Source organism: Scleropages formosus, chromosome 22 (assembly GCF_900964775.1).
Source record: "Scleropages formosus chromosome 22, fSclFor1.1, whole genome shotgun sequence".
NCBI classification, from domain to species: Eukaryota; Metazoa; Chordata; class Actinopteri; order Osteoglossiformes; family Osteoglossidae; genus Scleropages; species Scleropages formosus.
The window spans coordinates 23,600,213-23,744,391 of record NC_041827.1 but is presented as its reverse complement, the minus strand read 5'-3'; the positions used below and the strand labels follow the sequence as shown (position 1 = coordinate 23,744,391).

The 144,179-nt window shown below is 45.3% G+C and overlaps 1 protein-coding gene across 3 annotated transcripts; it reads right to left on the bottom strand.

The window, feature by feature from the left end:
- Nucleotides 1-63,415: 63,415 nt before the first annotated feature.
- On the bottom strand, nucleotides 63,416-111,969 carry camkvb (CaM kinase-like vesicle-associated b). 3 transcript variants are annotated; one of them, XM_029247688.1, is made up of 11 exons: nucleotides 111,679-111,969; nucleotides 75,647-75,754; nucleotides 74,322-74,453; nucleotides 72,926-73,000; nucleotides 70,086-70,224; nucleotides 69,551-69,671; nucleotides 68,895-68,970; nucleotides 68,627-68,763; nucleotides 68,442-68,520; nucleotides 68,089-68,176; nucleotides 63,416-67,032 (listed from the first exon to the last, which is right to left on the bottom strand). In XM_029247688.1, the coding sequence occupies exons 2-11, from the start codon at nucleotides 75,739-75,741 to the stop codon at nucleotides 66,670-66,672; spliced, it is 1,305 nt and encodes a 434-aa protein (XP_029103521.1). In that variant the 5' UTR covers nucleotides 75,742-75,754; nucleotides 111,679-111,969; the 3' UTR covers nucleotides 63,416-66,669. The 3 variants fall into 3 exon arrangements, with proteins under 3 accessions (XP_029103521.1, XP_029103519.1, XP_029103520.1); XM_029247686.1 differs by having other exon boundaries at nucleotides 75,647-75,749; nucleotides 111,679-111,742; XM_029247687.1 differs by lacking the exon at nucleotides 111,679-111,969 and adding an exon at nucleotides 96,507-96,783.
- Nucleotides 111,970-144,179: the final 32,210 nt, after the last annotated feature.

The following is a 144,179-nucleotide window of genomic DNA, read 5'->3' as shown; positions in this document are numbered from 1 at the left end:
AAAAGTAAGATTTTATAATCGACTCGAAACTGAACTGGAAGCCAATGCAGTGATTTAAATAGCAGTGTTATATAAAATTTCATGAAAGCAATTTGTATATTGTCTTGGATTTGGAACTAAAGTGCTGTGAATAAATAAATTCTTACTGTTATAGTTATGGCTAAGACCTCCGGTCAGGAATCTGGTGGATCAACTGTGTATCTTAACAAATGTCCAGGCAAGGCTCATGGAAAAATGTGTAGAACAAATATAAATTACGTACTGCAATCAAATAGTCATTTGGTGGGTGTGAAGGGATTGCGAAACTAACAAATAAATGAAATAATGTTTCAGACAAGAATCCGGTGTCTGACATTGCTTTGAAGGCATGCATGCCAATGTATTTCATAGCCCAGAGTAGTGTAACGATGCCGCCCACAAGAACGTACCAGCGTCGGATAGACCCTAACGATGTGTGCACCCTCTTCTGGCTCACATATTGCCCCCTTGCCCTGGGCTGCACTAATTGGTGACGTGATAGAGATCTCCGACTGGATAGGCCCTCAGCTAATTGCTCATTGTCAACTACTCCAGGTCTGACTCAAAAACAAACCACATCAGACCAGAAGAGTGTGGGTGGAGAGGGGGGTATGCTGTGCAATCTCTGCCCCCTTATCTCCCAGGCGTGAGCCGGAGGCAAAACAACACCGTGCTGCAGCCGACCGAGGCACGAATATTTTGAATGCTAAGCATGCAAAGCCCAAAGGCAGAGATGCAGAGAAAGTGGCTTCAGTTGAGGTTACAGTTGTGCATAAATGTGGTGTGACTGTTGGGTACTGATATCTCTGCCTCTGAACTCAGTGATTTTTGCTCATGTTGACAAACACAAACCAAATAAACTTGGCTACAATCATTATTTTTAACGTTACTGTGGAGGGCTTGAGGTGGTTAAAACTTCTGTAGCGAAGACGTAAAGAATGTGCTATTAAATGCATGGTTTGCCAGGCGCTCTTTGAGAACAACAGTCCTAACGCTCCGGCACCTCGGGCTTCTGTAGCTCATCTCATGCAATTTCTTTCCCTGCAAAGTCTTCATGCTCTTAGTTCAGCTGGCCGACATTAAACGGTCTGATCGAGACCCTTTCTGCGGGCAGCGGCTTTTAATAATCAGCTGTTTGGAATTATATCAGCCAGACTGGCCACAAGTTAAGCCATATTAGAGACCCATGTTTTTAATCCCTCCTCCCTTTCCTGCCCCAGCCACTACAGATAGAGATAGGATGATGACCATAAGTTGAAAGCCCTTAGAACAGATGATGAAATTCACATTCTGATTCCCCTCATAGAGCTCTGGTGACTGACATGACCTCAAGCTTTTGCTAACCACCAACAGTTGGCAGGTTAATACTTTTGTTATGTGAAGCCTAGTGAAATTCTGACATTCTTATTGTGTGGAGGCAGAGTTTATTTGATGAGTGGTGCTCACCACAAAACGTTAAAACAGCACTAAAATTAGTGGTGATTGAGCCGGGAAGTTTTGTCCCGGTCAGAGTCAAAGGGAAGGAGCACTGAGCCAGTGAGCACTGAGTGTTAACACTGACGTTCTGACATTCTCCCACTCCCTCGTGACACATTTCAGTGTCTGCTTGTGCTATTCACATGTGAAAAGTTGCTTTTTCTTTTGCTTGAAATAAATGGCAAATTTTTTTGGCTCTGCTTTCCGAAATCAGACATATGTGTAACCTAAGTATGTGTCATTGTAAATATACTGCACATATTCTAAAACGGAAAAGTGAGAAGACAGACACACACAGTTTCCTTACTGACTTTGAGGAAAATTTATGTGTAATATCCAACAAAGATGGACCAAAATAAATCAACTAATATAAATGCTGAGGCATTGTCTCTGAAAGATGGGATTGTGTGTGGGTTTGGAAACACAGTCATGCAAACACAGACATGCACACTATAGCCATGCACACAGAACTGAATACACACACATCAAACTACCCAGAGAAAGACGATGCAAGAACGCAGAAACACACATTACTATACCCGTGTGCACATACAGTGCATTCAGAAATTATTCACTTTTATGTTGCAGCCCTATGCTAAAATCTTTAAATTCACTTTTCCTTCATCAATGTACAATTAACAGACCATAATGACGGAGTAAAAACAAGATTTAAAATGTTTTTGCAAATTTCTTAAAAATAAAAAACTGAAATATTACATTGTCATAAGTATTCAGACCCTTTGCTATGATACTTGAAATTTAGCTCAGGTGCATCCCATTTTGAGATATTTCTAGACCTTCCTTGGAGTGCACCTGTAGTAAATTCAATAAATTGGACATGCTTTGGAAAGGCATACACCAGTGTATATCAGGTCCCACAGCTGACAATGTGTATCAGGGCAAAAGCCAAGTCAAGAGCTCAAAGGAACTGTCTGCAGATAATTACCTACAGAAGCAGGATTGTGTTGAGGTACAGATCTGGGGAAGGTTCCAAAAAAAAAAATACTCTTCAGCGTTGAACGTTCCCAAGAGCACAATCGCCTCCATAATTCTTCAATGGAATGAAGTGTGCAACAACTACAACTCTTCCTTGAGCTGGTCACCCAGCGCTAAACTGAGCATTATGGGAGAAGAGCCTTAGTAAGAGAGGTGACCAAGAACCTGGAGGTCACTCTGGTTGAGCTCCAGAGACCCTGTGAGGAGATGGGTGAAACTTCCAGAAGGATGATCATCGCTGCAACACTCCACCATTCTGGGTTTTATGGCAGAGTGGCCAGACAGAAGCCTCTCCTCAGCAAAAATCACAAAAAGGCACCTAAAGGACTGTGAGAAATGAGATTCTTTGGTCTGATGAAACCAAAATTGAACTGTTTGGCCTCAATTCTAACTGTCTGTCATGCTTGGAAGAAACCAGGCACCGCTCATCATCTTATCAACAGTGAAACATGGTGGTGGCAGCATTGTACTGTGGGGTTGTTTTTCACCGGTAGGGACTGCAAGATTAGTCAGGGTTGAGGGAAAGCTGAATGGAACAAAGTACAGAGATATCCTTAATGAAAATCTGTTCCAGGGCACTTTGGACCTCAGTCTGGGCCTAGAGTTCACCTTCCAACAGCACAATGACCCTAAGCACAAAGCAAAGACAAGACAGCAGTGGCTTAGGGACAACTCTGTGAATGTCCTTGAGTGGCCCAGCCAGAGCCTGGACTCGAATCCAATGGAACATCTCCGGAGAGACCTGAATATAGCTGTACACTAACGGTCCCGTCCAACCTGACAGAGCTTGAGAGGATCTGCAGAGAAGAATGGCAGAAAATCCCCAAATCCAGGTGTGCAAAGCTTGTCACGTCATACCCAAGAAGACTCGAGGCTGTGATCGCTGCCAAATGTGCTTCAACTAAGTTATAAGTAAGTGGTCTGAATACTTATGTCAATGTGATATTTTAGTTTATTTTTAATGAATGTGCAAGAATTTTTTTAATCCTATTTCGCTCTGATTGATGAGGGGAAAATTAATTTAAACAACTTTAGCATAAAGCTGCCACGCTGAAAAAGGTGGGGGTCTGAATTCTTTCTGAATGTAGTATACATACACATGAACCCCAGAGTCAAGTGCGTGAGGGACATCCATGCTGTCAGTCTTCCTCTTTCTTTGGATCTTTCATCCTTTCTCCCTGACAATATTATAGGACTTTGTCCTGAAAGCATTCATTACGTCCTCTTTGTGTAAGAGCTGTTGTAAACAAGCTTTATAAACCAAAGAGTGAATTAGCAGAACATATTTCGTCTGTCTACGCAATTGTCTGTCAGCCCTAAAGCAGCCAAGTACTTTTAGACATTGCTCTAACAGCCTTAGAATGAGCAATCCACAGCAGTTCAGTCAGCAGTCACAGTTACAGCACCGAGACATAATTCTCACTGCAAAATTCATCTCACAGTCTCAAGTTTGGGATGATGTCCAAAAACCTTCTGCCAGGATGACAGCCATAATGAGATGGCTGACAAGAACATTGAAAACCCCAAAGCTATCCACCGGACCCCATTGTCTTTACAAAGAACAGTTGCTGTCCCAAGAGGGATTAAGAAGGGCAAGGAGATTCCGGCCTGAAGAACGAGCTCCGGAACACGCAATGTGATAACTTATCCTACATGGGCAAATAAGCATCTGCCCATTGTTTGACTTCTACAATGAGTTCATTATGAAACAGTAAATTATTCATTAGAATTTATTCATTAATTTCTGCAGGGTGAGTGACGGTGTTAGGTTTGTAAGCTGTTTACAATGATTTACCCATTTAAACAGCTCAGTAACTTTTACTGGAGCAATTCCGGGAAAAATTGCTTGTTAAAGGGACAGCAGCATAAGGGGTGTTCAAACCTGTCTCTTCAGATGGCCATTTTAATTAGAAGGAGATGGATCTAACAGCTACCCTACCTGCTGCCATCCATCCATCCATCCATCCATCCATCCATCCATCCATCCATCCATTTACAAAACCGTTTTGACGTGAGCAGGGTTGTGGCGACCCAGAGCCTATCCCAGAAGCACTGGGCACAAGGCTGAATGGGGGAATATTCCAGATGGGGCGGGAGACCATTGAAATGCAGCCACACACAAACACAGTCACTCACCCATTCACAGACTATGGACAATTTAGAGTCACCAATTCACACGAACTGCATGTCTTTGGACTGTGGGAGGAAACCAGGGGAACCCCACGTAGACATGGGGAGAACATATATCCCCCACAAGCTGAGCAGGGAGAAATAATTATTGAAGGAAAAAACACCATAAACCTGCCCAGATCTGTCCAAGGTCCTGAAATACCAGAAACTGTAAATGATCTTTAATTGAGATTTGTTCTTCTGGGTATTCGTCATTTCCCACATCACTTGGCTACAATTAGCTCTGTCCTTCAGAGACAATTCCCACATGACCTTTGTGTGTCGTGGGCTCAGTGCAGCCACTGTTTTCACAGTTTTACACAGCTGGTTCGTTACTCAAGATACCTCTTTTCTTAACTGACCACTCGGCCTTTGCGTGTCTTAAAGTAAATCCAGTTTTAATCTATTACTCTGATATTACTGAGGAGGTCTTTTCTAAAGAAGGTTCCTGCACCGTTGCAAAGAAGGTTTCACATTCTCATTTTAGCATAACTGATATCACGCGCCATCACTTTTTATATGGTAAACTGCTTTTGTGACATAATGACATCATAACTCGTCCGGGATTTCTGAATATCACAAAAGCACAGATTAAGATTTTGCTTAACACCAGTATCCAATGAGGTTTATCTGTTTTATAGCTCTGATAAAGCCATCATAAACGCCTTTATGATATCATCCCAGATTGTGTCCAACCCTCCACGCTCCTTGCTCATACCCTTAAGGTCTGCTTGATGAAGACAAGGAGGACGGGGAGGTCGTAGGCAAGACACCGCTGCTCATTCCAGACATGTGTCCTTCAGGCCTGCCCTGTTTACACGCAGCCTGACCCCTAATTACCTCCATGTCTGAGAGGGACTCCCAGTGGGCTTGCTGGGGCCCCACACTAAACTGCATTAGAAAGCGATAGCTGGGAAACGAGTTTATCTCAATCTCACTGCTCATTTCGTCCCGCCATCTCCTTTGAGCTCTCACCCATCCCTCTTCTTCTTTGTACATCTTACAATAATATCTTGCACTTCAAAACAAAAGGCAGACGTCTCGGAAACAATTTGGAGCGTTAGGCAGCCCATTGCTGTGGGTCGACTATCAGCCGCTCCTTGTGAGCTCACTCGCTCGCCGACTGGCTCACTCTCTCCGCACGCCACGTCGACTCCCTGCCAGGAGCCCTTTGTTCTCATACTGAGGGGATAGGGGTATTTGAGTTAGATCCCCATGATTGCCTTTTGGACCATGTGTACATATCTCAAGCTATTTCATCCCAGGGTCTTTCATGCTGACGATGGTGTTTATGCAGGAACTGCAGGAAGGCAAGGATGACTTCATAATGAAGGTGATCACACTATCTTGGATTACATATGAAAAAACATTCATATTCATATTATTTGTTTATTGGTCCAGTTCAAAACTAAAGATAAATTAAGCCAGCTAAAGTGAGAAAAAAGAATTGAGGACTGGCTTGAAAAGATAATACACCTGTAAAATGTCCAATATCAAAATGAAAAATACCCAAAAAATATAGAGGACTCACTTTGTAAAACTGGGATATTTGACATGGAGGAAGAGGTGATACACTGGTGCATCTTGAAAAACATACCCAAATACAAGAACTGGTACTAGAGCTCATGCTCACGTGACTACATTGATTGAAGGGTCCGGGTGGATGACTGATTGGACAAGCAGGGCAATATAAATATAAAAAGTAGATAATTAAGCAATTCTTAACCTCCACACATCTCAGCCTGTCTACGTCCACAAAGTTTGCGCCGGACAGACATGCTCCTATTAGTTCTTGTGTTTGTTGAACAAAGTGTGCATTAATAAATTAAAATTTACACAAGAGTCACTTCTCACATACAGTATATTCAACTTAAAGTGATCCCAATAAACAATTTTTATTTTCTTGTGGAAAAAATGACCAAAAATGACATGTTTTTATTATACCTTTCGTTGGAGGAAAAGATGAAAAATTAGATGAAAAAATGTACATGTCATATCCTACCTTACAAGGACTTTCTGCACTACATCAATTTCCCAATAAATTGCGACTCCACTGTAATACTGTATACTGGGAGACTAATTCCTGACTCTGGCTCAATAGCACTTCATATGTGATGTTTGCTTTTTAAATGAACCAGACATTTCCAGCTCATGAAATGGATATCAGTTCCTTTGCTTCTCCTGCGCTGCTCACGCATTGGTACCCTTGCGGTACAGGTAGAGCCCGACGTTTTCCCCGAGACATGCAATGCTCATGTCTGATGTGGAATCCCACAGGTTTTGGATTCTAGAGCCTTGGTTCGGGCCACAGTATTGATCCGTTTTTCCCCCCTGTAGCTACCTTGATTCCGAAGGACAGACTCATCAGCCCTTCCTCCCCATCGCTGCTTTGGTGTTTCACTGGAAGTGGGAGAGTCTGAGCGTCAGTGAATTCTGGCACAAGGACTCCAGGCAGACAGCACACAGATTAATCTGTGTCTCTGCTTATCTGTGCAGCGCAAAGAAGCCAAGAAGCAGCAGCAGAGATGACATCTGCCTTTTGTTATGATTACTTTACAGCTTTATCTCAGCTGAAGCTTGGGCTATTGCTCCTCCCAGCCTCTGCGTGATACTGCGGCTCTACAGATGGCATGCAGAGGGTCTCCTTGTCTAAAAAGCTGCAGCAGGGTCAGCAGCAACCGCAACAGACCCCCGCCGCTGCCGGGGCCCATGGGATCATCTATGGGTAACACTCAACACTGTCTCCCGTAGGTGCGTCTCTGAATAAAGGATGTAGTGTTACCATTTTTAAGTCGACTTCGATCCTTCATACCAAAGTTGAACATATGTACCTTGGGCAGTTTGTCCAAAAGAATAAAAGAGACTCTTCATGCATGTATTGCTTAAAATGGAGCGGATCTGATTAAGCGGCGAAGGAAGAGAAAGCTACAGTTATTGTACTGTACTATATACACGCTGTATATAGACAACAGAGAACATGCAGATGAAATCACAGTTTTGCAATTATAGAAATGGCTGTATTTAATATTTATTGTAAATACATGCAGTACATGTTTTATTCCGCATGAGATCAGTGTATACTTCTGTAACTAACTGTAAAATGATGAAGAAAAGTGAGTAAATAACCAGTTTGTGATGACAAACAATGAGAAACAATTAGAAATGGCACTGTCACAGCGACCTGGGATAGAAGAGGCAGCGCTGTCTCACAGGGTTGCTGAACCTCTTCGAGTCCATCGCTCCTGTTTGCTCCTGTTCTTCTGATTCCTCTTCGCCCTTTTCCCTTGGTTCCCTGATTCCTGTCCTCTCGATTGCGGACCTCCCGATTCGTCTCCTCGACCTCAATTCCCGTCTCGCCCCACAGACAACGTCTGCACCTCCGACGACTCCTGCCTGCCCCTTGTTCAAGTGCTGAGAAATAAACCATCCGCGACTGGGTCCTCACCCTCTCCTTGGTCCTCACCCTCTCCTTGGTCTCCCGTCCTTGTCACCAACAGGCACAGAGACATCTGCAAATGATATAATAGTTAGATCTGTTGCTTTGTGGCTCCATGGTTCAGGGTTTTAATTCTTGTCCCTGCTTTAGTGACCCTGAGAATGGTTCGTACCCTGAACAGCTCCAGTAAAAACCAGCTGCAAATATGGGTAAATATTTTGCAGTGGCTTCGTATGCAAAGCCAGCGTTGTAAGTAGCTTTTTGGACAAAGGCATTTTATAAATAAATAAAATAATAACAAACGAGAAAGTTACACTACAGAGACGCGAAGTTCTATTATAACCAGAAGTGTCACTTGAAACAAGCACAGTTCTTGGACCTGACTTCAAGTCACGAGGTCATTTTCCTAAAACACAAGATATGCTGAGTGTCTTCACTGCACATTTCAAATAAACTGTAAGAAATGATCACCAGAAAACCACAGATTCCTCCAGTATAAAGCTACCCATGTGCGCACGCTATATACGGTGTCACTGAAACAACTCTCCAAAGACAGATAAAGAAACTATCAATCAAAGGTAAACATAGAAGAAGGCAAACAATTTACACTATTTTTCTGTAAAGCTGACATTACAAGTGATGTCAAGATGTATTATTCTGTCTGTCTGTCTGTCAGACCAATTATGAAAAGCACATTTTTCACATATGAAAATGACTAAGAATAAACAAGGTCTTATGTGTCTTTATCTCCAGTACCTCTTTCTTCATTTAAATTGGTTCGTTTAGCAGATGCTTTTCTGCAAAGCAGCGTACCACTCAAGGCAAACAGCCGTGCATATTTCACATGAGATGAAAAACTTCAGGTAGAGACACGAGAGTTTCCTTGGGCTTCAGATGCGTATGATGAAACAGAGGCAAAGAAGAGCAAAACTGAATTTCCACACGGAAAGAAATACAGGCTCACTGCCGTCTTCGTACCTCGGGCGCCTGCATCACATGGTTCTGGATTCGTTTTGTGCCGATAACGGTATTATTATAATAATAAATTGTTCACTGTTGTGTCTTACATGATTTATTTAGCAGGTGCTTCTCTCCAAAGCGATTTCAAATGAACTCCATGTAGTGTTACTATCAGCCCACGCACCTTATTCACCGCGGTGACTTACACTGCTAGATACGCTACTTACAAGGGGTCGCTCATCCATACGTCGTCTTTCATGTGAACATCCCGGCATTTTTCCTGCAATCTTGCATTTCCATTTGAAGGTGACAAGGAGCACTGAAAAGGTCAGGTGCCACGGACATGTGTAAACACTGTACTCGTTTACTGTATCTCAGCCTCAATTCGAGGACAGTCATTCCTCATTCGGACTCTCGCAATAGCACATGCGCCACGGTGACACCCCAGCCAGCAGATAAAAGGTGCCTCTTGAAATGCAGGAGACTCAGACGGTGCAGTGGGCCCCAGAGGAGCGCTTACATGGAAGTGCTCAGCTCCACTTGAGTGACCTTTAACCCCTGTTAGGCAACACTAATGAACGGGGACCGATAAGCCTGCGGTGCCTCCATTGCCCGTCATGAAATGTGAATCGGTTTGAAGGAGGCTGTGGCAAGGCTGCTAGAAACCAGACATGTGGGCTGCACTTTGTCCAGCTCACAGTTACAGATGACCTTCACAGAGGCCTCGCTGCTGTTTGCATCAAGACATTACCTTAACAAGTAAGCCTACGTGTAATCTTATAATGCTGGAGGCATACTTTGACCTTCAGTTCCCTGATGACCAGCAAGATGAATAAGCCCTGAAGCCCGGGTGTCACTTTTTCTCTCGTCTCTTTCCTGTGGCGGCTGATTTTGCGAGGAAGGAATAAGCAAAGGGGTCAGAACGGTGTTAAAATCTTGCCCAAGGAATTTAACTCGCCCTTTTGCTTGGCTCGGTGAAGGCAGGCCACTTGTAGGTTCGGGACTGAACAGAAAGCGTTTCTGTACCCACGAAAGGCCGCGTAACATGGTTTGCACCAGTGAGTTGAGTCATTCAGTTAAAGGAAAATGTAGGCGGACACAAAACGTGAAGGATGCACTGGATATTTGCAATTTCTTACGTTCCAAATACCTGTGTGTATTAATGTACCGTTTAAAGCTGCACTAAGTCCTTTTCCACTGAAAGTAAATAAGAAATATAATACCACGCTATAGGTAAATATAGTAACCTGTGAATATTCACTTGCAGCTCGCCGTACATGAATCCTGGTTCTGAAATCTTCTCGCGAGATATGTGATCTTTGCCGAAGATTACAAGTCAGTCGTTGGTCTAGCGCTTCACTCCCATGTCCAATCAAGAGAGGAGATTACCTGTCCTGCAAAATCAATAAACACTTTCTTTCATCTTAATGAAGTAGACAGTTTGTTTGTTGTTCAGCTCAAGTAATGGGGAGGAATGTAAACAGCAGTATCACAAAATGACACTAGTGCTGGGGAAAGAACAGAAGGCGGCACCAGTGCTCGCTGGCCTTCTCTACTTCTGGGCACGCAATCCTATGATGCAGACTGATGTTTGCCTAACAATTTCTCTTCTTGCTCCAGATCTCCTGTCCCATCAGCCATCGATCGTCCTTACAGATACAGAGAGTCCACAAAATCTGACCCCGACAAGCTTGGATCTCAGTAGGGAGCACGTGGGCATAAAGGAGAGGTCGGCAGAGGTCTATTAGGGGCGCGCCGCTTCATTCCTTACAGAAATGACCGGGAGCCTCGGACAGCCTTCATCAGATCTCGCTTGAATGCTGGAGTGACAGACGGTCGCTCAGCCGTCTGTAACAGGATTGGGTTTCCACACAGCTTGTTGCCTGATGCTAAATAAACTGTGGCATGCAGTGGTGAAACTAAACACCACCAACAGTACTGCCACCCTGGATGAATGGGTCAGTCAGCCAGTGTTACTCTCTGCAACTGCCCCCCCCCCACCCCACGCCGCCCCCCAAGAGCCCTCCGGTCCTCCCTGCAGTCATCATGTCTACCTGGGATTCTTGCAGCCCTCCCTCCCCCAGATCCTAAAACTCTGCAGCACAAGGAAGATATGCAGGAGTTCATTAATACTGTGACGACAGGGGGTGGGGAGCCACATGCCCCAGTTGCTCATTTGGTCTAACGTATCATCCATTTCGTCAGACATCCCATTATTTACACACATATTTGTGAATATTTTCCTTGCTTCCTTTCTAGCCCCTTTATCTTTCTGAGTGTGAACAGAAAAACACAGATTTTTGTTGTTGTTCTTAGAGTTAAACACAATTTGTCGGTTGTATATTCTTAGATTTATATAAAATAGATACATGATAAAGACGTCAAAAGTGGAGGTTCCTTGAGGGAAGCCAGAATTTTAGCAGCTCTCTTTGATGCAGGAAACATGGTCTATTTAAGAAGCAGTAGTCGAGTACAGGACAAAACTACAGACACCAGAGCAGGCGCTGCTTATAATCACAGCAAATGTCTTCCAATGGCAGCTGTCATTTTTCTTTTATTAGTTTTCCATCATTCTCCGGTTTTAAGAGCTGGATCTTCTGCGTTGTCCATTACGTCCAAAAGCACCAACAACTCGCGCTGCATTTTGAGATGACTGTAATTGTTAACTGAATTGATGGGGGAAAAATACACTCTGCCACTGCACTATTCTCATGAGATGCTGCATTTGTCAGTGAAAGCAGCTTGTCCAAGGGGATACTGTGCCCCAGAGGCCTTCTGTGACCTAGAGTCTCTGATAAGCAGCCAAAGCAGATGATTCCACAGCTACCTCGTTCTGGCCGTGACCTGAGAGGTTGAAAGAGAGCATGTCTGATTATAAAGTGCCTTAAAGGTACTGATATGCGGCCTCTGTATTATTATTCACAGGGCCTTCAAGCCGACTGAAGACATTCTGCAGCAGAACAGCATGCCAGCAGGGCAGGCATTGGAGACTGCCCACGGTTACCTATGAATATATCATCATAGGGAAGCCAAGCGATCAATAGCATGTGCACCGTATGATAAAGCCCAGTATCACACTGTTTCGGGACCGTTGGATACAAACATGGGCAGACAAGCCTCTGTGGGGAAGAGGAAAGACGGGAGGATGTTGTGGCCAATCAGACTGATCTGAATCGCAGCAAATTTGAAAGGGTATTGACGAATGGAAGTGTGACTGTGAAACGACACACGTGCACATCTATGTGTTTCGCAGTGAACAAAACCAAGACTGGAGAGGAAATGGGACATTTATGCGCATTTGTACATTGCAGAAGAGCATGGACTCTATTGGAAATGTGATGCCATTTCTCAAAAGTACCAATTTAGTCACTACAAGATCCTTAAATGCTGTTTATGAAGATCAAAGTGCTTTGTTATTTTAATAATGATAAAATAGTACAACAGACAAATTAAATATATGTTGAATACTAGCATGTGGAACAACAGCTGATCTATTTGAAGGAGCAAGGATGATAGTAGGGTAAGACAAAATCACGTTGAACGTTCCGCTGTGGCTCCTGCTGTCTTCTCAGTGGAAACCAGGAATCTTGCTGGACAAGTGAGGCCGAGACTCGGAAACCAGTCCATGAATAAAAAGTCTGTGGAACACAGAGTTTCGTCAACAGGAAGCAATCGCTCGCTCGCTCACTCGCTCGTTCACTCGCTCACTCACCCGCTCGCCCGCATGAGTTGGACAATCTCCACTGGGACAATAACTTCTCAGAACTAGTTCAGTGCGTCGAAGGCTTTTTCCAGTGTGGTGTCTACTAATATTAACGGAGCTTGAACTGACATTCGCTTGTTTAGTTGACCCCTCATTCCCTCCATGCGGCGTTAAGGTACATGTACAAGTTCAGACTATTAACACCGGTCGTGGTCGGGCTGACGGCGTGTTTCAGCAATCATTTTAAATCCTAATCACACTCAAATGTCTTTACTCAGGATGCATTAAGGAGATTAAGAAGGATGTCCCTGTAAATAGCCCTCTCTGCAGGTTTTCCGTGCCGCTGCCAATCACCGCTGACTGATGAGCCCCAGTAATTTGCCTTCATTCAGGCTCATTTTATCCTGCAGCTACTCAGTATTTTTCAAAGCTGTAAACACTGCTGACCACCCTAGAAACTCTGACCTTCCTCAAAGAATAAATCACTCAACAAGAGGCCGCAAATTGGACAACTGTGACAACAGACATGTGAGTGCAATGAATCTTCCTCTGTGACTAAAGGGAAAGAGCAGCGTGAAGAGTCACTGAACCTCAGAGCAACAATCCAGCGTTCATTGGCTCCGAGTGCTGATCGCATCATCATGCTTTTCAGTGGTGCAATAGAGACAAAAACATTCATATTTACTTTTTTTTGGTTTATTATGTTACACGTGAGAGGGGGAGCGCGGTGGCGCAGTGGGTTGGACCGGGTCCTGCTCTCCGGTGGGTCTGGGGTTCGAGTCCTGTTTGGGGTGCCTTGCGACAGACTGGCGTCCCGTCCTGGGTGTGTCCCCTCCCCCTCCGGCCTTACGCCCTGTGTTGCCGAGTTAGGCTCCGGTTCCCTGTGACCCTGTATGGGACATGCGGTTCTGAATTTCTATTGCAAGGCACCCCGGTCCCGGTCAAACCTGCTGTGCGGTGGGTCTGGGGTGCCTTGCAATGGACTGGCGTCCTGTCCTGGGTGTGTCCCCTCCCCCTCTGGCCTTACGCCCTGTGTTGCCGGGTTAGGCTCCGGTTCCCCATGACCCCGTATGGGACAAGCGGTTCTGAAATGTGTGTTACACGTGAAATAACTTTCCAGTTGCTGAAATGTAAGTATGTAAGGGTACATCATAATAAATAAATTGCAAAATAAATTAACACAGGCTGCATAAATCAGACATTTCTGATACATTCCCTGATATCACTTATTTTTTTTCTGGAAAATTTTCTTAAAAATATCAGCTCATCCTGAATGCCTGAATGCTGCTCTCTGCTGCAAAGAGAAAGCTGCGTTCCCTCCTTTTCCCACTGTCCTATTCCGTCTCTTGGCCATCTCTCCCACAGCTCCATGAGAACAAACATTTAGAAAAGTGGTCAGTTCCAAGGAAAGAAATCAAGTGCGGAAGTAAGAGTTGGGGACTTGGGCTGTTGGGGGATGAAGCTCATAAAGCACCTGCTGAATGGGATCCAACTTCTGGGCAACTGACACAGCGGCTCCACAAACAAAAACACGAAGCTCACCCTCCTGCTGGCAGTCTTTCTGTGCTCTGAGGCCACTTGGGCAGCCAGAGAGGAACGTCGATGCAAGATTCGCACCGTGTCACGCGGGGCTCGGGGATTCACTGGCTCAAGTGCCTCTCCTTTGTTTCACATGAGAGTGGAAGAAGAAACACTGAAATCAAAGTTTTCGCGATGGATGCCAGGGCGAGGAGGAGAGCTTCGTACGACAAGATTAGGCCGCTGCGTGTGTTCGTCTTGCTGTTTTTGTTTCATGACTTTCCTCATGAGAGTCATTGCTGAGCGCTCCCTTGCGTTCACGATTCATGACCGAAACACACGAATACTTCTGTACTCACTCATGGCCATTTTCAACAAAAAATTATTATTATTATTATTATTATTTTTTAATTGTGATTGATTTGAATTACTTGTATTCCATGGATCTTGTCCAGTTTTCCTCAATAAATAGGCCATTCTAAAATGTACAGTCTTGAATCCCTTAGAACTGGGCTGTCTAAGTCAGACCTAAATAAATGCAATCATTTTCTGGCTATTCTGAAAAAATAAGCACTGTATGCATAATGCAGTGGTTTCCTATAACGCTCACCAAAACATGATCACTTCTTTATGCATTATATTAATAACTGCTCAGTGCTTTGAGTCTCAGCTGAAAAATGTAACATATGAAAACTGTCTAGGTCCTCCTTAGCTTTGTTTCATACAGTATAACAAGGTCATAATGCAAAATAGATACATTAGGCCCAATATTTAACTAAAATATCAAATTGCCCTGATTTCAACATGGATAGAAATTCAACAAACTGTTGCTGAAAGAAACCAGAATTATGTGACATGAAAAAGGGCAGATGACACATTACGGCCACTGCCGCACATGTCTCTGTGACAGAGTATTCAGAATGGATTTGGGCTCCGCCTGCAGGGACACGGAAAGTGCTGTTCGATGCTTTCGAGCAGCGTGTTGCACCGACACTCCAGGCCACGACTTCGTCCGACTCGCAGCGACTGACATTGTTATGGGAACTGGGAAGATGAGCAGACACCTGTGAGTTTATGACACCATTCATATGAGCAAATTTGCTCTTTTCATGCTTTAATGGGGCTAAATGTGCCTACTGTGTTGCAGGAAACCCCTCCCCCCCAACACCCACACACAGTGGGAGCCCTTAAAATGTGAATGTTTTTTCGTGGCTCCAACAAGGAAGTTCTATCCATGTGTGTATCCAGCTGTCAGCCAGTGGCCAACACGTGTGACCCCCTACCCTCACTCGTGCAGCTGTTTCCCCCTTTCTGCAGCCTGGGAGAAGCATTGGCATCCGGAGCTGGACGCTGTAGTACCGCATCCCAGAGGTGGGTACCGGTGAGGTTCTCTGCTACTTGTACTTACATACATTTCTGGAGAAATTGTACTTTTTACAGCAGCTTTTGACTTTGAATGGAGCACCATTTATCAAAAAAGTGCTTTGCTACATTTCCGTCACGTGCTCTCATTATTTTTTGCATTTAATGTTTCAACTTCATTTCTTCAAAACTCATCGAGTAACTATTACTGTGAATCATGCCATATTCTGTTTTGTTGGCTATTTTCAGCTGTCAGTTATTCTTGTGGCGAACCATTAAAAACATCTCTTTGCTATCATCTGATTTCTTTTCTGGGGGGCACGGTGGGGCGGTGGCACAGTGGGTTGGACCAGGTCCTGCTCTTTGGTGGGTCTGGGGTTCGGGTCCCGCTTGGGGTGCCTTGCGGCGGACTGGCGTCCCGTCCTGGGTCTGTCCCCTCCCCTTCCAGCCTCACGCCCTGTGTTGCCGGGTAGGCTCCGGCTCCGCACGACCCCATATGGGACAAGGGGTTCAGTGAGTGAAATTTCTTTTCTCATTTCCGCTGGTCAGAACTGAGTATCAGTCACAGTTTTCCCTTGCAGTGACACCCATCAGAATGTAGTGCTGTGACAGTTAAGTTGTACAAGAATTGGTGACACTAAGTTGCAAGTAATGAATGAATGAGTGCATATGATAGTTCTGCAACGAACTACGATCATTAAGGTGAGACATTTGATAGAAATGCAACACAGTGTCACTAATGGGATGCTGCATGCGTCGCAGATTGAAACACATAGGCAGTGAATGTGTAAACTTCAATTCCTTATATCAGTCTCATAAATGTCCGTGTTGCAAATTATGAGAATGTCTCGTTCCTTCTTGGGTAGAAGTTGAACCTCCCTGTACCTACGTTGCACTAGTGGCTACTGGTAAAGAATGAATAAAGGAAAATACGGTGATACAAGACATATACTTATGATTTTATTTCAAATATTACGTGTGTGAACTCCCCTGCCCTCAGTCTGGAAGGATCCAATGAAGCCATGACACCAAAGTCCATGTTCACATCCACACCCACCGCACACCCACCCCCACCAACTCTACCATTACAGCGCAGCCTACCTCGGGTGGAGGGTGGAGGGTGGGGGGGCTTTCAGGAGCTGGCACAGATAAGATGAGCTGCTCTGGGAGTGACGGTGGAGGTGCAGTTAAGCCAGAGACATGTAAAGTGAAAAACAGTGCTGTCCTTTTTCCTATTTTTGTCACAGAATTTAGGGAATTTAAAACAACACATTTATTCTAAAATAATGAATTTGCTGCTGAAATGGGAAAAGGAGATTAATCTCTTTCCCAAAATAGAGATTTAATCACACATTTCAGCCAATCGGGAAAGAAAAAGGTATGAGACTAACTGACTGTAAGATAATAACATTTTGACACAATTTCATTTGACTGTAGACCACCTAGATGCCTTCAACATCTGGGATTGGAAACAAAAAATGCCACTGAGAAGAAAGGAAGGAAACGTTTATCACATTTTCTCAGGGCACGAACCTGTTCACATATTTTTTCATTAAAAACCGTCCACCGTACACAAGCAGAGCAATTCCAGCAAAGCATCAATAACTTCATATATGTGTGTGTATATATATATATATATATACACACACACACATATAGACACTATAACCTAGTGTTGGAGTCACAAATAAAATTTGTGAAAAGAAATTTCTTGTTCTCTTGTTTTACATTCCTTATTATTTATGTGCAAGACATCCAAGTGTGTATGAAACTGCTTCAGCAGAATGGTCTGTCGTGTGCAAGGATTGCTTTTTGGTCAAAGATGAGATTTTTCCCAAACTCCACAGTATTGATGCACTCTTGAACATTGCACCGTCACAATTTGGCAACAACCTGAAGTTCTGCTCCCCTTTCACACGGGGAGGATCTGGTCATCTGCCCTAGGTGAGACCTTTCCAGCTGCTGGGCGGGACAGGGCACCTTGCTGCACCTCTCCACATAAATAATCCAGGGGGCATAACCAGGCAGGCCTCCTGCAGCTGCTGCAAACCATTTTTATGGGAGGTGGACCGACACCGTGAACTAACTACTCATGCTGAAATGAGTTCACCCTGGCTCCAAGGCTAATAGACCAGGTAAGGGTGAGAACCCTTATTCTTTATGGACCAGCAGTAAACTATTAAGTTACTGTGCCATTAAACTGATAGATGACCATATGAATACAAACCCAAGGAACTTTTGCAGTACTCAAGCAATTTAGTAAATGAATGTGAAAAAAGTCTGATGGTCGTTCTGGCTTATTTTCTGATCATTCCCACAATGCAATTGACCAAGACTTCTCTATCCTTAGTCCAACACTTTCCTGTAAAATTATATAATACAACTCTGTGACAAACTACATTATTATCTATATTGTTTCAGTAATGTTGAAATGGGATTCCTAAGTACCTTACGGTGAACAAGTATATAAAAGTAACATGTCCATCAACATAACATTAATTTCAGAAGCGAGACAGCAAAGAACATAACCCAGTCCGACAAGTTCATGAGACCTGTTGCAAGCAATAACCGCTGGTGTCTCATTTTCAGGCTGAATGGTTCATTAACTGATGCCCTGCTCCAGGGATGTCTTGGGCATTGGCTGCGGACCTTTGGTAACAAGCACTGAACTCATGGCCACTTTGAACCTCTTCACTTTAAAGCTGTAAAACATTTGTGTCTCAATGGACGTGTGAGGTCTGCAGGCCCATCAGACCAGGTTAGGTTGGTCGATCATATTTAAGTGTGGGGAACTGGATCGCTTCAGCTGGTGGCCCTGATGGTACAAGAGGATGTTTTGAAAATAACCAGGAAGACTCCACAAAGCCGGAAGTATCTTACAGAGACAAGATTGCTAAAATCAGACGTTTCACATTTGCTTTATGCTCGTTTGAAAACAACATTTCCCGTAACAATAAATATCGCCACGTTTCAGAAAAACATCGGTGAAACTTGCTTGGCCCTGACAGCAATTTACTGTTTAAAGAGTAAAAATCTATGAAAGTGATCGCTAGCGGGCACTGGAAAGTACACCATGAGCCTTTCCTCGAGTTAAACGGTGGAGCATTTGTGTAGTGTTCCTGGCCAATACAAACTTTGGGGTCGCCACAAGGTGGGCTCTACCCTCAGGTTCCATAAAAAAGCCACAGAGCCAACGGCAACGTCTTCGTCTGGCCGGATCAGGTTACGTTACACTGTGAAATCGGTCTACCCTCAAGGCCGCCAAATCCATGTGTTTACAGTGGACGAGCGCGGACAGCAATGAAACGTTTAAACACACCTAATTAGATGTGATCGACAAAGCATGTTCTTATTATGGGGAGAGGAGGGGAAATGAGCTGAAACACAATACTGTGCTCTGACAGTTATACGGTTTCCATTTTTATAGACAGATAAGTCCCCCAAATTTATATCTCGGGCAAATTTCACATAATTTCAATAGTGCAAAAACAACAACCAACATCTGTTACTAAAGCACACAATGAGTTTAGTTTGAAAACAGAAAACAATGTCACACCTTGCAAGAGTTACGGAACTTTGTGTGCCGTTGAGTCCGCTAAAATGTAATATACTACATATAAATATTAACATTGCAATTGGTGTTTCAATAATTAATTATTCTTGGTATGAGACACTGAACTGGCTGTGTGGTACAACCAGAAAGTGCAGTGAAATTCTTGAAAAAATATTTACAAGCCTTTTAAGGACGTGGACTAGGAGATTATCTGTTTACATGAGGCAGGACACTTGATATTGTAAGCTTGACAGAGGGAAGTAACCCGAGTGAACATTTAAAGCTCTACTGCTTTAGCAGTAGCAGAAACTGGGGCTCGGAGCAGCAAATCTTCAGGTTACTGGTCCACGTTTTTAACTGTTCAGCTACAGCAACAGAGAAAAAAGTTGCCGAGTCGTAATTAACAGACATCATGTTGTCACGTCCACGCCCACAACTCAATCGACAGCACCTGACTCCAGTTCAGCACCTACCCTTTAAAAGACACTCCGCAACTCCCACACCTTTGCGGAATCTCGTCAGGGACAACCGCCCTTTCTCGTTACTCTTCGTTCACAAGCATCGCTAGCTCTTCGTTCACGTCCTCCGGTTTCTGACTCTTCGCTTCGTTTCCCGACCACGTCCACGGATCCTCGTTCCTGTCCTGTTCGCCGTTCGACCGACCCCTCACTAAGTCCCCTGACCTCGTCCGTGGATCTTCACTCTGACCCTGACCGCCGATCGACCGACCCTTCGCCCGTCCTCGACACCGAGAACTCGCCTCATCCCTCGTCTCCGGACGAACGACGCTGCGCTTGGGTCCATCCATCCCAGGCCCCTGTGTTTCGCGTGACACGTGCCTTTTATACATTTCGTGTGTTCGTTTGGTTAGATCAACCCGATGCTATCTGAAGCCCATGTTACTATATAGTCAAAAGTGCCTGGAATACAGCTATTAGAGGTAACTGCATGACAGGTCTAGTAAAACATAAGAATTTTCAAATGCTCTTTTTGGAGATTCTGTTTGAAAGCACTAGGTGCTCCACTGTTTGACACCTAAAAATCACTTTAAAAAAGATGTGGGATTTGTCAACAGAAGACTGTGAACATGACAGAGCAACGAGGTCTGGAGCGAGTCACCGGGATTTATAGTCTCCTGTGTCAAATTCAAACAGGAAAAATTCTATGGGATGGACAACAGGCGGTTTAATCATCTTCGATGGTGATAAAGGATATTGCTGGAACCCATTTCTTCCGCTCACTCTGTCATGATTTATTTAGGCCTCGGCTGTTTTTAATGCAAGCCAATCCTGAACCCAGGCATGCTTTTTTCAAGGGGTGCGTGATGTTAGCTCGCATTAGTAATCATAAAGAGCAAAGGCCTTTCTGTTAATACTGAAAGTGGGAGGATGGGAGGATTGTCAGGGTTCATGCGCCTCGGTGTTTTACCTTTTGGTGCATTTCTTTGCTTGCTGCTGCACTCCGTTCCTCCACGCCTCTTCATCTCAGCTTGCAAGTGGCCTGATGGGTGCCAGATGTAACCAAAGACTTGGGCACACATCCCAGACATGGCTACAGGTCCTGCGCTGCTCCACTGGAATGACTCCTGCTCTGCTTTTCTGCCTTTGATGTGAATTTTGATCTCACCTCAGCTATCATTCTACATATGGAACCTGAAGGACAGGGGTTCAAAACAAGAAGCAGTCGGTTATTTTACAGGATCTCCTTAACATTCTCCACAGCTGTCATGTCATAATGTTCATCCAAAGTAGTGTAAAGTGAGAATTGCCACAACATTTATCGTACCATTTTATTGCGGTGCGTTACATTATATATCTTCTCGAAGATGCTCTCATTTGAGGTACAGTCTTTGACCCTAATTTATGGCCAAATTTGAAGGAAAAAGGTTGTACAAAAATTTATATTGCACTCATTGCTTGAATGAATGTGTTTTCCACTTTCTTTATTCTGCGGGTACATATAACTTTCCAGACAAAAACATAAAAAAGAGAGCGATGCAGGAGGTTTAACAAAAGGATGACATCATGTGTCCGGCTGTGCACTTGGCAGTTTCTAAAGCCAAAGCGCCTCTTCCAACTGACTCTGCCGTAGCCTCTGTGCACGCAAATGTAAACCAGACTGCAAAGCCACAATTGCCAATGTGTAGCTGCTTGACGAGGAACTGCGCCCTGTTGTTAAGGGCTAGAGCAGGATAACCATGGAAGTGGTAGCAGGCCTGCAGACGTGGTTACCTGGACGTAGGACGGTGTTGGCCAATGGAAACAGCCACATTAAAGTCACGCCAGGTAAGTACTTGGGTCCAAGATCTCTGTTCTCTTCCCCTCCGTCTCACTGGTGCCTTTCCCAAAAAATACAGGGTCACCTGCTGTGGAATCCTCCTCTCCTGCTGAACTTCGCTTCCTCTAATGAGTGCTCTTTCTAACAATTTCTGTCATTTCAATGCAGGGACTATTTTTTCGCCCTTTTAGATAATGACTCTTTCTCTCTCTCCGGTAGAAGCCAAAAAGGAAAAAAGTTGAGGCAGTCAGACTTGGATGAATAAAAGCATTTGTGTTTCAAGTGTTCAGTGAGACAGAGGCAGTCATTGTACCGGAATAAGTGTGACCTGGCCAGGATGGTGAGAGAAGAAAAGGTGTTTGTGACAAAGTGGCTCCTACATTTGAGCAACAGGGAAGTATCAGGTGCAACGTTTTACTTTGGGTTTGATTTCTCCAGCGTAACAATATATTGAGCTCTCAAGCACTCTGAAGTGTTTTCATAGGAATTTCAAGTTAGAGTTACAGTCAAAACCATCAAGAAATTCACCTAATCTATCACTCCAAACTAGATGGTGCGTGCTGCAAGCTTCATACCCTTCGGGAGAGCTGAGCACACCGATGAAGCAGTCAAGCCGAAGATTGATTTGAGAGTACGAGAGAGAGCGAAAGTGTGTGTGCCTGTGTGTGCGCATGTGTGTGTGTGTGTGTGCGCGTGTGCGTGTGCGTGTGCGTGCTTGGATTTAGAGGATGCAGTTGCTCAGGAGGGGTTCCTGCCCGGACACTGATTGTGATGCAGTCTGGCAAGCCATGACTCACAGCTCATTCAGATCTGCTCCCAGACCCAATGGAGCTGAAAATAAGTAGATTGATAGACTAGAAGCTTCTTGGGGAAGGGCACGTCACTGTAAGTTAGAGAAAGTCCATCCATCTCAAATATAGTTTGATTATTACATCATTCTCTTTCGATAATATGGAAAGAGTGCAGAATAAGTACACTGTCACACCTCGGCATCCACTGTGCATTATATCCTCTGCCTGTGCAGGTGAAGCCGTCCTGCTAATAAGAACAGTCTGACACTGCATCTTTCAGATCCCTTTCACTCTTTCTTGGAGTGAAGAAGAAGAAAAATGCTTTACAGCACATTTTTGTATACTTTAATGCAATAGTTTGCATGTTTTATTAAATATTATATGGCTTCTATTTTTACGGTGCTAATTTATATATTTAGACATTTTATTACAGCAATTAAGGTGAAGAGAGTCATAAAACGTTAAATTCTTTTTTGAATTAGGAATTCTTAATCTGGTCACTTAGGTCTTTAGTAATAAAACACCTTATGACAATGTGACATCCGTTTATGGGGAACACGGGGTTCGAAGGATGTCACGTGACTTTCTGCCTCCCTTTACTATCACTTCCTGTTCTGAAGGGCTTTTTCACTCTCCTCAAGGCAGTTGTGGGAAGACTCTGAGCAGTCACCTTCTCTTCCTCACGAAGTAAAGTTTCTGATCAGAAAGCAGTCTTTGACATTCCCACTAGAGATGTCTTATTATGGATTATTAATGATAGGTTCCATAGAGAAGCACTATTGATTTTTCTGGTTCCTTTGAAGGGCAAGAATATTGCTTGTTTATAGAGACCTATCAGAGAGAGAGAAGATGAAAAACTAACTCTCTTAGGAGTTCTCCTTAGATGAGAGATGTGTAAACTCACTGGCTCCATGGCAACAATCCTTCAGTTAGACTGGTGTATCCATTAGTCCCAAAACGCAATCACACAGAGAAGACTTCTGAGGTTCTTAAAAGGAGAGAAGCACCACCTAAAGTAATTTATCCATATTCCTCCTGTCAGGTCCAGCTGTCCACCTGGAAGGCAAAAGACCAAGCAAAACAGTTTGTGTTCCTCAATAAGCACTGTACATTTTCTCATACAGAGCATAAGAACAACTAAAACCCCACAGAGGCTGAACATCAGACACACTGTTGGTGATGTATTCGGGAAATCTGGTTATGTGTTTCAAAAACAGTGCAGAGCTGGAAAAACAAAGGCCAAACATTGCCATCAAATTCTGATCCTGCGCAAACCATTTGTTTTCAGAGCAAATTGACCTTCTGTAGGAGCATCACACGTCAGTTGTACAGTCACAATGAAATGAATAGTGTTTCAGACCACATGCAAGAACCACAAAGCACCGCCTACTTTTCCAGTTCTATGACTTGTATTTCAGAGTAAATAGGAGATTTAAATGGATTGTGTGGTGAAATATGGATAAGGAGCTTCTGTTATCTACCAAAACTTCGAACCCCCACAGCTAGGTAGAGGAACAGCTTTTACTCCACTGCTGTAAGACTATACAACACTCACCAATGTGCCACCTTCAGTAACTAGAGTTGGACTGAGAGTTGTTCTGCTCCACCCAAGCATATTGGTAAATTACACTGCCACTTTAAGCATTCGCATTCTCATTCTCTCGTTCTGAGTTTTCTGGCTGTCAACTGGCATTATTGTTATTACTGTTACCGTTATTTATTGTCATTGCTATTAGCATTACTTGCTGTCATTGTTTTGTTTGTACAGTATTTCTATTGTCTCTGTCTTGTCCATAGTCTGTGGAGAAGCATTCAAGAAGAATTTCATGATACTTGTACACGGTACTTGTACCTATGACAATAAAAACTTGAAACTTTCCACATAAACCCTTCGGCAGTGCTACCGTTAAGAACGGCACTGTGTCCTCACTTCCTTCTCCATAGTAGCTTTTGAGTCTGCGTGAAAGACTTGAATTGCTGGGGATAAGGATTCTTCTTTTAGATTTGGAAAACATTATATATAGAAAATCACTAAATACACTTCTGGAGACGGGAGGTGTCTGTATCGGGCCTAGAAGGCTTACAGAAACAGAAACCCAGCAATACCTTCCCCTCTTAGGTGAGCATTCAGGGGACATTTTTTTATCCAGTCAGCGGTCCATCGTTGCAACATGTCTTTAAACATTTTGCGTGAAGGAGACAAATATGCTTTAAATTTGGCCACAGCACCACCTTTGAAATCAAAAGGGTGGATGGACTCCAAAGGGTCCACCTAATGGGTGCCGCTCTCATATCGGTACTCTCATTTATAACTGACTCACCTGGCAGACTAATTACAGCTTAGCCATGTGGCTCAAGTCGTGGCACTTCATCACATGGCTGTTTTCAGGAAAGATTCATTACAAGGCATTCTCATCCTGCCAGTGCTCATGTCTGCAGAATTAAATACTTTGTCTTCTTGTCCTCTTTAGAGCAGGAAAATCACACAGCTTCATGGTGCAAGGTGACTCTGGCACAGCTTCACTTTTGTGATGATGAGTTAATAGAGTTCCCATCCTCAACTCGCTACTGCTGAAAACAGGCAGGGTGGCTTCTCGATTTTTAAACTTTTGGAAGCGAGTAAACTCACAAATATCCAGAACTGCAAAGTGCGTACGTGGATTTCGTGTGTGTGGCACGGCCGAGTCGGGTCAAGAGTACATCGAGCTGTGGCATCCTCCACGCACTTTCCTACATCCCCACTTATTCAGCTGTGGCAAAGTCGTCTATCGGGATTGTCTCCATGACTATTGCCCTGTTTCACAAATGTTTATATGATGTGAGGCTTTACCATGATTTTTCTGTGGAAAACCACTCTTGGAAATGTATAGACAGCAGTAATGAAACAAGCAGCAAGTACTGTCCACAGCAGTTAAAACAAAGAAGAATGAGCAGAGCCTTTGTGCCTCTTAGCCAAACACAGCCAGTGGGGAGATTATTAATTTATCATAGACGGCTCCTCCAAATCAATTATTTACCTTAGAAAGGTCAGCCTAGAGGATCATAAAATACCGAAAAACAGTCTTGAAATCTAGACACGTTCAGGACTACAGGGGATCTGCTCTCTGCTCAGTGTAACAGAAAAGTTTCAGAGCTTCATCACATAGAGTTATATTCCCATTTGTGGAGAAGGGTTTCATGAGCTCACACGCTATCATTTCACTTGACTTATACAGTATTTTCTGCTTTGCCGTGATTATGTTCGTAAAACTGAAGAAGAAAATAATGCTTAACCTGTTAATCGCTCTCATGAATTTGGAAGGAACTGCTGGTGCCTTTAAATTAACCTAGATCCGGAGTTCCGAGCATTTTCCCGGTAACTCACCAGCCCCTATCTCAGCGTTTCCATAGATCATCCTGTGCATGATCTCAACAAACGTCTTCCTACTTCCGCCACGGTTTCCACTCGTTGACATGAGTGCCACGCAAACTGCAGAGTGAAGACGGTGCTGCAGAGAACAGGCTAAAGGTAACGGTAGGAAGGTCCAGCATTTCAGAGACGTCCACAGCATGAAACACACTAACATTTTTCACACAACACTGGCACTGTATGGTTGTCACTAAGGCACCATGATGTTGCTTGACACATGACACAGCCTGTGAGACACAACAATGACCGTCTGCCTCACAGCAAAATCACACTCCGTGTTCAAAGCTGCTTTTCTGGTCTACATGAACGGTACTAATACTGACACATTTGAGGAATGAAGGGTGTTTCAAGTGTTGCCCAGGGCTGATCACTCAAAAATAGCTTCCCCAGGGGTTTCCCTGTCCATCCGCAGCCCCGGATCTCTTGCAAGCTGTGATGGAAGTTTGACTGTCGGAATGTACAGCTGAATGCGAACGTCATAATTCTGTCTAACATGATTGCTATTAATGAGCAAATGCAACACATCAACACTGCTTCAGCAGGCAAAGTTAAAAGAACGACTAACAATTACATATTTTACTATACATCACATACTGTACAACTGTCTTCCAAACTGTCTGTCAATATCAACACATACTTGTACAAATCAGTCAATTATATATGCAAAACAATGTAAAATAAAATAATAATAATAAGAATAATAATAATAATAGTAATACGATGAACCTCAGTGCAGCAAGTGGTAGGGAACAAATTAGGTTTGCTTGAGACTTTCATGTCTGCAGCTATGTCTCCTTCTCTGAATGTAATGCATAAATTGTACTTTTGCTGAGATGTACGTCGCTTTGGACAAAAGCATCTGCTAAATGAATACATGTAAATGTAAATGTAATAAGGTTCAGCAGCACTGCTTGTTAGCACAGTCATTCCCTCACAAATAAAAAAAATCAGAAATTTATCTGCATTAAAACTGACGTTTTCATGAGGAGCAGCTAGACGTTGTACTGTCTTTCCACGTTTGTGCATAACAGGGTAGGATCTCCAGTGACTGAAGGGGACCTAGATCTAATACCCTGATGAAACAGCACTCTAAGTGGCATCTCTAATGAATCCAGGCAGGCTGCCCAGAGGCTTGTCTGTCAGTGAAGGCTCTAGTGGGGCTCCATCCCTCACACCTGGGATTAATGGGGCTTTAAAAGAGAAAACAATTTCAATGCTGAAAAGCAGTCAGGGTCCCAGCAGATCATTGCCAAGCTGTTCACGGAGACACATTTCTTTCTGGAATGGAAGAGAACATTAATCTAGGCTTTAGAGTGGCCCCTTCATTGGTGAGCTCTGATCTGTGGGGAATCCACAGACTTACAGTGACACACACTCACTGTAAGGACGAGATTACACTCGGTACCTGGATTTTTCTTTTAGCTCTGAGTTAAGGTGAGCTGCCAGTCAGTGGATAGTTGGGCAGAAAGACAAGGAGTCATACAGCACGAATGTAAATTGAAACCCTGCCATCAACATGGCCTCAGAGCCACAAAAAGTTGGCGACACTGAACTCTGCATCGTCCCCCTGCTGCCTTTCACCAGCTCTTCGCTTCCAATGCTGCCATGTTTGACATCACTGAAGGCCGCGGCAGGCTATCCCTGCACTCGTTCCACTTCGATGCAGAAGCCTCTCTCAGATACGATGCCAAATATGGGCCAACCCCACTGGTGACAGGCCAAAGAATCCAGATGAACTGCTCAGTGGAGAAAAAGCTCCTGCCAGACAGACAGAAAAAGGATAATATTGTTGCATTTCTGGAGCAGACAGGACTGGTGACAAACAGACGAGAGGGATGGAAGGAGGGGTGATGCTCCTGCTGAGGACTAGGAGAATACGGAAGATGTTTCCTTTGGAAAGCTCCCTGTTACGAAGTCATCCTTGACACCTTGCGGACAATACTGACATTTTAGCTCATGCAAAAGGCATGGATTATGTTCCTCGGGAGCATAAGTGGCTTGTCAAAGCATTAGAAATCCACTGACTATTAGTCTTGTTAATTGTATCAACGTCTGTGGAGGATACCACAGTATACCACTAATGTGTCATAAGGCATGTGAACGGTGGATATGTTTGTGCCTGTACAACTGCAATTACACTGATTCATTTTAAAATAGTTCTGCTAGTAAAACAGGAGAATGATGGCCCTGCCGTCTTGTTACTTGCAGTTATTGGCAGCTGGACGCTGTACCCTTGGGCAAGGTGCTTATTCTAAATTGCTCCTGTAAAAAAATAAGGAGGGAAGGAAAATTTTTTTAAGGTGCTGAACAATGTAAGGTCATTTTGAGAAAACCATTATCTTAATGAATCAAAATAAATAAGTAATAGTTTGCTTCGCAATGATGGTCTTATAAGTGTGTATAAATGACTGTCGGTAACTCTGTCAGTGGATGCAAAGACACACACACACACACACATACACACATTGACTGGAACCGCTTGCCACAAACGGGGTCGCGGCTACCCGGAGCCTAACCCAGCAACGCAGAGCTCGAGGCTGGGGGGGGGGAGGGGACACACCCAGGGTGGGACGCCGGGCTGTCCCAAGGCAGCTCAAGCAGGACTTGAACCCCAGACCCACCAGAGAGCAGGATCCGGCCAAACCCACTGCACCACCACACCCCCCAATGTAAAAACAGTGGATTCATTTTAGGGTTAAAAAGATGAAAAAAGTCACAAGACTGAGACTGATCCATCATGGCTGTACCATGTTCTTGAGCAGCCCATAGATGTGTGTAATCCTGACACATAACAGCAGTAGCACAGACTATCAGAAGAAAGACTCGTGAAGGCGAGAAAAGCAGTGGAGAAACTAACTCTCCAACTGTTTTTTTCTTTCTACCTTACAAAGTGTGCAGAGACTGTGTGCTTGTATCCAACAGAATACGCCAATGTGCATGTATTTGGGCCCGACTTCAATGTGACAGTGTGTGTTCCATTTCGCATAGTTTCTCACACACTCTATATTTTGGAATACAGCTTGTGTGTGTGTGTGTGTGTGTGTGCGTGTGTGTGTGAGCAAAGACAAACCCAGTGGAGTCTCTTTTTATGGGCCCAAGTGAGCGTTTGTTGGCACAAAATCCTGAAAAGGGAAGAAACCCAATACTATGAAACTAAAGTCTCTCCTGTAATAAAGGAAAATTACAGTTTTCCTGAAGGAACAGTCTTCTTGGAAACTGAGCTCATGTTTTGCTCAGCTGTGCGGTGCACAGTACGAGGACAGGAAAGAGTGGATATGTCACGAACTGATGGCGACTAATAGACTCATATGCTTCCACCATTCAGGGGTATTTAAATGCTAAACTCAATAAAAAGCAACGTTCGTCAAAAATGTTATTGTGAGAATCCTGAGAATAATAAAAAGCTGTGCTAGAATACGGAGCCAAAGCACAGATCACAAGTGATGCACAAATTGCTACGAAGAATTGCGTCAATTCGGATTTCAGTTGTCACATGGTTTGAGTGCCAACATGCGAGCGCCATGAATCCAGGTTTCGAACAGAACAGTCTCCACATCACTACGTGTTGACAACACACACATATATATAAATATACAATTTACTTAAAATTTTGAATTGTATATGTGGTTTCTAGGGGGCACGGTGGTGCAGTGGGTTGGACCTGGGGTTCGAGTCCCGCTTGGGGTGCCTTGCGGCGGACTGGCATCCCGTCCTGGGTGTGTCCCCTCCCCCTCTGGCCTTATGCCCTGTGTTGCCGGGTAGGCTCCGGTTCCCCGCAACCCTGTCTGGGACAAGCGGTTCAGATAGTGTGTGTGTGTGTGTGTGTGTGTGTGTGTGTGTGTGTGTGTGTGTGTGTGTGTGTGTGTGTGTGTGTGTGGTTTCTTTCATAGGGACACTCCCACCAACCAGTTGCTGAGTCACAAGGTGAACCTTTCAGTTCAGAAACTAATTCCTTCAACAGAACCCCCTGCAAGATTTTTTTTTTTTAGGTAAGGTGACGCTCCTGTTCCAAAATTATCTTTTTTTAAATTTCAGCAAATTATTTAATTATGTTCCTGCTTTTTTTTTTCCAGTGGAGACCCTGTGGTTCTTAAATTTTTTACCCCCCAATTTAAATTTTTCAAAGCTGGTATGTTTGCAATTTAATAATAAATAATACAATTTTATTACATTAATTAATTTATTTCAGGAAGAGTAATATTCTTTCAGGAGGGCAACATTTGTAGCTACAGCCCTCCATACAGGCTCTGGTTAAATCCACATGGAGCCATGGATGAGCAGCTGGCATTACAGGTATGGTACCACATTCACAAGTTCAACTATCTTTTGAATAAAAAGATGTTCTATTGTTTGAAGTAATTAAATTATAATGCCCTAAGGTTTTCAGGTTATTGTGCGTCCATGCCATAGTGGTGCACTGGTCAGTCTACAAGTGACCACACAGTTTTGTCATCAAGACATGAGCCATCTGCTTCTATTCAGTGCTCGATGGGAGGGGCATTAGAAATTCACAGAAAAAAGTAGAAAATGTATGTATGGGGGACAGCAGGGACTGTAGTGATTTGAGCTGCTGCCTTTGGCCCTAAAGATTGCAGGTTCAATTCCCACCTCCAGCTGTAGTGCTCTTATTCAAGGTACTTACCCTGAATAGGTATACTTATAGCTCTATAATAAGTTCTTCATTATGGTAGCCTTTAGCTGACTGTCTTCTTTGTTTCTATCAATTTTTCTTGCTGCACGCCTGTGTTAAAGCGCTCCGTGTCACTGCGTGAGAAGAGCGCTCTATAAAAATAAAAATATATAAAGAAATAAATAAATTGATCAGCTGTACAAATGGGTAAATAACTGTAAGTTGCTTTGGAGAAATGTTGGATACATTTACATGAGAATCCTGCCTTTACTCTTGCTAATGGGCAACATACAGTATGTTACCTCTGTCAATATGAACTAGAAAATATTGGAATTTTGTTCAATTAATGGGAAAGGCCTTTATCATGGAATGAAAAAGATTTCAGATTTAAAGATTTAAAGATGAGTAGGAAAAAGGGAATACTTTACCAAAGAAGTTGTGGTTTTATCATCGTACAAGAATCACTTTTAGGTGCTCAGGCCACCATTATGGCTACAAACGTCTATGTAACATTATCTATTATAATGTGCCTCTGGAGGTGTGCAGGGTGACTTGGGGCTGTTATTTTTCACATTCATTTCCCTTATTCATTGTGATGTCCATCTGTTGATAATAATATTGTACATCCTTCTGACAGAAGAAACTATATTTTAATGCTTATTGGACTTGCCTGCCCTTAGGCTTTGGTCAAAACATAAATGCAAAATTGAATCATAGCTCTTTAAGTGATCGAGGTTGATTTGGAGGAAAGAATCGTATAAACCACAAAGTCATTTCAAGTATTGACAACGTCACCAACATATTATGCAGTGCAATATTATATAAGTAGTGTATCTAGCAGTTTATGTTGCCTTGGTGAACGAGATGTGTGAGCTGATAACGCTACACGGTATCCATTGGAAGTTGCTTTGGAGAAAAGTGTCTAATGATCAATAAATAAATGCAAATGCAAATGTAATGCAGTAGTTAGACAGGAAACAAATCAGTGTGTGAATCTTTCTCTTTGTGCCAGACTTTCTGGCCTTGCTTCACTGTGAGCAGTATGAACTCTATGACCAGTAAACCAGTTTAGCTAATCCTCTTCCTAAGCTTCCTAAAGCAGTTCAGCAGACTATTAAGCCTCAAAGAACATTTGCAACTGTGTGTTTCGGTGTCCTTTTGTGATGCCACCCACTCTCCTGCTAACCCATCGCAGCAGAGAATGAGGGGCTGAGGGCAGGGTCCAGCAACACTCTACATGACAAATCCCCCCCAGGGTCCACTTACACTCACTGTTATTCCACAAAGGCCGGATTGGATTTTGCCTCCCCCACTCAGGCCTGACCAAAAGTTTGGTTGCTGCCATACCTGCTGTCCCACGGACATGACTCTAGGGCCCTTTTCTGAAACATCACCTGACCGACAGATCCCTTTCACTGGCCGGACAAACCCAGCTGGCAGGCCGGAGGTGGGCTCAGGTGGAAAAACTTGTTGACCTCCAGAGGACCTTTCTGCGGCGTATTGTTGGTTGCACATGTCATAGCATCAGCAGAAAAAACTCCGTGGCGTAACGTGTCATTCATGCGTTGGGTATAATGCGGCCCGAAACATAATGCTGTTATGGACACCGGTTGAGTCGAGAAACTAAAAGCAGTGACACTGGAATTTAACTGGGATGCCTCTGATAACAGAAGCGCAGGGGAAAAGTGTGGGAATCGCGTCAAGAAAGAAGAAAAACAACCATCTTGTGCTTTGAAAGCTGTGAAAAGGCATTGACGTCCATGCGGGGGCTGACTGACGAGCTGCAACTCCGGCCCCCGTGAAAGAGGTTCACAGCATGGGACATTCCTCCCCAGCCTCCCTGTCCCGGACACCGATCGTAGACCTTGCACGTCTGAGCAGCTGAGGCTGCCCTCCAAATTTCCTCTGCTGCCCTCTGCTGCCGCACACTTTTCCAAGTGCTTTTACACTGTTGATCCAGACGATCGACATTGACTCCGTGCGTCAGTCTCCGTCACACACCCCCGCATCCTGGAGGCATTTAGAGACAATTCGCTGCAGGAATGCATTAGGAATTCCATTTTGCCATTAGAAGCAGAAAAACATTTTGATAAAGACTTGTAGCGAGTACCGTAACACCGGAGCGTAGCGATCGTGTAGGATAGTGCAGAAGAAGTCGGCGGAGCTCAGCTGCCCAAGTTCTGCCATCGTACACAGCCTGCGAACCACAAAGTCTTTCCTCATTCACAAACCAAGAGACTTACTGAAGGCATTTAGCCTAGAAACAGCTGCTGAACATGTACGTAGCTCTGCTACCATCTTGATTTCACGATCACTGATCCTCCCGCTGAGTGGCCACAAACACAGACGGAACCGATATTTCCATAACCCTGCCACTGTGAGGTAAGCTGCTATTACAGGTTATAGCACCCAGATAACTCACTCAACAAATGCTTCCAGCCTGATGTCATCCACCAGCTACCTGATCCCAGCAAGTAGATGCCACCTAAAACGGGCTAGTATACTTCCATGGGCCAACGATCTTGTCACGTCTCTGTTGCAGGCCCTGACATGTGACCTTCTGGATCGTTTCTTTCAACATTGATGGAGGCAGACCTGAGCCTCCAGCTCCACCCACTGATGGAAGTCTGGAGGCCCTCCAGCAATTCCTCACCTTGGCCCTCACAGGCCATCGCAAGCTGGACACTGACCTCTTCAGACCTCTTCCATGTCCTGACATGACAGACGTTTACTGCAACAAACACAGTTATTTACGTGATTTTCCATTGTAAACGTTGACACTGACACTCTGGCATCAATCAGCTCTTACAGAAACTATTAACTCTGCTCATGTTATGTCAATTATACATGCTATGCAGAAGTCTAATGACGTGATCGTTTACACTGACATATAGAGACTATGATTGGTAGTTCACAAGTAATGGAGTACACGTAACTCATTGCAACATAACCTCTGCACTACATCAAGCTAATAAGAAGAGCTTAAGTATGACGTGAAAGTAGTGAAGTTCTGTCCAGTAAATAAAATCACTCCTTTTGGGAAGTGTAGTTTAAAATATATATGAAATTATGAATGTGATGACGAATTGTAGATATTTGAAAAAAGTTATATGCAACTACTCATGTGATGAACATTATGATGAACATTGGTTCATATGGTGGAAAGAAACAAACTGCACTTAAGAATCACACGTCTGCATCCAAGTGTCTCTTTCTGCTAATGTAATGAACACATTGTATTTTCTATGAGATGTTCGTCGCTTTGGAGAAAAGCGTCTGCTAAATGAATACATGTACATGTGAATATGAGAAAAGCACTCGTTATTTTGCTAAATTTAAATTCCTGCGTGCTTTTGTGCATGTTGGCAGCTCAAAAATGACATAGGACTTCACTGGGTTCACTCTACATTGTAGTGCAAAGGCTTCATGCTTTACTAAGCCCTATGACAGGAATGAAGGGCTCATCATCGCAGGATCTTGCACTTTTCATTATGTTCCTCTCTTTTAGCAGGTGCACTTGTGAAAGCCCTTCACTGAGATACTGTTATGGGTTTTTTCAGGCACATCTGAGCCAAAGGTCCTGCCAGAAGCAGTGTGTAGAATGGCAGACCGTGGCTAGAGACTATGCACAAAGCGAACAGGTGCTGGGTACACGCCTGCTGTTTGGAGGTCCTTGTGAGCACAGCCCCTCTGAAGTTCTCCAAGAGCTGGTGGTGACAGGTTGCCACAGCCATAGGGGGAAGGGATGTGGGAATGTGAGACAACTTGGGCATGAGACACAAACACATGCCACCATTTAGCACACGAGTGGAGAGAGCCAAGATCTGGGATTTAATGGCTGGACCTTTTCTATTGATCGTTTATAGTCCATTTACATTCATTCATTTAGCTGAAGCTTGTGACTTATCGCATGGAATATTCCAGTCTTGCTCAGGTGAGCCCAGATTACCGGACAAGCACCGCTAGGTCAGTACTGTCCTCATTGGGCCTCCTTGGCTAAACCGAGATGATGGGATCCCTCTTACACTACGTATGGTCTCCTCTGCAGCTTGTTCTCAATTATCACATATATGAGTCACAGGTATTTCATAATACTTTCAATCTTGAAGAGTCTGGAGATACAATTAGCACCTACATGGTGATGTGTTAAATGCAATCCAGAGAAAGCCCAAGTAAACATTTAAGAAAATGCATCGAGACAGTTGTGAGAGTGCATTGCCAGATTTCACAGCCTTTTCAGTCTATTGCCCAAGAAATATATCTACACTTTTTCATGATACAATATAAGTGCAGAAGTGAAACAGGTGTAATTATTTACTGTTAAAAAACGTTCAGTGTGAATTTTGTGCTTTACTTGTGCAGAGTTTCAAAGAAAACCAACTGCTTTGAATGAACTTCCAGCTGAAGACAAAGAGGGTAGGATTCAAAACTGTATCTTCGTCCATTCCCTGTCGGTTACCATAGAAACCCATTCCCTACAGCAAAAACATCCAGAATGTTGTGAATGGATCCAAGGAATTTCAGCAGTCTGCAGTGGGCAGTTACATGTGTAATAACATTTTGGTAGATGCCAACATTATTCTTTATCAACAGCCAATTATTCAGTCCTGTATTCAGTTCTTGACATTTTTTGTTGCTAATGATATCTCCAGATTGTTAATGCATACACTATGTTTCTTTATGTCAATGCTTGGATTTTGAACAACATATTGGTTTTCAAGCAAAAATATATAACAAAAACTGTTTTTCAGTTTCAGCAAACTAGCACATTCAGGAGAACCAGCAAATATTAGAAGGGAAAAGAAATTCAGTGTAAAGTCTCTACTGATATTGAACAGCCAAGATGCACTGATCAGTACAGACAGGGATTCTGGGAGACAAATTCTGAAGACTATTTTCAGTCAGTCATTGTCACTAACAGCTTGTCTAAGTCAGAGTTGCATTGGTCTGGAACATATCTGGGAGGGCAATCTACTGAAGACTGCATTCAGTTTCCATAAAAATTACCGCGTACTCTTGGTTTTTCAAGTCCATGCCATTAAATATGTTTTATTATCTGAACCGTGAAACGAAGGCTTAACATTATGTCAAATTCATTATTCTTATGGGCCCAGTTTACCGATCATAATCACTGGTGGATAAGCAATAGTGAAGTAAAAGCAGTGTTATTTAAACAAAGAAATAACAATAAAACACAAGTATTATTTTTTTAAATAAACTACTGTACAGTAAGTACACATAAACATACAAAACACATACAAAACATTTAAATTTAGTCATTTAGCAGAAGCTTTTCTCCAAAGTGGCACACATCTCTGAGAACAACACAAAAAGTGCATTACATCAACAGAAGGAGAGATTTGGGCTAAGTACGCTCTTCAGGCACAAAAGTGCTACAGCTGGAGATCAGATTCAAACCTACAACCTTTGGGTCAAAAGGGAGCAGCTCTAATCACTATGCTACCGGCTGCTCAGGCTGTAATGTTTCATGAGCTCAGATCTATTGAATGCAAGTTGCTCAGAAACATTTTGATTCTAATGAAACTACATGGCAGAAACCCATGGCAATCATAAACAAAAATAAATACTGCCTTAATACTTCAAGATAAACTAGGATGTGTGAAGTCATGATAAAAACCAAACAGAGTTACATCACACCTGATTCAGTTCAGCCAAATAATATCAACACAAACTGCTTTCAGTCCTCTAATGCACATGTTAAAGAACGATGTCTACCTACAACTGACGTAGAGGTGTGATGTAAACCACAGTTTTTCCTCTTATTCTCTTGCCAGCTTCTTTCCTCCTTGACGCTGCCAAGTGGCCTCTGAAAGACAAAGCTATCGGTGTGATTTATTGCTACGTCTTGTCAACATAAGGGGCCTCAAGCAACTGAAGAAGAATGAAAGATGTGAATGACGCACAAAGAGCCAGTGTATCACAAATCACAACAATATTGTAAAAAAGTCCTTTTTGGGGGAGTGAGGTCTCTTTGTGGTTGGTGTGGAGGTCATATTTCTCCAGGCTAATGACAGAGGGACACAGATTAACATATTTCATGTACCACAATGAAACATGTTGGGTTATGTGTTTACAGTACGCTCAAGAAGACACACATTCTGCCCTTGCTCTTCCAGCCATAAAAAATATATCTTGGTGAAAAGGTTACAGGCACATTATTTTGACGTAATTATTCACTCTGATTTATTCATTTATTAAATCTGCATATTCTCCATGGTGATAAAAAGTCTTTAACAAAATCTAAGGATTTATTTCATGGTCCTCTCTCAAACATTTGCGCTAAAATACAGATTTTCGTAGCCAGGGAAGGAAACGAAGCTAACGCAATGCAACAGGGGATCGCAGTTTTGACTTGAGGTCCAGAGTGGAAGAGATGCTCTGACAAGGCTCCCAGTGTTTAAAGATTTGGATCCACAAGTAATCTTATTTCAAACATTTTAATTCCTTCACACACTTCATAGTCCAGTAGCTCTATACATAAAGACAGTGAAACTAAGTGTGATTTTTTCTCCCTTGTTCTTGAGGCCGAACAGAAGAGAAATTCAAATGTGCAACTATGAGAAACAGCTGTCCCAGAAAAATGCCAAAATAGAAATGATAGAAGAACGAACAAGTCCTGTAAGTAGGACTGACGCTGTGTGCATTTACAGCAGGAAGCGACAATGAGTCCACCAAACTCTTGGAAACAATTGTCGTAAACTAAAAAGACTCACTACTGTAAACAAGAAGCTGATATTCTGTATTCCGGTATTTTCCCACCTCCTTATGAACAAAATTGTCCTTTTCACTTCAAGCAATTTGATTAAGTTTTCTTTTTCTAAAGACGCCCCCTTTCTCTTTTAGAGCGGTAGCAAATTACCAGATTTTACTTGCTGGGTAAGGCAGTTCAGGACTCAGTGCAGTTTACGGATTTTACTTGCTTAAGAAGAAGAAAAAGACGACATCCTAATACATTACTGAGTGGATTGTCTGACTTAAAAAAAATTTACTGTGGTGAGCAGTTAATTTATAATCATTTACTGTAAAATGTTCTTCAATTTAGCGCTCATCTATAATAAAAGATATTTTTTTGGCAATTAATTGCCTTCTATGAAATAATGAATTCATTATGTATTGAGGAAGAAATAGTCCCAGGTCCCTGTAAAAAACTTATTGGAAGAGTTGGAAAGGCCAAAATGTCACAGTTGCTACTGCAGTGATAAAGAATGTAAGTGTTAACACAAAGTTAGAGGTTACAGGCAGGTGGCAAGTGTTGGTGCAGCAGGTTCGAGCCCAGCTCAGCCCGTTTGGAGTCTCTGTTCTTCCCACAATCCAGAGACCTGTGTTTCAACTCGTGTTCCCAAACGGCTCATAAAGTGCGTGTGGTCACTCCTTAGTGTGAATGCTGTCCAACGCAGAGTGGACCCTCACTCACTCAGTGCTCGGAAGCACAGCGACCCTGACATGGACGGGTGACCTAGTGAGGTTACAGGTCCGAGTTACAAAGCGGAGCTGGCGTAACCTTGACTCAAATACTCTGGTATAGAGGCAAAGTACTGTAGTGATGCCGTGATGATGCCAGTTAAAGCAGTGGCAAGTTTATTCCACTCGAATTCTTCTCTCGTGAATTCGTGAGATCTGGAGAGAAGCGAAAGAGCAACAGGGCGAACTGTTCGTTCACAACTAACCTTTTCTCTTTCACGGCTCAGTCTGCAAAGACAAGCTTTATCATCTTCCGTCTCTAATTTCCTACAAGCAGCGCTGCAGCAGAAAAGGGATTATAACAGTAATAAAATGAAACGACACGACTGTATTACACTTTCATGGCTGTCACTGCACGTGTGTGTTATATGTATTTTTTGGGGGCAATAATGAAAGGGGCTGTTGTCAGTGTTCAGTTAGATCAATGTGCACCAATTACGTAACTTTTTCATTCGCTCCAGGGGCAGAGCATTGCAAAGTGTTGGGAAAAAACTTTTGCTTACATTCCTTTTTGCACTGCAAAATCCATGTGTAATTTTTAACAAAAATTCTCTTTGGAAAAAGATCAAGCTCCACCACAAATACGACTTCATCCCACACTCTTTCAGCCAGGGCTCAGTGAAGCAATCTTTCAGCCAGCACAGATCTCCCAACCCTTGGCTAACCCAGTCATCACTGGGCAGAAATGTGAAGGGCAGTGACACAAAGGAGAAAAGGAGAATCTGCTAATAATTCCCTGTCCTGGAAAAGTGGCCCATAGAAGCAATTAAGAATGAACAAATAAGAGGTCTTCATAAGTTGGCGATGAGACATGGTGATTACACTGTTTTCGTTTCAATCTTTGTTACCGTTTAAGATGTGTGCCAATAAATTTGGAAGCCATTGTAACACCAAAGTGGACGGCAGCAGGACTGAAGAAGCTTCTCAACAGCACACTTAGGCGTAGCCGTGACCCCAAGTGGAGCGAGTGCAGTGCGGGACATATTTTCACAGCTGACTTGTTCAGCAGCGAACACCCACACGACCCTGCCACGTGACGCCCGAGAACAGGTCTCAGAGACGGTGATCTGACCTTATCCGATACCCTCCGACTCAGGGAGCTCATCTCGGCATCAGGATCTTCACTGGAACGAATCCAGTTAATGCTGAGGATGCAAATTTGCGATCGGTCCGCTGTCTGCAACTGTACATCTGCTTTTCGCTCCGTTAAAGTGGAGTTTACTCTCCACAACTGCCATTCCAAGAGGGAACTAACAAATGAGCTCTAAAGATAAAAACATAAATCTTCTGGAAGAAAATTTGAAACCATGGCCCGGTTGAACCCGGAGAGACTTCAGCGACAGGGAGGGGTTTTTAGAGAATGCCACAGGCTCCATATCAAGTGATATCAGAATCCAAGAAGAAAAACAAATACTGGAGACGTGTCTGCGGCCGTTAACATGGCACTTAATTACAGGAGTTTTCAGTTCCAGAAGTTACACAATGTGGCCTGTTGTCTTCAGCCCAGACAATGAAACGCAATGGCTGTATTTCAGGAATGTGTCCCTCCCCTCATTCACCTTCTGGCTGAAACAAAAACAAACAGAAAGCAGCAGCCTCACCTCACAGGCTCATGCAGGGTCCAGCAACGAAGAAAATTTCCCTACTTTTTGCTCGTCTGGCCACGAGATAAATTCAGTAGGGATTTGGTGCGGAACCCAGTGCTTTCGGACCGTTCCTCCGTAGCTCCGTTTGGCAGCACATTGCATTTCCTGAGTCCCAGAGAGAACAAGTGCGCCACATAAATATTCATGGAGGACTCCCTAAACACTCATACATAATCCAGCACTACTCCCACCTCTAGAACTTTCCAGAGGGCTGCAGCCGCACAATTTCATACGGGGTTGGCAAGGTACAGAAATGGGTGCTGACACTGAACTGTCGATGCGACACTGAGTAAAATGCACTGAATCGGTGGATTCGAAAGCAGCCCGGCTCTTGTGCCAGGGGCGGCTCCAAAGAAACTGGCCATGAGAAATGCAGGATGACGATGAGAAAGACCACGATGCACTTGAGGTACAACAGATGACTTTGCAGAAGGGTTTCGGGACATGTGGTCTTAGCTGGTCCCTTACAAGGACCGCAGCAGCAATTCCTATGCCGAGACGAAGAGGTGGTTTACGTCGGCACAACCCCACACCTCTCCGGTGTCCCGATGCGGCAAAGGACGGCTGCATTTGAACCGGATCCCGGACCCTCGCGGAAGGAGAAAATCCTCTAAAAGCTTCGCGAAGGGGTTTGTGCAGGAGGACCATTGCCAACCGTAAGCGAGTGAATGGATTTCATGCTGCGCCACTCAAACGGAGGGCTGTAGCCTCCTGGTTCCGGCGCAGTACGGGGCGTCTAGCCGGCGCCACCGAGCATCCTCAGGGCGATGTTCACCACGGTGACTTCTTTGTCCCGTTGTCAAGAGCCCTGCCCTGGGGTTGGCTTGCAAATCATTTCTGTTGTGACAGGGTAAGAAGTTGTTTCGCTGCATTTTACACCTTTGGAGGAGCTCCACACACTGCCACGAAACCCAGTACAGGTGTCCTCTGCTTAAACAGCCTACTTCGTTCTGCAAAGTTACCCTGTGAGGCGGGGAACTGTTTCGCAGACGTCAAATAGCTTACAAACTTACAACTTTAAGAGTAACTTATAGACAAATGAATTTCTGTGGATGTGGAAAAAAATGTGCATTCAGACCCAAAAAGCTGCACCCAAAAATGTACTAAAACAGTGAACAGGAAGCAACAAAATACTCAAATCAGCACATCGAGTCAGTGGGATGACAACTTGTCAGGACTACCGAAAATTTTGCACCCATTATATGCACCACAGGGCACATTTTTCCCTTACGCAGGACCCAGCGCTGTGGGGTTCACCGTGTTAAAACGCTTATTCTGCAGCCTCTGTGGGGCCCGTAAGTCAACCTGGAAGAGCGACAGAGCCCAGCCCTCGGAGCCCTCGGAGCCCTCGGAGCCGTCGTTCTAACATGATCGGAAGTGGTTTGTGCCTTTTAGGGGCCTCTTTCCAAGAAGTTCGATAGCATCAGGGAGACTGTACTTCACAGAAAGTCAATACACTCAAATTCATTTCAAAATATTACCTTACTGAACTCAAGCTGGAGTACTTTTTGTCTTCTGCTACAGCACCGTGTCATGAAATAAGAAAAAAAAAGCCCTGACTTAGGTGTTAATTTAATTCTGAAATGTTTAAATGTCATTGGAGGGACTTCCTATGGGTGCATTTGTACATATAAGCATTTTTTCTTAAACATACTGTTAGGCTCAACAATGACCAATTCTTGTCATTTTACCGATTAATTCAATTCAATTCAAAATATTTTTACAGAGGGCTCTTCGCACACAGTGACACAGGGTCCTAACAAAGCAGAAGACAAATAGACAGATGGCTGATTCTATATTAAATTACTACATTTAATCAGAAACCATTTTTCAATGTTTTGTTTTAGGAAGAAAATAGAAAGAAGTCTGAAAAGATTTTAAAATGCACCTGAAATTTATAAAGTTTTCTGTTATTCGGGAGACATTGAGATTGGATTTTAACAGTTCAATCTTCGTTCAATACACAATTGGTGTTAAAATAGAACTGAGTCATCAGGAGTAAATGTAATATAATTAATATAATATAGTATAGTATAGTATAATACAATATAATATAGAAGATTAGCTGTAGTCCTGGACCTTTGAAAGGAGAACAGATAATGAATGTTTAGTGTCGAGGGGCGGCCTGCGTGTTTTATTATATCAATGTCGGTGTGAGCCTTGGTATGAATCCGGGATCTTTTGCAAATGGTCATTTTAAATGAAAGAAAACAAATGTAGCTTTAGAAAAGCAAGCTGTTTTAATTGATTACAGTTTTTCTGCCATAAGGTGCTCATTACAGGCAGTAAGTCTGAACACATGGACCTTTGAACTGGTGAGTAAAAACAGGACAGCGTCAGTATCCTGGCGAGTGGAATCTTGAAAACTAAACTCTCGGATCCCACGCCTTCCAAAATCACCACTGAACTCTTTTCCTATGTGTTTTGCTGTAACTCGAGACATATGAGCCAATATTGGACCTTAAATTCTTCGGCTGTGAGTACTTTAGCTGCTGGTCCTTTGTCCTGTCCTGGGGTTTTGTGTGTGTGTGTGTGTGTGTCCTGGGACTCTGATGGCAGCGACATTACAGTGATTACTGGAACCTTCTAGAACACAAGACTCTCTCTCTGGTCTTTTACCTCGTCCCCCTTTCTGCTTTTTTGTGTTGATTTCATGTCAGAGGCATACGAGCGATAAAAGGCCCTAATGAACAGAGAGAGTCTTGTGTTCCAGGAGGTTCAGGCAATCAATGCACAGTCAGGCAGTGTTACCACTGCGGTATAGCACAGTAATTATGGCATGGCATAGATGCCTCAGTCGACCGAAAAGAACGGAAGTACAGGGCGACCTGTTTCACAGCACGAAGCATGTGTACGTTGATCGCATCGATATAGTAGCAGTTGGGAAGCCAATTCGTCACCCTCAATGTGCAAATAATGGAACCGCTGAAATAAATACCCACCTGGAATTTTGCCACGCTTTTATCACATTAGAAAAAGTGCGAGAAATCGCACAGCTTTAGATTTGTGAAAACGGAATACATGGCTCATCTTACACTTTCTGTAACCTGCAGACCTAGGCGGTGCGTAAGAACAAAGCTGCATGCTGAGGAATAATACATCAGTGTTCTTCAGTCTTGGTCAAATGTTTTTTTTTTAGCATAACAAGAACAGTGTACCACAGTTTAATCATTCCTTCATTTTTAAGTGTCATATTTCGTAACGCTGTAATGCTGAATAAACAGTTCATTTTAAGCAGATGGGAGGGCAATTACTATTTTGGCAGGTAGGACCCAGACTCACTATAAGACTGACCATTTAGAGCAGGATCAAAAAAGCATGAATTACATGATTGCTCATGACTGCTAGGTGTTGTGAGGAAAGGGAGCCATCACAAAATATGATGAATTGGTGATATGATTATTTGCTTCATATTACTCAGATATAGAGGGGGGCGCGGTGGTGCAGTGGGTTGGTCCAGGTCCTGCTCTCCAGTGGGTCTGGGGTTCGAGTCCCACTTGGGGTGCCTTGCGGCGGACTGGCGTCCCGTCCTGGGTGTGTCCCCTTCCCCCACCGGCCTTACGCCCTGTGTTGCCGGGTAGGCTCCGGTTCCCCATGACCCCGTATGGGACAAGCGGTTCTGAAACTGTGTGTGTGTGTACTCAGATATAACATAGAAAAACGTGCAAAACTTCATTTTCATTTGTGGGGTCTGCAGTCTTTAAAATATTTGTTTAAGAAAACATTTATTTTATTTATTGCATATTGTTGTGTGACACAACATAGTGGGTCACGTCGCCTCGCAATCTCTGCAGCTTTGCATTGGGCTCAGTCTGAGTGGAGTTTATACGCTTCTCTTTTTGTTTGCGTGCATTTCCTCCCATGGTCCGAAGGTGTACATCTCACGTGAACTGGTGACTGTAAATTGCCTGCAGTATGTAACTATGTGCCATGTGATGGTCTGCTGTATCCTGCCTTATGCCGTGTGTTTCTGGAATAGGCCCTGGACCGCTGCAACTCTGCGTCTTGCAAGGAGCCGATGAAAAGAAAAAATATACAGTATATGTATTTTTTTCACCCATATAGAACACAACTGACTACAGCCGTTTTCAACCAATGCCTTGAAAATTTCCCAATAAAAATTCAGTCATAGTAAGTCTGTTGGACAGGCATGGTAAAATGGCATGAAGACATAATGTTCCAAAATCTGTTTCAGACAGCCACACTCAAGCTGCATGACAGCAGAACTGGAACTTATCCACCTCCCCATGTGGATAAATTTGGATGAAAAAATTGATTTGCATGTTTTATTTGATATTTTTGTCCAATACATAAAAAGGGATTTAAAGTACAAATCAAAAGTACAAGGTAAAGACAGCTGTAGCTGCATCACTGGAGTTAAGTATTTTTCAGCCATGGTGCCATATTAAAGTAAAGGTCTACTTGAAAATAATCTGTAAGGTAATCTATGGGCACATGATTGCTTGTTAATTTTCAGTCAGTATGTTAGTCCACTGCACGCCTCTGGAGATTTCTTCATCTCTCTTCAGCCCTGCATCACCACCAATGACCCCTCTCCTGCTTCTGCACCCTCTGTCACTTTCCTCTGCAACCTAAAGTCTCTTACCCTCTTCCCTCTCCTCTGCTGCACCATCCTCACTCCACTGACCTGCTGCACAAGTCTCTGAGCTGTCCACACACAATGCTGCCAATGTCTTGCTCTTTGCTCTGTCCTCCTCTCTAGACTCTGCTTTCTAACATTCAGACCAGTAACCCGGTTCCGTCCCAGGGCTATCAGATGTACGACGTGCAAACAGGACAAACTCCAGGCTGCAGAGCAATGATAGTGAAAATCAAAGATTGTCACAGACCTGGAAATTTACAAGGATCTCCTCGCGACTTTCCACTATTATGTTGCCTTGACTAAAACCATCATCTTCAACAACATGCTATAGTCTGCAATTAACAATCCACAGAGACTCTTTGCCACCTTCTCATCCCGACTCTGCCCTCCTCCTGCTGCCAGACAGAGCCACCAGTTGCACCCTGGATCCAATCCCTTTGCCCCTTCTGCAGGACATTTCCTTGCAACTTTTCTCCTTTATTTCCAAGATCATGAACTCCTTGCTCTCCCCTGATTGCTTCCCCTTCAACCTTCAAAACTGCTCTCAAAGAAAACTCTAAAAAAAAACTGCCTTGAAAAAAAATCTGTCTAGATCCAGACTCGGTCCAGTCTTCCTCCTCCCTTTTCTGTCAAAAACTCTGGAACAGGTAACTGTGATCAGCTGTCTGCATTTCTCATCGAGAATGTGCTCCTTGATGTGTATTAATCTGGATTCAAAGTTGGATTTTCCACTGAGACCTCATGATGCTCTCCAGTCAGCTAGAGTGGCCACTCTCTCCTTGGTCCCACTCTCTCCTTGGTCCTCATCCTCCTCAGTGTGTCAGCAGCATTTGACACTTCCTATCACTGGAATCTACTATCGTCTCTTGGACAGCTCAACATCAGAGGAACTGCGTTGAAATGGTTTGAGCCCTACCTATCAGGTAGATCCTACCAAGTGGTCTGCCAGAGCTCCTGATCATACCCCTCAGTCTGGGCCCCCTGCTTTTCTCAATCTGTAGAGCAGGGGGCCCTCTTCCCTCTGCCCTGTCATCACCTCCCACGGATTCTCCTACCACTGCTATGCCAATGATACCCAGTTCTTCCTCTCCTTTTTCCCCTGGAGCTACAAAGCTTTCCTCTCACATTGCCACCTGCCTCTCGGACAGCTCTGCCTGGATGTCTGATCACCACCTACAACTCAACCTCTCCAAAAGAGAGACCCTCCACCTTCCAGCTGGTCTCTCCTCCTGTTGAGAACTCTCTCAAATTGGACAACTTGCTCATTTCACCTGCCTCAATGGCTAAGAGCCTGGAGAAAATTATGACTCAAGTGTGTCCTTCTCTCAACATATTGATATACAGCCTGGTCCTGCAGATAAATGCTGCGTAACATCCACAGGATCCATCCATATCTCCCAAAAAAAAATTAAAAAAAACTACGTAACTCTTGGTCCAGGCCATGCTGATATCCTGTCTGGACTTCTGTAACTCTCTCCTGTCTGTCCTTCTCGCCTCTGCTATCAAACCTCCCCAGTTAATACAGAAAACTGCTGCATGTTTAACCTGCTGAAATGCTCCCATGTGTCCTCCTTCCTCTTCTCTCTGCACTGGCTTCCCATAGCTGCCCAGGTAGAATCCAAGACTCTGGTTACGGCCTACAAAACCTAAAAGTGGATCTGCTCCCCGATATCTAAGACCTAACCACTTGGTACACCTCGACAGATTGCAATTCTCCTCTATGTTCACCTGCTTGGTGGTCCCACACACAAGAGGTCCACAACCAAACAATGAAGGTTTTTGGTCCTGGCTCCAGTGTGGTGGAATGACCAACCCTTCTCATTCAGAACTGCTGAATCTCTCTCTACATTTAAGAAGGGTCTCAAAACTCACCTCTTTGATTCACTTCTCCCCTGATCCAGTAAGTGCTCAATACACTTATCATGCTCAATCATTTTACTTACAATTTGTTTAAAACTATAGGAAAGCCTGTATGCACCTACTTGTGTATACAGGTTCATGTGTTGGTATTTGACAAATAAACTGTACTGAAGAACCACATATCTGCATCCAAATCTCTCCTTTTGTTGATGAAATGCGCTTTTCGTATTCTTCCCAGATATACATTGCTTTGGAGAAAAGTGTCTGCTGAATTAATAAATGTAAGCTGGAGTCTATCCCAGAAGCACTGGGCACAAGGCTGGCGGGGAACACCATGGACCAGATACCAGTTTAAGTCTTTCGGTTTGCCGATATTGTTAAGCTGTTTCAGTAAAGTATGTAGTAAAGCAGGAAATACTATCTTGGTAGGAGTAACAAATGCCAGCAGAGTGCATACTGTACGTTTATAACAAGAGAAGTGTACATTTTCATTGAGTAATGGCAATAAAATTTAACCGTACAAGATTACGTTTTGCTCAAGTCTTACATACCATAGATGGAGCAATGGAACCACGCGTGTACGCCGAGCACACGTACGTTACTGCTTTTCATACCACTTAAAGATCACTAGTTACAGCAGCCTGTTTTTCCTTGAGTAATTTCAGTAAGTTGTCAATGGAAGACGAAAAATATTTTCACTGTACTCAACTACGGAACTGTTTTGTCCAACATTGGCATAAAATTTGCAGGTGTCCAAAAGAGGGTTGTTAACCGCACACAGAGGAATCCTGTAACTTGTGCTCTTAAATGGTGCTATGAAACGTGCCCATTTTGTGCCGTCGAACACTAGATAGGACCTAATGCCACTACTTCCAAGCTCTTCCATTTACATTTATTCGCTGAACTGATGCTTTTCTTTTTTGTAATGGTAAGCTGCTTAACATTTATTTACCCATTTATAGGGCTGTGCAATTTTAGGGCGAGTACCTTGCGCAATGGTACTACAGCTAGAGGTGAGATTCTAACCTGCAGTCTTTGAGTCCAAAGGCAGCAGCAATAACCACTGTGCTAACAGCTGCCCCGTCAACAAAGCCACTTGTCTCCCTCTCTGACATGTCACTTACAAGGATGTCATCCCCTCACAGTCAGAACACTTCTGCACGGCAGAAACAGGCTCCTCTCCGGCTGTCAAAAACCGGGACCCCCAAAAAGAATGTGAATTTCTCTCCGTGATTGGTGTCACCTTCATTCCAATTCTGCCCAGTTACATCATTCTTGAAAGAGAAACCAGGTTTCTAAGGAATAAAAGGCAGAAGGAACACAAAGTGAAACTTGTAACACCTAGATCATTAAGAGTAAGAAAGATAGTGAATATAAACATATTAGGATGGCTAGAAGTTGGTAAAATATGCTGAAGACAGGGAGTTTAAAGACTGTTGTAGAACTTATAGAGAACTAAATGGAGAACAGTGACAAACTAAAGGTATAGAAAAGATAAAGAGTGGTAAAAGAACTTGAGAGGGCCATGGATGGTAGGGATTGCATGAAAGAATTGTGAAATTTGATGATGGACATTTATGAATTACTTGTAGAGAACACAATGGATGGAAGCATTTGAAGAATTTTGACAAGTGGAAGTATTGCAGGTACTGGAAGACTAACTCGGAGAAATGAGAGAAGATACTGTGCTACAAAAGTGTTGTAGGAAGGTGAAGGATAATAAGATGCTGAGGATGCAATAAAAACATATGGAATGATCTTAAAGGCAAAAAAAAAAAAAAAAACCAAAGATGATGTATCCATTTAATATCATGATACTTTAATCGTTAGGTAAGAACTGTCGGAAGAGGCTACAAAACCTGATGAGTTTTGTGTGGATTGTAAAATTGAAAGCAGGTGGTTATAAGTGTCACCATCTGTCACGATACTCCCGTAGAATGCTGATGTTCTGAACTCTGCTCCCTGACCCATTTGCCATCCATTATATTGTTTGAAGCAGAAGAACACGATTTCCTCCATCTGAGAAACCCAAAGGCCAATTGACCAATTTAAGCAAAAGTTTCTGCTATTAGATGTTCTATATAAATTTTGTAGATCTACCATGCACCATTTATCTTTCGACAAGCAGCGCTTACAATATTACCATACGCTAAAGTGAAAAACTTAGCCAAATATTATAAAGCAAATGTTATTACAGTTGCTAACTGAGCTTTAAGATAACAGTGACATCAGAATTTGGCCTTGATCCTCCAAAGAGAACCAGGAATTACAGCAAGTCCAGGATTTAAGCATAACTGCTAGCGTTCACACGTAACAGGCTGAGCTCCCTGTATTTTAAAATGAGCTGCACTGAAAACAATGTCCCAACAAAGGGCTGATCAGCGGCAACTCACGCAAGACGAAGGTTAATGGCGTGTTAAGATGTGTTCAACTGCTTACAGGAAGCTTCGGTGAAATTGCTATACTGCAAGCTGACGAAATGCAGGAGTAGAGCGTTCGGCCGAACTTTTCGGACGCATCTCCTGTTGCGTGAAGGAAACTATTGAAAGCAAGAGAGATCTGCCCTTGCCATACAATTTTCAGGCCCTCTGCATCCCTCAATGCCTACTTTTAATGAGCTTTGTTAGCCCGAATGCAGGATTTCTCACAATGAGTCCTCGTGTAAGGTTCTGAAGGGCTTTAAGTTTTCGAACATTCGCTGTTTACACAACTCAACACTGTGGTGACATTTGAAACAGAAATGGGAAGAAAAATAAAGGGAAACCAATCCAGATTTTCTTGGTCATTATAAAGCAGAATTTGGGGCAATTAAAAGTGAAGGCTTCTTTTCTGACTCTGTTCAGTGACTTTTCGCCCCCCATTGAAAATCTCAATTTCTGATGACTGAGCTGACAATAATAGCCTTTTGACTGGAATCCCCTAGCTGACACTCCCGCCCAGCATGTCGGTCCTAGGAAGTCTCTGGACTGGGATAATTGGTTCCCCTGTGACTGGTTTCCAAATCCATGCTTGCCTCAGAGCTCCCTTAAAACTGGCCCAGGGTACAAAACAGATACATCACTAACTCATTTACATTCCATATGTGACACTTAACTTTACCCCCTGTGTATCCCTAATAATGTCAAACTTCCTATAAATTGTAGTTATTGTGCTGGTTCAAACTGTGGAAATTAAACAAATGCTGCTGAAGACAAAATCTGAGGAAATTAGTGCAATATATACTTTCAAATCCAACCCGAAATGTTCTCTTCCTGCAAACAGATCATGTCCATTGGCATGCAGTGTGTTAAAAAAGCATTACATAATTATGCTTTCTGACACACTACATGCCGTGGTAATATAGCATGACATATTAGGGAAGAATATCCACAATGTACTACCAATCAATTTTAAGTAATAAGAAAAATGTTCCATTTCATTGCGTAATCACAGTAAACACGACATATTAAACTTAAGACTGTTATTCATAGTCCGATACATCCGGCCTCTGACTGACAGGTACACATATCTGTCTGAAAAAAGCGGATAATTTTCATAGATCACGCCTCTTATGTGGATTTGAATACCTCAATAAATAGATGCGTTTGGAGAAGAAATACGTAAAAGTGGCTGTGACAACAGTTCTACCGCCACACAAAACATTCTTCAGTGAAACAGACTAGGACAATTATACACAACTGTCCCAAGTGTTAAGCAATAAACACTTTCTGATGGCGCATGTCTTCCAGTTGATGCTCTACTGAATACAAAAATGAACAGATGGCACTGAGGAGTGTCTTTGCTCTGAAGAAGTGCTTGTGGGTTTTTCTTTTTTTATTTTTCACTTTCATGGAGGGGCTGGAGGCCCATTTTCTGAACACTGATGCCTGTTTAAACATGATTTTTATTAAAACAACAAAATGCAGAAAAAAAACATTTTGGCTTCAGTAATGTCAGAAGATAAGTGGGTATTCATTACCCTGAACGGCAATTCTCGTACCACAGCGTATCCAGTGTATTAAGTACATACATACAGTATATCTCTGAATGTATGCTACTCAATGTTATTATACTATATACTTATATTTACTATATAGTTTAGTTTCTTCATATTGAAAGTCTTCATGGAGACACACCCAAGTCCACAAAACACCTCAGCAAACCGTTTTCCTAGATTCCAGATGCAGCAAGAAGACAATCAACTTTTTGACGCTCAGTCCTCTTTCAGTCTTTTCAGGAATCATGGTAACCTTCAATGAATCAGTATCCTCCTTTCACACCTAATGAAAATGGGAACAATGGGTGGGGGATTCTAGAACTTGTGGGAGCGGAGAGTAGACGCCCTGTGCTAGAGGCCACCCCTCAGGCTGTGACAGAACGGTGAGCAGAGAGGGGCGCCATGCCGCCGTCACCGCGATAACACGAGGTGAGTAGAAAAACACGAGACACCAGTCTTTATAGGTCTGCACCCTTTGCAGGACTCACCGAAAGCCAAAGTCAGCAAATCAGTCTCAGTCTTCAGCCTGGAGGAACGTGTGTGTCTTCCCGGTTCATTCAGACAAACAGGCACAGAGCGTCAAGGACGCATGAAGAGGGCCAAGAACAGCCCTGTGAGGAATGCAGAAGTGCCACAGTCTGAATGGATGAGAAATGGGAGGTGACCTGGGAGCTTTGAGGATTACTAACTTATTCATGCCTGCCCAAACCGCCTCGGTGCCGGAATGACTTACTGGTTAAGTCATCGTCGTCCAATTGTTTTCCGGTACCTTTTCAGTGTTTCTTTTTCATTCTCATGATCTTCTGGAAGAGCCTGGTAAAAGAGTCATTAAAGTGCCCTTTTTAAGCTGTAAAACAGTAAACGGAAGAAGCCCCAATAGGCCTATACTGTGAAAGTTGAGACACATCACGCACTGTGCAAACAATAGCGAATAAAGACAGGAGGTGTCACATACCAGCTTTAGGAACCATGGCATACGGTCGTTCAGCCAAAACCTCAGCACATCAGTGATCACCTTGTGAGGAAAAAATATCTGAAACAGGAAGGCTGAGGGAAGCACAGATTGAAGGACGTGCAGACAGTGGCGCAAACAAGCCGGGAATGTGTTGAAGTTGTGCGGCACTCGATCAGTAGCAGGATATGGGCAATTTGCATGTTAAACACAGAAACTAACATGACAAAATCTTTAGAATGATGCAAATTGTTTAAAAGGTAAACATGCTACCGGACATAACGCAAAAATGAAGATTAGCACACAACGGCATTAGTTTTGCAGCTTAGAGGGACATCAGATCTGACATAGCATAAAAAATGTAGGCACTCAACGTTTGTTTATGTTCAGCAGTTGTGCAAAATAAATGAAGAAGGTTGTCCAGGTTATTTGTGTTTATTTTTCAGCCCTACCGGACTGACATTCATCAGTTGCGATTCCTCACATAAAGACCATTTTACAAAACTGCTCTCAAACTGTTGGGATTCAGCACTTGAGCTTCCTTCGTCAAAATGAAGATCCTCCTGTCCAATGTTCAAAACAAGGAGTTTTAATCTCATCTCTGATGAACAAACAACAACATGATTTTACATTCTGTGTCGATGTTATGTACTTTGAGATAATAATCAATGAAGTTCATTTTGACAGGTTGGTATATATTTATTTGTATTGCCATTGCTAAAAAATGAAGAAATCTTACATTTTGTACTGAACTTCTCCAAAACATAGATCCTTCACCTTCCAGCTGGTCCGTCTTCCAGCCGAGAACTCTTTCCAGCTGGACACCGCGTTCATTTTGCCTACGTCATTGGCCGAAGTCCGTCTTTCTCTCCACACATCGAAGCCACAACACGGTTCTGCAGGATCCGCCTCTATCTAACAACAGACTCTACGCAACTGCGTGTCCCGACCGTGCCGAGATCGCATCTAGACTGCGGCAGCTCTCTGTTCGGCCCTCCAGCCTCTGCCGTGGAACCTGTCCAGATGATGCGGAAACGCTGCACGTCACTTTGGAGAAAAGCATCTGCTAAACGAATGAATGTAAATGAAGAAACGTTTAAAGTTAAATAAAGCAACGCTAATGACTGCTGTGAAACAAACAAGGCTCAACGTGTCAGGTTTAATTTTTTGCAGTTTTTAATCCTGAAATTCAACTGGACTCAAAATTGTGGAAGGTTAAGCACGTGACAAGGGTACAAAGTTTACTCTGTAGCATCTCTCTAACTATTAAGGATGAGCAATTTAACTTCCTCAGCACTTCTTCTAAGAGTGGTTAATATTTATAAAGTGTGCTCTGTACAACTTTCCCTTGCTACCCAAGAGGGAGTTAAGACTTTCATTACTGAAGAGTTTTGTCAAACATACCCTGTTCATACAGAGTGGCAAAAAATCACTACCTCCATCTCTTCCTCTTATTAAAAATACATAAATCCTACATGGCCTCATAAAGTGGACTACATCCAATCTTCTTTCAACACGACTTTCTGACAAATACTCAATCTATATGTAAATATGAGGTATTTTTAAAATGCCTAAAAACATGAAATACATTACCTTATTTCATTTGACCAGCGCCCCACAGCCAATGTTATGACTTTTAATGAAATTTGTGAAGATACGCAGCTTGCAGGGAGGGCAATATGAACGGGCACTGAAAACAGGATTTGCATTAAAGCTCTTTGAAAGAACTGTGGGTCACAAGGTGACCTTGAACAGATTAAGGTTTTGTACAATTCAGAGAGAACACAACATTTGGACATCTCAGCAGTTTTCTTCCCCAATTTTATGAGGGAAACTGATAGATGCAGAACTTCATCTCTTTCTGCACTTTGGACACCACATGTGGAACATAGTAGTTCAGGAAACTGTATTACAAACCTTAGGAACAAGTGTGTAGATGGACTACAAGAGCTTATTACAAAAGCTACTGACATGAAATAAATGCTCCAACAATAGATGTGTCCGTCTGCTGACTCGGACCACAAATCTGAATTTTTCAGCATACAATGAATGATCAAATGGCTGCATACCTCTAAAATAAGCGAAAATTTAAAGACAGAAGTTTCATCTGACAAATGGGCTAATTTTACAAAGTTGTACCATGTCCATGTGGCTTTTGCACAGCGGAATTGTTTTTTAAATGGCAGTGCTTTCAGAAAGCTGTGTGAAAATGGATTATAGATCTGCAATTGCACAGAACAGGCACAGTACATTTTTGTCGGTTAAAGCAGAGGCACGAGCTGCTCTCTGGATCGTAACACAAATGACGCAGCTGTTGTAGCGAGATCCACGGTTAGGGGTAGTTGGGGTACATTCCACCGAACTGCCTCATCATCACTATAGTCTACCGCAGCAACAATAACGGCAAGTTGGCACCTCAACTTACATCCACAGCACGGGGCATGATGTTAGTTCACAACCTGTGATTCCAAATTCACTGTTACTAGCGGTCAATCAAGACCAACTAAAAGCTGATGAAACATCTTTTCACGTTTTTGTTTGTTAAATTCTGCAGTTAACAGTGTTGAATATCGGTACAATAAATGAGGGAATGACACTGGTCCTACACAGTTCCGTGAAACTCCCCTCCCCACAAAGAGCAGAGGAATAGCAATCAGCCCCCCTCCCACAAAATTTTAATGTGGTCCCTCAGGAATAATGTTCCCTGCTCTCACACTGCGGGGAAAAAAAAAAGTGCTCAAAAGGCAGAAGGGAATAATTACAATATAAAAACTGAGCCCACGGCTTTTTCTCTTTGGAAGAGCTAAAAACACAAGTTGGGAGGTTTGTGTTGTCAAGCTGCAGTTAACAGGCACACGAGTGGTCATCAGTTAAGGGAAGGGCATGTATGGAAGTGGCTGCACCGTTGCCTTCTTCTGCGGAGGACACTGGGGAACACAGGGAAAACACGCCAGGCCTGACTCCACTAAGAGAAAAAAGGACTCATCAAGTGCTTTTTTGCCTCTATGATGGGTTAAGTGCGTAGGATGCTGGGACCACCAAAGGTCCGTGTCCATCTCACAGGACCGATCCCACGCTTCACATATTGACTGCGCTTATTCACATGACATATCAGGCACATGCGATGGTGCCAACAGGACATATAAGAGGTGTTAGGGGCAACTCCAGTCTACAAATGAAGAAATTTGTCTTTGATATTTCCTCACAAGTCTTGCACCTTCAAGACCATTTATGTGCAAAACTACCACTGTCACCTTTAAGAAGAGTCATTGGCAATAAGTACATTTTCCAGTAAGAGGCACTAATACCTGTCACACGAAACATAGTGGCCTGGGACGACTGGACCCAAGCGCAGCGTCGTTCGTCCGGAGACGAGGGATGAGGCGAGTTCTCGGTGTCGAGGACGGGCGAAGGGTCGGTCGATCGGCGGTCAGGGTCAGAGCGAAGATCCACGGACGAGGTCAGGGGACTTAGCGAGGGGTCGGTCGAACGGCGAACAGGACAGGAACGAGGATCCGTGGACGTGGTCGGGAAACGAAGCGAAGAGTCAGAAACGGGAGGACGTGAACGAAAAGCTAGCGATGCTTGTGAACGAAGAGTCACGAGAAAGGGCGGTTGTCCCTGACGAGTCAGGTGCTGTCGATTGAGTTGTGGGCGTGGACGTGACAATACCTTGTTTATTATGATTTGTTTCAATGGGACCAAATCAGCTGACTGTAGGTGAAAAGGACAATGACTTTGCAGCCTGTTTAATGAGGCTTAATATACATGAAGATGTCCATCTCACTGTGTTGATCATGTGCTCCAAGATGTGAGGAAATGAGAGCAGATAAGATTTTTTAAAAAATATGAACGGATAGCGTAAACGGCCCCAGACGAGCCTCTGTCTGCTTTTGATAATATAGGAAAAATACATCTCCACTTTGTAAGGGAATTTAAATACAACATGTGAAATAAAAAGCCTTCTTTCCCACAAAGACACATCTAAAAGACAGATCTAGTGTAACGCTCAATGTTTCTCTCACTCGGCCAAGTATTCCGATCAAACCTTTGACTTTTCTTTGGGGCAAGATCGTCTTCGGTCCCCTTCGTGCTATGAAAGTAGCTGGCAAAATCCACTTACACCTCTGGTTTTCCAGGCATACTTTCAAATGGTCCATAAGTGACCAAATCCAGAAACTTCTGCTAACACAGCATGGAACCCTGAGAAGCGTCATTTCCCGTCTCTGTACTTGTACAAACATCACTTGTAAATTTGTATCACTACAGCTCTTAAATTCAAATTCCATTACATTAAATTCAGTGAAACAAATGAGCACAAGCTTTTTGTGTGTCTTGCGCATGAATGACACCGAGTTTGACAGCCGGTGGTCTCACTTGCCAGACAAATCATCGCTCATGGGGGGTCAGAAGAGACGAGGACAAGGCAAACAATGCAGGATGTGCACCTCCTCTACTCTCCATCTCCTTTTCCTTCACCTTTTCCTTCTCCTCTCCCCTCCTTCTCCTACTCCTCCTCTCCTCTCCTTCTCCTTCACTTTCTCCTCTCCTCTCCTCTCCTTCTCCTTTCCATGATGGAATGAGTCTGCTTTCTCATCATCTGGGGACACAAGCGCATTGGCGTCCACTGGACGAATGATTTATACAGAGCTTCTGTCCTCATTATGATGGAGAGCCTCTGTGTAGGTTGTGTCGCCACTTGCGGGGTGGGGGTGGGTGGGGGGATGTCCTGTAGCAGACCACCTATCACAAGACGCTTCTTGACCTTTCTTCACTCCTTTGTATATTTGCTAATGAAATGCGAATACATTTATTTTTATTCAAAATATCCAAAACACTTCACATAGTGTATTTTTTTCTACCCAAAAATACGTGTGGACATTTCCTAAAGCAAGTAAAGTAAAGTACCGTGCTGAAGGATACAAAAAACATTCTACTATAGGGACCTACAAATGTGTACACAGCAATAGCTCAAGTCCCTGCGAATATAAAATGTTTTTCTTGCAGCTTCAAACTCTTAGTTGTGCAACTATGCAGTTCAGGACTTGTGTGGCTTTGACCCCCGTGGAGAGGCAAACGTTCAGCGTTTCAGCTGAGCTTCATGGCACTAGACGGTTCCTTCATGCTGCACTTTGTAACTCGACGTGGCAGCAGCCTACAAGCAAGATCCACAGGAGGGACCCCCACCCCCCCGTGAGGGAATGCCGCGTCAGTTCTGGTCCATTTCTCCTGCATGTGAAGGCAGCGGCTGGTGGGGAAAGGCGCGAGTCATGGGTTCACACATATCGTAACAAAGCTGCTGCCGCCAGTACTTTTTAAACAAGTTTCTGTGGGAATTCTGGCAAATGCTGCAGACGAGCTTCTAACTGCACCGAACAGACGATCGTCTCCAGGTGAGGGGGCAGCGCACACGTTCTTACGCAATAGCGCTTTCAGCCGTACAAAGTGCACTTTCACTCCTTCTTGTGGCAATTCGACCACTTGCACAACATCGCCGCTGCAGCCCGGAAACACACCTGCTCACAAGAGCCAGGGCTGAACGCTCTTCTGGAACATTCCACACCTCTCCACCACCCCGGCCCCACAGCATTACGCCGAGCACCTGTATCCAACCACGTGTGAACCTGACATGAACAACAGCTGTTCACTGAAGTCTGTTAAAAAGGAGATTCATTAATGTTGTTTCAACAGGCTGCAGGGAACACTTGTAGCTGTAGAAGGGCAGCATTTTATGGCTCCTCCCTGGGCTTGTTTCTGGGGCCTCATCATCACATCACCATCACCATCCTTCATTCGACTTGCAATGAGCTGTTGTGCCTATTTGTTTCCCTGCCAAGTCCTATATCGTGCTGCTTTCCGCCGCCCTCGGGGATAGATGTGGCCTTATTGCTCTCCCAGAAGTGCAGACTCTCCAACTTAAAGGACTAGCACTGCTTTCCATTAGGACCCTTGTCCGTCTTCGGTTGCGATTCCGCTGGAGCTACAGCTCAAGGATCGGGAAGTTGAAGCAAAATCGGTGCATTGGGCGACATTTTCATTAAGGGAAAAAAATGTTGTTTTTCGTTTTATTTTCTGCCAGCACTGCAGGGGAGGTTTTAAACGCAGAGTAACACGATATCCAAAGAAGGTAAACTCACGTAAAAAGCAAGTACGCGACGTCCGCATAACGTTGCGCTCAGTTGACGAAGCCTCCACGCACTCCTTGCGGGGTCTTCCCTGTGGAAATAGGGAACTGGTTTAATTCGTTTTCCTCGACAACAGCTGCCGAATTGCGACTGTGGCCGTTGGGGCAAACGGGTCAGTAGACAGGGCTAATGATACTCTAACGGATCAAACGAATAATTTGACGAGCTACAGAAGATTGACTTAAATGTGCACTATTTTATTAGTACTTTTAAAAAAATGTAGTCAAACCTTTTTCTCTTTTTCAGAATTACCGCATTCAGTTAATACACACTGAGCTCATGTGCTATGGTGGGTTGAGAATAAAATCATTTGATCACAAACTCTACAGATTTCATATTAAGCACAAACTTAATACAAAGCTAAAACTTTTAACGGTAAAAAACAAAAATCAAGGAAGGTGTCTACTCTTGGTCTGGTTGGACTGTATAGATAATAAAGAAAACTGAAAGTGGCCAGAAGCCAAGAAACATGCATCCCATAAACCTGTGCAATCAGTCAATTGTAGTAATTGATTAAAAGGCTGAGAAAACTAGATTTTTTTCGTTCTGTAATTTTAAATTACATTTAATGTGAACTAAAAAAAGGAAAAATGTAAAACATCAGGAGAAAAGTTTTTTTTTAAATGTAGTATAGCTTTTGCTGCAGTTTTTACAGGCCCTGTCCAGTGACATCTGTATCATTACGCTTCGACTGAGGATTAGCAGCAAGGTTGACTTACAAAAGTGATTTACAAACAAATCGAGTCAAGAACGGACTTTTAGGGCCAATGTGTTTGTGAGCCGAGGAACCGCTGCATCACACGTTCAACGCAGATGTTTTCAGACATGAAATATTTATATCTTTCAGAATATTTTTCCTGGGTTTACATGCTGATGTGAATGTTTGTTCGCATTTAGTATGAAATTGCAGCAAATGTTATAAATGAGGCCCCACCTGTCTGGAAAGACATCTGAAGCTAATCTCAAGCAGAGACCTTGTGAACTCAGAAGACACCTGTTTATAAACCTGCTTCAGCTGTTATTAATGCGGAGAGGCAATTACAGTAAACGAGGAACAAATTTACATGTTTAACCCCAATGTCCGGGAAACATATTTCCAGTGAGGCTTTCGCCGTCCGGCCACATGAATGCTCACGCGGCGCACGGGAACGCACACGAGCGGATAATGGGAGGCAGGTGGCATCGCGTTCGGGAAACAAATGAGCTTCACGCGCCAAAAGCTATGATACCCTAAAGCGAAGTTCTAATCAGGATTCTAGCAGGAAATGTTCCGCTGTGTCCGCTGTGTAAAGCATCATTTTATTCTTAACTTGCTCTTATGAGGGTATTTTCAAGGTACAAAAAAAAAGTGACACCAGCATGGCCACGGGACAAATCCGTTTGACACCTCCGGCAAATAAAGCGCGCAGCCGTTCACTGGAAAGGCACCGCTACAGAGTAGCTGTCAGGCCAGAAGAACGAAAAGCCCAGATTACACCGGGGGTTGTCAAAAAACAGAGAGCCGTTGAAAGGTAACTGTGACGCTCGGCTGTGTTCGGAGCCAAAAATGCAATCAGAACTCTGAGGAGGATACCGGTGCCTTCACATTGGTGATGGAACTTTGGCAGGAGAGACGTGTGTTTGCACTAGAGAATGGGGGGTTGGGGGTTGGGGGTTGGGGGTTGGGGGTTGGGGGGGTGGCGTAGAAACAGCCATTTCCTTTGTCTCATCGACTGGTCCCTGCTAACCCGCAACACTTCAGGTTGGATTCAGCAAGAAGTGGAAAAACAAAAGGTTCTGCAGGGGGGCTGAGTAGAGCTCAACTCCAAACCCTCCTTGCTCTGCCCCCTCCTACAGGCCTAACCTCTAACCTCCAAATCCCAAATTCCAGCAGCCACGTAGCTCCCAGGGCCTCCTGGAGAACACCGCCGCAGCCCGGCTCCTTCTGCATTCCCGGCTCTCCCTGGGGCTGCTCAAGGTGGACTCTGGCCACGTAATCCCCCACCTACATGGGACTTTGGAGGCTGGGCTGCGCAGCCCTGGGGGATTCTGGGGGATTCTGGGGGATTCTGGGGGATTGGGGCAGTCAGCAAGAACGAGAGCCAAAACAAGGCCTTGAAGCCTTCAGGGTCCACAGGAAGCTCTGATGCCACCACCGACACTGAACGTACAGGCTAACATTAAGAATCTGTTCCAAGGCTTCACAACCATCGTGGGTCACAATGTAGAAAGTTGAATCTCTGCTGCCCCCTCGTGGACAGAGCGCGTCATTGCAAGAAGGGACAAAAAGGCTCAGCAGTGCTTTGGCAACACATTTCTGGTCTTTATTAGCAAGGACAACCTGTAAACTATTCAGTTCCCCAGGTGGAAACCACAGAGGTAGATGTGCAAGCGTCAGTCGAACCCAAATTCCCAAACGCAGCAACCTCAACGTGTCACGTTAGCGACCTGCACCTAACTTTCCACCTGCAGAACACGGGCTCCTCGAAGACACTTGGGTCAATCCCAGTCACCCATTCTAAAGCAGAAACTTACCACGTTAGCCTGACGACAAAATGGCGTACATAATATTTAAGTTCTGACCAAACTGACACTGTACTCCCTTTTACAGCTGAAACGACAGTTTCGTCTGCGGTCGAACACTTGGGCAGGAGCATCGCCGCAGGAGGCGCCAACACACTCGGCAACGTATATAGGAGGAAGACGCCGGGATCACGCCTGCGAGTGAAAGGGGACTCCCTGATGGAGGTCACACCAGACAGGGACCAAAATGATGACTCGCACCCTCTGGACGCCGCCACGGTAAAACAAAGGAGCGCTTTCAGCGTCCGGCCGCTTCGCTCCCGCCGTTCCGAGGAGCGCTACCTGAGGCCGCTTCTACCTGCAGCCATCAGGATCTACAAGTCCTCCTGCTGAACTTTCTCTGCGTCCCACCGTATCCTCCGCCTTCTTAATTCACTACTTTTTCTATGCAAATGTGTTTGTTTCATTTTCACTTACTAACTTTTCTGTTTGGTCACTTTATGTTTACAGTATATGTACATATGTCTATACGTGTGTGTACGTACAGTATGTTGCATATTGTATACTGCTACAACAAAATTTCTCTCTGGGATTAATGAAGTTTCATTCATTCATTCATTCATTCATTCATTCATTCATTCATTCAATTGCCGCTTGACCTCCTGCCCAGAGAAAACCCTTCATCACTATGCACTGCAGACCTCATTTTGTGCATTCTTCCACTTGGAGTCCTCCTCTTCCTCACAACCATGTGTGCACTGCTAAAGGAAAGAAATCCTGCACCGCACACCTTGAATACAGCGTTAGACGGTGTCTGGGCAGGCCAACAACATTTGAAGAGCTTACGGCTCCCGTAGAGCATAACTTCCACCCCAGGCTACAGCAGTACATCCACAATCATATTCTGAGGGCACGTTTCGCACTTACGTCCAGTGAATCTACAGTTAGTTCTGGAACTTTCTTCGTTTTTTCCAAATGCATAGAGCACGCGGAGGGGGGGGAGACACGACACTGTTCTTTCTCTTAGTACCACACGAAACTTTCAGCTCTGCTGCCGAAAGGCTTATTGATACACGACGCGTACGCAGAACCGCAAACACCGCAAAGCACCGTAAACCGAGTGCAAAGGGTCATATTTTCACACCACAAAAGTGTCATATTTTTACAGCACGCATTTCTGAAGAACCCAAAGCAGATGTACGTCCTTCTCTCCTCTGCTGGGGAATCTCTGCGTTTGGACTCGAGCTGCCTAAGAAAGCTTTACTGATCGCCTTGGAGGAAAACAGAACATCAAGCGAAAGTGCAACTTGAACTTCCAAAGATCCAAGCGAGCCTCAAAAATCCTCATGAAAATATGAATAGTGCAAGAAAGCCTGAATGAATGGAACATTATTGATTTTCTCCAAGATTCTTCTTTCGGCCTCCTTCGAGCTCATTTTCTGTCTTTGGGTGTTGAAAAGAAAAAGAACCGTGAGCATAAACAAGAACACGAGCAGCACATGGAAACGCTTTCTGTCCGTGTAGATCAGTGCCCCCCGAGGGCCGAGTCTAGTTTCATTTCTCAAATTTAGATCACGGGCAAACATTTTTATTGTTAACAGGCCGCTTTCGGAAACACGTCACGTCCCAAACGAGTAATAAAACCCCGCAGCAGCAGGAGGCCTAACTGTGTGTCGCCGGTCAAAGCCGCAGCTGACGCTCAACGATCAACAAGTGCGAAAGCGACAAAGGACAAACTCAAGGTTATGGATCCTTGATCGGAGCTCCACCGACTGTCTTTCTTCTCGCGATATCCGCGCGGTTTCCCCAGGTCCTGTTCCGTGCGCGTTCGTGTTCGAGTCCCGTCTTGTCAGAGCCACGATTCTGTCCACCTGTCCGGTTGCCGCGTTTCAGTCCCCTAATTCGTGACGCCTCTGCGTGGAGAAACATCACGTCCGTGTCTTTCTTCTGCGTCTGTTACGTCACAAGTGCACTTCTTTCATCTGCACGTGGGCTCGTTGTACTAAAGTGACGCACGTTACGCGTCTCTGAGGGTCATAATAGGGTCGGGTTGGGTGCGAAGCCGCCAACGTTCATCAGTGGTGCCACTCGACATCATCCATGTAAGTGACTCGACACACCTGTCTGTATTCAACTGGCCGCAGGACCGCTTTCCAGCCCTAAAAGGCTTGAAGACACGAGTTTGTGGATAGTTGATTAGCTCTTTGTCCGCTGACCCCCAGCACACACACACACACACACACACCCCTGCCACGCTGTCCAGGTCCCATGTTCTCCAACCCCAGCTACGTCACGCCTTGCTATATCAGCAGCGTGAACGTCACTGCGCTTCACTCGCTGTAGGAGCTCGAGCGCCTCCTCCTTCCGTACTGATCGTCAGCCGCACGCTTCGTTTCCTCCTCGTGCGCCCGCGTCTGTGTCACAGAGGGACTTTCTGTTAATTAGTCAATGAAATAGCTGCTAAACTCGAAATGTCCACATTGTAATGATGCGGCATCATTTAGAAGTGCATGTCCCTTGATATGATCATAATTTATATAATGTAAGTCATTCATTCTCTGAAATGGCACCTTTCAACTATAAAAAAATCTAAATTGAAAACCATTAAAAGTCTTTCATTTCCAGTGAGTTTTATGTGCGTATTTATTTCTGTTTGCAATGATACTGCGAGCCAACGCGCTCAGTGCTCACTTTGATTCTTTGCGCTGGAACGAAGGAGCAGCGCAAGGATCTCGCATTAATTCCAGCGGTCATGGTTCATTAAGAATGTTGCTGTTGGCGACGTGTCTCTGGGGGCTGCTGCTGCTGAAAACGGGTGAATGAGTACGGCAAACACACCGCATGAAATATCGCAGGCCTTGCAGAGCAAAGTCGTCCAAATCTCTCATCTCCGCACGTATCTCGTCTCAACCTTGCGAGAGATCGCTGCTCTTTCAGACGTAAATTGTCTCCCAGCAAGGCTTACGTTCTGCCACGGTCGCTGGACTGATCGGCAGCTCCATCAGTCAAATTGATTAAACCCCAAATATACGTTACCAACCTAGAATTTCGAACGTGACCTTATTCATGTACCGCTGCGCTGCATCTATACTGCAGGAGAGAAGGCCACGGGACCAGGACATGTAAACTGGGGCATTTGGCACACGACTTATGAACGCAGCAGGCGACGGTCGTAACCCCCACGTCCGCAATGTCTAAACAGCAGGACTCGTAAGATAAAACACGAGGATGCTTTTCACCAGCGGTGGCCCTGTCGAGAGGTTGGAGTCGCATGTTCCGCAGGGGAAATGGATTTACTGAGCCATAAAGCAGTTTTCTTTTTCTTTTCTGCCCTCTTAACGACACTCCGGGGACACAGACGCTAGACGTTGCTTTCATTTATTAACTAGGTGATTCTTTTCCGCAAAGTGACTTATAGTTTTAAGCTGCTTACGCTAATCAACCAATTTATACTGCAGGGCCGCTTTGGCGAAGGGACTCAGGGTCGGTATCCTGCTCGGGGACATAACAGCAGGAGCTGGGATTCAAACCAGCACTTTCTGAATCCACATGCAGAAGCTCTAACCACAACGCCACCTGCTGCCCACAATAATATGCATTGTCTGTGTACTGTATATTTTGCATGCAGTTCTTGGAAAAGTTCTAAATGAGAACATTAAAAATCGAAGCTGCATCATAACTTGTCAGGCAACTGTATTATACTTATACTGTACATTATATCATTGACGTATATCATTTACTTACGATGACTCTTTCCAAAGTGTCAAAGGTCCCAAATCGGACACGTCACGTGTCAGTGAAAGTTTAATAAAGTCTCAGTTGTTTCAGCCCAACGACTTAAAAGTAAAAAATGTAATGTAACTTTATATTCCTTTATACGTTTGGCACTGCAGTTCATACACGCCCCGCATTTGTGAAGTGAAAGATGCCTTCCGGCCCCTTCGGTACCGCATCGATGAGATTTCATAAAATCACAGCCCAGTTTATTTCAATCCGTGCTTTCCAGTCTTCCTTCGTAAAGTAACTTCAGTGGCTAAAGAGCATCTTTTAACCCCGATGTCTTGACCTGCTGTTCTGTTCTATTTTCAAATGTGTCCATTTCCCTCCGTGAAAAGCACCGTAAAGCCTTGCAGCACTTGCACAAAGTCAAAAACAGTCGTGTCACTCAGCACGTTCTTGAAGGGTATCCTCTGAAAGTCCTGCGACTGTCATTACTAATACAATGGTGAGAGAGAAGACAAAACCTGGCTGCTCCTTATCCTTTCTATTATTGTTTTGTTGCCTAGTTGACACGTTTATGCAAAGCAGCTCACCTGCCGCACGTCACCGGGCACACGATCAATTACCTTGCTCAGTCGTAACATACCACGTTCCCCCGTCGCACGCGAAACATTTCTTTCGGCTACAAGTCTGTGTTTTACCACTCCGCCCCTTGCTTACTTGTTGAAAAGCTGACGGTATTAACTCCGGGGAATCATGCACAGACAGAGGAAAACAGAAACGTTCTCTTTTTTAATGGACACAGGGAAAGCGAGACAGAAAGCAGGTCTGCTGGCGGAAAGAGAGAAGCAAGAGAACAACGTCAACATTCCATGAAGAAAGTTTTATTAGCATCAAATTCATAAAGTCAGCGAAGGAGCACAGAGGCTAAAAACAAGAGACGGGGCCTGAGGGAGCCGACGAGTCCCCGTGACGGTCACATTTAGAGATGTGAGAGATGCGTGAAGAAACACGGTCCATACTGATGATCACTGAGCTAAAACTAAGTCCGTGCTCTTTCTTCTCCAGGCCAAATGTAGCTTTTCGAGAGAACTCCCAGAGAGCTTAGAGAAAACCCGATGATGAACGCAGCGCGCGTTCGTACGTTCATAGTCACCTATATAGATACTAACATCAGAAACGCACAAGTTCAACGTGGACCAGGCAGCAAAGACTTGAACGTCTTCGACAAAAGTCACTAGCAACAAGATGGACGCTTCATTTTTTCCCTGCGTAGGAAACGGCCGTGACGTTTCTAAAGTACAGAATTCAACAGCCGCCTGTAGCCGCAAACAAAGAGGGAGACTTTAGAGGGAAAGAAATCAAAGCGAATCAAATGGAATAAAACAGGAGCGAAGCGCAGAGGAGTGATCTATTAAACATGGCCGCCGAGACGACGGCGCGACGCCAAAGTCCGACCGCGACACGTGACGAACCGCGGGCTCGCTGTTCCTTAGGAGGGACGGCCTGCGCCGCAGCGGGTGGGTTGCTGGTAAAATGCATTGCGGGATGGCGCCCGAAGCGGGTGGTCGCGGGGGTCGGGAAGCGTGACTAATGAGATCTGAACCCTTCCTGTCGCACGACGGCCATCTGGCGAGAGGAGGCCCGCTCACCCAGGACGACGGCAGCGGTCCTTCGGTTCTTAACTACACGCACCGCGTAAACGACACGGAAAGCGGCGTCACGGTTTTCGAAAGCAACCTCGATATTGCTCTGTTCGTAATGGTTACAGTGTATTCTGGCATCCCTCATTTTCCTCCATTCACTACACCGGCAGTGAAGAAAAAATGACATCGTCGGTGTCATTCACATTAAAATAAGTGCAGCACACAGACGCACGAACGAATAAATAAACGAGAGGGAGGACAATTAAAATAGAATCATATATACTGTACATTTGAATGCCCAGAACAGCACAGTCGGTGGCTTTTAAGAGCGCTACCTTAAACTAATTCCAGTTCTTTTTTTTAAACAACAGAACATTTTACAAACAGCAGAAAGAAACAACGATGGCTTTTAGTGTTGTTTTTCACAGGATAACAATGGCGCGTAATGCCAGAGGGGCCGGTCTTTTAAAACAAAGAATCGCGATGATAAAACGGAGGCCAAGAAGCAGCTGTTTTCTAGCCGAGGACGCACGAAGCGTGAAGATGAAGACTGAAGAGGAAACTGAAAGAATGCGAAAGATATTTCAGGAAATGCGAACGTTAAATGAAAGGACAGAGGGAAGCAGGCAGAGGTGCGAGGGGATAAAGGCGAGCTCCTCGAGGCCCACGTACTATAACGCGGTACGGGTGTGGTATCGTGGAAATTTCTATTAACGTAACATTTCATTTATTCGTTTCGTCTTTTTCGCAGCCAAGGCTGCGCAAAGTTCATTTCTGCTAAGTGCTCCGCATGCTACTTTAACGCAAAGATTCTGCCTGCGATGCGGATTTCATCCCTGGCATCTTCTGACCGCCGCGCCACAAAAATCGGGAGAACGTACACGTGTCCTAAGCGCAGGGTACGTGTAACTGAGAGAGACCTTCTCCGCCTCGAAAGTGCCTCCAAGTAACTCTTAGGAAAATGTGAAGGGAAAAAAAAAAAAGCGTAGGACTCCAATGCGGCGCGTCACTCCGCACCATCTTAATGTGCCGCATTTTAAGTAAGCTGCGATTCAGCGAAGCAAAAGAGGAAACGCGTCCGGCTTCGACGACGATTATATTTCACGGTGGAAGGTACGGAGGGATTACGGAGAAGGCGGAGCCGTGACGAACGCCTATCTATTACAGTCACTTAGAGTGCGCGTTAGGCGGGCAGCGTGAGCATCTCGCTATCCGCCAGTCACTTCACGAACCGTAGCAAATCAACAGGAAAGTTCAGAACGTGTGTCTTTTTGGGGTAATTCTACCGGGTCTCTATTTACAGTACGTACACACTTCAAGAGCCATGTGGTGCTTTCCTGAGCGGGGCCCTGAGCCCGACGTCCGCATCGGCTACGTAGCGGGTCGGCACAAACACAGTGAACCCCCGGAAAATGACAATATTTAGCAACTACTGTTTTTGCTCATGCTTCAACTAGTAGGATACTGGCGACAGGGGGACAGCTTAAAGCGGCAACTACGGCTGGCGACAAAACGAAAGAGAGGAGCTCGTCAAAGGCTGGAGGGAGGGGCGATTTGGAAAAAAGAAGGAAACGGGAAGGAAGACGTTCCAGTTGTTCAGATGAAGGGGAACACGGGGGCATTAATCACAGAGGAACACAGGCCAGTCAGTCACTCAGGAGAGACAGAACACGGGCTCTGTAAGATGCCAGTGCCGTGAAGGAAAATAGCAGATCGAGTGTCACCATGCCAGCAGCGAATGTACAGTATGCAGGGTGGGGTTCAGGGCTCTCGGAGTGGCTCGGCACCAAACGGACGATTTAGCCGTTCTGCTCGTCGCTGCCTTCTGCCGTCGGCGGTAGCGGGGCCGCGGTCTCCCCGTTACACCGTGACGAGGGGTCCTCGAGCTCGAGCGCGGCGTCGCCCGGGGCCGCATTTCCGCCCGAGCCCGCGGCGGCAGCGGGGCCGCTTTCCGGTCGAGCGCCGGGAACCGGCTGGCCGGCGGGGGGCTCTGCGCCGGGCGGGGGGCTCTCGGGGGTTGCGGCCGGAGCTGCAGGTGCGTCGCCCGCAGCTGTTGTCGTGCCCTGGGCACCCGCTGGCTGCGTGGCGGGACCGGCCGCTGCCGCGTCACTCTGCTCTGGAGCGCGCAGCCTCTTCATGATGGTCGTGACCCGTACTGCTTTCTGTGGGACACAGAGGTCACACGGGACCATAGTTAGTGTGGTAATGAGTGAGCGAAAGCGACACGGGCATGGGAGCAGTACTGCAAATACGGTCATCCTCCATTTCTCATTCTCCCCTTCCCCATATCCAGTTTTCCACTCGTGCGGCGCCTCAATTATTGGTACCACTTATTGCTAACGGTCCGGATTTTCGTGCGTCCGGTCTGAGACGTCTGGTCCGGGCCAGCGAGATTCTTTCCAGCATCGTAAACCGCAGCTGTATTTGGAAACTGTCAAGTGGCTGTATGAGAGACAGCGTGAGGCGCAGTGCATTGTGGGAACCCAGTACCCATGCTCTCAGCTGCTTTCTGCCTCTCTGCAACTCTCTTGCATACTCATGTTTCTGTTGGCATCCTACTGTTTTTAAAATTTTCTAAAAATTTATTTTAGTGTGAAATATGGTCTTCCTCAAGCCAGTCCACTCACACTATCAATGTAAGTTTCCTTGACACACACAGTCTGAAACCGCTTGTCCCAAACGGGGTCGCGGCGAACCGGAGCCTAACCCGGCAACACAGGGCGAAAGGCCGGAGGGGGAGGGGACGCACCCAGGATGGGACGCCAGTCCGTCGCAAGGCTCCCCAAGCGGGACTCGAACCCCGGACCCACCGGAGAGCAGGCGCAGGCCAAAGCCGCCACGCCACTGTGCCCCCTCAAGTTTCCTTCATAAAATCATTATTTTATTTTAAATGAAATGATATTATTAATTACTATTCGTTCCATTTTAATGTGTTACAGAGCTTTCAATGTGATATTAGCCATCATTTAGGATGGGCCTGGAAAAAATTGTAATTTTACCCCAGAAGAAATAATGGAATAAGTAATTTCATTGTGCGGTTTTTCCGTTTACACACTGCTGCTTTGCAGGAACAATTTATGACCGGAAAACACGGTTAAAAACCGTTTTGCTGGCGTGCTTCTTGTTCTAATAGGAAACGAGCACCAGGGCGCAGAAGCAATGCTGTGCAGTTACCTCTGTGAACTCCTTAGTCAGGGGTGTAAAAGAGAGAGTACTACCTTCCACTTGGCTTTTGCAAAATTCTTCTCGATTTGCGCACAGACGCCATCCTTGATGTTTTTATCCGAGGCCGCATTCCCAGATATCCTGCAACGATTGGAATAAAAGCATTAAGTAAAACCCTTCCGCTGTTATCTTTTTAATTGTGCAATATGCAATAAAGTTTACGGGAAGTTCGAAGTGCTTCAACAGAGAACACGGAAGAGCTGAAGTATAACGCACTGCATTATAATTTCAGCAAAATATCTGCATTGACTAGTTGGCCTTCGTCAGTAGCATAAGATATCGAACCATTCCCTGCTGCCGTTTGCTGTATGAACTAAAGTGCTGTTAACTATCGACATCTGAGTACCACTCGTGGTTGATGGCCTCCTGTGCAGTGAGCCTCTGGTGCTGGTCCACTTCCATCAGCCGAGATACCAGGCTCTTTGCTGCGAGACAAACGTAGAGACAACTGTCAAGACCCCCTCCACCAAGAGCGTGAGGGATTTTCTGTGCGGCTCGTTGCAGCGGGGACCACGTCTGGTTCTTTCATACCAGAATCAGAGATGTCATCCCAGTACGGAGAGTCAAACTCATAGTCTCCAGCCAGGATCTTCCTGAAGAGGTTTTTGTCGTGGTTCTCATAGTCGTCGTCATCGGTCTCGTCGTAGAAGGGGGGGTTTCCAGACAGCCTGGGTACGGATGGTACAGGTTGGCACGCAACATCTCATCGCTCCGTCCGCAGCAACTCTATTGGACATCGCCCAACCCCCTGGGCAGGCACATTACATCTGGCGCTCGCTCCCGCGGGCCTCGTACTCACAATATGTACATGATGACTCCGAGGGCCCAGCAGTCCACAGGTCTGCCGTATCTCTGTCGCCCCACGACCTCTGGGGCTAAAACAGAAGGGGCAGAGCATTCCCTCAATGGCAACTCTCTCCATGGAGGACCTTCAGGTTAATACCCCCATTGCACCCAGATTTAAAGGTCAAGCTCCAGACGGGTCTCAGCAAACAAAAACTCACTGACATTTATTCATTCATTTATTCAGCTGACTTGCAATGTTAAGCTATATACAGTTATTTACCCATTTAAGAATCTTTGCAAATATAAGTAGAGTGAGTGCAAATATAGAAGCAGTATAAATGGGCAAAGTTGTTGCAACAAAACAATATCAGTGAAAGTTTCAATCTGCATTTACAGGTCTCTTACTTTGTACGCTGTTAACTTCTGCCCCTTTTCACCTTCCAAATAATCCGGCTACATCCCAGTCCTTTGACTGTAATTAACTCCTCCGCTTTACTTCATCATAAGGTCATCGCTACGGCAGTTATAAGCTTCTTCCCATCTCTCTATACCCAGTTATCCGTGCAGCCAGTGCTGTAAACCCCGCGTGCGGTTCATCTCCCAAGGTTCAAGGATTGTATCATAATCCCCTCGGTGCGATCCTTCAGTAATACCCCCCGTTCCTCGCACCTAAGTATTCTGGGGTCCCGCAAGGCTCCTTGATGAGTCCGTTCTCTAGCTTAGCTAGGTGGAAATCGCTGATCACGATCTTGGAGTTCTTCAGACGGTTGTAATACACCAGGTTCTCCAGCTAAAACAGAGAGCAGACACCTTGTTTTCCTCTCTCGATTTCATAATGACCATAACGAGAGGAAATGTTTCCAACCTTTGTTGATGTTCATGCTAATGTACGTGATGTTACTTTTGCATTGAAAACGAATAGAACAATGTCAACAGGTCAGACAAGACTCAGCAACTGCACTTATTTCTCTCATGCAAACACACTGACCACGCTAAAAATACAGATTTTCGATCAGGGCAACTGACGCCGCCTTGTCTTTCTCGCACAGAGGACTGGAAACCCAATGGCATCAACACGAAATACTATTGATAACACAGCTGCAAATGCCACATGTTTGATTTTTACGAACAGCAGCATTCCAAAGGCAGGTGCGTGAAGAGCAACCCCGCTGCCCACGACCTGCGAGAGCCCTGCGTCCGGTACCTTCAGGTTCCTGTGGACAATGCGCAGCGAGTGCAGATAGGCCACAGCTTCCATCACCTGTCGAATGACATTGCTGGTGTCCCGCTCAGAATAGTAGCCTTGGTCAAGGATCCAGTCAAACACTTCTCTGCCCGTAGCCCTGCCGGGGGAAAGCCATTCAAAGGGAATTTTCAGACGGTCACTTCTGTCCTTCAGCAGTGCCAACAAGTTGAGCCTGAGCTGCTTAGCGGTGAATCCTCAGTAACAGTAAGTTCCGGGAAGTCCTGCGGTACAAAGCGTCCCGTCTTAAAACATTAACGTGAAACGCAAAACAGTGCCTGTGGCACGCCGGGGCGGTCCGAAGGTCTGAAGGGGGGGCCAACAGTGGCTGAACTTAATCGATGCCCCTATTTCTTTCCCCGGCCCGGCCAGCGAGAGAGGAAGAGCGACTGAGAAGCCGATGCCGGAGATGACCCCGAGACGTCGGCGAATCGGGACACGACCCCGACCGCAAACGCACCCCCCCCTTCCGAGTGCCCCCATGACCTACCAGTTCCCTGTGCCCCCCCCCCCCCCCCCCGTCTGTTGACCCACACAACTCCGAATAAACCCCCTTCCTTTCTCGCAACCCTAGTGACTGTGCCGGCGCTTCTTCGTTACAGTGCCTTTGAAACAAATCCGTCACATAATTAGTTTAAAATGTAAAACGGATTAAAATTAAATAGATACAATTTGTACAATATGAAAACACACTTTAGCTACGCAGCTTACAAGCACAACTGGGAATGGAAATCAGTCTGTAAAGTAAAAATTGTTCATTTCTTCATAAATTCAGTCACTTTTATAAAACCACAGTCAACAAAAGGATGACAATACTGACATCCCTTGAGTATTCACAGGTTAGGATTTGTAAAAATCTTATCATATTGCTAGACACTATGCAAGACTTATTTTAACATTCCATTAACTACAAGCTACATTAAAAAGAATTTTAAACGAGCGAACAAACGCTCCTGTTTTGTTCCAGTTATTAACCAATTCACCGTATAAACATGTGCAATGGCTGGAATTTTCTCATTGATCAGTAGCACTCGTGAACTGCAAGCATGAGCTGTAAACACTGGAAAGGAGAGAAATTAATGTGACTCCACGCTCATATTCCGTTGTGCTGCATTTTACTCTCACCATCTGGCTGGGAATGGAAGAACAGCTTTGCTTTTGCTTTGTTTTTTGCTACAGAAAATATATACATATACACTTTTTTACATACACATTTCATTCTTTTTATCGTTTATTCAAAAGACATTGTGCCAAGAAAAGGAAAAAAAAAATGAAGCTTGTAGCCTGTTATTTCTATGGGCTCGTTTTCCTTAATACTGCCAGCAACTGTGAAGTTGATTGCTTTGTTGTTATTATTTGAACAGAGAAGGAGCCCACAGAGAATGAGCTCATGCAGAGAAAATGTATTTAAGTCCAGAAGCCTGGTACAGAGCACATCTGACCAGCTGCTGTCTGCTTAAGTCACTGTAATGTGTGTCTCGGCACATCTCAGGCCCGTTCCTGTTGCTTCTCCTTCCAGAAGAGCTCATCATTCAGTTGTTCTGAGTGACCTGTTCACTGAAAAGATCACACAGTTAAAACGGCATTAAGGTACACGTGCTAGTCGAATGCAAGATCCGGGGTTTTCGAGTTAAACGATACTGGGATTGAAGAATACTGGCTGTAATTAAAAAAAAAAATGTGCTAAAATGTGATACTGGCTGATAAAATTGTTCCTTTTTACATGGACATCTGTGAAAAATCAAACTGAGTACATGTACTCTGTGATGAAATTAATCAAAATAATCAATGTAACTGAATAATCACATTTTCTGGGTGACTGAATAATCGAAAGTCAATTTCAGTAAGCAAAATTTCGCAATTCATCAAAGGCTATAAATGATGGTATCGTGTACCTGTGCATGACAATCACTGGCCCACGGAAGTGGCCCTTTCTGCCTTTTCCATGTTATGAAGCAAACAAATTGTGTGGTTTTACTCCATTTAAGTATTCTGACACTGTACGCCTGTATCTAACACTTCAAATGCTTTTGAATCGTACCGTTCGTTCACTGGACTGTTGAACGAAACCTAATGAAACTTAAAGTACGTTTGAACGGCAATCAATATACTGGACACAGGAGGGCCAAAAGGAACAGGGCAGAGAACAGCTGCTCCATCCACAAGTGCTGGGAGATGTATGCGCTTCCAGCTGCTCTTGTTTCCACATGAGAGGATCACAAATTTGTACATATATTAGCAACTAAATATATTTACTGCATTTTCCAGAAAGCGGATCTATTTTCCACGGGGCTGGAACATGCTTGCGCTCTCTGCTATAGCACATAACGGAAAGAGTACACAATACATGTCACGTGCATGTCATGTTATAATATTAAAAAAAAAAAAAAAATTGGTAGGAGGGTATCAGGATTAGTCTATCCTGTGTTCTATGCACCCGCTTGAACGATGAACCTCGGCGCAGCAAGTGGTAGGTTAACAAACTAGGTTTGCTTGAGACAAGTTTCATGTCTGCAGCTCTCTCTCCTCTTCTTAATGTAATGCGCAAATTGTACTTTTGCCGAGATGTACGTCGCTTTGCACAAAAGCGTCTGCTAAATGAATAAATGTCAATGTAAACATACACAAATCGGATTCACATCTTCATAAAAGGAAAGTGCTTTTGGAATGTATGGAAATGATAAAACCGGGGAGTGAATTTACTACAGTATACTGGCTATGTCAGCTTGGCCCGCTACCGCGGCACTTCCCTCCAAACCGAATCGATGAACTTTGCAGTCCGGCGTCAGAAGCTCACTTACAGCTCGAGGAAGAGGTAGTACTCCTTTCTGGTTTCATAGACATCAACGAGCTGGAGAATATTGGGGTGCTTCACCCTTTGAATGTAACAAGACAGAAAAGAGCGATTTAACGGGTTTGAGTCGAACCTTTAGCTGATAATGTCATGCGGAGCGATGGCGATGCGGTCGTTGCGGCGTCACAACACATTAAGAGGGAAAAAACGTGCTCTGGCAAAATGGCAGGTTTTTACATAATAAGTCGGGCGTACCACAAAAAGCCAGAGTCACAGCGGTACCGGGCTGGTGGCCTCTTCCACTGCTAATGTTTCCAGCGGTAATGATTACAACGCCGTGGGCTTTCTAGCTCAGATCGGATTTTAAAGAGGCCTAAAAGGGGTTACGGTTAGCGACTGTGAGTGATACAGCGGTTAAGAAAGGGCCAAAATCTCAGTCCTAAGAAGGATCCTGTTATTGAACCCTTGACAGGAAACCCATCCAGAGGAAGATTTTGCTAAACATCCACTCGTATAAAGATACGTATAAAAGTGCCAGTAATAAGTGTGAAGAGCAGAAGTATTACGGTGCATCTGGAGACTGCGGTAATGTGTTACTCTGGTATAAGAGAGAAGTGGTTCTGCACTGAAATTGCGGTAATTTTCATCTCCACAAGCTGCAGTGGAGAACCTATTGTACGAGTGTGAAATACACTTTCGCTCATGATTTCTATATTTTGCAGAGCGAGCTTTTTGTTCTTTTTCCCTTTTCTGCGGCCACTTACAGTAGCTGGGCCAAAACTAAACTCTTAACAGGAAGCAAGGGTCATATCGAATGAAGAAAAATGTGCGACGTCCTTTGGCGGAGCTAGGAGATCGCCGGTGCGAATGAGCTGCCCTCAAAGCCGCTCACCGCTTTCTAGCAAAGTCACCGCTTTGGCTGAGTCACTTCGCAAGTTACCATGTTTACAGGGCCTCACACCAGGGCTGCATTCAAACACTTTTACCCTTTTACTCTATACGTACCGTTATCGGTACCATTCGTTCCCTGAGCGACTCAGTCAGCGATTCCCCCATTTACACAGGGAGGTACTTTCAATCACTGGAGCAACTCAGGGCGATCAGCTCACCGCAGGGTACGGCGGCAGCAGGAGGTGGGGTTTGAACCCAGGTCCTTATGGCTGAAGGTGGCAGCACTAACCCCCACAACATGTGCTTTACTATGAAACACAGAGCATCTTTAAAATAATTTAAAACAACAAAGAATCCCATTGTGGCACACAGGGGCAATATGACACACACACACACACACACACACACACACACCATACAATACAATACAAGACTAGGTCAAGCATGCATGACCCTGTGGAAACACCAGGCAGTTGTCAGGCACGTATAACACACATATTAATATGACTCACATTTTCAAGATGAGGATTTCGTTCTTGGCAGCTTTCCTGACTTTTCTACCATCTTTCTTCAGGAATTTCTTACAGGTGTACATTTTTAACGTGTTCTTGTCCTTGGCCCGGAAAATCTCGCAGAACTCCTCGCTGGGCAGGACCAACATTGTTGGATGGAGACACACTCAGAGAGAATACTCCAGAAAATAATGTGATGCCAACAAAAATCAAGTATTCATCTTGAACTTCATCTTCAGCAGCAAACCTCCTTTAGGCTAAACATTATACATAGCAAAAAACCTTTATCTTATTAATATGCTGTGGGCGGCAGCTAATCTAGTGACGGCACTGTAAAGGGTTAACCGGTACAATGTGAAAGCAAACCGGAGGAATGCAAGAGTTTAAATTATGTGAAAACCTATGGCACACAGCCTGATGCAGACAAATTATTTTTGGGATTTCCACAGTGTGGTGTTCTGTAAGGAATAAACCATGACAGGTTGTGGCTGCAGGAATGAAAGTGCATGATGGGGTGATGACATGACCATGACGTCAAACGCAGAATAATTAGCAATAGCAATAGAAAGAGTGATAAAATCCAGGCCACACATATTCACTTCTTCCCGCAAGGTTTTTAAAAGTGCTGGACTTGCTGAAATATTTCAGCGTTATATTTGACAGCGTATATCCGAGAAACCATTGAGGTTTAATGGTTCGCCAACTGATTGCTTAATACTTCATGTAATAAAATGTCAGATGTTATTCATAGGGGCACATTTGCTCATGGATTGATTTAGAAGTGTGAAACAGCAGTCCTGAGGGAGCTTCTTTTTCCCTCCGTGGTTATATGGCACCTCTCAGCCAATTGGAACGAAGTATTTACCCGCAGGGGGTGCGGTGGCGCAGCAGGTTTGGCCTGGGCCTGCTCTCTGTTGGGTCTGGGGTTTGAGATGTGCGTGTGTGTGCTTGCTTGCTTGCTTGCATTCATTCAATTGTGCCTTTTATTTATACTCCATATGTTATTAGTGCCTTTCCTTTTCTTTGTGTGCCACGGAAACTTCTGGAACACCGAGCATCTCCGTTTAGGAGAACACGGATGGTCTGTTTTACAGCCTCAGTATATACCATATACGAGATGGTGCGCATCTAAGGGTCAGTGGAGAAAGTGCAGGCACAGCTCTCTGCAATGGAGTAACATCTGTGGAGCCTACGCTGCGAAACTATTTTTTAAACTTGTTTCTGCCTCATTCCCGAAACAGCAAAGATTGAAAGAAGCCCGAACTGTCTGAAAAGGATCAGTTCCAACAGTGCCGATGAGGCACGCAGAGATCGGCGATACTTACGACTTAACAATCTGCCCCAGGTCATATTTGTCTGTGACCTCTGAGGGATTGTTGTAATCCTTCTTCTCCCCGAACGTTAAACAGCCGAATGGCATGGCCACTCCTGCGCTGAAACACAGTCGAAGAGAAACATGGTGCCACTGGAGGACAGTGCTGTGCAGGATTGGGCACCACATGTGATCATCCCCAGCCAGCATCACATGTTCCCACCAGACTGTCAAAATGATGCCCGGCGGCATAACGCATCCCCCCCCACCACATGACGCATCGTCCCGTCCCACATAATATCGCTGCATCAGCCATCCTTTCGCACCCGTGTACCGTCAAGCGGATCAGGATCACAAACGCGCGGCCGCCAACGTGGCAACAGATCTTTCCTCGGAAAAAGCAGCATCATTGCACCACGCAGCGCGTCTACCAGCGACGAGACCTCAAACTCTTTTCTATTATATTTGTCAGTGAATATTTTCAGACACAGTTTCTCTGTCTATTGTTTTCTTAAATATTTCTCATTTTAACGTGGAGGAGAAGAGCTATTGATAAAAGTCCTCATAACACGTACCGCATCTTTAATTTGGCTGTAAACCGTACTGCTCACACAGCGTCACGCAGCATTGAACCGGAGCAAAGCAGGAGGCAGGAGCAGCATGTCAACGGAGTCACGTGATCGCACTCCTACAGATACCCCCCCCCCCCGGTGCGGGTGCTGCGGCACAGGCCAGATGAGCGTTTCCAATTGCAGGGAGGGGGTACAAAAAGCAATTAAGGACCCAGGACTCGGGGAAAAGGAGGCAAATTACACGTCTCCGTGAGCATCGCAGCGCACTCGTAACTACGTCCCTTCTTCCTCGTAACACAGAAAAGAAATTAAAAACGGGACGTAACGTTTCATTGGCAAACGCACGTTGTGTCTTTCAATGTGACGAGCCTCTCGAGACGATGAGCTTCGCACCGGACGCCTTCTTCAGCTGCGTTTCGCATTCACGTCTCACGCCAAGTGGAAGTGAAGGAGTGGAAGCGAAATTGCAATGTTGCCTGCGAACAAACTTCGTTAGTTATTGAATAGTGGGTTTTGCCTTTTTGCAAACTGACTGATGTTTAAAGACACACAGGCATCTGTATTTAAATATATTTCATGCTGGGATTATGAGATGCTGAAAAAAACAAGAAAAACTGTACCACTAAGCATTTTAAGGGTCTGCCTACAGGAAGCACCCATCTGGTGCACATGGGAAGATGACTAGAAACGGACGCAAGGAAGCTCAGTCTCCACCGGGGGGGGGTCTTGGGAGATGGTGCCGTACGGGAAGTGAGAGTCACTGGGAACCACCAAGAGCGCAGATCTCCGATTTTTATTAGGGACTCAAGCTGACTCTTCGACAGCGAGCCGAAGAAGCCCCGATATCCAGGTCTGCGTGACGATGGATCGCTGGGTCAACGGTACTTTTAAGATGCACAAATGCCAACTTGCTAAGACCCTACGAGCAAAATTCAGATACAATCATCGTAATAAAGAGAATACGAAGCAGACACACGCGTCATATCATTCAGCCGTCCTCGTCAAACACGGCGGCGTTCACAACTGCAGCAGAGGAGCAGGGAAAAGGACTCCTGCAGGTGTGAAACCATCACGACATTCGGGCTGATCGACGACACGGCAAACAAACGCTGTTAGGAAACAGGTGAGTCCTCAAATGACCCCGTAATTTCCAGACAGACACAAAGAGAACAAGAGGAGTCAGCAAAGAGCAACACTGCTCCTTTCACACACATTCTCTAAACCGCTTGTCCCATTCGGGATTGCGGGGAGCCAGAGCCTAAGCTGGCAACACAGGGCGTAAGGCTGGGGGGGGGAGGGGACACACCCAGGACAGGATGCCAGTCTGTCGCAAGGCACCCCAAGCGGGGCTCGAACCCCAGACCCACCGGAGAGCAGGACCCGATCCAACCCACTGCGCCACCACGCCCCCCACCTGCTCCTTTCAGCTAACATTTATTTATTTACTTATTTACTTACTTATCTGAAGCTTCTGCCCAAAACATGTTACAACTGTGTGTTGCTAACAATGATTGAACCATTTATACAGCAGGATAATTTTCAGTGGAACTATTCAGGGTAAGTACTTTGCTCAACAGTACTGCCCTAGATGGTGGGATTCAAACCTGGGCCCTTTGAGGCTCAAGGTGGAAACTCTAACCCTTCTAACCACAGTAACCACGGTAACCCCTAAACACAGTAACCAGTAAGTACAGCAAGCACAGTAAGCACAGTAACTAAAGTAACTACTAACCACAGTAAACACAGTAACCGCAGTAACCGCTTTCCGCTCTTTGCCTCAAGTACTAATTAAATCAGTCTGTTCACTTTTTGTTCAGTCATTTCATGTATAATTGGGATTTAAATGCGCACTTGTTCTGGTTTACTGTTAACGAAAGTCACAAATCCAATGAACTCTATTAATTATTTGCGGAATCGTGAGTTGTCTTTTGAGCCACTTCCACCGTTGCTGTGCGACCCGTCGAGGTCCAGAGCACCGAAAAGGACACTTTGATCCCCAAGTGGCCACGTGTGCCATAAATACCGCAGCGTCCATCAATACAGCATGCGGACAAACGTGGTACTGTAACGTGGTGCGGAAGAGCCCTTTCGACGGGACGCTCAGCTGCAGCTATTAATGCCATTTGGTTAGAAGAAGCCGGAGGATTTTATTTTTCACAGCGTTATCCCGTGTTATTTTCTGGGATTTTACGGACAGACGCACGAAGGCAGCGATGACGGCGGCACTCGTCCAGCCGCTCCCCTGTGCGGGAAAATGCGCTCAACGCACTCATTCTCTGTGAAATGTTTACAACTAAGTGAACTCCGGGGAAAGTTTGTCTGAGCAGAGCGGCGCGGCTCTCCGAGTTCATTTATCGTCGTCTTACACCCGTGCTTCGGCGCTCCGGCGGGCAGCAGTCCGGCAGCAGCGCTAACATCAATATCCAGAGTTTGGCGGCCGTGGTTCACAAATGTAGTTCGGGCACCGCATCCATACGGCGAAGTGCTCCGTCTTCGTATCGCCACCTGTGATGTTGTGCTGCTCGGCAAAGTCAGAACCTTATGTTAGAATGAAGCGGGAAACAGTTTTGAGGAAAATGAGTCGCTCGCACACACACACACACACACACACACACACACACTTCGACAAGGGAAAAACCTACAGTACACTGTCATCCTTGAACCACATGTGAGAAACTGGCGGAATCAGCTGCATTTTCAACATTTATTGACGCAGCACAGCTCTCCAAAGTGACCCACATCTCATCTGATGCGACAAAACCACACGATGCTAAGAGACGGAGAGACAGATTGTTGAAGTACAGATCGTTAGTCCGAAAGCACCGTTTTTCAATACAGAATGAAGGGAAAATTTGACATTATTTGTTATTATTAACAATTTAATTAAACTGCTAAATAAACTGAGTGTAATATTTTCTCTGAATTTATTTAGCAGTATTTCCCTAAGGCCCGACGGCCTGGGTGCGTCACCTCCCCCTCCAGCCTTGCGCCCTGCGTTGCCGGGTTAGGCTCCGGTTCGCCGTGACCCCGCTGGGGATAAGCGGTTTCAGACCGCGTGTGTGAGTGCGTGGGTGCGTGCGTATTTCTCTGAGGGGTCCCCAGCTCTCGTCGGACCCCTAAAGGGTCCCGTGGCCTCAGAAAGGTTAAGAAGCTCTGTGTTAGAGCAGCGCAAATCATTTCACGTATTCCTCTCCATCCTCCACAGCTTGGTATTCCACCCATGCTGAACAGCGGAGACAAAGTCAGGGTGGAGGAAAAAAAACAAGCAGAGGACAGAAATGACGATGTTCTGCACAAAGTGTATTAATAGTGGGACGTCCGGCTGAATTCAGTCCAGTTTCACTTCTTACGATTCAGCACCAAGCGCTTCGATCGCGTTGTGCCGAGCACAACGCCCGTCGATGCGACGGCGATTCAGCGATGGGTCACACAGTAACGCAGAGGTAGTGAAAACACGCTGAAAAATAGAGTACATAGAGCAAAAAGATTGCAATATTTCACAGACAGACATAATCATAATCGCATACATAATCAGTTCCAGATGGCTGTTGAGACACTGCACAGTTCCTTCGCGTTGTCACACACATCAAATGTTCGTTTCTGTGGTAGAAAGTGAAACACTTCAGTGATCCATACTGTATGTTTGCAGAGGAAACTTTGCGTGTAGAGCAGAGCAATAAAACACGTTTATGTCACATCCCCCGGAGGAGCAAATGATCCCGAGGCCGGAGCCACAGGAGGCGCCTGCACCGCTTTGTCACGAGCTCCATCGCAAGGACACGCCGCAGAAGCCCTTGGGAGAGCAGCTTCGTTACGGCCCTTCGACACCTCGCCGCAATAGCCGTGCGCCCACCCGGCTCCGTCCCGTCTCTCAACGTGTCTCCGCGTGTCCCGTCGCCGTTCGCTCCTACACCTCTCCGCATTCACAAGTGTAACAAACTCTGCGAGCGAACTCCACCTCAGCCGGTGCTCGGAGCGCTTCGTGACAATTTCCTCGACAAGTGCAGTATATCAGCCTGCGTTCCATCATTTCGGCAAAAAGGAATTTGGATTTTGTTTCAACTAGAAAAGGGATGGGAAACCAAACTTTCCATTCAAAGTTTCAAACCGATGGCCGAGCGAATGCCGGAACGCATCCTGTCCGTGAGAAGTGAGAAGTGCCAAAAAACAAGAGTGGAGACAGTTCTTGGTTCTTGGCCACTTCTGAACACCTCCGCTCCAAAGGCATCCAACAGAGAGGAGCGCCTCGCGCTACGTGTACGTGCATTCGTTTATCGGACGCTCTTCTCCAAAGCGATGAACATCTCATAGAAAATACCGTGTTCGTTACATTAGGAGGAAGAGACATAGATGCAGATGTTTGATTCTTAAGTACAGTTAGTTTCTTTCTACCATATGAACCGATGTCCATCACACAAGCAGCTGCATAAAACTTCAGCAGAGTATCGCCGATTCCCGATCACCTTCCTAGAGTTTTTTTTTTCTTTTCTTTTCCCCCAGACTCTGCAAAGGACAGGAGTCTGTGAGCAGCTTTAGCTCAAGCCCCGAGTGATGCCGCTGCAGTCAATCCTAGAAGAACAACCAAGAATACTGTACTGCTGTTCACAGTACAACATTCGATTCCCATTTAATGCCCATTTATTGCCCATTTAATGCCCACCACGTCTCTTCCGTATGCTTTACATGTTGATGAATGCAGCACTTAAGGGATATGTTAACGTCCAGTTGAGAATTTTCCACATAGTTAAATATTTTTTCGGTTTTATTTAGAAACCAACAACAAGAACAAGAACAACAAAAAGAATATCACACGGGGTCAGTTAACAAAAACTGATTTGGCCACAACACCTGTGAAGTGTTTGTCGGCGAGGGGCTGAGTGGCGAAGGGTGTACTGGGGAAAGGGAACAAACGGGGACCGAAGGAACTGGGCTGGGGGGGGTGAGAAAACGTTAGACAGGTGGATGTTTTCTGTGACGTCTCACCGCAGTGGAGACTTACTGTAAAAATGCCGACGATAATGTGTTGATGACCAAAGGTCAAAGGTCAAGGCTCACATGGGCCTGTAAAGTAGCTGCTCCTTCCCTGGAGACCATTGTGTTCGAAAGCAGACGCAGCACAGCAAGAAGCACAGTGAAAATTACTTTGGAAATAAAGAGCCAAGGTCATTAATTCGCATGGTGACCTTTCAAATACATGCCAGCAGCCTGGTAGATGCAATCTGAGAACCATCTCGCTGCAAGCTGATTTACGCTTCCTAGAGGACAATAAAGTGTGAATCATTGGCATCTCCAGCCAATATGCTATAAAGCACATAATGCAGAGCAAGCAAGTATGCAAATGAACATTTTTACCAGGGTCTATGGCTGCGCAGGGGCCAGTTAATGCTCCTAGTCGGAGGGAACTGTCGCGGATGCAGGGGAGGCAGAACTTGGCTTAAAAACACATTAGAAGCTACTTTATATTGACTTTAGTAGGAGCGATTAAGCTGTTGAAGTAACTTTATTATTCTGCATACTTCATTTGCCAACCTGGTAGGGACAGCGCCGGTGTCTCGCTACGGCTGCATGGTGCGAATGGACGCGGCTTCCCCTCACACTCTGCGCAGTCTGTGTGTCCTCCACGAGTTCGCATGCGTCTCCTCCCACAGTCCAAACATGTGCTTCGGGTGAACTGGTGATTCTGAACTGCCCATACATACTCTATATGTATGTAAGAAGTGGACTATATAAGAGAAACACTTCACCATACACAGTACTAATATCAAGAACTTAACAAGCAGTAGGAGCACCCCTTGCCTCCGGAAGAGCTTCAGTCCTTCTTGGAATGCTGTAGTACAAGTCCTCAACTATCTGCAGTGGGCTACTGCACTGTTTTTTAATGAAGAAAAGCCTCCAGTTCTCTGAGGGATGAAGGAGGCGGTAATCTACTGTACCTTTCACTCCACACTCCACAACTTCCCATAAAGCATCAATGATGTTTATATCTGGTGACTGGCGAGGTCATGGAATGCGATTGTCTTCACTCCGGTGATCCTGAAACTCACTGGAACTTGTTCAGCAGTCATCGTGAACGTTTGTACCGTAACATGACCTCATATTCTGCAGCCGGTCAATGACCGTGTAGCGCAATCGGGAAGACCTAGTGACTCCCGCAGGATGGCTGCCTATACCATTACGGATCACCCGGAACGTTTACCGGCTGGCAACATACATCGTGGCTTGAAGGCATCCTTTGGCTTTCTCCAAAGCGCCTGTGCTTGAGGGACAGGTTCCAGTTGACCGTGACTCTGCATTGCACAAGCACATATGGATGGACAGAATGATAAAATACGAATTTTATTGATTGGCTTTCGATTAAAAATATACTGCATGAGATATGCTTACATATGCGAGGGTAAATCAAACGGTATCCACAATAATGTTTATGAACGCTTCATCTTAACCTCCTACATTTATTTATACAGTTAATATGTCAATCAACTGTAATGCTACAAGTTTCCCAGGCAGTTTTCCTCTCCTCCGCAGTGTGTGGCGATAACCGCCAAACTATTCCTTAAAATTGGGCATTCTGCCAAGGAACCTGAGAGCTCCGAAATTTGAAAGTCATCTTCTGTCTTCTTCTGCCTCCTTTACTGCCGAAATACTGATGGCCAAGAGGCGGTAGTGGGACTCGCTTTCCACGAGACACCCTTCTGCAGCATCATTAGTTGGCGCCGTTGGAGCGCTCCAGTAATTGTGTATTCTTCAATATTCAAATGTAAAGCGAAGCCGAAAGATTTCGACATGCTTTAACGGCAATATTTTCCCACAGTCCTGGGAGCTTTGGGAGTTCTAATTAGTCCTAAACTGCTGTGAAAGTTTTTGTTTGTGCCCTGCGCTGAGGGAAAGAAATGTACGTGACCCAAGGCTAAAAGCAGCGCTCATCTCTGGAGTTCATCATTATCGTCTCTCTCTTACACGAGCGCAGGCGATGTGCCTCCCACCATCTGCTTCTGCCTGTGTGTTGCGGGGATGATGAATACATTAAGTCTTGCATTTATTTCCTCTGCCTCATTCAGACTTTCGCTTCTTCTCACTACAACTCGTACGCACCGTCTGTTCCTGACTCGCCTTCAGCATCTCAACATGAGCAGCATCCCTCTCACGACTATAGTGAAACCTCTCAGCCCACGGTCTCCGGCGGAGCCCTTCGGACATCCTGGTCTAGTGCCTTTCACCACTTCCCCGTGACATTAACGTCACGTTCATGCATCCGTGGACATTTTTCTCAAAGCAGCTTATAGTGATGTTTCCTCCTTTACGTAGGTGGGTAACTTAAGGTAAGTTTGCTGCCCACGAGACCGACAGCAACGGGTGGGATTTAAACATGCCACCTTCTCATGCAACAACAGCAGCTCTAACCACTGAGTGGACAAGGCTCTTATACTCAGATGCCATTCACCCATGACTGTGTCCTCTCATCGATCGTCTCCCATTTTGGTGGACCTTGGCACCTCGTGTCCTCGGGCAGACTAGCCAGGCTCCTCCATTTGGAGCACACTGGTGTGGATAATTCTGGAAGTAACTGCTCCCCTTGTCATGTGGCACACGGCATCCCGCAGACAAGCCCCGTCCCCAGGGGACACCGGTACTTAGAGGGCAGGACTGCATGGGGGTCAACCTGTGTCGAGGCCAGACCGAAGACCTTCTGTCCTGTCCTCTCCACTGTGCTCCTTTGCTTTGGTGAGGAGGGACACAAGCGGAGCAAAATAACGAGGGAGGCAAGAGATCCGGCATCAATTATTCCTGCCGTGCGGTGCTGTCTGACAGCGCCTTGGAACCCCTGTCGACTGTAAGCCTTTGGACCTCCTCCGCGAACATCTCCCCTCCCGTGTTTCTCGGGCACACAAAAGCTCCCTGGTCCGTGTGGCCCCTGCAAAGAGCGCCTCCTCTTCGCTCCCTCCCCCTGTCCAGGGCCTGGGCTAAGAACACATTGGGAAGGTAATGAGTTCACACACCTTTCTGTATTTTTATTAAATTTGTCATTATTTCGAGGTCTTTTGAGTTTTGTTAATGGTCCGCTTTTTCCGAGCGATGGGCAGTTAATTGGCCAGTTTCCTCTGCTCTGGATTTTCTCTCTCGCATATTCCTTCCCTGACACTAACAGCTACATTTATTATTAATCTCTATCTCTTCCTCTCCCCATATGAACAATTTTTCACGTTTTTCTTTTCTGTTCACGGTGTTTCTGCTAAATTATTAATTACTCTTTTGCCCTCAGAAATGAGGCCTATTTGGTCCTTTAAATGACAAGGCAAAGGGCAGTTTCGTGAACTCCCCGTGGGACAAGTCAGTATGAAACTGCAAAAGTCTCAGGGTTCACTGCTCAAGCACCCCCCCAACCCCTCTTTTCCCAGCTACCTTCCAGCACCACCACCAAACCCCACGTCAGATTCTCTAATCTGCTGTCAAGCTAAAACGCCTCTAATCCTACCATTGAAGGCTCACATCGGAGACGGTTGCGTAACGGCGATAACTCGAGCTCCATGCCAGCAGGTTTCTGCTGCGTTTGTGAGAGCGCTGCCTGCGTGAGAGGGCTCGGGGTCGGGCTCGGGCTCACGTTTTCGTCACGCCGCTCCGGAGCGGTTAACCCCCTGAAGCCGGAGCCCTAAGCTGCAGACAGGGGCTGAATGAAGGCAGAGGGTTCGGTCTCATGCCCCAATAACAAATGGCATCTGTGGCGTCTCGCTGACCGAGCGACTTGCCTTCGACACCCTTTTGAGAAGCAAACTATTTACACCATGACCTTTCATATTTTTAGAGATACAAAAAATATGTTATTGCGTTTCTTACTAAAAAGCCTCATTACTGTAAAGTGTCACCATTTAAAATTCCCACAGTCAAATTCAGTTTTTTCATAACCTTTTCTACAGCAGCCCAAATGAAAATCTTGTTAATAAATGTGAAATTATGCATAAATTTAGTTAAAATCCCAGTACACACACAGACACTTTCTGAACCGCTCGTCCCATACGAGGTCGCGGGGAGCCGAAGCCTAACATGGAAACTTAGGGCGTAATGCTGGAGGGGGAGGGGACACACCCAGGACGGGACGCCAGTCTGTCGCAAGGCATCCCAAGCGGGACTCGAACCCCAGACCCACTGGAGAGGAGGACCTGGTCCAACCCACTGCGTCACCATGCCCCCATCCCAGTATACAGTAAACAATAAAAACATTTTAAGTGATGATGACCGGACATGTTTCTCTGCACTCTTACACTTGTTGAAGTGCTTCTCGGAGTCATAGACAAGTTTTAAATAAAGGCCGAGTTTTCCGTGATGCCTCATCAAGAAGATTAACGGTAAAGACAATATGAGCTGATCATTTGTTTTTCATACCTTAAAAACGCCAAGACCTAACCCTAACCCTAACCCATTACAACACCAACAGCACGGCTTCTCATCACCGTAACAGGATCTTACAGGATTTAAGGGAGGTTAAAAGAAAACGATTGATGGTTTAGAAAGACATTAAAGAACCTAAGATCATGTCAGAAAAATTTTTGCTACATCATCACGGCTGCCAGCATTGTGAGGAAACATGTTGTGACTTCTCATTACCGTAGGAGAGACTTGTCACTTGGTTTCAGTCGAATTTCATGAGACTGACCCCCACACGTGTGGAACAAGGGGTAAAGTGTACGTCTTGGAACAGGTTTGAAGTGCATGAGACGGAGGAAGGAAGCTCTTGTAGGATTTTTTTTACTCTCCGTTGACTTGCAAAGAACCTGTTAATGTCGTATCAGAGGAAACCAGGGATGACAGTAAGACTCAATGTACAGAGCTATTTTCCACCGGGACCAACTCCAAATGCAGTAGGAAAGCCTTACCTTCATCTAGAAGTCACAGCTCTCTGTAAAGTGTCAAACTATATACTGTGTTTAGCCCTTTCACTATATCAACTGAATGTCTCTACATCTGACCTATGTGGCCTATGTGACTTTCTGCAATGGTCTCGCAGGTAACATAGCAGACAGAGCCGTTCTCTTCTAACAGAAGGACTCATGTTTGAATCCCACATTCTTCCGTAGTACTCTTGATCAAGGCACTTGTCCGGAATTGCTCCGATAAGACTCACTCAACTGTATACATGGGTGAAATCAAGCTGCTTTGGACAAAAGCGTCAGCTAAACGAACACCTAACACATGAACGTTCTACTTGGGAAAGTGGGTTTATGCACCTTGCAAAAGGGTATTACAACCTTTCAGATTAGAAATCTTGTCCTTAATCGCTGTGTACCTGGATCAGTGTCGGCGTAGGCAATAAAAGTGTGTTAAACAACCATCTCTGTCATCAGCTACACTACTGCATTAAATGGGAATAGCAGTCATTTCTGGAGAACGTAGAAGCTGCTGACAATAAAAGAGGCCGTTGATCGAGATGGTCTATATTGTATTAGCGACACTCTATTACTAAGTTAACAGGGAGCTGCTTTAAAAGGATCGTCGTCAGGTCTAATATCGCTCACATCAAAGTTCCTCGCTTCCTTTCGCAATGGACAGAGTCCCTCGCGCCACCACTCTCCTAAGATTTCCTCTGTGCCGTTCTGCTCCAGCCACTCTAATCGTCTCGCATAAAATGGTCATGAACATGAAATAACTTTGTCTCAAACCACAAATAAGTAAGAGCAACCGGTGCCTTAATGATAGCCACACGCTAAGTGAAGACCGCGTGAGGAAGCTGACTCAGCAATCCAAGTGCCATCAGTTTAAAGCTGCCTTTGTGTGGCCATAAAATGAAATTTGGAAGAAAAAGATAATGAAGCAGCTGATGATGAATGTGTGCTGTGCTTCGATCCACCGCTTGCAAACACGAACCGGGCGAGAGATATGTGATGTTGCCGTTGGCCACGGATGAGCTTTTAAAATGATAAGCAGACAGTTTTGTCCACACACAATGCTAATTTTTCCGAAGTCAAGGTGTTGCTGCTTATTACACCATTCCTGCAAGAACTTTAACACGGTGCCCCGCTCTGATCCTCCCCGTCGTCCTTTTCTCTTACCGCGTCACTGCTCACCGCCTGCCCCCAGGGTGGATCTTGTAACAATGTAGAGACACATGTCTTGGGATGAATAAGAAGGGCTTGGTTTTGTCTAAAGAAGCTCTTGATAATGAGTCTCTAATGAATCCAAGTTCGCCGTGTTCCACAGCAGGGACTTGTTTCCCCCCCCTGCCCAATCCTTCTCCTACTCTACCAGAGCATCCTTGATTGCGCCCCCCACAGGGCCACCGGCTCTCATCTGGTGCAGACAGGAGGAGCTGCTCAAAATGCAAGAGCTACACACTGATATTCCGGGAAGCCTGCTGCTGTCCCAGGCCTGTCACTCCAGCGACTGTACGCAGCGTCAGGAGATGCTGAGGACGTCTGATTGAGACGTCTGTGTCATCCTCCATTAAAATTCCCTACTTTCATCATTCTGAAAGGTTATTACTGCAGCTTGACAGGGTATGGAACCTGTTTATTGATCAGCAACTTCTGTGCCTCTCCATCAGTGTACGTGCCAAAGTCATCGACTGCGTATATAATGAGTTACTGCACACAAGGTCATTGAGGGGTTGCAGAGCATCTTATGCACACATCGCTCCGTGTGTATATTTCCCTCATTCATTTTGGTCCAGTGTCTGTGTTTTCAAGTGTATCTCCCAAACTGTACGTGCTGCAATGTGCCTTATGAAGTACAGTTATATACTTTGAGAAGATACTAGGCTCGGGAGTGGAGCTTGGAAAGCATCTTAAAAATATTACATCTAGTTTCATTTTTTCCCCTTTTTGCTGGGATGTGGGCGTTTAAGGTGGGAACCTGTACTTGCTTGTGTCTCTGTGCGTTTTGAATTGTACTTTTTGTCCCTGTTTTTTGTGTCCGGAGCTGCGCCGGTCACCGTGGCTGTGTCATCGTATAAGTCAGTTTTGGTCTTCATATGTGTGTGTGAGAGAGCGTGTACGTTGGCGTATAAGCGCTGTGCTCACACACACTTGCCGAGTTACATGTGACAGAGATGTTTGAAACCTTAAAGACCGCCCATCTCAGTCCTGCACAGCCGCGTTGTCTCTGCCCACCTGCCCTCGGGGAGCCGGTCCCAGGGTACCAGCCGTCTCGTCCCTGCTCCGCGCTCTAGATGCCTGTGTGCAAATCTCTCCCTTTGTGGGATGCTGAAGTCGGACCACCTCCATCCCCGCGCCCCATTTTCTTGCTCTTTCTCAATGCTGGGCACCTTCTGTTCCTGCTACAGTAATTCTGTATCTGCTCTAAACTCCCGCTTCTCATTTTTTCAGCCACGATCCTTATTAAAATGTTTCTTCACCAGGGTGCTGTGGAGACCTTTTATGTTGCCTGTGCATGAAGCTCTGATGAAAAAGTTCACCAAGTCCTATAATAACAAACGCCTCTGGGGAGGCAATAAGACTCGAATATCTAAGGCACGTGCCCAAAACAGCATTGTCAACTTGTGACACCATCGCCACTGCATGCGCACACATCCATTTCGACATATATTTATATCTATCATATATATATATATATATAAACACAACAAATTACATAACAGCTCTTTAATAGCATCATGTCCCCCTGGTGACACTTTGTGCCGTAATAACATCGGAAATGGAATTACAGACTCCTACGGAAGTTCAGCACTTAAGCATGTTTGAGTGGTTATTTTCACAAACAATTTTCGGGCTTATCGTTCCTCATCTTCCCTCCTGCAAGAAAAAAAATGTAGCTGAGCAATTTTTCCCAAGAACAGCTACAGGTGTACAGACTCATTCGGTGGGAGACTAGTTTCCTCTTCTTTGTGCAGTGCTTTTACGTACATTTCAATTTTCTATTTAGATGAGATGTTCCTCCAAAGCGACTTGCTGCCATTCACCCATTTATACAGCTGGGTAATTTTTACGGCAGCAATTTAGGTAAAGTACCTTGCTCAAGGGTACTTCAGCAGTAGGTGGGTTTAAAAGCTGCTACCTTCAGACCCAAAGGCTGCAGCTCCAACCACTATATTCCCTGCTGCCCTTTCAGCTCTTCTGTGCTGTGCTGTGCTGTGTTGCAGGGCCACAGTACGAGTACAGCTACACACTGCCATTTACCATTTCACACACCCATCTACCTCTGTGCTTGGAGGCTACCTGACTCTCTGCAAATATCCCAGACAAAACAAGAATATCATCATTGTTCAGACCAGAAAAGGAGGTGGTAGCGTAGCCGTTACAGCTGCTGCCTTCGCATCCAAATGTTGCAGATTCAAATCTCACTTCCAGTTGTAGTGCCCTTGAGCAACATACTTACCCCAAGTCTGTGGTAGTAAAATGACCCAGCTGTGTTAAAAAATTGTAAGTTGTACTAGTTTCTTACTTTCACAGGTGATTCCCCTGCAAAGCAGCAGAATAACACCCAGCTTTGAGAGACTTGTACCGCTGGGCACAGCATCCAATAGGCTCTTTATATGCTTTTAACATGTGTGTGAATTGTTCATGGGCCCTGAAGAGCATCAGAAGTGCCCTGTTTCCCTAACATGAGTGGCCTTGTTCTGAACTTGACAAAACCAAGCAGCTGGAATGTGACTCAACGGGTGATGCATTTGGAAACTGGCAGCGTTACATCAAAGACCATTTAGTCCATATAGTCCATCTGTGTCCAAATGAATGAGCTCATATAACTGTCTCAGATGTGATTTAGTGCTGCTCAATTACAGTATTTCCAGCACCCTAGGCAGAACACTGCCGTTACTTCCGTACAAGTAATTGCGTCTCACCCAAGTTAACGTTGATGGAAAATTCACACCTGGGAAAAACATGATCGTTGTGATGGCTTAAGCATGAAGTATTACCAGTACAGCTATAGAAAGCTCTGAAATGGGAGATTAATTACAATGGTCTACTGTGCAGCTTGCTTGGGTGTTCCTGCTTCCTCCAACAGTCCAAAGATGGATTTCAGGTAAACTGGTGACTAAGTTGCCCACAGTTTCTGTATGTGTGAATGAATGAGTGCATATGCAGTTGCCCTGTGATGGACTGGCATCTTGTCCAGGGTGTAGCCTGCCCTGTGGCCTCTGCTTCTGGGATAGGTTTTCAACCACTGAGAGTCTGCACTGGACAAGGGGTTACTGATAACGGAAGGATGGATGGATGGCTGGATGGATGGATGGATGGACGGACGGACGGATGGATGGACGGACGGATGGACGGACGATAAACAGACTTCCATTTTTCACACAGCACTGACCTATCACAAGAAAATCCTTGTTCGTCTTCCCCTTCAAAGAGAATAAAATGTCCATATGCTCTGGTTCCTCAACTTAATACCGAGAAGCTGGATTACAGCTTTCATTTGAACTCCTCTTTCAGTCGTACAGAAGAGTTCTCCAGCACCACTTACTGGCACACTCTGTAATTAATTCTGAGCACTTTGGCTCTGGAGAGCAATGTTTCAGTTTTACAAGTTATCTTCAGGATGAAGTGTTTTAATGTTAATTCACTGGTAATACCAGTGTTTTCAAGTGATCTTCAGTTTCTGGATGCCGGAAGGATAAGAAGACAATGTATAATTTATAAAGCCAGCATTTAAAAAAAATAAAAAAAAAACATGTATGGGGACAGCTGGTAGCGTAGGGGTTAGAGCTGATGCTTTTGGACCCATAGGTTGCACATTCGAATCCCACTTTCAGCTGCAGTACCCTTGAGCAAGTTGTTTAACCTAAACTGTTCCAGTAAAATTACCCAGCTGCATAAATGGGCAAATAATTGTAAGCTTACAGTTTAACAGTGTAAGTTGCTTTAGAGAAAAGTGTTAGCTAAATGAATAAATGTATCAACGTACAATATATGTGCAGATTAAGTGGCAGTTCGAACCACAAAAAAGGCTGCAATGCTGCATCCCTTCAGCCAAAGACGCCCCAATTCTCATCTGCTGACATTTGCTGATAGTCAGCTATCGAACCCATATTTAGAGAATTTAGAAGCTTTACACAAATTGTTTCCTAATTTATTTACACATAATTCCTGTTATGTGTAACAAGTGCGTGATGCAATTATGAGTGAGTCTCTCTACTGAAAGCACAGCGGCCGATGCCGCTCCTAGATGTGCTCATGACCGAACACGCGACCTTATGTCTCAGGTGTGGCGACATCCAGATCTAATTGAAATTACGTACATGAAGACGTATGGTCATGCTGAGCTGGTGCCCTGAAGGAGCAGCTCTGGGCTCCCGGCGACTAAGCCGTTCAACCTATACGCCCTCAGACACAAACCTCTCGGCAAGAAGAGCCGGAGCAGTTCGATTCCTTGCTGCTCTGCTACGTTTTCTTCCGTCTGTAGCATAAACCTGCGGAGCGATTGCCCTCGCCCCCTCACTTCTCAGTGGGACAAAAGCTGGATAAGGGAAGCGTGTTCCAAGAGCCGCTTGGTACGCTACGATAGCAATGCAAATCACTTTTTTGGTTGGCAACAGCAAAGCTGTCAAAAAAAAAAACAAAAAAAAAAACAAAAGAAGCTTAGCAAGCTAGCTAGTTAGCATGCTAGAAGCCCCAGGGGGACCGTCTTTGCAGTGCTAACCCTTTCTTTGCACTCAGTCGGAACACCTCAGTCCTATTTCCACCCTCCCTGAACCTGAGGACAGAGGCTACACCTGTAGTGACCAGGTGCACGTAGCCTCTACCGCAGTACAGGATCTACCTGCTGTGCGAAGCAGCCGACAGACTGGAGTTGGGAGCAGGGGGTCCACAAGCCTGGCTCATGGTTCAGTTCGACAGTATGCTGGAAAGCAGCGATGCTCAACCTTTTTAGGCCAAGGGCTACAATCACTCTTGTGAGCCGGTTGTTGTTTTTACTATGTAAAAATCACAGAACGAGACATAGTGAATCTTAAATGTCTCAACTCAAGACCATTGTATTGCATCATCGAAATTACTGTACTTTATTTAGGTGTGATGTGTGGTCTGATGTGCGTGTCACAATAATTGTATTAACATCATCGTACGTTACTCACTTTACCATAGCATACAGATAGAATAGAATACAGTTACATAAGCTTCAAAAGTAAACAATTTTATGGATACCTGGGTTTGAGACCCATTTACACTGAAATATCACCAAATTACTTCAATAGTTAACATCTGGTATCATAATAGAACATCACAAGGCATTTTTGTTCATTAATTACTCTATAATACTGCACAACACACACACACACACACACACACACATTTTCAGAACCGCTTGTCCCTTACGGGGTCACGGGGAACCGGAGCCTACCCGGCAACACAGGGCGTAAGGCCGGAGGGGGAAGGGGACACACCCAGGACGGGACGCCAGTCCGTCACAAGGCACCCCAAGCGGGACTCGAACCCCAGACCCACCGGAGAGTAGGACTGCGGTCCAACCCACTGCGCCACCGCACCCCCTTACTGCACAACATTGTTTTCTTATTATTAATACTGTACAACTGTCTACCTGTGCTCGTTCAGCTCTTTCACAGCTACTACACACTGGGTGAGTTTTCTCTGGGTGCTCCGGTTTCCTCCTACAGCCCAAAGACATTGTTCCAGGTGAACTGGAGACTCTAAATTGCTTGTAGTGTATGAATGTGTGTTAGATGTTACCTTGCTCTGCTGCCAAACCGGCATTTTAAACCAAAAACCGTCTCTGACCCCATCATTACATAAACTCTATGGCATACGCAACAATTAACTTGTGGTTAAAGAAGAATTAATAAAACATACTAAATATGATCAAACATGTTGATAAAATAAATTGTATTATAATATTGTATTACAGTATTCACATGTTTAAAAAATATATTGCTTAGATATTATACTACTTATAAGTATAAATAAGAAACAAGAAAAACTGCAATATACACTGAATAAATATACATTTAAATGCCCCCAGCCTCTCTCCATGTTCACATAGGTTTTCTTCCACAATCCAAAAACACGTGTTTCAGATTAGCTGGTGACTCTAAATAGCCCGTAATGTATGTAGGTAGGTGTGTGTGTGTGTGTGTGTGTGTGTGTGTGTGTGTGTGTTTATATCTAGCACTATGTGCCACCTTAGATGAAAGTGTCAGCTAAATACAAGTTAATAATCATAGAAGCTCACTCTTGAAAAAAGCATCTGTTAAATGAGTAAATGTAAATTTCTCCCATCGTTCAGTTACAGGAAGGCACACGGAATCTAAATTTAGCCCTCGCAAAGATTAGGGAACGTCACGTAAGTCGAAGTACAGGACCTCAATGCATTCTCTTAACTTGAATGGATGACTGTATATATATTTTAAAAATGTTCACACAGGCCGTGAAATGACCGGCAAATAGCAGCCCTGAGCGGCACGCAGACCCACACACACACCACTCTATAGACATAAATATATACATTCATGTACAACATTGCCATCAGTGTCAACTGCTTCTTCTTTCATTTCTAATCAGTCAGGGTAATGCAAAATACACATGAAATAATTGCACATGATCAGTACTTCATTATTACTTAGCGTGCATTTATTAGAAAACTCACACACACGGACACACACACAGGCTGAAGCCACTTGTCCTAAGCAGGGCCACAGCGAACTGAAGCCTAACCCGGCAACACAGGGAATAAGGCTGGAGGGGGAGGGGACACACCCAGGACGAGACGCCAGCTCGTCGCAAAGCACCCCAAACAGGGCTCGAACCCCAGACTCGCCAGAGAGTGGGACCCAGCCAAGCCTGCTGCGCCACCGCGCCCCCTATTATAAAACTGTTGTGTGTAAAATAATGACGCAGAGCAGGGCCGCCACTAGGCCTCTAGGCCAGTATCAATCGGGTAAACCTTGGACATTTTTTTCTAAATTAATAAAGGTACGCATACATATAAATGAAAAAAAGTTCATATTATACATACAGGTTTTGAGGGAAAAATAACATTTGAGCTTGTAGATGAAAGATTTATGATATGATATTTATGATTTATATGTTATGATAATATGTATGCATATTAATAGATTAATATATATTAAAGTATATTAAAGTATATGTACAGTATACATTTAAACTTTAACGACTCATAACTAACTGTGAGCAGGTAGCCAGTACAACCCAAGGCAGGAGGTGCCTGACTGATACCTTTCAAGGGTTCGCCTCTGCCCTTTAAATAATGACGGCCAGCTGCCCCCCGCTTAGGGCAAATGGGAATAGGCTATAAAAGCAGCTGGTCTGAGGACTTGAGAAGCGCTGTTTTGGAGGAGGTTGCTTTTGCTGCCGGATTGCCCGAGAAGAAACTTTATTCTGCTTCATAATAAATCCGTTTTTGTTAAAAACCCGCTCTCTTGTGTCTCGGTCCCACAAAAAGCCGTGGAACTGAAAACTAAACTTATACCTGAGGCTGAAGTTTGTTAAGGGAACAAAATAGATAAACTATTTTCTGAGTAGATTATTGGCTTGTTAGGGAGAAAATATTACCCACAACAAAGCTGCAAAATTCAAAGACAAGGGCAGCAATGAGTCATATGATGTTTACAGTTTATTTTTGATTAAGTAGCGCAATTTGGTGCCCCCAAATTTCAGCACTCGTAGATGTTTGCCGAGGTTCGCCTAATTATAGAACCTGCCCTGATGCATAGCAGTAAAAATGAAAGCTGTCTAGGATGGAAAGAAAACTGTACAAATACACTGCATTAATTGGAAGAGAGCCTCCAAAGAAAGTTTCTCAATGAGTAATGAATAACCATCGTCAATGTTTGTTCAAACATTTCCACGTGTCTACAGAAGCCAACGCTTCAATTAAGGAATAAAGCACCGAGTGCAGCAGTGTGATGTTAAGCTGTTAATTCTCAGCGAAGCTCTTTTCATCACCTTGAATTGGAAGACAAGGTGTTCCAGACAAACAGTTCTGAGGCTGTAACTAACTAAATAAATCCCTTTTTTTTACCGAGGCTCAAAGGGAGCATCAGTTCGGCGTGGAAGACTAGGAAGACAAGGAGGAGATAATTAAGGACAGGAATGAAGGGGCAAAACTTGGAAAACAGAGTAGCGTAGTGACACAGTAATATTTGTTGTCTCCTTTAACTTGATAATCATATTTACCAAAGTCTCCATTGGCAAAAAAAAAAAAATGTTGCAGAAGAAGGTCAGATGCCCTGCTAGACTCTGTTGAATTCGGTAAGATGGGCTTCAATTTTTTTTTTTTTTTTTTTTTTTTTTTAAAGCTTTGCACATCTTAGTTTTCTTCACTAAATCAGTTTATCCCCTTCATCTCCTTCTGTGAAAACAGTGACTATGGAAGTAAACACATACTATTAGATGACAGAACCAATTTCATCTGTTTCTCTGTTCGAAATCCCAAAGAAAGCGCTTTATTTGCACGTGAGCGAAAGGCAGTGCAAATGTAGGATGAACGAGTGAAAGAGAGCGACGCCTCCCACAGTAACCTCCACCACGAGTGATGATGCACGACTGCTTTACGTCTCCGGCCTCTGAAGTCGACCGCCTGCTGACTGGGCTTTTTCAACCACACGCACGTATCAGAAATAGAACTTGTGCAGCGAGACACAAATGATGCTTTACGCCGCGCTAAATCGGAAAGACTGTGAGGAAAAAAAACTGAACAACACATTACCACCTTCACAGTAAATGCCTCCTATATGCTGTAGATAAGCTGAATTTATTTTGTCCCATAGCAAGGACATCTGGAATCACTAAGCCAGTTGTGCGTTACGAAGGACAGTCTCCGAAACAGGCTTGGGGGTCTAGAAAGAATGACAAATGGCACAAGAACGTGTGTAACTTCTCGCTCTTTGATTTTGTATTTTTAACATAATGTCACAGACGTCCAAACACCAATCTGTCACGTTGCATCAGCAGCCGTACATGTGAAACATGTCCATCGCTGAGGCTGTACCCTTTACTCTCAGCCCTCTCTCCCTAAGAGAGCACGAATCAAACTCTCATTTCACTGATGATTCGAGGACAAGCTGACGAAGGGGCTTCATTAAAGAAAATTATCGAAAACGTCACCGATCGCCTTTGCCCATTGCGTACATGGGCCCTATCGCAATTTCCTCAAACATCCGTTGTGTCCAAATAGCCCGTCGGCGAACGATCCATCATTAGAGTGCTGCCGATGCTATAAAAAGAAGACTGCCGTCAGTTTTTGAAAACATTGCCAGCTTCTTGCTAAGCCCTAAATTCTCCGGAGCCTCGAGAGCCTTTGAACACTTTAAAATCCTGGTGATTTCAGGTGGCAGGTACCGAGCCAAGAGAGAACAGACGGCTAAATTCAGTCACTCACCTTCCAAAATTTCTCCCAGGCAGCACAAAGACACGGGGGACAGGGGCGCGCGGCGAACCTCGAGAAAAGCGGGTTACTGCCGGGGGGGGGTGTGTGTGTCGTGAGCCACATGTGCAGAAAATCGAAGTTATAGTGAAGGAACACACGCAATGAGGCTACAAACACGCATCGTTCCGGTCTGTGTCAAACCCTCTCACAGACATGAGCGCACGCACACACGCACACACACACGCACACACACACGAGGTGTGTACTGTATCGAGCGATGCCTTCATGTAGTCACACATATGCTTGTATTAACACGTCTGGCTGTGCGGCCCACAAAAACTAAGCGGACGTGTGACGATCACCAGCAGGGCACTATGTGGGATCCCGGGAGGGGCGGCGCGGGGCGCTGCGGATGGCGGTCGTGAGGCCTGCCTACTGGGGCGGCCCACCTGCTCGCCGGCACAGCCAAGCGCCTCTACTGCCGCGCTCGACATGCTGACTGACTCACACACCTGGCACAGGCGCTACATCACAGCACCACCACCACCATCCGTCCAGCAGTCCGCCTCGCCTCTCCTCGCCTCTCCTCGCCTCGCCTTGCCCCGCCCGCCCGCCACACAAGCACATATTTCACACGCAGAGACACCCTGGGTAGCCGGAAGGTTCTGGGACAAGCCTCTCGAGCCATCTAGGCTTTCCGAACTCCTCTTGCCGCAACGGTACCTAACCTGTCCTGGGCACAGGGCTCTGTCGACGACGACAAGCAACAGGTGCCCGCACGTGAAGCCCCGTGCAATGTGCGCGGCCACGAGCGCGGCATCCACAAGCACGGCATCCACACGCTGCTAAACACACCACCGCCTCATTCTCTTTGAATCGCGCTGCCCTGTTGTTTGCGGCGCAGCTTATCGGAACAGGGATTTTACCGAGTCGTTCAAAAAACCCGTAAACAAAAGTTTCATTCGTTCCCATCTAGTTTCTTGTTAAACCACAATCCGGTTTCTGTGTTTAACAAAGTTGGGGAACGCAGGCCGACTGCTCCTACGCAGCGCACGAGGACACGTATTCAAGTTGCCGGATGGGCCACGTGCGAAGTTCCCCTCGTGGACGTACCTACAATTTGTGGGCTACCGTCTACCTGTATGTTGCTGTGACGCAGCGGCGCTCGTGAAACTACTTTGAAAAATGACTTGCAGTGCGCGCTTGGAATAAAGGGCCGGTGGCAACGCGACGGTGGCTGCATTACAGCACCGAGCGTCTCCGGTAGGAGCGCAGCCGCAACGCATCGTAGCCCTGAACGAATTACAATTCACTTTGCCAAAGATTTCCTTTAATTTGGCCAGCGAGCAATTAGGGAGAAGATCTTTTACAAAATGCTCGGCTGGAACTGGCTCTACTAAATCGAAATGAAGGACAAACGGGGGCCTTGTTCCTTCAGAAGGCGCATCTAATCGCATCGTTTGTTTAGCGATGGTTGGCTGAGGTCGTGCATAACGAACTTCTTGTAAGTCCTGAGCTCCACGGGAAAGTTTTCCTCCCTGCGAAACGGTGCGACGAACGTCGCCCCCGGGCGACGGATCAATCGTTACTCAAGTAGCTGTACATCCTGCAGCCAAGAATCTCGGTGTTGTCTCATGACTTCACAGATGGATCTGAAACATGCAGGACTTAAAGCAGGGTAATTGGGGGGAGGTTCTGTGGTACATCACGCTGGTTTAATGGCGCTGCTAAGGAGTGACAAAGGATTCATCTGACGGCTCGCCGGACTGCTGTTGAGGAACATGTGTATTTCTTCATACAAACGTGTACCTCATGCGAGTAACAATGTGACTTTTTTTAAAGCCTCCGGAAACTTCCATCGTCGAGTTCTCGCCCTGTTGTGGAACACGGCCTATTTCCTAAAAGCAATTTCCCGTCAATCGCCGGAACGGTACGTACGGTATGAACCGTACTTAAATATATCCCCTTCAATTCCTCTCAAGGCTCAGCGATGCTAAGGCTCGTCAGAAATATTACGTCAGTGTACGGTACAGCGGTGTCACGTCCCGCACATGAAATCAGGCGAGCGACACTATTCACGGGGTTTGTGACAGAGGTCACCGCAGTGGGCGGTGGTGGAATGAATGGACGAACGGGTGACGTGTGAACCAGTCGGTGTTAATGATGGAATCCCCCCGTCCGCCCCCAGGCACGGCTCCTCGGACGACACGTCTCTCCTGTCAGGCCTCGGAGCGCAGACGTGGCTGGGAGAAAACGACGGATCACCCCGTTCAACTGTTCAGCTGCGCTACTGCAGCATCGCAGCGGGTCGGAGCGGGTCGGAGCGGGTCGGAGCGGGTACCGCAGCACTGCACGACACCTGTTTTCATCTCCATTTTTAATTCAGATTTCTTGCAAGATTTTGCATTTCCTAGAGCAGCAAAATATTTATGCTCCTTTGTTTCTTTGCTAAATAAAAATAAGTCGCTTCTGGCCGTGCGGCCTCCACTAAACCTACGTGCTATAGATGCTGCGCAGATGCAGCAGAGCTTACATCACAGTTTGATGACTGTACCCACAAGGAACATTTCTCAACACAAACTGGAATAATATTCCACAGTCTGGAATAGGAGGAGGGATTCATGTGAGGAAGAATCAAGACAGAGATGATCTCATGACAAAATGTCAGAATCCACCCAAATGGCCAAATGAGCAGGACTCCAACTGACCTCCTACCTTTCCGATCTCTCACTAATGGGAGCACTTTGACCGCAACGTGTGCAGCTTCTCTTTACACTACAGCAGCTACTGTAATCTGACCGCTGTGTTCCCATGTTATTTGTTGCCTTGGTTACAAAGTCCTTCATCAGCTCCGTTTCCTTCAGAACATGGCTTACAGTGTGAGATGGAGTGAGGGAAAACGAGGAGGACACGTGCTTTTGCGTGCAGTCACACTGAGAAGCTGCACGGGCACAAGCTCGGCTGCTTTAGTCATGGCCACATTACTGAACGTCAGTCTGCCGCCTGTATAAATGGATCTGTGATGATGATGATGATGATGATACCGTTTCTTAAAGGACGAAACATAACCCGAATGGAAATAACGCTGCAGGAAGCATGCAGAACACAATACGGCAGAGACGGTCATTAGGGTGATGGTCTGTTTCAGAACCCTCCATGATATTCCCATCTCATCTCCAAGAGAATGCACTAGACCCTGTCAGACTGCGGTGGCGATTAAAATAACAGAATTATATTAGGCAAATTAACTCAGTTTGACTCTATAACCATTAGGAAGAGCTAATGCAGTGTAATCGGCCGATCGGACACGGAAAGCAGCCGTGGCTGAAGTGTTTCCGATCTGCTTCCTCGCTCGTCTCCAGTTTCCCTTCATCGATCGCTGAGCAGTTGGACACATCTTCACCTCATTGCTTTATAACACTATTATTATGATCAATGTACGAAGCTGTTGTTGCGGTGCCCACCTAAAAACAAAAAAAGTGACATGACATTGGCCATCAACTCTGCTTGCTTCTTGGACTGGGAGGTACCAAAAGAGGAGCCACGAGTGACCGTCGGAGTTCACCCATGATCCCGAGTCCAGCTTTGAAATGATCAGCATGGTTTTCAAAGGGAGGTAAGAGAAAGCGAAGGCAGGAGTGGGGGCTGCCGCGTGCACCCGTCACTCATCATGTCACGTTAATGTTTCCACTGCCTTCAGGGCCTTTCTTGCAACTTTAAAGACACTGCATTTTTTCCTTGTTCAAGTGGTGCGTTTTTTACAGCAGGAAGAGCAGCTTCTCCATTTTGAAGAGGGAGCGCAATTAAACCACAACTTGACATCATGCCCTGACCAGCTTTACGCCCAAATCCAGATTAAAACGATAATTTAGGCAAACACTTTCAGACGTATAACGCAGTAAAGCTGCGGTGTTTTACACTCTCACAACTAAAAATGCTTTCACTTACAGAAGACTCGCAACATTTTTGCTCTCTAAAATGAAGGAATATGAAGAAAAGAAGGAGTGATGTTTCAGAGATCCCTCGGTGAAAGCGCCCGTCTGAAGCACTGGAAACGGTGACGGCGACCGGGACATAAGGTCACTCTTTTGTCCTGCTTACGCTGCAGTCCACTCGTAAGTAGAGATGCTTTCGAATATGGCACCGGCAAGGAGAAAAATACATTTTGTGCATTTTTTTTAAAGACAAATAGAAACGCGAAAGGGGTAATATATACTGTATCTGTCTAACCAAAGAAATAATTAGTTGACTAAAGAAGTGAAAACGTACAACATCAGCCACATCTGTGGCTCAGTTTAAAGAGAAAAGGGCAAAAACAGAGAATTATTTTTAAGGTTCCTTCTTTTTTTCAGGATGACAACCGCATAGAATTTTATGATCTTTGAAATGGGTGGAAAGTCATGACCGTACTTGGCCAGAACCTCTGAGCCCACTTACAGACTCAGTGATGTACTGAAGAGAAGAGGGACAAACGATGGTCACGTGTCTCATAAGATTGGTGTCTAGGGACGTCTCCTCATCTGCTGTTCGCTCCGCTGAGGAGCACTTGCAGACCTTCGCATGACAGGGCCTTCTAGAAAACACAGCAGCGCACACACACACACACACACACACACACACACACCTACCTGCATCTTTTAACTATAATTCCCCTTCTTTAAAGCACAAGTCCATATAGCCATGGTCCCTCATCTTGGGACAGCCGGGACTGCTGTCGCTCTTTCTCTTATTGTTTTTATGCCCTTTTTTGGTCATTTTTTTTCTGGTTCTTACTGTGGTGAGTGTGCTGGAGGCTCTTTGCTACCGGCTTTAGCGTTCTCCAGGCCGACCATAGTAAAGGAAACGCTCCTTGTGCAAAAAAACTCACTGGAAAACGAATTTCTCCAAACAGTTAGCAGCACAAACCAACCAGCGATGAAATATGACTTTGTTTCCAGTTCTCCTTTTAATTATTGTTTGTAGGCACTGTCAGCAGGAGCGGCTCTTTGAAGGCGGCTGGTGCTCCGCAGAGCCCTTCCATCTAGGAAGACACTCACTCCTCCTCTCTTCCAATGGAAGGTTTAACAAGTAGGTGCTCACCTTCTGCCCCTCTTTTTCTTGTGTCCCTTCTTTATAAGGAGTCTTTTCCTTCTCTCTCCATCGTACTTAGTTCTCCTCGCTCTCTCTCGTCCATCTCTGCTGGGACCAAGTGCTGCCGGTGTCTAATAACTGCTTGTGTCAGCAGAGCCCCACCAGCCTCAAATACTGTGAGCTCCATCCCTTCTTCAACAGCCACACCTACAGCGGCTCTGAAGGCACGACGTAGATGGAAACTCGGTGCAGCGCTTTGAGTCCGAGTGCCGCAGAGGCCCCCGTGGCGATGGCATCTACAGCTCGGCTTGGCTCGGCTCAGCGCGGCACACCTCTGGAAACCTGCTCAGGGATATTGCTTTGTCGATGGCATTTCCGTGTGACAAGCGCCCACTGCAGAGCAGCGTAAGCCGACCGTCTCACAGGATTGTTAAATGGATCGCAGATTGAGTGAGGACCTACAAATAACTGGCAGAAGCACTTTCTTTGGCGTATGAAGTAGCTTTAATTTCTACGATCTGGCCGATATCACTGGTAAAGCGATACTGCAAATTTGGGACACGAATCACTCTTGCTGATGTTTTTCAGTAACAAGTGACCGCATTCCATAACAAAACCCAACCAACGCAACATCTACTTGTCCCAAGGGGCGTCGCAGCGAGCCGGAGCCTAACCCGACAACACGGAGCACGAGGCTGAAGGGGGAGAGGACACCACTCCGAGGCAGGGAACCCCAAGCAGGACTCGAACCCCAGACATGCCACATAGCAGGCACCAGTTGAACTCGCCACGCCACGCCACGCCACGCCACGCCACGCCACGCCACGCCACGCCACGCCACGCCACGCCACGCCACGCCACGCCACGCCACGCCACGCCACGCCACGCCACCACAACAAAACCCTTCAGCTCAGAATCAGTTGGATCAAAGGAGCGACCACTACAAATTATGGTAGCTGAAATTAAAACAATGGTGTTTCAGCATTTAAAAAATGTGAAAAAGTTTTTAAATTGCTTTTCAATCACCAATGAACACCTGGACCTGTCAGAGAAACCAGATGATACCACTGTACTTTCACCTTTAGCTCACGCTTACCTGCGTTACCTGACAGAGTACCGAGAGACACCATGCAAGACTCGTCTCTCTTTCGGAACTGGCTGGAGTTTAACGGGAGATAAGGTGCAGAATTCCATCCAAAAATGGGCCTCTGTCCGTCTGAGGTCCAGCCCTTCCATGGGTCATTGACAGAGCAATACGGTGTGTAAACATTACAGGAGAACTTTTTTCATGTCACTGATCAACCTGCAACGAAGTCAGGAATTAACTGGACGTCTGTGCTCTGGACAATTTGCCGCAAGGCTTCCGCGGACCACAGTTGACCAAGAACATCTCCTTCAGAAAGTTGCCCATTTGCACATAATTTGAAAGCTTTGCTTTCACAAACTGCTGGAATTGAGCTTGTTGCCGCCGTACCGCAGAGCCGATGGAGACTTCTGGGCTTCTCCTCACCTCCCTGTTTGAGCACTTTGAGCACACTAAGAGAACACAGCAGAGAGTTCACAACCCATAATACTACAGTGATGCCGTGGCGGTTCCACGCACAAGAGGTCCCAAGTGAAAAGCGCAAAGGTTTTTGGTTCTGGTTCCAGTGTGCTGGAATGAGCTCCCCGTGTTACTCACAACTGCTGAATCTACATTTATGAAGGGTCTCAAAACTCACCTCTCGTAGACTCAGCTCTCCCTTCATCTCATAAGAGCTCAGTGAACGTGTGTGTGGGTCTGTTGTGTTTAACAATTTTTAACGACAATTATTCAGCTACTCGTGTGATGTGCATGTCACTAATTGACTGTACTCAAGAAAATAAAAAAACAAAACTATTAGCTTCTGGAATTAATTTAAATTTTGTCGGGTTCTAGGGGGCAGCAAGCATCTCCTCTTGCTCCCCAGCCACCTCTGCAGAATGCGAGCATCAGTTTGCTCAGTAAAATCATCCGGCAAAACTGTGGCATGTTTAGCTTGTCAAGAAAACTCAGTTTGTTTCCAGACAACTTGACATTCTGTTGCCGATGGCTGCCTGCAGTACCAGCCTGAACATTCGAGAACATTCTTCAAAGAATACAGCACAAACACTCGAATGCATTGTCAGAAAAAGCGAAACCTGTTTAATTAAACACATTACATATAGTATCGTCTTCTAGGAACTCTTCTGCTGTTTTCTACTTGGAAATTAATGTATGAATTTGTGATAAAGGAGGGTCATACTGAGAGAGGTTTTCACACATGCGCACACACACACACAGTGGGCATGTGTATGATGGGACGGATGCGGATCAACTGTTCTTTACTATTCCCCAAGGAACCTGTGTGTGAAAGATCCTCCCCGATGGGATTTTTAAATGTTGTTATTTATTTTTTGAGGACACCGTTTCATGTGAAAGGGGGGCACAGTGGCGCAGTGGGTTGGACCGGGTCCTGCTCTCCGGTGGGTCTGGGGTTCGAGTCCCGCTTGGGGTGCCTTGCGGCGTACTGGCGTCCCGTCCCGGGTGTGTCCGCTCCCGCCTTACGCCCTGTGTTGCCGAGTAGACCCCGTGACCCCGAATGGGACAAGCGGTTCAGAAAATGTGTGTGTTTCATGTGAAATGGAGATACATTCAATATCGGTCCCATTCCTTTTGCTTTTTACCCTTTTTTAAAAATTGTTTTGGATTTTATTCTTTTTGTGAGAGCGTGCCGAGGGCTCAAACTTCCGACTCATTCAGTAAAATCTCGCTCTGTCATGCAGTGTCACTCTCAACATTTATAGTTTTCCCCGTTGTTACTTTTCCTTCACACCAGTTGATAGTGTAGCATTTGCAGGACGGTCGGCGGTCCCCTTTCCAGCCGACTGAATCAGTAATTCCTCAGAGAGGCCTAAATGCTAAAAGGGAATTATTCACTTCGCTTGTCATCTCCTCAGAAAAGGTTAAAGGAAAATAAAAGCAAGCGGAGCAGCATGCAACCTGCAGTCCCCACGGGTCCACATGTGCACGGCGCGCCAACAGAACCCTGTCAGCATTCGTCAGTCACAGAGCGGACGTTTCAGCCCTTTGCGAGGTACACGCGTTCACCGGCGGCCCTCCGTTCAGTCCACAGCTCAGCTGAGCCCATCCGTAAAAATACGCGAACCTCACTGGGACAGACAGACAGACAGAAAGACATGAGAGAGCAGCACTTCAGGGTAAGCACCATGACCGAGGCATCGGGTGTACGGCAGGAGATGGAACTCAAACCCGTCACCTCCGAGTCCAAAGGTAGCGGCTCTAACTGCCGCACCACCTGCTGCCCTGTTGCGGAACAACCGGAGGATGAACAAAGCTCATTTTCTTACGAACGACGCGAAGTGCGGCAACACTTGAACGGACTCTTCCGCAAATATTTTAATGGACTTGCTACCAACTACTGTAGTATCATTATTAAAATGCTCATTGTAAGTAGTATTACTGCGATAGTGTGTAATGCAGCAAAGAGCTCTGAAGGCCTTCACAGCCTGTACCTCTAAGCAGCAGGGTTATTAGCAGAATCCAGCAGACACGGTGTCACACTCGAGATTGGAAGACGGAGCAGAGCGAATCCATTTATAAGCCGTTCATAAGAAGAACTACAATACAGCTGCGAATAAAACACAAAGCAAGCAGTAGCGCATTACCTTGGCTGAGGCCGCACATAATTGCAAAAGCATAATTAGAGGTGAACCTTTAGCACAACTCTGTGTCGACATAACTGAAGCCGGTGAAGGATATGACTGCAGTGCCCCAACTGGGACTTTCTGCCGATTAATTCAATTCTTTAGCCATTAATCAACACTTCTGGAGCTCTGGGTCCTCAACCACCCCGTCCACTCAAATCTTCTCCACTGGGAACTAACATGACATGGTCCCAGTCACCTCTTTCCTTATAAAGACCGAGGTGTACAATTTATGAGAAAACACATAACTGACAGTTATTATTCCCAAACACTGCCAATGACACACGAGAAGATGAGAAAACTATTATCAGCCGCATAACTACCATCCAGCTTTGTCTTCTTCTCTATCTAGGCAGCGGGATGAAAAAGTGGTTAGAGCCACCGCTTCTCGATTCGTAGCCTGTGGATTTGAGCCCCCTCACGTGCTGTAGTACCTTGAGCAAGGTGCCCCACCTACATCTGTCCAGTAAAAAAATGTCAAGCTGCATAAAGGGGCGAATAACTGTAAGCTGCTTAACATTGTAAGTCACTTTGGAGCGACTGTCGGTAAAATGAATAAAATGCGGTTACTTTTTCAGGGCAGTGGCGCAGTGGGCTTGGCCGGATCCCGCTCTCTGGTGGGTCTGGGGTTCAAATTCTGCCCGGGGTGCCTTGCGATGGACTGGCGTCCCATCCTGGGTGTGTTCCCTCCCCCTCCTGTGTTGCTGGGTTGCGCTCCAGTTTGCCGTAACCCCACTTGGGACAAGCAGTTTCAGACAGTATATGCGTATATACTTTTTCAGGGAACCTATCAATTCATCAAAAGTTGAGCACAAAATGGAATTTCTCTGAAATCAGGAGAGCAGATTACAGCACAGCGAAGCAAGTGGGCTGATTTCCCTACAGGACGTAATGGGACAACATGTCGGCAGATCTTCAAACTGTATCCACACTGGTGCTTGACTGGATGCCTAAAGCAAACTCTGACATCAGATGACGGTCAGATTTTCTCTAAATGTTACCTGCTCTCATTAATGAAAAGAGCTTGTAAAGACCAATGGGATCTACAACAAAGGGCTTGGATTCCTACCTTATTTTCCACGGACCTAAACATATCTACACAGGTTCCCTGACACCACATTACGTTGCACAGGAGAGATGAACCCCCCAAAGTTTATTTTTCTTCCCTTCTTTGCAGTGGGAGTTTCTTTTGTTTTCTTTTCCTCAGCTGCCAGCTGGCTTAACCTAGTAGTTCACTTTAACTCCTGATATTCTCTGTTGTATCGAGAACTTTGTTCAGCGCTCTTTGTCACCTTGGTGAGAAGATCACTTGGTAAAACTGAACATAATTGAACTGAATTGAACTGAGCTCAATTGCAATGCTGTGATAAGAGCTGAGAGGGTAATACAGCACCAGTCAAAAGTTAAGAGTACACCTGCTGGAAAACTTTTTTTTTTTTTGTTAAACAAGGCATTCAGTTAACAAGTTTGATCAGGAAATTTGCTGCCATGTCTTTCCAGTCCTTCTACAGCAGTTCCCAAAGATGAAGGACACGTGAGGGTGGCTTTCATTATTCTCTCCAGTTCATGCCATACACATACACATGCACATTTTTACTCATACTTTGGACTGGTGCAGTATATTTCACTTCCTCGACGCAACCGTTAACATCCTCTCGGATGTTACGTGGTCATGCTGCGTAGGTATTTATGTATCTCCGACAGGTCCCCGATGCACATTTACCTGGTGCAGAATGCCGTAACGCCCCCGGGTATCCGACTTTGCAGGATAACGGATGCAGCTGCAGGAGGGGCTGCTGGACGGTCCTGCACCTATATCCCGGCTGTTTAATTCCATTGCTTCCTCACACATCCCTTTGCAGACTCTTCGATGCAGAGGCTTTGTGACTGAAGCCGCTCTGAGACAGACTGCGTTTGAAGAGGACCCTTCTGGTCACAAGCGGGGATAGGTACGCTGGGGGGTTTCACTCCCTGCTCCATAGCCAGTGCACTCATGCTCACCTTTCTAACATCATCAGACGGAGGGTCAGGTCCACACACAGGTGCACAGATTCCTCTGCTGTCGAAGAGCCAAAACGGCCGCGCGGCCCTAGTTGTTACTGCTTCACACGCAGAAAAGTAGGGCATATAAACCGCTATTTTCAAAGGAAGTGGCTGGCACACATACTGAAAGGCAAATGTACAAGTGCATTATAGTTATAATGAATAGCGACTACACACAGCACAGACGTGCAATAAATGTAATAAAAACAGTTATAAAAGCTTTACCGAGCACTAGACAAGCAATTAAAAGTTGCAATGCCGCATAAAAAACTGGGAGTGCATTATGTTGAACAAAATTTTACAAGTGTGATTTCATGAGTGAGTGTGTGAGAGAGAAATACTCGAGAAGTACGTGATCTGGCAAACACTTTCAGACATTATTTAATGTCGACTGAGGACAAACCTGTTTATGTATTGAGTGAATTTCACCAGAAAGTATTCTGCACACACTTGTGTAACAGCCGTACACCTCTGTTCAGCGTCCCCACAAATAACCAGGATGTTTGTATATTTGTGTGTTTACCTTTTGGGAATATGATCTGTTCCTTCAGGGCTCACTTCTTAATTACCATAAGTGGACTTTTATCCCCCAAATGTACCTGAATGCTGAGCCCTTAATACACACCACATTTTTTCCTAAAATCAAAAATTAAAAAAAATTAAAAAAAAAAAAATCACATCTTGTTTTTTAATTAATGCCTCTGAGAGCAAACAGATGCACAGACTGAGAGCTCACCACTCTTTTTTACAGGTATTACAAATGTAAAATCTACAAATTGCCAGATTCTGACTACAGTATTTAGTGTCTGCTGTGTGTATGTCTGAATGCAGGTTAAGGTTCTCTAAACTAAGCCTAAATAATATTAACAAATTGCACATTCTAAAGCCATTAGGTGGAGTATATTTACTCTGCATGTTTTATTAAAAACAAAGGCAGCGTCTCTATGACATACTGTCCAGAGAGGTAGAAGGAAATTCAACCAAAACACTGAGGGTCTGAATAAATGATTTACAAAGAAGTGCTGATATATATATATATATATATATATATATATATACACATACACACACTCTATATACATACATACATACATATATATATATACACACACATATACATATGCACATACACGTCTTGCTTTCACTTAAAACATGAGAAACCTTCGTAGCAGCAGGGCTGCATGTGCAGGTTCAACTCTGCAGCCCGTTTATGTTTCTGTGTCTGTGTAGCATCAGCTGTGTGTGGAAGGGATTTGTCCATCTTTCACAATCTTGCTCTACAGCTTCAGTTTCCTCATTAAAACCCACGGAGCCTCAGAAATGTGCTCTGACAACAACCTGTCAAAAGCATCAGGAGAGCCCAGGAGAAGTGAGTTCCTCTGCCCTTGTGCTTCTCACATCAGATGTTTCTCCAGGAAACATCGTAGAATGAAATAATTCAAATAATCAATGGCACATTTCCTTCGCTTTGTTCTGCTTACAGTAAATCACAAAAGGGGCTCAACTCTGAAGTGTTCTTACAGTTATTTATCTAGCAGAGGCTTATGTCCAAATGTCCAAAGTGACTTCCAATGAACTCTATGTAGTGTTATGAGCCCACACACCTTATTCACCGCGGTGACTTACACTGCTAGGTATACGACTTACGCTGGGTCGCTCATCCATACATCAGTGGAACACACTCTCTCTCTCTGTCACTCACACACTACAGGGGAACCCGAACAGCACATCTTTGGACTGTGGAAGGAAACCAGAGCACCCGGAGGAACCCCACGCAGACACGGGGAGAACATGCAAACTCCACACAGACTGAAGGGGGAATCGAACCCACGTCCTCTCACACCACCGCAGCGCTGTGAGACTGCGGCGTTACTTGCTGTAGCACCATCCGGACTCTTCAAATACCCTCTTCTTCTGAGAAGCCCCTGCAACCAGTCTCTTTGGAGGAGAATTTTAAATTGGTATTCTCCATGAAACATATGCATCACAGCATAGACTCCGCAAGCAGGAACTGGATAATTTATGACTGCTGTAGGTTCTGGCAGTGCAGTTCTTAATTCTGTAATTGCAGTTGCCGAGCAAAAGTCACTCCATGAAGCACAATTTAGAGAAAATGACAAATGCAGGGCTTCATCCACCGACTGTGGTGTTTCCAGCAGCCAGGTAAACAGGGCAAATCTCTATGTGAGCTTCCGTTTAACGGGTTATCATTATATATATATAATATATAATATCATATGTCGAAAATTTTCATTACTACATAATCTTAACCCAACATCTCTGTCCAAGGCCACTTCACTTGCATTCTTTTATAGTTACGTTCACACTGATTTGACGGCCATTTACAGAGTCCGGTTGATTCCGACTGAGTGCATCAATAATTCCTTCCGAGCGGACGGCGGCGGCATCGGGACTCGAACCAACAGCCGTGCGGTTACAAGCGTGAGCGCGGCCACCGGCTCGGGATGAAAAGTGTCAGGGACCGCAGGCTCCTCATGGGCTACGAGTCGGGGGGAGAGGCGAGCGGCGCGCGCGCGCGCGCCCGAGACTCCCGCAGTGCGACCATGGTAACGGCCAGGGCAACGGTCACGGAAACGGTCAAGTTCACGTTGAGTTCAACAACAGGGAGCGAAAGATCATCACGGAGCCCGGAGACATCCTCCGCACTCCAGTTATAGCCTACATACCCCGCGAGAGGTAAAATGTACCATGTTTTCAACCGACGCACAAAATTAGCGCGTGTGGAAAGCCGCGTCGGTCTCTGCGATGATGTGTCCTGTTTCTTCGTGTGGGGGGGGGGGGGGAGAAGCGAGTCCGTATCGATCGATGCCTTACTTTCGCTCCATTAACCAGCAGTAACAGTCATTATGACACAACAACAACAACAACAACAACAATAATAATAATAATAATAATAATAATAATAATAATAATAATAGGGGCAGTAAAGGTGTATTTTCTGTGCGTCTCACACAATGATACATAAATAGATCTTTTTTTTAATGCTAAGCCTTAAGGCAGTCAAGTATAAGGGAGACACTAGTAGTCAGTGGCCCAAAAACACTTATACACTACAGTCAGTGTGTGTGCAGCGCTCTGACACACAGATCTTTCTATGTCAGTCTGGTCGTTCGAAACTGCTGAGCTCGTGTGAAACACAATTTTGAGATAAACTGTTGCTCGGCTCCCTGCACAAAATGCGCGCGCGCGCGTGTGTGTGTGTGTGTGTTGTGTGTGGGAGCTCAGGAAGAGAGGGCAACGAAGCGATGATGATGATGATGATGATGATGATGAGCGGCGCAAGAAGATTCAGAAGCTTCCTCTATCGTCGAAAATACTCACTATAATTCTTCCCCCAAATCACTGCATGGGATCGTGATCCTTTCGCTTCAGAGAGACATGATGATGATGAGGCTCTTTTTCACTTCACTTACACTGACTGTTATCCCAATGTTACACTGTTGCACTCGCAATACTGTTACATTATTACTGTTACTGACTGGTGCAGCATTATTATATATACACTGAGTCACACTTCGCATCGCCCTCCATCCTTAATCCATCCTTCCATCCTTCCCTTCATCACACGCATGACCACAAGTCAAGTGTTGCGTTATAATAAGCCACCAGGCGCCACAACAAATTCATGTTAATCCCACGACCGACACGGATATGAAATGATGAAAAATCATGAGCTCCTGGAACAGTTTTGCAAGTTTTTCACTCCCTGCTCCGTGTCGCCGGAACAGGCACCACCACTAGACGACTCAGACTCAGAGTTCATGCACTAGTGACTAGTAGGTAATAAGAGCAACTTTTTGTGTCTGAATTAATAATAATGTATAATGATCCAACGGGGGGAGCGGTGGCGCAGTGGGTTGGACCGGGTTCTGCTCAGTGGTCCAGTGGGTCTGGGGTTCGAGTCCCGCTTGGGGGTGCCTTGTGATGGACTGGCGTCCCGTCCTGGGTGTGTCCCCTCCCCCTCCAGCCTTACGCCCTGTGTTGCCGGGTTAGGCTCCGGTTCCCCGTGACCCTGTCTGGAAAAGCGATTCTGAAAATGTGTGTGTGTATGATCCAGTGCGAGTCGTAGTGACGCTGAATTTACTTGGTTTTGGCGGTAAAAACAACAAAATACTTCGCTCTCTGCATATTTCGTACGATACTTTTAAGTTTTATTTATGCAGGTGGTCGCGAGAAGCCATGCGGGGGGGGTCACTTACATTGTAAGTTACAATATTATATTATTGTGTCGCTATTTTTGTCCCGTTTCGACAGTCGCGGGTGTGTGGATCATGCGGCGCGCGGACGGACGGACACACACACACACACACACACACACACTCACCGGTGAGACGCTTCCGACCCCGGTGAACTCGCGCTCCGCTCCGCTCTGTCGTCTTGTCTTCTTCTTGTTCTTCTCACAAACACAGAGCTTTTACCGCCAGCGGCTCGGAATGCGGGATTTACTCTGTGTGTGTGTGTGTGTGTGTGTGTGTGTGTGTGTGTGTTTGCGCGCGCGTTTGACACTGAGCTCTTCTTTCTGGAGTAAAATCCCAGCGTTTCTGCTCCACGCGCCGCGCGTTCCGCTTCCCTCGGTCCCGCGCGCAACGGCAGCGGCGGAGATGGCAGCGCGCGAGAGGAGTTCCGCTCAACTTAATCTGACAGGCGCTCCTGTGGGGGGCGGGCTGGCGGGGGGGGCGGAGTGTCCGCGCGGTAGCGCACCGCCATGTGCGCGTGCGGATTTCGCGAGAGGAGACACTGACAGCCGCGCAAAAAAAGAGCGCAACGCCCTTGGCTTGGAAAGGAGCTTTACACACATCGTACCGCGTTTACCGTACTTTACTTTGCGTTCGAGGTTCATGTGGGACTTTGCACGCAAACCATCGAAAGAGGGTCTTTATTAGACGTGCAAATACTCTAGTATACTATATCTATGTATGTCAATACCTCCTCTTCCACACCGTGACCGTTTGTGTCGTTTTGCGCACATTCATATCACTGGGGTGTAAAAAGCCCTCATCTGCTCCTCAGCAGCTCGTAACAGTAGATACCTGTAGCTGTACTGTAACCGATCACAGGGGTCAATTTATTCATCAGTATGAGACATCTGAGGCCCGCAATGTCTGGAAAAAAAGGCTTCTGAGATGAGAAATATTTTTTTCAGCCTTGTTTTGATGTATTCAAACAAGCTGTTCCACACTTCATTATTATTATTATTATTATTATTATTATTATTATTATTATTTCAATCTCTGTAGCTGCACTTGACACCATTTTTTCATTTTCATTTTCATTGCTTCTCATTACTTCTTAATTGATGAGGAAGAAATATTCACTCACTTGATGATTTTGGAAGTCATTGCTGTTTTTGGTGTAATCAAAGTAAAATCTCTTCTGTGTTTCTCGTCAAATGAAGTCACATTTATGTACAGTTTAGACTTCGCGGTGACTGTTTTCTTGATTAGCAAGAACGCTGAATGTTCTACTCAATAAATATAAACTCACAGCCCTGTTTGCCTCATGTGGTGACTGATTTCGAAAGGTGTTTCATTCCTTTCTTAACTCTCAGTGTTTTTAGGGGGGAAATGAGAGTCCAGTCAGCTAAGAAAGCTCTGCCTTGTGCTCAAAATATCTATTATTCTCTTATCTATTACCGTTATCTTTCTGCAACCTACACCTGCAGACACGTCTCTAAAAATAAAAAACATACACAAGTAATTCAGCCTTTCTGCTTGAGGGAAACTAGAAAGCTGCAGTGAGAAGGAAAGCACAGTGCAGTGCCAGTCTTGAGGTCTCTGAAGGAGTTTTGTGGAACCTGCTCCGGAGCTCCAAGCGCAGCGAAGAAGATGCTCAGCGGCTGCCGCCGTTAGTGGAGCAGGACTCAAGGAGAAGCCCCTTTGGGCCCACGTGTCCAACTAAATTACACACGACACCGGTACACAAGTGCCTTCTGATGTTGCAGTAGATGCTGTACGGATGTTCCATAAGGTACAGGAACGCACGTGGGCACAAGGAGATCCTTATGAGGACATTTCCTGAGACCTGAACGGCCTGTGTGTGTGTGTGTGCAGAGTTACCGATCGGAGCGATTTGCCCTTAGCCTTCAGCAGCCGATGAGGCATCATTCGTTTCAAGTGACGACGAGACGCAAAGTTCAGTATTGTTCTTACGCCTTCTTATACATCGAGCCAAAATGTTCATGCGTTACAGGCGTAGCTCAGGAAAAATACAGACCACTTGTGGTGCAAGATGTGCATTTGGAATCCAATTAAATGCCACTGATTCATGGATCCTGATTACAAAGAAAAATTGTTTTCTTACAATGAATGTTCCTTTGCCGGCACCATTTAGGGCTTTAAAATGCATTGGGAGCACATTTAAATGATAAATTACATTTTGTTTTCACATAGAAAAAATGAAATGCACGTGTAATGAATAATATCAACTAGTCATTGTTTGCAAAGCCAGGTGCACCAGCGTTGCTCTTCTGAACCTTGGAGCAGAACACGATACATTTCTCCGTCTCATGAATATACATGTTCCGTGAGAGATGTTCTATACTTTACTGCCTGCCCACCAATGTGAATAGGAGGCTACTGAGATGGTGCTACTGAGCCACCTTTTTCTTGAACTTACTATAATGGAACTGTGTGACATCACAATGGTCCCGAAGATCACAAAATATTAACACAACAAAAGTAGTGCTCTGAGTTGTCATCATCTCTAAGCTGCCTATAAATGTGGAAAATAACGTCAATCGTGATTTAACCCATATTGTTCACCATAATTTTCACAATTATTTAAAATCTATTTATTAATTACTATTAATTATTTGATCATTGAGAGGGGGTGCGGTGGCGCAGTGGGTTGGACCACAGTCCTGCTCTCCGGTGGGTCTGGGGTTCGAGTCCCGCTTGGGGTGCCTTGTGGTGGACTGGCGTCCCGCCCTGGGTGTGTCCCCTCCCCCTCCGGCCTTACACCCTGTGTTGTCGGGTTGGCTCCGGTTCCCCGTGACCCCGTATGGGACAAGCGGTTCTGAAAGTGTGTGTGTGTGTGTGTATTTGATCATTGTAAGAGGGTGCGGTGGCGCAGCAGGATTGGCCTGGTCCTGCTCTCTGGCAGGTCTGGGGTTCAAGTGCCGTTTAGGATGCCTTGTGACAGATAGGCGTCCCGTCCTGGGTGTGTCCCCTCCCTGTGCTGCCGGGTTAGGCTCCGGCTCGCCGCAACCCCACTTGGGATAAGCGGCTTCAGACAGTGTGTGTGTGTGTGTGTGTGTGAATATACCAGTCTGAAATATCAGAATATTCCAGAAAACATATTGCCAGTAATCACTAATAACCTGGTGCAATGTTGGGAATATTCAGAAAACAGAAATTTAACAAGCATGAGATATTTATGCCATTTTTTTTTCCTGTCCCTGGTCAGTGTGTTTATTTTACCATATTAAGAAACACATTGAATGGGAATGTTAGCTCAGTGTATCTTCTCTCATGCTGCAGCTTTGAATTCTTCAAAAGAGAACATGCATGTCGCGTTGCACTAAGACAGAAATCCGTGTTCACACACTGGATGGGTGTGCAGCAAAAAGTAGGCTATACCTCCAGAAACAAGCTGTATAGTACTGCAGTGCGGTGCAAAGGTGCCACCCCCCCACCCATAGTGAAAGAAGCGTTGGATGTGAGCAAAACAACTGGAATGAATGTGTGTGAGTGTGTGTTTGTGTGTGTTTGTTTCATTATCGGGGAGCATGCTAAAGCATTTAGACTGGAGAAACAGTTATGAATATTTAATGACTATTGCTGCTGCAGAGGCAGGCAAACCTCTTCTCTATGATTTGTGATCCTTTGGCCAGTATGGGCAACCCATTGCACGCACACACGATGGAGACACACAGAGACAAACCCAAAATGGCATTTTTACTGATAATTTTAAAGCCGCTTATCAGATTAAACAATCATCATTTCCTTGCTTTCCCATTTATCCAGTCGCTTTCCCCATATCTTCTCTCTTCCATTGTGTCTTGGTGAAGAACCTCTTTGGTGTGTTCCAGGTGGACAAAGTGTCCCCTTGTCACCTGGACACATCCATCCAGGAAGGTACCAGGAGAGTCACAGAGAAGTTTATAGTGTGATGCTTGATGGAGTTGTAAGTTATGCAATGATGAAGACACCATGTATCTCATCTCATCTCATCTCATCTCATCTCATCTCATCTGTCTGCACTGGGTTCCTGTAGCTGCCAGTGTCAACTCTCTGGTTACAGTGGATCTGCTCTCCAGTATCTACAGGATCTGATCAGTTGCTACACTCCAAGCAGACTGCTGCACTCCTCTACCTCTGGCCGCCTGCTGCTCCCACTAACAAGAGGTCCAAAATCAAAAGCCTGAAGCTGATTTTGGCTGCAACATGATGTAATGAGTTCCCTCTGTCCCTAAGAAGTGGGGGGGACCACAGAAACAGATGGCGACTGTTCTGTATGTTGTTGTTGTTGTTTTGCCCTTCACCATCTCGATATTGTTATATTGTGTTTCACGCTTGGTGCTGATCCACAGCCAATTCCAGAATGAAGAAGAATACATGATATACATTGTATACCGAATAGTTACCCATGTAATGTACGCTGTTGAAACCGTGCTGCTCTGCTGAGTGACTGTACTGTACTGAGAATTGTGTGTCTGTACCTGTATCTCGCCGCCTGTTGGTGAAACACACTTCCGTTTTGTCCGAGTTGTTAGGTGTCTGCTAAAGGAATAAATGTACATGAAACATGCAAGGTTGAAGTTGACAAGGGCTCAGTGTGAACAGCAGTTCAAAACAGTTCAGTCTGTGCAGGAATGAGTGGGAAGGGATGGAGCAGAACTTCACAAAGGAGGTTGGAAGAACTTTCTCGCTTCTCCATGGGTGGCACAGAGGCATTGTACTGGCAGCAGCACCACCACAGACATGGGCCTTCAACAGACCTTCTGCTTGGGAGATGGGAAATACGTACGGTGCATTTGGAAAGTATTCAGACCCGTGCGCTTTCACATCTTTTTATGTTGCAGCCCTATGCTAAAATCACATGCACTGATTGAAACTGCTTGACCCAGGCAGGATCACGGCAAACCAGAGCCTAACCCAGCAACACAGGGCAGAAGGCTGGAGGGGAGGGGACACACCCAGGATGGGACACCAGTCCGTCGCAAGGCACCCCAAGCGGGACTCGAACACCGGAGAGGAGGACCCGGTCCAACCCCGCTGCGCCACCACGCCCCCCAATGCTGAAATCATTTAAAGTCATTTTTTTCCCCTCGTCACTCTACACCCAATACACCATAATCACAGAGTGAAAACAGGGTTTTAGAAATTTTTGCACAATTATTAAAAATAAAAAACTGAAATAATATATTGACATCAGTTTTCAGACCATTGACTTAGTACTTAGTTGAAGCACCTTTGGCAGCGACGTGAGAAGCTTTGCACACCTGGATTTGGGGACTGAAAGCCTGGTATGAATTGCAGTTGGAGGACCTTTTCACATTAAGCTCACCTGCTTAAATCAGATGGATGGGTTTTTATTTATAGAATATTCAGCCAGCAAGTGGGGAAAGATAAATAAAAGCATCGCAGAAACTGGTTATAAAGAAGAGATTATTTTGCAGAAACCGGTTTTGCTGGCAGAATGAATCCTGGAGGACTTTTTGTCGTCACAGACTTCCCCTCTCCGAGGAACGGGGTCTACATAGGTGTGTGGGGGTGTGGGCTGGGACTGAGCGGCAGCAACCATCCTCCACCAGCTCCCAACCCAACAATAGGCATATATATTACTGACTCCCACTACGGTATGTATCAGTGGTATTCTAAAGGTGTACTCATCAATTATATATGAAGTCAGTCAAATAGGCATGACTGAGATATGATCTGACAGTAATTTTGTGTTGTTAGACAGCAGGTGCAGAAAAATACTGATATCACTTTTATCAAAGTTTCCAATGTATTGTTGCTTCTTGCAGGAAAGGGCGAAGCCTGGTGTAGGACCGACACCGCTGGTGTATATGTGCAATACTCACCGAAGCCTTGCGTAACGATTGTATTGCACAGTTATAAATAATTTATTTGCACCTGATGCAAAACATGTCAATACAGCGAGCATGAAACCACCTGTTGACCCTCATTGACTTTTCAACAGCATAACAACATGTCCCAGCGTACGCTTCGGCACATTTTATAAAGTACACCAACCCCCGTGGAGAGAATCATGTGCGGAAGCACTAAAATTGGAAGAGTTATCCACTGGAAGCAAAGAAGCTTTAACATCCCTGATTTTGAGAATAAGAAAGATCCCGGAGGCAGCGCCAGCTATCGGCTCGTCGGCCTCTTTCATCGTCAGGTGTAAAACGCTGGCAAATATTCTGGCCCGAGGACTGAAGGTAATCCTTCCAAGTCTTTTACATACCGATCAGGTTAGTGTGATTAAAAACAGAGTGTGTGTTGACAACTCGAGGAGGCTGCAAGATTTTATTTGGATGAAAAAATGAGTCCAAATCCTGCCTGCTGGAATGTGTGCAGACGAGGAGAACGTGTTTCTCGCAGCTGAGTGGGAATCTGCCGCTGCGTTGGCAAACTTTACTTTTGCTCCTTTTTTTACGATGCGCCTTCTTCATTCTGCCCCACTAATACGGTAATCAAAGCAATAGACTCTTTTCTCTTTTTCTTTTTCCAAAAAACACTGCGGCAAAGTCGCTCATCGCCTACTCCTGGGTTTTACTTTAGTGTTTACACCTTTACCTCTAGCTACTGAAGAAAGAACTTAAACACAGTTGTGTTTCAGCACAGAAATATAGATGTGGTGTGAAAAGTGATGGTTTTGTCCAGGAGCTGTGGATTTTGTGTATCGAGCACCACGTCTTTGCACTCATCAGCAAAACTCTGATTTTAAGCAGAATTTTTGTAAAAATTGCTCATCGCACTCTTACCTCACTGACACTCACATTAAAACAGAGTACTTGTCCTTTCCAAAGAGATCCCACTTTTGGCAAAGAGACTTAAAAGAACATGCAGTGGAAAGCTTCATGTTATAGTAGATTCAGCTGGTGGACGCCAACAAAAACCACACACACACACACACACACACACACACACACACACACACACACACACACCTCAGTTATGACCTACACAGCAGTATGTCCAAATATTCCAATAATGGCATATTGGTGGACTGTTCAAACGTATTGACTGGGGAAGATGATATTGATCCTATCAATGAAAACATCTCTACGATCTCCTCGATTACAGTAGTTTTCACTGTACCGCATGGCTCACTTACCCAAATGCCTTGGTTTTGCACATTCTTAATATTTCACAAATTCTAAAACATGTCAGGTTTGATTGAGGAGATGTTGAGTCGGGTAACGGAAATGTCCCGTCTGCTGTAGGATGTGTTTTATGCATTTTGTTCGAGATGATCTACAGGTGTGTTCGTGTAGGCAGCTGTTCAAGAAAAAGGTATAAAATTACTCCAAGAACATTATTAATAGCTGAGGCACAATGCTACCCACAAGCCCCTGGAAAATGCCTTTCAGAGTGTGTGCTTTCAGCTTGACAGATCCAGGTTTGAATCCCAGCTGTCTAAATGGGTGAATAACTATAAGTAACTCAACACTATAAGTTGCTTTAGAGACAAATGGCCAAATAAATTAATATAATGCTTCCCATATGGACAAAACGAATATCTTTTTGTGGAATTATTCTTTGTGGTTTAGGATCAAAGTACAAAAATGGCATCAGTTTTAAAATTTGACAAAGGAACAATCGCTACTTTGGAACGATGACTAGGTACGACACTATAGTATCTGGGCCCATTGCTGTGCTCCGAATTGGAAGTATCGGTGTCCCGACCATCTGTTTCACCAATAAGAACCATTTAATTAGTTTTTCTCCGACTTCATAACATCAAAGATCTGTCGTACTGCAGTGCTGAAAAACATAAATTCTCCTCGGCAAGGAAACCTTTAAAAATTATTATTTCAGGGTCTGCAGTTATGTGTTGTACTTCATGGCAGTTCAGCTCGGCACGGTTCGATATAATACGCAGCACTGGCTGCCCGTAAAGAGTCTACGACGCAGAAGAGGAGCGTATTCAGAGCTTAGTTTTACACGTTGCGTTTCCCCGCAATCACTTTCCTTGCTCTCATGAAAGTACTGCATGAGACCAATAGGATGTGAAGCACTGAGCGAAGTGTAGTCGTGTCAAAAGACAATTTCCCACCAACAAAATATAACTTGAACGTCCAGCGAATTTGCGCGGGTGATACGACAGCTTTCCAAGGATTGAGGTGTAACATTAATATTCGTGGTTCCCTGTCCACCTGAAAGAAGGACAAGTGCTGGAGACGCTCTTCACTCATTCATAAGACAAGTCGAGAACTGACAGCCTCAACTCACAGCTGATTTAGAACATTTCTGTGCAGCAGCATTAAAATCTGAAAAGATTCCTTGGGCAACGAATGCCTTTTTTGAGAAAGTTTATAAAGTAGCAGTGCCTTTCTCTGTCATTCCTTCATTAACAAAATGCAAAGCATTTTCAATGGCAACACGACTTGCATTCAGTTCAATATGATGTAAATACTTTCCGGTACGGGGGGTGCGGCGGCGCAGCGGGTTGGGCCAGGTCCTGCTCTCCAGGGGGTCGAATCCCGCCGGGGGTGCCTTACGACGGACTGGCGTCCCGTCCCGGGTGCGTCCCTTACGCCCTGCGTTGCCGGGTTAGGCTCCGGTTCCCCGCGACCCCACATGGGACAAGCAGTTCAGAAAATGTGTGTGTGTGTGCTTTCCAGTACATTTTTTTTATCTGTTTTAATCAGAATTGAATAAAGAGTAACAGCTGCAGTTTTGAACATAAAGAGCTTGTTTCTGCCAGAAAGAACTTGAGTGCAACAACGGGTTCAGCTTCATGCAGCTGGATAAATTACAGCAGGAACTCAGGTAAACGACCATGTTTTAGGGAACAGTCGCAAATCCCCTACTTTAAAATGTTTCACGAAAAAGTAACATTCTTCCTTTGCATACAGTTTTTAGAATAAATAATATCTTATTTATGTTGGATGATGTAACAGTGGCAACGGGTAGCTTCCTTCCAGGCTTTAAATGTGTAGAGTTATAGAAAAATATGTATTATTATTATTTTTATTTTTATTTTTATTATTTGTTCCATGGGGGGTGCGGTGGCGCAGTGGGTTGGACCGCAGTCCTCCTCTTCGGTGGGTCTGGGGTTCGAATCCCGCTTGGGGGTGCCTTGCGACGGACTGGCGTCCCGTCCTGGGTGTGTCCCCTCCCCCTCCGGCCTTACGCCCTGTGTTACCGGGTAGGCTCCGGTTCCCCGTGACCCCGTGTGGGACAAGCGGTTCTGAAAATGTGTGTGTGTGTGTATTTGTTCCATGAATATTTATACTAGATACTTTTTCTGGATTGTCCATCATACCTCTTTATGGATATGAAGCATTTCCTTCGTAGCCTATTGCTTACACATCCATTTATTGCCCTTTGAGATGAAGAATCTCCCCCATTTGTCCTTCATCATCCTCATTCCACAATCTGACAATACAGAATACACTCTTATTTTAATAATGTATTTATGTCGTGCTATTTCTAATGCATTTGAGCGTTTCATGAGTTTTACGAGTGACGAGGTGGGCAGAAGAGCCCAGGAATAGCCCGAGGAGGTGGATAATATGGAGTAGAGGTACGAGCCATTTCAATATCATCGTATGGAAAATATGTGCTCCTTGCCATAAGCAAGTGGGAATACTTTCTAATTAGGCTGTTTGAAAAACAGCTTATGATGACTGTAGGCTGTATTTACTGAAGCCTGCGATCTGTGATTAAACCGAGTAGCCAAAACAATAATAGCATGGGTAGCGGGAGGTGATGAGCAGCGAGGCACAGCCTTTGCTGGAGGGACAGTGTGTGTGTGTGTGTGTGTGTGTGTGTGTGTGTAGGTTTTTGACAATACTTACTTTACAGCCCATCTCACCGTGCTGCTAAAGACAGCTACTAATTAGGAGTCCCTTTTGAAAAAAAAAGAGTCAAAGTAGAAAGAAACACATTTATCTTCGGCAGTGTTTTGTCAACATGCAGCTTTTGCCAAAGCCGTTCCTGGAGTATTTTAGGCTCAGCAAAGGTCCCGATTCTAGAGCTTCTCAGCGCAATTTTTTCAAAAGTACGTATGTTCATCTGCACTCCTGCACTAGAGACTCGTGATTAAAAATACAATTGTTCCAACATTCTGGCCATGAAAACTCACAGAATAATGGTGTACCGAACTGTGAAAGCTTAGAACGAGGATGATTAGAAGTTTGCGGGACATTTGGGGGAGGACGTGGGGGAGATGTTTTCTCGCACAAGGCAACAGGTGTGCAAGCAACAGATCGCAAGGGAAGTGCTTCAGATCCATAAAGAGTTATGAGGGACAGTTCAAAAAAGGAATATGGTGGAAAAATGTACTGATGAAATTAAGATCAAATTATTTCCAGATTTCTGTTTGGCGAAGGTATTCAGGCAGCGCAGTGAGTCGCAGAGAAGAAGAGCTGTATTGCGGGACAAATGGGCCTGTAAACAGGTCATTGTCAAAAGGCGTATGGTCCATTTTTTGGTCTCATGTGAGGACTGCCAGGAGTCCAGTGTGTCCCTTTGTCCAGAGCTCTGGTGGTCCACCTACAGGGCTGGAAACAAAGAGTTTAGACAGTGGGAAACGAGAGCCCAAGGCAGCGTTTCGCACATCATGGGTCGTGAAGACTGGAGAGATGCTCGTCTCCATGTACACCACCTTGAGAAAGGGATGGGTCCTGCTGCCAGGGATCAGGTCCGAATCCTAACATCATCCGTCGTGCCTCTAGAACAAATGGTCGGTGTGTCTCAGACTTAAAGGCCACACGTGAAAACATCTCAGCAGCGGTTCCTTGTGTTGTACCTACTACACCTACTTCAACTATTCCGGCATCAGCCGCTTCACTCTGGTTCCAGAGCCAATGTACATGGAGGCGATGGACTCCGACATCGTTTCCCTGCTGGAAACGCTAGACTGACAATAACCCCTTTATAGTTTATTCACAATAGCCAATTATTGTGAGTGATGCCAGAGCACGTGTGAGAAAGAGTGTCTCTGGAGAAGAGCGTCAGCTAAATTAACCAAAAGTAGAAATAACGAGAGGATTTAACAAGGCGTTTGCCGATACGGACGAGAAACCTCGCTGAACTGCAGGCGCTCTGTGTGCGGTTTGAGCGGTGCGGGGAGCCGTCATGTAGGAACGACCAGATCCGGCTGCAGCAACAGCTTAGAGCCACACGTGCTACATGGTGTGATGTCCAGAACCTTAATGTGAGCGAATTCATCTCGTTGCGCGGCCACTTTTCAGTCTTTTTACCTGCATCCCGTGCACGGCTTCCAGCTGGGCACCCAACATTTTTAGCACTGAAATGTTCACTTGCGGTGGGGAAAGAGGCCAACACAAAGATGACAAGCTGCGCAGCGTTTATTGCGTGTACCAGGTAGTCAGTGCCAGATTTCCCCACAGCCTAGGGCCTAGAGAATTTTAAGGGCCAGTGCAGCAGTGGAAACATTTTAAATAATTTTCAAAAATGATTAGAAAATAAAGAAAAAGACTGTGAGACAGAGATGTAATGCAATTAAAACTTCCAATTTAATTTCAAAAACATCATTAACAATTTCCAGGCATTTTTAAACAAATGTTAAACAGGCAAAAGCACATTTTAAACTAAATAAATATAATAAAAACTAATTTCAAACTAAATACATACTATACAAGTTCAGTTTCCCTCTGGGATTAATGAGGTTACATTTACTCATTCAGCAGACAAGTAATACTGTAAAATGTGATATTTCGCCCACAACTTCTCACGAAAGGTGACTTACGCTGCTAGATACTCTACAGTTCCCTCGAGGGTCAGTCTCACGCATACGCCAGAGCAACAAACTCACACTCTCTGGGTCAGTTAGAGTCACCAGTTCACTTGAAAGAAGTCTTTGGATGGTGGGAGGAAACCAGAGCATCCGGAAGAAACCCACATAGACTGAGCAAGGATCAAACCCAAGTTCTCTTCTCTAACAACATCAAGGTGCTGTGAGACAACAATCTACTTGTTGCACCACTGTGCTGCCCCAAGTTTTCTTTCAGTCATTAGACTATGAGCAGTACAGTTATGCTTATTTGTGTGAACATACCTCTGTAGCATGAGAATATTAAGCTGTCCATCATCATCCTCTCAAAAGATGAGGAAGAGACTCTGATGTCCTTTTTCTCCTCAACTGACTGAGTCCATGAGTCACAAGCACCATTTTCATGAATCTAACTGCTGCTTTTCCCTAAAACCACGAGAGAGAACAGCAGGAGTTGGGATTTTAGCCTCTAACTTTGAGTTCAGATGCAACAGCTGTATCCACTGGTACCTGCAACCTCTTCCCTCGGCAGTAGTTTGTTTTGTCTTCAAAAGCTCTGCCCTTGAACACTATTGTACAGGTGTTGTAGCTCCTCTTGCGCTTCACTCAAGTCATGACCGCAATTTCTAATGAGCGACATTTGTTGTAGCATCACCTTTGTAATGTATTAATAACTATGGACACTAGTTTCTGACTTAACATCCAAAGCTAGATTTCTGAGACCAGGATTTTACTGTGATTATGAAAAAAACTCTTTGACTGAGAGAACATGCAGAAATTGCACACAATGTGCCACTGATCTCTTACGACCCGTAAATGTACACGTCAACATAAAGTTATATGTAAACATGTGACCCGCCACTGGAAGGGTGGTGATTGGCTATAGGTATCATGAAAGGTCAGTCAGGAGACCCCAACAACTTAGTAATATTAATACCTGTGATAAGATGCAACTAACCATACACACTGCTTTATTTTTAGTTTATAAAGTATATTTTTTCACACTTGGATGCACTGTAAATGAGAGTTTCTTTGGCCCTCTTTTTGCATTTATTATCTACACACTGCAGCTTCTCCCAGGTGCAAAAGTAATGGATCTGATTCCCTGCTAAAAGCATTGATGCTCAATTTATTCTTGGACTGTTTTAATTGCACATGCCATAGAATGACCTCTTCAGGGAGCCTTGAAGTAGCCTTGAGGCACTTCACCAGGTAAGAGTGTAGAAAGGGAGCCTTTGTCTGGCTGCTCCATGGCATTCATCTAAGTTGCCACTACCCAGTGAAGAGCCTCTTCAAGTGAGCCCTAGAAGCAATGTGACTCGTCCCCAGGTGCAATTAGACAGGGAATTAGACAAATTCAAATCATCATGCACTGCTTGCTCAGACGAAGGAGGACGTGCACCACTTTCTAAATTCTAGGGTTTTAAAATATTACCAGGAATTGCCTCAATAGGATTTTAAACTGTCATTGACGGCAGTCATTAACGAGTCACTGTTGCTCAATACAGATGCTGCAGACTCTTAGTTGTTTCCTTGACAACCAAGGCAGCATTTATTTGGAAAGCATTCAGAAAGTACAAAAAAAGGGCGGCCCAGGCTCTGCAGCTCATAGAGTGCAGCCTGTCCCTTCCCAGTTCATTTTATAAATCAGTTTAGTTCAGTGAAAACTCAGGATTTATTCAGCAAATGGTTAATTATGGAATTTATGACATAAAATTTAATTAGATACCAAGGTCTTATTTACATGACATTTACATTTATTTATTTAGCAGACGCTTTTGTCTAAAGCGACATACATCTCAGCAAAAGTACAATTTATGCATTACATTAAACGAAAGAAACATAGTTTGTTACCTACAACTTGCTGCACCGTCGTTCATCGTTCGAGTAGATGCATAAAACACGAGACAAATCCTGATACCCTCCCACCAATTTTTTTTTTTTAAATGTTCTAAGATACACAAATAAGCAAGTACAATGCCGGCCAAGCGGTTCAATTAAAGTTGTATCAGGGGATGCTCATGAAGTTACGATACGTGAACAATTACACCGTAAATGAGCTGGAGAGATATTGGGCCAGGTGAGTCCGGAAAAGGTGAGTTTTTAGATCCTGCTTGAACGTAGACAGAGTTTCCGCAGTTCTGAGTGAGAGGGGAAGGTCGTTCCACCACAACGGAGCCAGAACCGAAAACCTCCGTGCTTTACCTTTCGTGCGCGGGACCACCAAGTGAGCAGTAGTAGACGAGCGAAGGGGTCTGGCTGGGGTGTAACGGTTGATCAAGACCTGTAAATAGCTGGAAGCAGTTCTATTGATGCATTTGTACACAGTAACCAGGGTCTTGAATTTGATTCTGGCAGCTATAGGAAGCCAGTGGAGAGAAATGAGTATAGATGCTTATAGATGCTTGTCTGAACATACAACACCTTTTATGGCTCTGGAGTTTACTGAATGGATGAAGCAGCACTAAATCTATCTTCTCAACATACTATTTTTTTGCAGTATAAGCTGGAAACAATTATTTCAGCTTTAGTCTTTTATCTTTGCATCATAAGTTTTTATTAGAAAAAAGTTAAGGTTCAGAAATTCAATAAAAAAGTTAATAATATTAAAGCAATAAACAACAACAAAAATAATAAGATAAGTTAACTTGAAATCATTCATTATTTTATGATTAAGGCCTAGTTTATGTAACTATACTTCAGAGGATTAAGCTTCCGTACATGTTTCACAAGCATTAATTTGTGCAGACGTGTTAATATTGGAATCTACAGTCATTTGTATGAGTTCAAACTGCACTTCCCGATGTTCTGACACCTATTAAAATGACGAAAGCCAAAGGAGCCTTCGGAGTGGAAAATCCACCAGTGTCATTGAAGAATTCAATCATCTCACACTGATCTGCGAAAGACAACAGGAAAAAGAGACTTTATTCTCAGACTACCTACTGTATACTCCTAAGCATATGAAAAATTATTGAAAAAAACTAAAAACTTGTTCATGAGCCCTTTCACTACACCGGTTTTTGCAATTTTGTAATTGTGTCAGTTACTAGAAGCTACAGTTCCCATTACGAGGCCAGTTGACAGACCCAGTAGACTTTGCTGCACATCTAAAGCAGCTCAAAACACTGAGAAAACCCAGTTAGTTCAAACAAAAAAAATTAGGCACGAATGAAAAGATCTGTTTTGTCTCACAAACGAACGCAGAAAGACGAGCAGAGCTTTCACCGCTCGCACTTTGAGCTCATGTGCGTCTGCGCATTCGTCTTGAATTCACTATATTTCCGTGCCGCGGTCAAGTGCTCTTCCGCCCCATCAACGAGCTTCCGCTCGCAGTCGCTCGCAGTCGCTCTTTCTTTTCTCACCGCGCTTTTTCCATCCTCGCCATGTGCTGTCACGGCTCTCGGTGCCGCTCCCCCGGGCACAGTCAACAGTTGTGCCGTTTCTAAGGCACGTCCGCAGCTCAGCCGCTACCTCTCCGACACCTTTAAACATGTGTTGGGCAACTCATGCTGCGTTTCCACAAATTCTATAGCAGAAACATGCTGCTTTACTCCATGGGAAAGTAGACAGAAAACGGTGCAATTTGATTTTAGCAGTAATTCAGTAGCTTCAACATCTCATTTGCGATATTGATTTCGGCACCCTGCAGCCCGTAACTGAATCACATTAATTGCTGTCAGATAAAAAGCTGAAAAAGAGACATGATGACACAGAAACAATAATACATACTACTGTACATACTGGATATAATAATCAAAGTGATTTTTCTCACACACACTTTGTAAGAGAGTCGCAGGAGAACCGGAGGAGTCCGATCACGTCTCTTTCTAGCGAGCACTGTCTCTCACGCAGCGTTTGTCCGAAATGCTAATATGCGTGTGGAATCAATTCACAGACGCTTTGAGCAGTTTGGAGGATTACAGGTCGCCCGAGTCCTCTCTCGTCCTGTTTTCTTAGCTGCGAGAGGCTGGATTTGCTCCAGTCTGAAGGCGTCTCGGTGTCGCAGGACCCTCCACCGTACAGAAGTCTGGATTCCATCAAGCAGGATGACAGCCTCCGAAGACACTCCAGTCTCTTCGCTGCACTTCCATTTCACCCGCTGTCCTTAACCAAAGATGTCACACTCGCACTGTCAAACTGGAATCTAATAATATTCTGTTATTGAGTGGTGCAAATTCAAGAAAGTGCCTTTAAATTACACCCAGTCCATACAATAACTCAAGGATGAATATATGCAGGTAACATCCACATCGTTGTCAGCTATATATGTAAGAAGAAACCTATTATTATACCTGGTATGTTTTTATATACAGCGCATTCGGAAAGTATTTAGACCCTTTCAGCTTTTTATGTTGCAGCCTTATTATGAAAACATTCTATGCAACGTCTACAACCACTTGACCCAAGCGGAGTCGCGGCGAGCCGGAGCCTAACCCGACAACACAGGGCGCAATGACAGTGGGGGGGGGCAGATCTTGGAGGCGATGCCAGTCTGCCACAAGACACCCCGAGCGGGGCTCGAACCCGAGACTCCCCACAGAGCAGGTATAGGCCAAACCCAGTGCCACTGCACCCCCAAAACCATTTCAGGGTTTTAGAAATGTTTGCAAATTCACAGTGACATAAGCATTCGAACCTTTGCTATGACACTTGAACTTTAGCTCAGGTGCATCCCATTTCTACTGAACATCTTTGAGATGTTTTTCACATCTTGTTTGGAGTCCAGCTGTGGTGAATTCAATAGATTGGACATGATTTGGAAAGGCACACGCCTGTCTACGTAAGGTCCCACAGATGGCCATGTGTATCAGAGTAAAAACTGAGCGCTGAGCTCAAAGGAACTGCCTGCAGAGCTTAGAGACAAGACCGTGCTGGAAAAAACAAGTCCGATCCACGGAGACCCCGCCTCACAACTTACAGGACTTAAAGGTTCTGCTGCGAACGTCTTGGTGCCAGGAACCACAGGACACCTTGAGAGGTCTTGCGGAGTCGATGCCTCGATGGGCCAGAGCTGTTTTGGCGCACGGGGGGGAGCTACACGATATTAGGCAGGTGGTTTTAATGTTTTGGCTGATTGCTGTATAATGATGTATTATTCATCTGAAATGATCTATTGCACTGAAACACTCCTACGTCAGCAGTCTTGAATGTTTCTGACATAGTAACTGTATTTCTGGATGAGTCTTATGATCACAGAAAAGGGGGAAGTCAAAGACAATGATTTTGTTGCTTGAAAGTAAATAGGTGTTCGATTCCCTGACCGAGTACTGTCGAATGAACGCAGCAGTGTGAAAAATGTGGAAGCGAAAAGGAAGAATGTATTTTTGCGCAGCCATGGAAACGAGGGGCTGAGACACACACTTTCAGTAGAGTGTAGTGTTTGTAATAAGAGGAACGCTGCCTCACGGCTCCATTCGTCTATTTACTCGTGTTCATTTCACACTGGACATTTAGGATGGACAACAAAAACTGCACATGAAACAAAGGCATCAAAATATCTTATCTACGTGAAGCTTCGTACCCCAGACTTTTAAGCCTGGATACGGAACTGGCATCATGAAGCCACAGACTAGAGACTGTAGTGAGAAGGCATATTAAGGGATGCTCAAAAGGCACGCTGAAGTAGTCCTTGAGAGTGAACATTGGAACAGTCGTTCACATTGCGTTGTAAGGCAGTCATTCAAACAGATAACCAAAAAATCTGGAAGAAGGAGCACAAGGATAATACAGGAGAGAGCAGAGCTGGAGATACGATACGCTCCTATGAACTGTGACAGCTGCTTAAACATGTTGCAAAATGATGATGTTCAAAAAATAGAAGTGAAAAATATTAAGAGAAAAATGACTGGAAGCAGAGATGTCCTGAGGCCAAAGTCTGCTGGACGCACACGATTTTGATATATTATTTTGTGCGTGTGAGGTGTGTAATCTGTAGGCTTGCCTCTAGGTTCATGTTGAGAGCAGACTAGGGTTCTTAACCCACAGCAGTCAGCGAATGGGCAGGTTATGAGTAAAAATGGAAAGTAGCCAGTTACCATTGATCACAGAGCTGGAGACTCAGCCTTCGAAAACACTGCTGTGTCCCAAGGGGTTCCTCTCCTTAACTTTCACGTTACGTAGCAACAAGGCTCTAGAGATGAAAACGGGAAGGACAAAAGTCAGCCTGGGCAATTTTTCATTATGGATCAACCCACACGGGCAGCATGGAGTCACCGGAAGAACCAGAAGAAGGGCCCGATCAGGCGTCGCTCTTCGTCCATCTGTCTGTTTTACTTGGTCCAACTTGTGTCTCTGGTCCATCGTCCAGTCAAAAAGAGGGATGCGCTTCTCGTGACTAGAAGGCACCACCTGAAAATCTAATCGAAGGAGCCAACAGACTTGGTGCCAGAGGGCCCGAGAGTCAGAGGGGAAAGTAACCTCTATGTAGTGCGTCTTCAGTGGGTCTCCAGTGCGTCTCCAGCGCGTCTCCATCATCTCCCTCTCTGCGAGCACAGCTACACTTCGGACCCCCAACGTTTGCTGCGAACAGAAACCGCCTTGGAAATGATGAAAGGAATGCGCCTCAAGAAATTTGCATTTAGACGTGCATGGAGAGAAGGGATGGGCTGGGCTTGGGGGACTGCTGCAGAAAAATGTCTATCTGAATGTAAACTTGAATATGGAATTAGGGTACCAGCTTCACCTGGGTGGCTTCTGCAGTCGGTCCGGCTGTGTCCGAAGTCCTCCTCGGAAGGTCCACAAGGTGGTTACCGTGGAGAAAGGGCAGATCTGATGATGTGAAGAGTGGAGGAACACAGCAAGGTAAACGCTGCTTGGCCCGAGCTACCCTGATGAGAGTGTAAGAGTAGGGTTTCCAAAATGCGGGAAACACAGGACACAGAACTGATGGAACACTTCTTCTCCTAGATATGGGCTCCTTGTCAAAAACCCATCAGGACAAAATAGAACAGAACTTGGAGAGACTTTGAGCCACTGTGAAAAACATGACGGCACTATGACATTAATGACATGCAATTTACTTCAGAATATTACAGTGCTTAAAATACCTTAAAGTTTCTAACGTGTGTGCGGTCGTGACGAGTTTAGTTGATTTAAAACCATGAGCTTTCTCCTCTCCAGAGAGAGAAGAAATAAATGTCAGTAGCATGAAGATGTGGGATTCTTTCGATCAACTCTCCTGTCCGCTGCGTTGCCAGACACAAGATATGATGCAGGAGAACATGCAGCAGCTCCCAAACCGGGAGGAGCCTGAGCTCCATGTTGAGCCTCTCAGAGACGCAACTGTGAGAACTTGTGGAGATGTTTCGACATTAGCGACCCAAAGCCTTTGAAACAGGACATAGAAAATTTTCAATCTTTACAGCAAACGACTCTTATTTGGCTACAATAAAGTGTGGATACGTCACATATTGAGCAGCGTACAGTGCAGGACAGTGTACGTGGTGTGTGGGCTGATAACACTACATAGAGTCCATTGGAAGATGCTTTGGAGAAAAGCGACTGCTGAGTAAATAAAAGTAAATGTAAATAAATGTGTGCTGTTAATTCTTTTTGTTCTGCATCAGCCGAATGCGCTTGTTAACATTTCTGAGCAGCGTGACCAGTACACAGGAAAATTAACCGGTGATGCTACGGGTTTGACAGGACACGGGTTTTTGTTTTATTTGCGTGTGTGCGCGTGCGTGCGCGTGTGTGCGCGTGTTCTGCGCACCAGCTTTGAGAGCAGCAACACAACGAGTACTCGAACCCCGAGAGCCGGTCACCTGCTCTCACAGCCTTCGGGGAGGGCAGCGAAGGGACCTACTGTATCTCGCACTTTAATTTTTCACACTCGGATTAGTCCATATGAGGTTCCGCTTCAATAACGCCGTATGCACGGATTTTTCCCGCACCCTTCGAAGCTCGCCGAGACGGGCTGCACGGAACTGCCTCTTATCTGTTCTAATCGTGGCCCCTCACGACTCAGAACTCCCTTGGTTTCCCACCAGAGCCCAAGTCCAGGATCTCCAAAATTAGCCGAGCGAAGGAACCGTAACCCTTCGTGGACCAGGCCGCGGGAGATTTCTTCAAAAAGAATCTCAAACAAAACGCCACGATTCTTCAATTAAAATTCAAGGGATTGTTTAAATAATTCACAGCAAGACAGAATACATTAGAAACGTTCTCACTCCATAAAATGCCTTTTCCACTTTCTAAATTAAAACAACCTTTATGGCTGTACATCAAATGCTCTGTCGGGAAGCAAGCGACTTGACTGCATTACTCATTGTTACATAAGAGCCGAGCAGAGATTTCCGTGCCGTCGCTCCGTCTTGCGCATCCGGCATCCGGGCGCCGGAGGCCGACCGCGATGCCGAACGCGCGATCCGTTTCGGCAGGTTGGCCCGGTTCCTTTCCGCGGCTCACGATTCCCGCCGGACGGGAAGGAGGGATCGTTCTGACGTTTTCACGCAGGGGTCGGGTTCCTTTGCGAGAAACGGAGCAGCAGCAGTTCCGAAAAGATGACCCCGCTACGTGCGCGCCGTGCAAGCGGCGCTAAAGAGGCACTCGGAAGACAGTAGAGCGAGAGGTGCGGCTACATGAACGCACGAACGTGGACGTGTCTCTCCTCTTTGCTCGCAAGGGCAACAGAACGAAGCTAAATCCAGGAACTTAAGCCGCTGAGATGATTTTGTCATTTTTTATCACGCACAGCTGCTTGAAGGTACAGCGCAAGTCAAAAGTTTGAACGCACCTGGCGGAAACCCTTTTTTTTTTTTTTTTTTCTTTTTTTTTTTTTTACAAGTTATCGGCCCAACAGGCTTGGCAGGAAGTGAGCCTGCATGACGTTGTGGTTCATCTGCAGCGGGTCCCACAAATTTAGGACCCTTCTGGGTTGCTTTGCTTTCACTCTTCTCTCCAGTTGAGTGCATGCAAAAATTGTCGTGTTTGCTGAAACTTTTCACTGGCGCCATGTATTTAGTTCAAGAAGCTGGTGTGGTGAAAATGGAAGTCCACACACGCACACACACACACACACACACACACACACACATCCCTACACTCAGAGCGGCAAGACGAGCAGGACACACCTTTACTTCCGGGATGCACAGTGAGTGTCCTTACACATCAGACTTGGTACCTCATCAGTCAAATTTGCCGTTAAGCGACAATACGCAAGAACCTCATATGTGTCACCAAACCCAGCCCATCTGTCACACTTTGAAAAACATGGTAATTTTAAAAAGTTACACAGAGCATGACAATGAATTCCAGGTGAGAAACATGATGCTGTAGGTCATTTTCAGCATCTTCCACAAACTAATTTCCTATGTTTCTTACAAGCTGCATAAACAGGCAGGTTCTGTCACTCGCCACCCATCTCTGCTTCACACGACGCTGCGAGATGGTGCTCTGCGTGATCAGCCATGACCCGGTTACTCCCTGGAGCTCGGCCGCAGCGTTGGACCATCTGTGGCCGCCGTGCCTTTTTCCCACAAACACTTCAAAGGACGAGTCCGAGTTCAGCGCGCGCTCACACACACGCACACACACGCACGCACACACACGCGCGCGCGCACACACACACAGGGCCACTGCACATCCCGCTCATGCCGTTGAGAGCAGAAAGCACCGGTGCTCACATTTCTCTTGTGCCCTCTGCATTCTGCAGCGCTTGAGTTATCGTCTACGTGGTACAGTCGATATCCGAAGACCATGAAGGTCGGAGGTTCGAATCCCACCCACTGCTGCAGTGCCCTTGAACAGGGACTTACCCTAAAGTACTACGGTAAAAATTACTCAGCTGTGAAGATAGCAGCATACAAAGATTAACCTATGTGAATAAATGGAAAATAAAGTAGTATATACGGTACGTAGTGCTATCGCCGACACAGCAGTGTGACACGGCAGCCAGTCCTATAACTTATTGACTGTTACAGGGACATCGAGGGAGTCAATGGAATCATCGGCTTGTGAAGAGAGCATACAGTAGTCTTGAGCTTCATTTTTTTATTCTTTCTCACGCAAAGCAAAAGTATGACACCTCCCGATAGTTAATTTCAGGGTTTAATTAGTTGGAGAATTGAATTAGATTAATTAATTCATTTGTTGATCTATATCTGACAAAACAGGCGAAATGGCACATTGCGTAATTTGTATCTTGGTTGTGTGCAGGTTTGAAACTGACAATGCTGCAATGCAGCAAACTGAGCGCAGAATGTAGAAAGCGAGAAAAGAGGAGCTCCAAGACTGTTTTCGTCTCCCTCCGCTTTCCTCATCGGATGGCGGAGCACGAGGAGAGACATCTGGAGCGTCGATATTTTCAGTTGGAGGCAGAAGCTAACGGTCGCCTTGCTTGCATCAGCGACGGAGCGCCGTCTGCGAGGTCCACGTCACTGGGACCAGAACCGCTCCTGCTCTTCTGTCCGCCCACGATGTTTACTTTCCTTTTGGCAGCCGCCAAACCGCCCCCGATGGCCTCGCCATTGACCGGCTGAGTAACTTAGCGCTGCTCCGAGCAGAATGTTGTGAATTATACAAAGAAAACAACAACAAAAATCACTAGCAATATGGAGAATTTTTCTCCAAGTGAGCTTGATATTTATATCGCTAAACATTATGCGTGCGGAAGCAGATGCTGCTCTATGCCGCCCCGTCCGTGCTTTCTGTCCCGCGTCACCGCAGGTTCGGACAGCTCCGGACATCTGGGGGAGCGGCCTGAGAACAAGCTTCGAGACACTATTCATAATGCAGGGTGTTTGTATGTTGAGGGAGGAGGGAATCGGGGGGCTGTAAACTCATACATTACCCAAGCATATCATCATCCATCATCTAGCAACAAACACACATACTGTATATTTTGCTCTGGAGCCACATTTTCATTTTTATATCATGAGCTTCTGTTGATGCTGCATTTCCCAGGGAAAAGGGCGGCGTGACGTGCAGCACGTAGTACAGTGCGATGTGCACGAGGCAGCACTTTCCCTTACGGAAGAAGGACGTTTTGTAGGGTTCCTCACGACACAAGATACGGACGAGCGTATTGGCGAGAAGGAAAATGTCTTTGCATAAACAAGCTATAAAACGTTAAACTAGGTGTCATAAAGACCCCGTAAAGAGCAACGATAAAACATGTGGAATTCCTGTATTATTGCTTCTTCCCTTCTGCTGGAGGTGCTGCGCTCACGGTAAAAGCAAGGTAACCTGCCCACTTGATGCTGAGCTTTCTTACAAGTCAGTCCAGATCATCCAGACACATTTCTTCATTCTTGGGCTCACCCCAGGAAAAATAACACATTTGGCAACTTTTCGTGTTCGTGAACCTTCCAACGATTTTCCCGCATACCCGGCTAGGTAACATCTCCTCCATCAGTTCAGGGTGAGGACCTTCCTCGAGGGTTCTGCAGTAGGACAAGGGAACTCTACCAGGGTCCTTTGGGTCCAAGGGCAGCAGTTCTTTCCACTATGGCTCCTTGTGCCCTGACTGGCTAGTTACACTCAGCGTAGAACCTAGATCATTACCTGTGGCTCCGTGTCTCTCGTTCTTACGAATGTCATCTTGCCTCCGTTGTGACTCGTCTTTGACCCACTCTGACTACCTGCTCATCCCTACTGCTGTATTTCTCTACACTGGAGCTTCCAGACTCTCTGCGCACTCCTTTCTCACACGTCTGTTTCTAGCTGCTCTTCATGTCACCGCCTTTCTATCTCAGGAACCCTGCACTCTGTCAATGTCTCTCTGCATCAGTCTGTGCACTCGCAGCATCTCGCCTTCTGCTGCACCCGCTGCCTTTGGCTTGGCTTTCAGCGGGACGGGGCACTTGGAGCTGCGCTCGCCACCTGGCAAGAGCGCCATCCAAATCTCACAAGTGATAATGAGCTGTCACCGAGCGGCTCTCTGCAAGGCGAGCCCATGTCGGGAAGTTAGGCGTCTGCTCCAAGTGAACCGGAGCATCGGTACCGTGGTAAACGCGGAGCCACGGATGAAAATGTGACGCTGGGGAAAGGGGCGGCGCCTCTTCCTTGCTTAAGCTTCACAGCAGATGCAGATTTAACCGCGGTGCATTAAACTCTGTGCGGACAGACTCTCCTCCCAGGTCAACCTCATTGCTGGTGAGCAGACGTCGGATTTTGCCACCGTCTTTAATATAAGCAAGAAGAAGCATGAGCAAATTCCTCTTGACGATCCATAGTGTCGAAACGTACGTTCATATTTCTCCGTGGTGTTTGGAAACGTGGCATTTTGTGGCCGCAAGTAACAGCGTGACGCAAAATTCACGTTTAATAAAAACTGCAGCCGTCCTTCGAATGCAAGACAATCAGTCGAAGAGCGAAGGCAACGATGCGAAGGCACAGGAGGAGAAACATACACTTCTGTGTGCCTCGTTCCCTCAGTTATTCCTGCTCCTCTTCTCAGTGGAGCGCTGGACAAACTGAGGACTTTAGCATTGACATTACGGAAGTGATGTTTTAAAGAAAGGTTTCCTAACAGGAAAAGCTCATTCAGCCAATAATCACATTTAAGAAACTTCTAATAAAAATAAAAAATATCATCAAAGGAAGAAAAATTATTCTCTCCCACACATTTTATAATTACACCTTCAGTAATTCAGATATTAAATCGCACGTTTTTATGTGCTCAAAGACGAAAGCTGCTCTAAATGCAAAAAAGAAGCATGTGCATAATTTTCTCAGAAAATTGGAGTTTATTCACATATGGCATGTTGGCACACCAGGTGCAGCTGGTGCCTCTCAGCTGCTGCCCTGTGGGTACGATCATGATTTTGAATCAAGCTCAGTCTGTGTGGTTTCCTCGAGTTGCTCTGGTTTCCTCCCACAGCCAAAAGACATGCGTTTCAGGCGAACTGCCGACCCTAAGCCACCCTCAACCCGTGTGTATCTGCGCTAGTTGTGCTGTCCTGAGGCCGACCAGCCGTAACACCAGCACAGCAGGTTGACTGAAGCTGATGCCTGCCTGCCTGCCATGGTGGGTGAGATGTGCCTGTGTGAACCGGGACATCAAGTTATTAGCACTCAGCTACAACGTTATTAATAGCTGTCAACTGACTTTTTAAATGCACGTTTCCAAGGAGGGGAGGGCAGCCACTGGCACTTGGACCCTGAGAGGTTTTTTTGTCCCATGAGTTTCTTGTTCGTTTCCTGCATGACCACCAGGCTTACTTACAGCTTTGATAACACCATGGATAATGTAGTAATTTAATATAGCGTATAACCCACTCTCTATTTGTCTCATGCCTTTGCTCAGCCCTCTGTGTCACTTTGTGAGAAGAGCGCTTTATAAAAATAAATTGAACTGAACTGAACTGAATTGATGTACTGGTGCCTTCCCCCACCCCACCCCACCCCACCCCACCCCACCCATCCTGCATGTTCCCTGCACGAAGCTACTGAGATGGGCTCTCTCTTCAGTGACCCCGCCTGGGACAAACTGTTACTGATGAATGGATTCGTCTACGTTGATATAAGTGAGTGGAAATACAAACACGTCAATAAACTGTTGGCAACAGCCATTAACTGTTAACGTAACATAATGCCCCTAGCAGAACCTCTTTTCCCTGTTCCAAACTAAATAGCTATTTAGGCAAGATATTTCAAAGATTTTTTTAAAGATAAACGCTTTGCTACATATTTAAAGAAATATATATACCTTCCAAATAGGAAATACTCATTGTCTTAAATAGTCACAGCAGGTATTTTTTTGCACAGTGTTTCAATCTAAATTATAACCACAGTCCTCACTCCCAAAACTGTTCCTCATAAACAAGCTACTTTAAGGAGAAATTATTTCACAATTGTCCTCGTTGCAAAACAGCTGGCAGCAGTTACCAGCAGTCCACAGCACTTTCTAAATTAAATTTAATTTCACAAAAAGAGCAGAAAGTGTCTGCAGAAGGACTTCAGTGATGCTGCTTGATAGCAGTAAGTACCGATGCTATTTTGACATTCGTACGGAGCGTTACTGTATTATCTTCTTTAGCAACGGGACTGAAAATCGCGTTAGATGTTAGGTTATTAGATTGCAAACAACGAAGCCGCAAGCTGGGGTGGGAACACAAGAGATCAACTGCTTCTTTGCTGTAAAGAGAAATCAGTGCAGTGCACAGCAGAAAATAAGTGCTTCGGCAGCTGTCGTTCCGTCACTGACCAGTTTAAAGGTGATCCAACCACTTCTAATGAGGCTCAAAATCGGCCTGAAAATTCGAGAGAAGGGGCAGCAGAAATGAATACAAGGAGATGTATAAAAATCTTGAGCACTGTGGTCCTTGGTTCACAGCCAGACTGAAAAGTGAAAAAGAACCTTGGGGGGAAAACATCAGGTCTGAACACAAGTGGCCTGAATGACCTTCACCAAGCAGCTGCAGTGATGGATCCTGTAACATAAGGGTTTTACAGAAAAGATTATGCACATACTGGGAAGTCAAGCTCATACTTTCTAAAGCAACTTGGGAGAGGAAGCAGGATATTTTATTGGGTGTAGGATGAGTAGAGTAAGGGTCTCTCTCAACAGCAGCTAGAACAGCTAGAAGAGGCTCTACTAAGACCCATGTGGACAACGTCCAGGTGTTCAACACGTGGCTGGGAGCAAGTGGTGTAATGGTGAGCCCTGCTGCTTCCGAACTTGAAGGTTCCAAGATCACACTTTGAACTTCTTGTAGTTTTTTCCTCCTTTTTTTGTAGAAACAGCTCAGCTGTATAAATGTATGAATAATCACGAATTGCTTTGGAGAAGAGCATCAGCTAAATTAATTATTACACACGTCCATCCTTTGAAATGAATTTCTTTTAAATCTCCTTCACCAGATTTACATCATGGTAAGTTTCAGTTACTTAGGACAAAAGTGCGGAGCGTTCTGTCGGACAGCCTCCAAACGCCAGGCTCTGAATTGCGTTCACCTCTGATGGAGCTCCCCGAAATGTCGAGAGCTCCTTGCAGGCCTGCTCGGTGGATGTCGGGGCCCCCTGCTCGCTCTGGGGCCGCTGGCGTGCGTCAGTGCCTAAATGTTACCGTGCCCTGGTGGCCATGGGTTTCACCAGCAAGTGCTGCGGGTGTGGCGGCAAGCAGGTAGAGCAAGGCCGATGGGGGAGATGGAAACGAGTCATTTCGGAAAGATGGAGCCGCAGGCTCTCAACACAACCCGTGCGCGCAGTGTCTCGTCGACGCCTCGCTCGACCTCGTCTCCTTCCCATTCTTCCCTCGTTGACGGCGATCGGCCAGATCTACCTGGCAAGGTGGAGGTGAGTCTGATGACGAGGCAGAACCCTGTTCACCCCAAGTAACTTCACAACAGCTTGCGAAAATAAGTACATGTACCGTTACAGCACGGTTATTGTTCGGTACAACCGCATTTTGTCCCCTGATATCATGGCATTTAGGCAGAAAACTGGTGTTATATTCACCACCTTTCACTCTGAAAAACATGTAAATGCTTCATTCATAAGAAAACTAACTATTGTATATGCCTCCTGTCACACTGACAATGACTCAGATCATAATTCTGTCTTCATCAGCAGATTCAATAGCAAATGTTAGAAATTAAATGTATGGCATGAAAATAACAATTTAAATCGCATACATTAAAAAGCTGTTGAGCTTTTAAAACATGAATATCCTTACACTATGGTGAATTAAATATTTCTCTACTGGTTTCCAAGTTGGAGTGCAAAGGCTGAACTGAGGCTCCGAAAATTATTCTCTCCCACGCAATTTCTGATTACACCTTCAACAGTTCGGATAATAAATGACAGAATTCAACACTTCTTCGCTACAGGTATTATCACGATTAATTTCAGCTGAAAGGCTTTGTGTTTGGAAACCAGTTTTCGTGTTTTTTCTACAACAAGTAATGGCAATTTGATCCCCTCACAATGGATTTTCAGCCAACGGCAAGACATGTACTAAAACACCCTGTTAGCCAAGGGCTGCGTGGATTGACAACATGGCAACGGTGCAAATGAACGGACGCGTCCGGGACGGATAACGTCGCTGCACGTACGCCTGGCCGATACGCTGCCGGGCACGAACCGCGCACACGTCTGCAATACGAGCAGCTGGTGGGAGGCGAGGTGCCGCTGACGTCCAACGGTGGGCCGACGGTCGCTCGGTAACGTCTCGTGGAAGCGAGAACCTTTCCGTTGACGAGCAGTGACGGACTGCTTTCGCAGAGCCAGAAGTCACTTGTGAACATGTGCTGTCAGAAATATTTGATTCCTTTTCATAACAGACCCAGATTTTCTGCAGGCGCACTGGGTTGCCATAGTTATAGCTCAGCGATGGAAAAGCACAAGCGAATGGAGAAGGAAAGAAACAAAGCCAACGGCATATTGCACTAGCACAGCGGCGGTATGTCATGGTATGCAGTGCATACTGCATACTGACAGGCTACTTACACGTTGATAAAAGGGGAACGGTCGCAAGACGCGATGCTTCAGTTCAGTATATCCAGCTGATTTTGCAGGACACAATCTATTCCGTGCGCTATTTAAAGATCAGTATATTTCTGGCTGTGCCGAGAGATGGTGTGTGCTTGCTAAACAAAAAGTGATTATCTCCTTTGCTGAAAAATTTCCAGCACATGGTCTTGTTAAGTGCTAAGTCCAAGATTAACAAGTGCAGAGACTCTGCCAGTACCCTGCATTCATTTGCCTTTGTTTCTTCTTTTTCAGGTGTGTGCTTTACGCTGATAAACTCACCTTGCATGGGCCCACAATGCTTTCCCTCAACGCAGAGCAACAAAATGATGCGCAACTATTGAAACCCCCCCAAATCCCGATCTCCAGACCATTAACAAAGGACGACAGCCATGCAAATTGTGAAAGCTTACTATGAATAGACTACTGGCACGAAGCCTTCAGTTGCACGGATAAGGTGGAAGAAGCTGAAATGCTTGAAGAGCACATGATTGTTGGGTGGAAGTGGTACATTGTAACAGGAGGGTGGCAAACACAAGAGCCTGACGTTTTGGACCTTCTGCTTCCGCATGGAAACCGGGCCCTCTGACTGGATGGAAGTTTCTAGATGCAGAGAAGAGGCGCTCACCTAACCACTGAGCAACACTTCTTACAGAATTCGCTATCAGCCCTCCTAGCCTGAAACATGAATAAATCCCTTTCCCAACCCATTGTTTATTGGCTTCTTGGGGAAAATGGTCCTTCCAGCTCATTTTATGAAAAAATTTCTCTATTTTTTCTGCTGATTAACATGCAAGGTCCAGATTAGTGATTTATCCTGATGAGAGAGACTCTCATACTCTCAATAACAACTCACCCTAAGGCAAGGTTGGGGGGGTCTCGAGCTCATCTCCAAAGTATCAGGGCCTAGGCTATGCAGGATAACCTCCAGACCGGACACCATTCCATCGCAGGGTAGCACACACACTACAGGCAATTTTGAGCCATCGACTCATATTTACATTTATTCATTTAGCTGAGGCTTTTCTCCAAAGCCACTTACAATGATAGTCTACCGACAACGATTCACCCATTTCTACAGCTAGGTAATGGTACTGGGGCGATTTTAGGGTAAGTACCCTGCTTAGGGTTACTATAGCCAGAGATGAAACCTGCAACCTTTGGGTCTAAAGGAAGCAGCTCTAACCACGATGCCACCAGCTGTCTCCTGAAGCTCATATGTTTGCACTGTAAGAGGAAACCCACACAAACACTCGGAGAACATGCAGACTATAGACAGGCTGAGAGGGGTTCAAATACACACGCAACGCAGAGCCCAGCCGCTGTGAGCACTGTGCCACCCACCATGCAAACTGCCACGCTGCAAACTCATATCATGTTGACATTCAGTGGCAAGTTTAGAAAATGAACGTATTACCCAAGAGGCGGGAGACATTAACGTGAACCACGCAACAGCGTAGTTCCGCAAATTCGTGGGAAAGTAGGCAGAACATACTGGCAGAGACAGCTCTCTATCTAATTTGTAGGTTCTGACATGTTTAGGAGAAAAAAAATCTGAAAGAATGTATTCATCAAGGGTGACGTTTCCTCGTACAGAACTTCGCAAGCATTTGGATGTAGTGCGTGGGCTACTTTTGTTAACAAAAGGGCCACTCGGTGCGGGCTGATGGGAGAACCGAGACGTTCTTCCCCTTGCTTTGCTAAACTGTGGGAGAATACACCTGGCTGCGACAGGTGCGGTGAGCACCTCAACATGCAGCATGGAAACTGAGAGCTACAGCTTGGTCTGCTGGTGGAGCATGGGGCTAGCAGGCTGCAGTGGGGTGGCTGGAGTACTTATGAGGTGGGCATCATTAGCCCTGGAGGGCTCTCATGTTGTTCCAGATTTAATAAAGTGACCGCTGCATGCGGATGAGGAGGGCCTTTTCGCGGATGGGAAAGATGATGGCGCCAGGACACCAATATCAACTGGCGAACCGCTGCCATGGAAACCGCTGACGTTGCCAGGGTCAGATGGGTGTAAATTTGGAGGGCGGAGAGTGGGTGGCCCCCTTTGTAGGTGGAGGGGAGGATTTGGGGTGGGGGGGTGTAAAGAGTACTCTGTCATTCCCTCTTGTCATCTCAACGGCTCTTCAAGCGGCTTAATCAGTCTGAAAAAACAACACTCGTGTTACATAAACCTATGTGCTCGGTTTCATCCGGACTCAAACGGTTGTCCCTTAACATAACTCAGGATAATTGCATTTGCGGCGCACGGCTCGATCCATTTGCTTGTTGAATGGCGAGTCGGAATGACCCCATGTAATGTGCCGATAGCCCGGAATGAATCACCCATCTAAATGCACATGGTACCAGTAATGGAAAAGTTCAGCGCCGCTGCTGTAGAATCGTCAAAGCTGCACGGAACTGCACAGAAAAAAGTGCGTTTTCTGCTTTGCTCTGCGCTGCGTCCTTTCAGACAGATTGGGTACACAAAAGGCCTTCCCCAATACAACGTGCATGAGAGCCAGTGGTTGGAAGAAGTGGTGCTCTGCTTCCCCGTAGATATTATTGGAATATTTCATTCATTCATGATGATCGTGACCCCCTTTCTCAGGGACTGATCTCAATGCCTGGCCTGCTTTCCTGTTGGAGTTCCTGTAACCTTGGCAACCCAATATTTCCATCATAGCCATGAGTTTCTATCGGAGCTGCTACTCCACCTCAGCATCAGCCTCATCGCAGGGAAGACGAGCGCAACAGCCGAGAGCCTCTGCCAATCTGTGTCGAGGAAGCTGGCTGAAAACATCTGAAAGCAACTTGTTCCTGTCAGTGCGGACAGCTGGTAGCGTACTGGTTAAAGCTGCTGCCTTTGGCCGCAAAGGTTGCTGGTCTGAATCTCACCTCTGGCTGTGGCATCATTGAGCAAAATCCCCAAAATTGCTCTGGGGAAAAAAAAAAAAAAAAATTACATGGCTGCATAAATGGGTCAGTAGCTGTAAACAGATTACCATTGTAAGTCACCTCAGAGAAAAGAGTCAGATAAATGAGTAAATGTTTCCAAACACACAGGTACAAACTCAACGGGGAGCAGAAATGCTGCTCCAGGCCTCCCCGCATTTCCATGACAAAGCAGAGCAAGGGAACAATTCAAGATATTTCTGAGCACTTTGAGCAAATCATATGAGTTTCAAAAAGCAACTCAAAATCCACAAGAGAAAACAGTTGCTTTTCCTGGAAAATTATTCTGCAGACTCATGTGGCTCTTTCACGCAAACGCGTTTGGAATATGGGTTAAATTTGACAGGCTTTCTAGACACTGGGAAATGTCTTCCCGTTACAAAATGCTGTGTCTAAGGTTGCCCAAGAGAAATTTTCTCTTTCCATGTAACAGCAATATATAATTTAGGTGGCGGAGCATCAAAGCAATGACATCTTTCACCTTCTTCCGAACGTTAGGGAATTTAGTCTTTTTAGGGAAAGATACTTCAGTTGCTTTGGGAGTTTCAATTTAATCTGATGTGCATTTTAGTGATAGTGCAACATACTATTTTCATCAGTTCAATAAAATTCTGTACATTACATACAAAGTTTATCTCAGTTTCAAATAGGAAAATGAAAGCATTTAGGATTATAAAGTTATTAAAGTGACGGATGGACGAGCTTTCGCCTCGGCTTCCTTAGCAGGCTCATCACTGAGATTTTTTAACCCCTAATGTTGCAGGGCTCAAAGAAAAAAGTCGCTGGTCCCGACTGCCGCAGTGTCGTATGAGTTTGGCATCACAAAAACAAGGTTTACGTCGGGACAACTTGAAACAGCAGCAGGACAAGAGCGGAACCGTCGTGGGCACCTGGACGCACTGCTGCTCTCCGGTGATGCGGAGCCTCTGCTCCTCCGCACTGAGTCACACCCCGAGACCCTGGAACACTTTAAAAATTAATCCATCGCTGCAGACAAGAAGAAAGCCAGTCGCAGCGCTGAAATATTTACCACTCGTTGATTCCAGGAATAATAAAGGAATATTTCTATTTGAAATACATACACAAGTGTGAACTGAGCCGCTCGTAGCGAAGAGACGTAAAAAGACATACAGTTGGCCATTAACTTCCCGTCAGCGTAGTTGTCTCCTTGACACCTTTCATTCTTTTCCGCACAAACACCTCACTTAAAACGGATATTTTTTTGAGAAGAAGCACCCGCAGCATCTTCCACACTACACAATGTGGACAAGATGCCAGTCAGAGCGCTACTGTTCTGGGTTCGTCCGCTCTTATCCTGCTCTTGAGGAGAACGACACTGCTGTTGCAGGTCCGGTTGGTCGGTCTCGCCTGGCGAGAGACAACGATGCATTCGGCCACCGAGGGACTCTGGAGAGCACCCCCAGGCACATCTGCATCCACATCTGCATTATGGCCCAGAAGAGGGTTAAGAAGTTGCAGTCTCATTGTGGAAAGTTCTACAGAATAGGTTGAGGAGGCCAGTGACCTGCTGTGGAAACTGTGCATTACAAGGAGAAC

Coding starts and splice junctions, on each gene's coding strand:
- camkvb (XM_029247688.1), bottom strand. CDS start 75,741: ATGCCATTCGGCTGTTTAACGTTCGGGGAGAAGAAGGATTACAACAAT. Junction 68,521..68,626: donor GGATGACATCTCTGATTCTG/GTATGAAAGAAC, acceptor TTTGTCTCGCAG/CAAAGAGCCTGGTATCTCGG. Junction 68,177..68,441: donor GAGGCCATCAACCACGAGTG/GTACTCAGATGT, acceptor CAATCGTTGCAG/GATATCTGGGAATGCGGCCT.